This window comes from Erpetoichthys calabaricus, chromosome 8, assembly GCF_900747795.2.
Source record: "Erpetoichthys calabaricus chromosome 8, fErpCal1.3, whole genome shotgun sequence".
NCBI lineage: Eukaryota > Metazoa > Chordata > Cladistia > Polypteriformes > Polypteridae > Erpetoichthys > Erpetoichthys calabaricus.
The window spans coordinates 177,106,376-177,217,159 of record NC_041401.2 but is presented as its reverse complement, the minus strand read 5'-3'; the positions used below and the strand labels follow the sequence as shown (position 1 = coordinate 177,217,159).

Genomic DNA, 110,784 nt, shown 5'->3' with positions numbered 1-110,784 from the left:
CACTCCACATATTTTACCATCCTAAGTTACCACCTAGTTCACCAGTTATTGTGCAAGTGAGGAGTGGTGAGTATACCATATTCCAGAAGGTTCTCCAAATTCCCTGTGATGGACATGTCCAAGGTTTTGGTTGGCGAGACAACTGTGAATGTCACATAGACCAGGGTTTCCAAAACTGTGGACCATGGCAGCATTGTAGGTGGGCCAACTATCCCCCTCTCACCGCTCCGACGATCGGGCTTAATTCTCAGTGGCAGCATCGCAGGTGGATCGTGGATGATCACAGATCCAAATCCCCACTCTGGTATTCGTCCTCGATTCACTAAGGACGAAAAGCATTGACTGTTCCACTCATTTCATCTAATGCTCTGATGCTTGGGTGACCTGCCCCCCTGCTTTGACAATCGCACTAAACTCAAGCAGGGGGACCCCCTTGTTAGGTTGCAAACACACTGGCATGTCAAAAACTGGGTTGGCACACCTCAATGGTTGGGAAACCCTGACATTGGCCGACATTTACTGTATGGCTGGGAATCGGACAATTAGGAAATGGCACCATGCAAATCCTCCATGAAACGTCCAACAAACAGTCTGTTTGAACTTGAGACATTTTATAATATATTGTAATATTCTTAGTTTCATAATACAGAGCCTCTTATATTATTTAAACATTTAAAAGACACTTTAAAATATGTGTCCTTCCAACACTCTCTGAAGACTGCGACATGACATGGTTGAAGTGCTTAAAATTATGAAGGGAATTAATCCAGCTTTTACTTTAAAATAAATTTGTCAACAAGGACACAGTGACATAGTTTGACACTTTTAAGGGCAGTTTTTGCACAAATGTTAGAAAGTTTTTCTTCATGCAAGAACTGCAGATACATGGAACAAAACAGCAAGTCGTGTGGTGGACAGCAGGACTTCAGGGACCTTCACATCTCAGCTTGATGTTTTTTGGACAAGCTAAGTGAATAGGATGGATGAGCTTGGTGGGCCTGTTCTCATCACAGTTGTTCTAATGTTCCAACAGATGGTCCCTTCCCTTCGTCTATTGCCATGCAGCCAGAATGCCTCTAAGAAATAACAGCAGAGATGACTTGCTACAATAGGCAATGGTGACCATCCCCACTGTTTAGACTTTTTGAGCCATTGTCGAGATTGTCCTTTTATCACATTGCCTCCATGTGTAAATCCAGTGGTCATCAGCCTTTAAAGGTAAGAAGGAAGTTCTTACTGAGGATGACCTGATGCCAATCTAGATGCTGTCAGGGCTTGTGAACCATGAAGACATTGTAAAGGACGTCATCCCTGCAGTCCCATCATTGTGACTCTTTGCTTCATCAATCATAGAGATAATGGAAAGTGTTGATGTCATGGTTTTCCAATGATTCTTCTAATGTAGACTTCCTCATTCTTTCTTGACTTGCATGAGATCCTTCTAGCAGCCATCACCACAAGCATCTTTATCTTCCTGACTATGTTGGTATGGAGGTGAAGTTGCTGAAGGAAGGATTTCCCATAAAGGCAAATGCCTTCCTGGTAGCCAGGAAGCAGGTCAGACAATGTGAAAATTTGGGGTACTACCCTGATAACCCTGCTTACTTCTTAACTCAAGAGAAAAAAAAATGCTAACAGAAACAGTCCCGACAATAATGAATACAGTCTTCAAAAGAACTGAGATGATCGTAATTGAAATCTCTTCTGTCACACAAGCTCCTCTCTCTTACGTGGTCTTCTCAAGAGGAGGCCACCTTCCCAGGATTCTACTGTTTATGTCCCCAGGACCTGAAGTGGCAGAACGTTCTTCTGACCTTACTGTTGGACCTGGTTGCCCTCACTGGGTGTGTTTTCTGGGCTGTGGATAAAGGAGAGGAGACCATTAGCAATAGCTCCCTCTCTTGTCTGGGAGTGGAACTGCTTATCTCAGCTGAGCTGAGCAGGAGGAGCCCTCTGGCATGCATGGATACGGATTTTTCCCATTCTTTAATAGGTGAGGTGTAATATATTGATTTTATGTTCTGTTTCCTTTCTATCTATAGAATCCATAATAATACAAATACTGTCTGGACTGACAAATCAGAGGTGGAGCCCCTCATGGGCTAGCAGTGTGGCCTGGTGGCTTACCTGTGAAACTGTGAATCCTGGTTGAACCCCACTGCCAAGTCACCTTAGTAGGGCATGTGACAGTGACAATAAAGCTGCTAAGATGTTACCAAAAAAGCAGACAAATTCTAGAATTGTATTAGCAGCTGCCCAGGATCCTCTTAAATAAGGATCTCTTCTCTTTTTTATGGTAGCTTTGCATAAATGCACTGTCTACAACCATAGAGAACACTCATTGTAATAAGCAGGTGATGAAAGGACTTTTTGCTCCGGTGAAATATTAATGAACTGATAAAGTGTTCAAAGTGCACTTTAAAGGTCACTTCGATGAAACCTCAGCAGCCTGAGTCGAGAATGGAAGACAAAGACGTCTCTGACACAGGTGCGGAGCAGAAAGGGGTGAGTAATTTCATCTGATCAGTCAGCCATCATTTAGCTGTCACTTTGGTCTGGGGCCGTTCACTGTATTGCAGTGTTCTGGAAATCAAATGAAAGGCATGTCACTGAGATCTCCTCCTGATGATGCAGAATTTAAATACCGGGTGTGAAAACCTCTTTATAATCAATGAAGAAAGGGGGGCAGAGGTGCTCAAGTGTGCACACCGTTTGCTTTTTATGCCTTCTGAGGGCTGTATTAATGATCCCTGCTTTGTTAAATCAGTAAAGAGGGACAACACATTCTACACAGGACATCTGGGGGGATATGAGAAAGGCACAGACAGAAAAGGGAACGGGGGGGGCAGAGACAGGTGGGACTGCAGTGAGTCAAGGTGCTGTTTTGTATGGCAAAGCCCCCTTCATGTCCACAACCGGGCGCCCAACAAAGACCTGCAAAGAGCCTGTTGGCAATGCTTTGTGAAATGTGTCCACTCGTATCACATCAGGAGATTATCAGCAAGTCGGGGGGACGTTGAGCTGTTGGCTGCCCCCTTGACTAATGGAAAAAGAAAGTTTGGGCCCTCCTTGCATTGTAAATGATAATCAGTACAATCACATTAAAATGACATCATTTTACATAGCGGTTTCCACATTTTGTTACACTGCTGGTAAAATCATTTAAACTCTTTATTCCCCTCATAATGCAACACTTAATCCCCAGAATGACAAAACAGCATCAGGACTTCAGAAATTTGGGCAAATGTATTAAAAATCAAAAACTGAAATACCCCATTGACACAAGTAATCCAACCTTTAACTCTGTACTTACTTGTGGCAGCCATTCCACCCTGGGTCATGACCAGCTTCGCACACATGGATTTGACGATTTCCTGTCATTCTTCTTTGCAGATCCTCTCAAACTCTGTCAGGTTTTCAAGTCTCTCCAGAGATGAACAATTGTGTTCATGTCAAGGTTCTAGTTGGGCAACTCAAGGACAGTCAGAGATTTGTCCCAAAGCCACTTCTGTGTTGTCCTTGATGTATGTTGTGGGTCTTTATCCTGTTAGAATGTGAACCTTTGGCCCCATCTGAGGTCCAGAACGCTCTGGAGCAGATGTTCATTAAAAATGACTCTGTACTTTATGTGCTCAACTTTCCTTCAACCCTGTCTTATCTCCCAGTCCTTGCTGCTGGTAAACAATGGAATGGTATTGTGCAGGTGATGTGCAGAGTCTGCTTTCATCCAGACATGACACTAATCTTTGTTTCATCAGGCCAGAGAATCTTGTTTCTCACTGTTTGAGAGTCCTTTAGGTCCCTTTCTGCAAACTCAGAGTGGGCCACCATCTGTCTTTAACTGAAGAAGAGGCTTCTATCTGGCCACTCTGCTATAAAGCCCAGATCAGTGGAGTGTTGTGGTGATTGTGGTCCTTCTGGAAGTTTCTCCCATCTCTACACAGGATCTCAGGAACTCAGCCAGAGTCACCATTGGGTTCTTGGTCACCTTCAGTCCTTCATGGGGTCCATTCACATACACTTACTCAGGGCCAGTTTGGAATTTCTAATTATCCTCACTGCCTGTCATTGGAATGTTGAAAGAAAAGCATAGCACAAAGTGAACAAATATCCACCATATGGGCACAACTTTAGAAAATTATCAAATGCAAATATGAACTTCTACAAAAGACGCACATTTCCAAAGATGGGTCACTGTATCATTTTTTGCTGTTTTTCAGAAATTAAGCCTTGTGCTTGCCTTGGCTACACTGGTGTCTGCGTTTGGATCTTCATTCCAGTATGGATACAATGTGGCGGCGATCAATTCTCCATCCCAGGTATGAAGTTCATCTGGTGTTGGTCTGACGACTCACATGGTGAACCACCTCGGCAGATAACTGTTATGATTTTGTAGTATTAGACAACCTTTTATACATATTTAGCATATTCTGTGGTTTTAAAATGCAAGGAATCCATTTCACAACTTTCTTTGAATTTTAAAAGTTGATTTTTGGTAACATCTTGGTTTTCGTTATTTAAAATGTGCTGTTTTTCAGCTCACATGACCTCAATCATCACCCAATGATGTACTGGACATTACTCTATAAATATGGAAGCTTTCACAATATATATTATCCCTAGGTGGATTCATCAATTTCAAAAGAATTTTTAGTCTCAACGTATTTCCCAAACAGGCGCTACTGGTAGGATTCTATTTTTGGTTAAGTTTGGTTTTTCTTTTGACTCCTGAGTATTGCCTTGTCCTTCTGTTCTTGGTAGTTTCATTTTGATCCCGCAGTTCTGACCCTTGCTTTGCCTGACCACATCTTTTTTTTCTTGTTATCATCTCCTGGTAACCTTTAGTGCTTACAATAATCAACGCGTCCTTAACAGATTTGTTCAAAATGAGTTTATTTCAAATTAAAACACCAACAGATAAAAGCATTGATAAGGAATATCCATCTATCCATCCATTTTCCAACCCGCTGAATCCGAACACAGGGTCACGGGGGTCTGCTGGAGCCAATCCCAGCCAACACAGGGCACAAGGCAGGAACCAATCCCGGGCAGGGTGCCAACCCACCGCAGTTGATAAGGAATAGGCAGATCATAATCAAGGGCCAGGGTGGAGGTCAAAATATGCAGCTAGAGAGAGAAATCGACAAAAGACAAACAAATACAAGGAAATATCAACCAATAACAATACCTTAATTGAAGCAGGGGTCAAAACCAGGGAATCCACACAAAAAGAAGAATAATGAATCAGAAACCAACTTGCCAACGCTGCAGTGATTAGTGCCACTTCTCCGATTATACAGCTGGGAAATTCCTCAGGCATATCATCAGGTGGCCCGGCCCCCTGAAACTCAGCCTTAAAGGACCAGGGCAGAAGACAAAACTATTACATATGTATCTTAGTGCAATGCAAAACTAAACAATAATGGAAGATCATAGTAATAAAAGTCATAATATTACATACTGCAACTACAAAGACAAACTGAAACCAAAAGCAGAATTAATTACATAGTTTTGAAAAATTAGATTTAAATAATGACAAAAGAATTAAATTAACAAAAAAATAACATTTCTTTCTTTCTTTCTCAAGTTCATGCAGTCCTTCTACAATGCCACCTACTTTGAGCGCTATAACAGCTACATTGACGACAGCTACCTGACACTCCTGTGGTCCATCTCGGTGTCCATGTATCCACTCGGAGGATTTTTTGGGTCTCTCATGGTGGCTCCTTTAGTGAATAAACTTGGAAGGTAAGATGTGGGGCACCACTTGCCTTTTGTTACTATTTATTATATATTTGGCTAACACCTTTGTCCAACGGAACTGACAAAAATCTGGACATATTATCACTCTTTAAAGGGTTTTATTTTTTTTTACATTTGGAGCACAGGCGATTTAAGTGACTTGTTAAGATTTATCCCAGGATGAAAAATATAAAACCTGAAACCTTCCCAAACATAGATAGATAGATAGATAAGGACACTTACATTTATTTAATACAATAAACTTAAAGAAATTAGCTGAAAATCAAAAGGTATTTATTTTATTTCAATAACTAATGCAAAATAACAAAGATAAACAGGAACACAGGGTGACACAGTGGTGTAGCAGTAGTGCTGCTGCCTCTTTACAAGGAGGCTGGTGTTCAAGTTCTGGTCCTCCCTGCCTGGAGCTTGCATGGTCTCCCTGTGTCTTTGTGGCTTTCCTCCAGTGGTCCAAAGACTTACAGGCGGATTGGAGATGCTAAATTGGCCCACGTGTGCGTCTGTGTGTTCACCTCATGATGGGCTGGCGTTCAGTCCATTAATTGTTCCTGCCTTGATGAGATTGGTGCCAGCTCCTTTGTGAGCCTGCACTGGATAACTGCATTTAGAAAATGGATGGATGGATGGATAAATAAGCAGAATAAACAGAAAACAAAGAATTAGCTGAAATAAGAAATTGTGACTAAGCAGTGGAAAAACAAAATGCTAATATAAAATCCTGCCAAAAAAATAAGCTGAGTCAAAGAAACGGGTCCAAAATGTATAATCCAAAGTGCCAAACTTTAAGGTGAAATCATCACATTAGTCATACAAAATGTCTCCAAAATTAGAAATAACCGATAACACTATACAGTAGAATGACCACAATGACACCCGGCCCAAGAAAAGAAAAATCAAACTATATATCATCAGCAGTCTACGATGGCTAGTGTGAGCAGCGGACTGGCACCCTGTCCAGGACTGGCTTCCCTTTGCATCTTAAATTAAACCAACAACCATGCAATTCAAAAAATACAAAGATTAAGATCACATACCGTTAATGAAATCACAACAATATAAAATAACAGATAATTAACTAAACAAGAAGCAGAATGGATAAATAATCCAGGAATATTATTTCAAAGAAAAAAAAAACTTGTAAGATGTCTTAAATAGGGTTTAATCTCAAAAGATTAGGAATACAAATACAGTATACAAATATAGGTATGTAAAGTGTGATGAAAGAAATAATCTAAAAGACAAAGATAGTAAATACTACACAGATACACCGTAAAAAATATATTAAACAAAAAGAGTATTGTTTTAAACAGAAAAAATCAACCATCAAAAGTTATCCAAACAATATAAGGGGAGCATTAAGAGGAGCAACAATAGCTAAGAGAATTCACCACAGACAAAGAGTAACAGAGCACATCACTAAAAATGAAATAAGCACATATCTGACAGTCACCATTGACACTAAAAGGATTTGTACCATAGAGGAAAAAAAAACAAACTGAGAAAATTGAATTTGAAGATACAATGTGGTCACATAGCAATACAAATAATGCAAAAATAACATATCATGTAATAAAAAAAAATCATAAATCAACATGAAGGAGGAATGTAATAGAATACCCAATTTTATAATAAATAGTGACAATTAGAGTAATTAAATAATTAACTTTAACAAAGAGGAACAATAAACAAATGAAAAAATGAAAAGAATATTTAATTTTACAATACCTGAAGTTGCATTTACACAACAATACATTGTGACCAGTGTGGCATACCACAAAAACTCGCCAGGGGTCACCACTTAATATACAAAGGAACAAAAGAAATAAAAACATAACAGATGGCTTTGTAACCCAGCAAAGGCCTTCCAGTCAGGAACACGTGGGTCGTTTTCAAGAGGAATCATTCAGGTGCCCTGTCCGCACTGAGATCCTGGTCCAGCATGAGCCGCGTCCCGCCAGGGCTGTCAGCTTTTATGGAGCCCCAGCCGGAAAGGGCGGGACCTGCTCTGGGCACCTTGGGCGGGATTAGGTGCCCCCACCAGATGTCTTCTCGGAGCTGTGCATGGATTAGAAGGAACAGTTAGTGACAGCACCCCCAAACATCCTGGAGTTAAGGCAGGAAGGTGATCCCCAGTGCACATACAGTATGGGACAATACAGTATAGAGAAATTATATACACATACGAATAATAAAAAAGAAAAATGGAAAAAGCAAAAATATATCCATGTAATGTAAATAATGTTTTGTATCTGATACAATGGGAAGAACTTCAGTCCTGTGAGATTCTACATTGAATTAAGTAGACTCCACTACAGAATGCCAGGAGAGGGCAGGCGGCCAGTGGTCCGAGGTCTCCAGGACTGCGACTGTGTTTGACTTTCTCTTTTACAATTTTAATCTTCTCCATAGTAGGCTGGCCATAGTTCACCAATTTTTTCATTAGTTTTTTCTTTAATTTCAAAAAGAAGGAAGAGGATAACAAAGTAAAAAAAAATTCTTATATATAAATTTGAACCTTCTCCATAGGTTGAATTCATAGTTCATCAGTTAATTAATGGACAGACATTGTTGGTTTTTATTTTTGTTTATTCAGCTCCCTCTTGTTCTCTGTGTGTTGTAAGACACTTGAGGGCGCTGTTGCCCCATTAAACTCAACAGACAAACGCTTGACACAGGGTAAAAACCACCAAGAAGATCCATCCATCCATCCATCCATTTTCCATCCCGCTGAATCCAAACACAGGGTCACAGGGATCTTTAATGATTTTCCTTCTTGAAAAACTGTGCCCCAAAGCACCTCCGCCACCATACACAGGCAAACACCAATCATCATCTCACAAATCTCTCCTCCACTCCTCTCACCAAGCTCTGTCCTACTCCCTCCCAACTCTGGCTCGCTTGCTGGGTCTCCACCAGTCCTTTTTATAGTCCTTTACCCGGAACTGCTTCTGTTCCTCCGTCCATGTGACTTGTCAGCACTTCCGGGTCAGATGGAGAATTATATTTTTCTTCAGCTCAGAAGTACTTCTGTGTTTCCATCCCCGTGACTTGGGAGTACTTCCAGGCTATACAGAACATAAAGATTCTCAGGTCTCCCTGCAGCATCTCCTGGCAGCACCCACAGTACCCAGCAGTGCTGTGAAGCCGAACTCCCTATCGGAATCTGGGGTACCGCTATGCTGCAAGGACATCTCCATCTGTCATCCGGGGGGAAGTAGTGTCCCTCAGAAGCTGCTTTGCCTCATCTTTCTCCTCTATGGGCATCCCAGCGGGGTTGAGCAGCCAGCCGTCTGCCACAGTGTCTTACCCAATCTGCATTTCTAGGTCCACCAGTTGTGCACAGTAATTAGAACATTAGAACATGAGAACACTCTAGTCGAGAACAGGCCATTCGGCCCAACAAAGTTTGCCAGTCCTGTCCACTTATTTCTTCCAAAAAAACATCTAGTCGAGTTTTGAAAGTCCCTAACATCTTACTGTCTACCACACTCCTTGGTCGCTTATTCCAAGTTTCTATCGTTCTTTGTATAAAGAAAAACTTCCTAACGTTTGTGCGAAATTTACCCTTAACAAGTTTCCAACTGTGTCCCCGTGTTCTTGATGAACTCATTTTAAAATAACAGTCTCGACCCACTGGACTAATTCCCTTCATAATATTAAACACTTCAATCACGTCACCTCTTAATCTTCTTTTGTTTAAACTTTAAAGGCTCAGCTCTTTTAATCTTTCCTCATAACTCATCTCCTGTAGCCCTGGAATCAGCCTCGTCGCTCTTCTCTGGACCTTTTCTAGTGCTGCTATGTCCTTTTTGTAGTAGTATCATCAGCACATGTATGTATTTGAACTGAGATGTAATGTAATGTTACGTAATCTTCTTCTTCCTCTTTCTTTTTTCCCCACGTCTCTGGGGGGTCTATCTGCTTGATCATGCAATGTAACGTAGCAATGGAGGTTCATTTTTCTCCATTCCTATAACTGTTTTGTAGATCCTTGTGCAGATCCTCTCCTACTTTATCCTTTCTCTTTTTTGTGCTAGCCAATGTTTCGTCTTTTTGTTGCACCAACTGATTTATTGTTCATCAAGTCACCAAGAGTTTTAAATTACTCGATGAATAATATGACAGGAACTGCAACTTATGAAGTGACAAACAGTGCCCTTGAATCCTTTCTTTATCTTCCACTGTAGGAAAGGAACATTACTATTTAATAACATCTTTTCCATTGTTCCTGCCATTCTGATGGGTGCCAGTGAATCAGCCAAGTCCTCTGAAATGGTTATAGTGGGCCGAGTCATCATAGGCGTTTGTGCTGGTGAGTTAAACAGGACACACAAAAATCATTCAAGCTGTGACTTATGTTGAAGTAGCCGCCATTTGAGTAAAAATGTGTTAAGAAAAGAGAGAAAGTCAAAGCATCTGGGATTTGTGGCTCTTTGCAATTCTTCATAAGGGCGATGCTACCGGACTTAAGGCTGGATCCGATGTCCACACATAATTGTTTTGTGTCATTATTGCATTAGATTTCATTTTTTTCTTTCTGTTTTCACATACATTTTAGTTAATGCCATTCAAGCTCACTGTCATATCATGCCATGTTCCTCCTCTGAAGGCTTCTGAGTGACTGGGCCTGGTTTGGGCATCACATCTTGGCACTGCAGCCCACCCACACCCTGCAGCTGTCCAGTGCGAGTCCAAGATGATGTCTGCCCTGAGCTATGCTGGTCTGCTATGTGCAGTCCATTGGTGCCGTTTTTGCACATCTATATAAGCAGATTGCCGTTCGTTCCACAGTTGCACTCTGATTCACCATTAGCATTTGTGGCGTGCCATCTTTTGGATTGTTGTTTTGTAACACATGTAGTAATAAAATGCTTCACATTTTTCATTCCAGTGAATGGCATATCGCAAACATTAGAACTGCCGTTGAGAATCTTTTAGGAAATGTTGTATAATTTAGGCAGCAGATAAACATTATTACTTAATAAAAAAATGAAAAACATGAAGAAAGTAAGAAAGAATGGCAGAGGGAGCACTGAACTCATTCAAGACCGCTAAGCATTCTGGGATCAGCTCTCATTAGTAAAGCAAAATGAGAGCAGGTATAAATAATGTAAAAAAAATATATAACAAATTCTGATAACAGCTATGAAGAAGGCCCACTGGCCTCCCACGAGCTGTGTCTGAGACCCCCGCAGTCATAAATGTAGCTTCTAACATGTAAGGGTCTGAGGCAGTTTGTTCATAATGCATTGAATTCCATCAGGATATTTTATGTAAATTAAATGATTATATTTAATATTTTTCACAACAATTTTTGTTATGTTGCGTTAAAAGCAAATTGATGGAGTTTCATGCATGTGCAAGATCACCTGGTAACCAGTGGATTCAGAAACTATTCGGACCCCTTTACTTCCTGCACACTTTATTGCACTGTAGATTTCATTTTAAAAAGATGCTTTTGCCGTTTTTCCATTACATTTACTTATTTGGCTGACCCCTTAAATCCAAGGCAACTTACAACATTTATGATAATATTAGTTCCATTTCTTTTTATTTTCCAATTGGCACTCAGGCAGGTCAAGTGAGTTGCTTGTGGTCACACAATGTCAATAGTGGGATTTGAACCCACAGCCTCAGGGTTTGAAGTCCAAAGCCTTAACCTCAACACCAGACTGACTGCTCTTTCCCTTCAGTCTACACTCAATAACACATAATGACCAAGTGAAGACCTGTTTACAGGAAGGTTTCCTCAAGTATTTGGACCCTTTGCTGTTACACTCCAGATTGTGCTCAGGTGCATACTGGTTGATTTCATTCTTCTTGAGACCTTTCTAGACGTTTATGGGACTCCATCTGTGGCAAACTGAATTGACTGGACATCATTTAAAAAGGCACACGTGGACCTGTGTATACAAGTTCCAAAAATTCACACTGCTTGTCAGGACAAAAAGCAGGCCATGAACTCTGAGGAACTCTCTGTAGACCTCCATGATCCAACTGTGGTGAGGCACAGATCAGGGCAAAGGGATCAAGCTACTTTTACAGCTTTGAGTGTTCCCAGAAGCACAACAGCCTCAATGATCAGATAAAGGAAGAAGGTTGGAACCACCGGGACTCTACCTAGAGTTGGCTGTTCGATCCAAACTGAGTAACCAGGCAGTAGGTGACCAAGAACACAATGCTCACTCTGACAGAGCTTCAGAATTCCTTTACTGAGATGAGAGAATCTGTCAGAAGAACAACCATCATAGCAGGACTCCATCAATCCGGTGTTTATGGTAGAGTGAAGACTAAAGCCATTCTTGAGTAAAACGTATATGACAATTTAAAGGACTCTGATACCATGAGAAAAAAGATTCCCTGGTCTGATAAGACAAAAATTGAACTCTTTGGGCAGAACTCCAAGCACCGCGTCTGGCAAAGAACAGGAAGTCATCACCTGCCTAATACCATTCCTACTGTGAAGCAGGGTGGTACTGGGGGTGCTTCTCAGTGACAGAGACTGAGAGACTGGTCAGAATTAAAGGAAGGATGAAGGCAGCCAAATACAGAAAGGTCCTGGAACAAAACTTGCTCCAGAGCACATGCAACCGCAGGCTGGTGTAATGGTTTGGCTTGACCTGAAGCATACAGCCAAGACGATGCTGGAGTGGCTTTGGGACAAGTTTCTAACTGCCCTTGTGTGGCCCACCTAAAGCCTAGACTTGAATCCCTCAGAACATCTGTGGAGAGACCTGAAGATGGCTGGTCGCAGATAATTCACATCTAGTCTAATAGAGCTTGAGAGGATCTGCCAGGAGAAATAGGACCAACTGACCTAAGAAGACTGGAAGCTGGACTTGCTGTCAAAGTACTGAACTAAAAGTGGGAAAACTTGATTTTTAATAAATTTGTAAACATTTCTGAAAACATGATTTCACTTTGTCAGTATATGTCACTAGGTGTAGATTGATAGTCAGAATTGCAAATGTATCCATCTCAAGTTAAACACAACGTGAAAGGATCTCAATACTTCCTGAATTCACTGTATCATTTCAGTGATAGTACAATTAAAATAAAATAAAAGCACTGATCTACTAATTTGACAAGTAGTTAAGGTGATTAGTATTAATATCATAATAGGCAGTGTAATTTCCAAACAATTGCATGGAAAAAGGCATGCTACTGTTTGAGAAGTACAGCGGGTAGCACTGCTGCCTCAGAGGCCCAGTATCCTGGGTTCAAATGCCATGCCTGGTCGTGGAGTTGGCACATTTCCTCTGTGTTGGAGTGACAAAAGCATGCTGGGTGGGTGAAGTGGAAGTTTCCAGTTAGCTTAGTGGGTGTGTAGGAGTGGACCCGATGATGGACTAGTGCACCCTCTGGCAGTATTCCTTGCCTTATGTCCAGTGCTGCCAGGATGATCCTGAAATTGCTTTATTTTGTAGTTTTTCTCTTTCTTCATCATGTAAAGCACTTTGAGCTACATTGTTTGTATGAAAATGTGCTATAGAAATAAATGTTGTTGTGGTCTGTCTGTCTATCATACAGTGCCTTTCATGTCTATCTATCTATAGTCAGTCAGTCATTTTTCAACCCACTATATCCTAACACAGTGTCATGGGGGTCTGCAGGAGCCAATCTCAGCCAGCACAGGGCGCAAGGCAGGGTGCCAGCCCACCGCAGGACACACACACACCAAGCACACACCAGGGGTAATTTCAGATCACCAATGCATCTAACCTGCATGTCTTTGGACTGTGGGAGGAAACCAGAGCACCCGGAGGAAACTCATGGGGAGAACATTCTATCTATCTATCTATCTATCTATCTATCTATCTATCTATCTATCTATCTATCTATCTATCTATCTATCTATCTATCTATCTATCTATCTATCTATCTATCTATCTATCTATCTATCTATCTATTATATAGTGCCTTTCATATCTATCTATTATATAGTGCCTTTCATATCTATCTATCTATCTATCTATCTATCTATCTATCTATCTATCTATCTATCTATCTATCTATCTATCTATCTATCTATTATATAGTGCCTTTCATATCTATCTATTATATAGTACCTCTATCTATCTATCTATCTATCTATCTATCTATCTATCTATCTATCTATCTATCTATCTATCTATCTATCTATCTATCTATCATTTGAAGTGAAAGTCTGTTTTTTTCTCAGGTCTCTCCTCCAATGTGGTCCCCATGTACCTGGGAGAGATGTCACCAAAGAACCTGCGTGGAGCCATTGGTGTCGTGCCACAGCTCTTTATCACCATTGGCATTCTGGTGGCCCAGATCTTTGGACTAAGGAGCATACTGGGCAATGCAGAAGGTGGGACGTTATGCAAGGCCTTTGTAGAGCGACTGTACAGCATGAATGAACTTTGTAAACCTGCCATTCTTCTCTCCTTTTTATGTTCGCCCCAGGCACATTTTTAAGCTTTTTGATCATTTTGCTACTTCTCCCACAGGATGGCCTATCATGCTTGCCCTCACTGGCATTCCTGCAGTTATTGAACTTCTTGTTCTGCCTTTTTTCCCTGAAAGTCCAAGATATACTCTCATTCAGAAAGGAGACACGGATAAGGCCAGGAGAGGTGAGTGCAAATTTTACTTGTTTTAATAGGAAAGTCTCTGAGGGATCTCCTTGAGAACTCACTTTGTTGTCAAGGCTGATTATTTCTACCTTCAGTGGCACTGCTCTGCCTAATATACAACACTAAAATATGGCCAAGTCCAGGGTCAGTTGGCAGCAGTTTGTCATTTTTGTGATGCTAATGAGGTTTTCCTATCTTCAATCTCTGTTCCTTTGCCAAGCTTCTTGAGTGCATTGCCGCCAGCCGATTCCAATCACAAATGGCATCTAATTATTTGTAAGAGGAATTCCAGTCTGGGTTTTGTGATAACCCTGCACTGTCAACTCGTGCTGTGAAGGAATTAAATGACCTGAAAGTACCTGCTGATTCAGGCCATTTGAATTTCCTAATGCCCCTTCATCAAATTACTGTTATGTGTCTGGCAGGGTGTGCTCCATTTTATGTCTTTTTGTAATTTTTTATTTTTTGTTAATAGAGCTTCCATTTATGTATTACTAAGGAAAAACTGGTGGGCTGGCGCACTGCCCGGGGATTTGTTCCTGCCTTGCGCCCTATGTTGGCTGGGATTGGCTCCAGCAGACCCCTGTGACCCTGTAGTTAGGATATAGCGGGTTGGATAATAACTGACTGACTAGAGTAAAATGCTGACCTCTATCCTCTGACAACAATGTTTGGTTATATCCACTGCTTGAAGTGGAAAAAATAATTATGTATTTACCTTAATATACATGTTTATGTTTGTAATATTTTGTATGTAACTGTTACTGTACTATGTACAGGGGTTTCAGACCCCTCCATTTTTTGCATACTTTATTATGTTGCAATTTTAATTTGAAATGTTTTGCCATTTTTGCCCATCAGTCAAGTCTACACTGAATAACCCATAATGACAAACTGAAACATGTTTTCAGAACAGCTTGCAAATTTATTAAAAATGAAAGACTGAAATCTCTCCTTCATGTAAGTATTCAGACCCTTAATTCAGTACTCTGCAGAAGCCCCTTTGGCAGTTTCAAGTCATCTTGGGTTAAGTCTCTACGCATGTGCACACCAGATCCTGTCAAGCTCCATTAGACTGGATGAGATGCAGTGGCGTAACTAGGGGCGGGCAGAGGGGGCAGGCAGCATATTTTTGGGGGCAGCATTATTGGCCAAAAGGCTCAGTACAATCCATCTGTAAACAGCAGGGTTCGGAAAAATATCACTCATGAATGATAAAAGTAAAATTCTCTGATTTTTATCCACAAATGCTTCAAAAATAATTTTCAGACTGTCCTTCTGTGACAGCATCAGACACAGCAGTTGAAATTTATGAGGCAATAACAAAAATAAACATAAACATTACACTGATAATAATTTCTAGGAAGATAAACAACTAATTTACAATTTAGAATTTCGTTTCGTTATCAATCCGCATGTGTTCTTGCTCTGCACAGAGAACATCCCCACCTATCACTTGTACACTACACTGGCTCTGGTTTTCACAGCGTAATTATATTAAACTAATAATTAGAACACGGCTTATCAGTGCGTCTATACTGTATTCTTGTCTAGTTGATGCTTATAAATAATTACTGTATATGTGAAAAATTATTGCTGTTTCTCTATATATGAATAAATCTATGCAAAATTGATCTTAATTTTTCTCTATACATCATTTTAATTTTCTAATTAAATAGGTTAACATATTCAGATATGTTGGAGGGCAGCAAATTCTAGCACCGAGGCAAGCGGCATGAACTCGAGCTACGCCACTGATGAGATGCATCTGTGAACTGCCATCTTCAGGTCTCTCCACAGATAATCTAGGTTGTTTAAATCTGAGTTTTGGCTGAGACACACAAGGACACTCACAGATTTGTCCTGAAGCGTTTCCAAAGTCGTCTTGGCTGTATGCTTTGGGTCATTGAGCCTGTCTAAAGTCACGTGTATTCTTCCTCAAGGACTGCCACTGAGGAGCACCACCATAACAGGATGATGCCACCACCATGCTTCACCGTAGAGATAGTATTGGGTAGTTGAATTTGTGTCCAATCAGATCAAAGATCTTTTTTCCTTCTACTCTCAGAGTCCTTTAAACCGCCATAAGCCTTGTTCCTCAAGAATGACCTCTGTCTAGCAACTCTACCATAAGCACCAGATTAATGGAGTGCTGCTGAGATGGTTGTTCTTCTGACAGGTTCTCTCATCTCAGCAGAGGAATTCTGAAGCTCTGTTAGAATGAGCATTGGGTTCTTGGTCACCTCCCTGATTAGAGACCTTCAAGCCCGTTTACTCAGCTTGGTCAAACAGCCAACTCTAGGAAGAGTCCTGGTGGTTCCAAACTTCTTCTATTTCACAGTCCTTTAAATGGCATTGTATGCCTTTACTGAAGAATGGCTTCTGTCTAGCCACTCTACAGTAAATGCCTCACTGATGGAGTGCTACGGAGATTCTCATCCTTCCTACAGGGTTCTCTTATCTTAGGACTTCTGTATTATACATGGAAAAAGTGGATCTTTCCACCATTTCATTTTCTGAAGCCACTTCCTAGAAATGAGTTTCAGTTTTTAACAATCTCTTAATTCTTTTGATTGTATTGACTCATTCAGATCTACAGAAGCTACGGAACAGGGAAGATGTCGATGAGGAAATTGAGGAGATGCATGTGGAAGATCAGTCCGAGAAAGCGGAGGGTCGTCTTTCGGTACTCACTCTATTCTCATTCCGCTCCTTGCGATGGCAGCTCATTTCTGTGTTTATAATGAACATGGGCCAGCAGCTATCTGGGGTTAATGCGGTGAGTGAATGTTGTTGTTAAGGGAATGGCCTCCTTGGGTCTTTTATTAAAAATATTGTGTTTTATGCATTTTCTTTCCAGATCTATTACTATGCAGACAGCATTTACCTTTCTGCTGGAGTGGAGGAGAACAATGTCCAATATGTGACCATTGCAACAGGCTCGATAAACGTCATCATGACCCTAATCGCGGTGAGGCCTTTAGATACTGAGCCTGAATATTTAGATTCTGCTTATGAGACTGAGGCTGCATGTGCCATGAATTCACACAAATTTGGTCATTTTGACATCATAAAAAAGTTCATGTTATATTGATGTTTCTTTTATATTTATTAAGCTGAAAATGGTGGCAAATGTTGAGAAGTTTATTTCTTTATTTCTGTGGTTGCAAGGAGTGTTTGATAATTTGCCTCAGGCAGAGGCGGCTTTAGGGGTTTGTGGGGCTGACGGCTGACCAACCCCACGCGGGGCCGGTTACGTCAAATTCTTTTACCGGTATGTGTGGACTGTATGAACATATGCGTGAATTTAATAAAAATAATGTTAACATACACCGGATTTTCTCATTACAGTATTCAGGATGAATTTTTTGCAAGATAACACGCGGACTTTATCAAAATATAACGATATAATCTATTAAAAAAAGTGCAATTCACTATTCATGACAATACCACAACAGTGCGAAATGTGATGCGTTGTCATCCGTCTTAAGTGGTTTATGCTCCTCTCTATGTAGCACAGATTGGGTTGTGACAGCGACAGCCCCCCGAGTATATAACGCTGATCCCTTGCCTCATATTTCATTAGTCATAGTGATGGGAGCTTGGGAAGCGCAGAGAGAGATACAGCGCTCACAGTCTAATTTTATCTCAGGGAGGCACAGTCTGCTGCCTCACAGCTCAGGTCACATTTTTAGCCACAACACTCAGTCCAGCATAGTTGGCAGACACTTCCCTGGCCCTCAGGGACACTTTAAAGACCCTTTCACCACTATAACCCACTCAAAACTAGTTCAGTTTTTCTTTTCTTTTGACTTCAATGCATTTTGCAGAGTTTGCCCAAACTCAAACATGTCCATGTTTTTGCCAAACTCGAGGTGAAGTGAATTCAGCGGGGTCCGTTGATCACTACTGATGACTGTGGATAGTTCATTGAGGGGCCCACCCACTCACACTGGGACAGTTTAGAATTTTTAATGAGTCAAATTACAAGGACATCATTGAGCCTGCCATGAACTGAACTTGGGTCCAAGTACTAGACAATATGTTTAAAAAGAGCAGCACTAGACTTTGAAGATACAATATGTTATTGTCATCACTGGATATCATTCAGTCGTCCAATGGAGTTTTATAAATAACATGGAGGAGGAAGACGTAGGCCAACCTCACAAAGACTGAAGATTGCACTTGAATTATGGGGCTTCCAATGATCTGGGTGTGCTATAAACGGAAAGGTTTGCTCCCTGCTAAATGGGTAACTCCACAGGAGGTGCACCTGATAATTACTTCATTGTTTTGTTTTATTGTTTTTTCTTCATATTCTTATCCAGGTTTTTATCATTGAAGCCTCAGGAAGAAAATTACTTCTTCTGATAGGCTTTGGGATTTGCTGTGGTGCTTGTACTGTCCTGACAATAACTCTCCAATTTAAGGTGGGCAGTCTGTAAGTCAAATTCATATTTGTAAAGGTAGTAATATTTAAATTATCAAAAAAATACACTGTTCAAAAAATTAATGGAACACTCGATCATCACAGTCTTAACACCAAGTCAGTTATACTTTGGAAGCATAAGCGATTGTGAATGAACTTCACTTGCTTTGGTGCAAATGAAAGGGACAGCAGAGGCAACAACAAGACAAATCCCCCAAAAAGAGAATGGTGGCCACAGACAATTCCGCACTCCTCATCCTTCCTGACAGATTCTTCTCTAGTTTTGTGTTTTACTGTTTTCCAAAGATCTGTTTTCACTTCGATGTCAAAGAGTCTTTTTCTGCTGATCAGTGCCAAATTAAATCCACTGTCATCCAATGTTGTATAACAATAAAATGTGAAAACTCAGAAGGGGGTGAAGATTTTTATAGGCTCTGGATTAGCCCATAGGCTAAAGGAATAATCCTTGAAACCAGGACTATCTGTAAAATATCAAGGTCATGGCATTCTATCCCAGAATAATTGACCCGTAGCAGGCACAACATAAATCTTCCAAACTGTCTGGTCAACTGCGGTGGGCTGGCGCCCTGCCCAGGGTTTGTTTCCTGCCTTGCACCCTGTGTTGGCTGGAATTGGCTCCAGCAGACCCCCGTAACCCTGTGTTAGGATATAGCGGGTTGGATAATGCATGGATGGATGGATGTTTGGTCAAGGGCGCCCAAGAATAACGCCACATGCCGTCACCCTGTAAGACCCTGGATGCTTTTCTTTATTCTTCAAGTTGCAGTGCCAGCACGACAAGGCCTCTCACCCCTAAACTTTAAGTTATAATAGCCTCAAGTGAGTCTGACTGGCCATGATCTTTACAATTTCTTTTGCATTTTAAAGTTCCCCAACGCTCCAAGTCACCAGTACCTCCCACACACAATATGTTGCACCTTTTTGTCTTTTACAGGAAACTGCCACGTGGATACCATACCTGAGCGCTGCCTGCTTAATAATCTACGTGATTGGACATGCAATCGGACCCAGTAAGTCCTGCGCACCAGTCTCATCTGACTGATTGGGACTGGAACGCCAACACAAAAGCAGTTTCATTATAAGAATCAAATCCAGCTCCTTCGCCATTTTAGGTGTTGGAGTAATATTTGGGCACAGCTGGCATAAGGGGTGAGACGACAAGGCAAATTGCCTTGGGCAGCACTTTGGTCAGGGTGGTAATTTCATACTGCTGATTTTTTTTATACATTACAAAATACCAAAAAATTATAATTTTGTATGAACTTTTTCATTTTTGCACTTTAAATCCTTTGCTGATTATTTTTATAAGGAGTTGTGCTGTGTAGCCAGAGGCATTTTCATCATTCATCAGAGAATCTTTACAGTTGGTATTTGATTGAATGTTGAAGGTGTGTTTTATACATACTTATCAATTTTTCATTTTTTTAATACTTTTGGAATATGAAGTGAAAGGAAAGTGGATGTTGTCACACAGAAGTCATACCATTGAATGCGAGTTCCTTCATTTGCCTCATTTCCCATGAGGGTTTTCAGAGTTTTGTGGCTGACTGTTGTGAACGATTGGAGTCAAACAAAAACAAAGATTTGGGGATTTGCACCGTATATTGTCGAAGAGTGATCACTTAGGACGGAAACCGGTCTTTTCTGCAAAATAACAAAAGATAAACGAGTATGACAATCAGGTTGGTTTTATACAGAGACAGAAGTGAGGTCATCAGGGCGGGACAGCAGTGAGGTCATCTGAAAAGGAAGGAAAGTGACGAGTTCTGGTTTAGTCTTCCGTGGTTCTGAAAGACAAAAAGCATTAATGCTTGTTACCAACCCTTTTCCTGGTGTCTTTTACACCCCGTGTTGGACCCTTTGACTGTCCCCTAAGCACGCGTTTGTGACACTGCTCAGTTCCAATGAGGTGGTTATGCTTTTGATAATTAGGCAGTGAGCAGACTGCCTAATTGACACACGTTGGCACTGATGCCTCATACTAGGAACACACTGGCTTGAAATCCCAGGCTGGTCGGTCAGTCCCTGCATGGATTGTTCTCCTGCATGCCTGGGCTTTTCCTCCAGGAACTTCATTTCACTCCTGCATCCTAAAGACATGCATGTTCTGTTAAGTGGCCTCATGTAGCTGTGTCTGTAAGTGTGCCTTGGAATGGACCGGAGCTACCAACACAGGCAGTCGGTTAAGTGGGTCGGACATTTCAGTTTAAACTTAGATTATTTAGTGTGCTCATACTTATGAAGAAATGAAACATAAAGGCAGAAACATCAGTCATTACACAAAATCTATTTTTTATATATATACAGGGTAGTGTTAAGTCCAAATTCCAGCCATCATACAAGTAGGTCAGTTAAATCCTGAAACAAACCACTCCTTAGGAAAATGATGTCATAAAATACATGAATGAACAATAAACACTTAAATAGCTACAGTGTAACATGGCACAGTTACCTTACACAAACTGTAATGCTATGCTTTTTTATTTTATAACTGACACAGTAAATAAGTATTATTATACATTATTACTATTATCTGCCATCGTCTTGTGTTCGAATCCTAGTGACTCGATGAATTAAAGATCTGAAAAGAAGTCAGTTCTGTGTTTGTCCAGTAAGGTCCTCTAGCATCATCCCAATAGTTATTGTCATCATGTCCAGCCATCTGGTTGCAGGTCGCCCTCTTCATCTGACTACTTTGATCTTCCCAAACATGATGTTCTTCTCCAGTGGTCTCTCTCTACTTACAATGTGACCAAAATAACTTCATAACTTCATCATTTAATCTCTTCCAAAATTGATTTGTTAGTTCTTGTGGCAATTCATGACACACACAGAGTCCTTTTCCAGCACCAAAGTTCAAATAAATCAGTCTTCTTTCTGTCTTGTTTCTTCAGTGTCCTCTATCCTTAGCATCCTTCTCCCAATATACCCAGCATCTCTCCTCTGCACATGTCCAAACCAACGCAATCTCGCCTCTCTGACTTTGTCTCCCAACCGTCCCACTTGAGCTGACCCTTTAATGTCCTCATTTCTAATCCTATCCATCCTCGTCACACCCAATGCAAATCTTAATATCTTTAACTCTGCCACCTCCAGTTCTGTCTCCTGCTTTCTAGTCAGTGCCATCGTCTCCAACCCATATAACATAGCTGGTCTCACTACCATCCTGTAGACCTTCCCTTTCACTCTTACTGATACCCGTCCATCACAAATTACTCCTGACACTCTTCTCCACCCACTCCACCCTGCCTGCACTCTCTTTTTCACTTCTCTTCCACAATCCCCATTACTCTGTACTGTTGATCCCAAGTATTTAAACTCATTCACCTTCGCCAACTCTACTCCCTGCATCCTCACCATTCCACTGACCTCCCTCTCATTCACACACATGTATTCTGTCTTGTTCCTACTGACCTTCATTCCTCTCCTCTCTAGAGCAAACCTTCAACTGTCCAGAGTCTCCTCAACCTGCTCCCTACTCTCACTACAGATCACAATGTAATCAGCAAACATCACAGTCCAAGATGACTCCTATCTAATCTCATCTGTCGACCTGTCCATCACCATTGCAAATAATAAAAGACTCAGATCCAATCCCTGATGTAATCCCACCTCCACCTTGAATGCATCTGTCACTCAAAAACAGAGCAATAAAGTTAAAAAATATCTGGAAATCCAATAAATCAATGAAACATAAGTAAACTCACCAACTCCCTAGCATGTTTAAAATGAACCATCAGAAACCTTTTTAAGACCCTCTGGACTAATAGAACAGAAGGCACTTCCTAGCAGAGAATAGCAGGTGGACCAGCCTCTTGCAGGGAACCACCCACAAAACCCGCGGAACATAACAAAGGCAACTGATATACATAGTGTAAAGAGACAAAGCACAAAGAAAGTGTTTTGGAGCACCTTGAAGACCATATATTATCAGATGCAAAGGACGTCAAAGAAAATGCATGTTAAGCTCAAAAGGGTTGAGTCCTAGATGGTGTCATTGCCATTTTTGAGTCATTCTGGGAGAAAAAGGTGGGCCCAGGTGGGCTGACATCAGAAGTGACGTTATAGGTGGCATTGTGTCCGTCGTCCTTTCTGCAGAGGGGAGAGGAGAAAAGCGAACGTTATTGAGTAGCGCCACCTCATGTCCCGGAGGAGAATTACAATCTCATAAGCGCTTGAGCTGTTCCCAAAGCACATGCGTGTGACAATAGACAAGACCAAAAATAAAGACTGATGTATTAAACATAAATAAAAGAATCCAAAATAAACAAAGAGACACAAAACATGAATTTGAACACCAGGCTGGCTGAACCATGACATGAACAGAGAAAGTCAGACACGGTCAGTCCTCTGCCAACTAATCTGGGTATTCTATAGTAGAGTCTGGGTCGCGTGGGCTGTCCAATCTGATGACAGGATCTTACCATCTGGTGATTTAAAGCCCCTCAGTATTTCAGATGACTTTTTCATGGGCAGGAGAACACCTTGACAGTTCCACGTAGTTCTCCACCACTAGGAGGGTCTGCCTGAAACCCCTAAGGATTTTTTTTTTGTTTTTTTCTTTCTGTCCCCCCAGGCCCCATTCCTTATGTGGTGACAACAGAGATGTTCCGCCAGTCCTCTAGGCCTGCTGCTTTCATGGTTGCTGGTTCTGTCCATTGGCTGTCCAACTTCACTGTAGGCCTCATCTTTCCATTCTTGGAGGTAAGATCTCAGCAGCCCTCTGTTGACAGTTTCATTACAGTAGTTTTAGTTATAGTAATATTAATTTTATCCCATGTACAGAGCACAGTGAACTTTTTATTGCATATCTGAAGAAAAAGCAACAAGCCTCCCTCACCATGATAAAAAAGAATGAATTCAAATTCAGAATTTCATTTTGGTGAACAGAAATACACAAATCTATCAAAGGTTATTCATGCCAAAATTAAATGCCATCCAACGTGTTAACTACATTGAAATGCAACACATATGCAAGTGGGACATTTAATTTTTATCACGTCTCCAATAAAAACATGTCAACCAAATGATCAATTGCTTTTCACTACGACATGAAATTTTGTTGTCAGTTTAAAATGCAATACAAAAGCACATTGAATTTCATTCATGTCCATCGATTGCATGTCATAACTAAAAGCACAGAGGATGTCTTGCATTTTGCTCGGCGTATATTGCATTTTGATTAAAGATTGCACTTTAATCATGACTAAATGAAATGTAATCAAATGACCAATCAGCATCAAATGTTGGGGCAAGGGCGTCAACAGTTGGTGGAAAATGCATTCCAATCTTGAGTGTGTTGTACCTGGAAAGAAGATGAAGAGGGAGTTAGTAAGGCAGGGGATCTGCCATCTCGTTGAATGAATGAATAGGTGGAAGCTGACAATATTTACGACAATTTCATTCTCTTGCATGTCGAAAGAAGGGAAAAGCCATAAAATATCATTTATCATGGAATTATGAATAAAAAGCTATAAAGAAACAAACTCTATAACTCTAAGAAATGTTTCCGTTATTCAGTATTTAGTTAAAACCCACACCTCAACAATTTGACCACACTGCTCAATTTAACATTTACTATATACTGTAAAAAAAACAACTTTAGACAACTTAACATTAGAGTAAACCTTTTCAGTGAGACTGTAGCAGTAGAGGTGTGTGTCCACCTCTTGAACCCTCAGGTACCACTTCAAACACCAGATGAAAGTACAAGACTTCTTTATTGTACTATGATCACGTGCACAAAGCACCCTCCACTCCACACTACTCATATAACTATCACAAATACTCACAATACCAATAATACTCTCTCCTCCTCGCCCAGACACTTAGCCACCCTACCTCCCAGCTCAGCTCAGTGTACTGGGCTTTCCCAGAGTCCTTTATACACCCTGACGCGGAGGTGTTCCTGCCCAACAGTCCACAGTTCCTTATTCCTTCCGGGTCAGGGTAATACAGTAATTCCTCGCTATATCGCGCTTCGTCTTTCGCGGCTTCACTCTATCACGGATTTTATATGTAAGCATATTTAAATATATATCGCGGATTTTTTGCTGGTTCGCGGATTTCTGAGGATAATGGGTCTTTTAATTTCTGGTACATGCTTCCTCAGTTGGTTTGCCCAGTTGATTTCATACAAGGGACGCTATTGGCAGATAGCTGAGAAGCTACCCAACTTACTTTTCTCTCTCTCTCTCTTGCGCTGACTTTCTCTGATCCTGACGTAGGGGGATTGAGCAGGGGGGTTGTTCGCACACCTAGACGATAGGGACGCTCGTCTAACAATGCTGAAAGATTATCTTCACGTTGCTACCTACTGTGCAGCTGCTTCGTGAAGCGACATGCTGCAGGGTGCTTCGCATACTTAAAAGCTCAAAGGGCACGTATTGATTTTTGACTGTTTGTTTTTCTCTGTCTCTCTCTCTCTCTCTCTCTCTCTCTCTCTCTCTCCCTGCTCCTGACGGAGGGGGTGTGAGCTGCCGCCTTCAACAGCTTTGTGCCGCGGTGCTTCGCATACTTAAGAGCCAAACAGCTCTATTGATTTGTTTGCTTTCCTCTCTTTCTGACAGACTCTGCTCCTGATGCGCACTCCTTTGAAGAGGAAGATATGTTTGCATTCTTTTAATTGTGAGACTGAACTGTCATCTCTGTCTTGTCATGGAGCACAGTTTAAACTTTTGAAAAAGAGACAAATGTTTGTTTGCAGTGTTTGAATAACGTTCCTGTCTCTCTACAACCTCCTGTGTTTCTGTGCAAATCTGTGACCCAAGCATGACAATATAAAAATAACCATAGAAACATATGGTTTCTACTTCGTGGATTTTCACCTTTCGCGAGGGGGTCTGGAACGCAACCCCCGCGATGGAGGAGGGATTACTGTAGTCCTTATCTTCAACCTGGAAGCACGTCATCTCTCCTGCTCACGTGACCAGGACGTACTTCCAGGTTATAGGGCACACATAAGTCCACGGGCTTCCCGACAGCGACTCCCAGTGGTCCCCAAGGTATTCAGCAGGGCTGTGTATAAAAACTACATAGTCCATGAGGCCCTGCTGGAATTCGGGGCCCGTCCATGCTGTCGGAAGAGCTCCTCCTGGTGGCCTGGGGGTGAGGGCCGGAATAGGAAGCCGGCAATCCACCACAAGACTTAAAACATACTTTTCGCCATTTTAGTTAAGCACTCCACAGTCCACATCGACTAAACTTGTGCTCACCACTAGAACACAAAAGTGTTCGCTAGCAGAACGCCTCTTTTCCCCAGCTATCGACGCCCATTGCCCCGCCTTTTGACACTGATTGGTCACTTGATTGCGTTTCGTTTCGCCGCGAATAAATTGTGGTCTTGAATCAAAATGCCATACACTCGAAGCAACCCCTAAGAAAAATGCTAAATGTCTGCTTAGTTTTTAGTTATGACACACGGTTGATGGGCATGAGCAAAAATGCGATACATTTTAAACTGACGATAAAATTGTGTGTTCTAGTGAAAAGCAATCGATTGTTTGGTTGATATATTTTTAATGACGACACGATAAAAGCGCACTTTATCTATCCCACTTTACCATCTATGAAGAATGATAAACAATACATTTCAAGTTTATTAGTCTCTGTCTGGAAATGTGAACTTGCATACTGCATATTATGTTGCATTTCAACATAGTTAACACATTGGATTATATTTAATTTTGGCACAAATAATCTTCAATACAAATCAATTTGCCTGACGTACTCCTTTATTCTGTGTCCATGTTGCCTGTGGTGTCACTGCAATAAACAATTGAGAAAGTAAATCAATAAATATATAAAGAAATAAGCAACACAAAATAAATTTCATAACACATTTATATATCTATGCTCACATATCATTGTGTTTTTATTTACTTAGAATCACATATCACTATACATGTATTTATTTGTGAATTTATTTATTTCGTTTTGTCTGAAATATCCCACCGTACCAATGCTCCAACTGATGCCAAGTGTTTCAGGCTTCATATTAATAAAAGTGTTTTAGGCCTCTGTTAAATATTTTACAGTTTTATTTTCCAGCACAGTTGCTTTTCTCCATCATTTCCTCTGGCTTTCCCAGTTATGCGCCTCTTATCCCTGCGCACACTGCCAAAGCACTCCATAGCTAAGCTAATATCAGAGTTACCATTGGTGAGATGGCAGTTACTTCATGTTCATTCTGTTGCTTACGTCATACTTTCTAACATTAAAGTCAAATGTTACTCAAGAGTGAAAGCCTACTTGATGAAGTAAAGATGACCCAAATCTCAACCTGAATGTGACATGTTGTCCCCAATCATGTGTTCTCTCAGAAAGGTCTTGGCCCATTCAGTTTTATTGTCTTTGCTGCAATCTGCCTGGCAACTCTGCTCTACATCCTTATGATTGTTCCAGAAACAAAGAACAAAACATTTCTAGAAGTCAGCCAGCTATTTGCCAAGAGGAACAAAACCAGAATAATCATGGAGATGGAGAGCACCTCAGTGAAAGTCACCTCAGATGGTCCTGATGGTAACAACGTTCTGCACATGACAACTTTGTAATTAGTGAATACTGAGAAAGTTAATAAAGTTAACAAAATTTCTTCCACACTTTTGTCGGTTATACATATGTCCTGGGTGTGAGCTGAGGCCATCCCGTCCTTCATAAAGGCTATTAAGCTGGTGCTGAGTTGGTCATCGGAATTCAAGGAAACACAGATGAAAGGCCTCATAAATTAAGAAGAAGTCAACCATTGCACCATCCCATTAAGTTGTAAGGTAGCATTTTAAAATAGTTAAAATCAGGGTCAGAGGGTCCAGAGTCTAATCTGACAGCACTGAGTCCAAGGAAGGAAATATCAGTAGACAGGGCACCAGTCGATCACAGGGCCCACTCACGCTTACAGCCATACTACTTTAGAATCACCAATTAACCTAACACACGTGTGGAGGAACTGACACAGACACAGAGAGAACAGGAGAACTCCATCTAGGCAACAATCAGGCATGGAATTCAAATCCAAGATGATGAAAGAGTGAAACAGCAGTGCTAAGCATCCCACCTCTGTAGAAATCGATGTTTAGTACCCCGATATTGTCATGGCATTTGGGCCATTGTTTAATTCAGCCATTCCCAACCCCTTGTTTGTGCCCCGAACCCCTTGTAAATGTTTGGTTTATGTTTGCACCCCCTACAAAAGTAATTTTACATTTGAAGATGAAGAAGTCAAATTTCTTGTTTTTGAACCACAAATTGAACCACATACAGTACTCAGTGTATACAATTTAAATATAAATTGAGCAGGTTACCTTTATAAATCTCAGTAATCTTGTAAATGTGCCCCCCGTAAAGCTTAGACACTCAATTCACAATCGGTTGGGGTATCATGCTAAGCATAAAATGCTGTGAGGAAATGACACACAATCAGATGTTGTCTTATTTTAATTTTGTATTTTGTCTTTTATTTTTCTTCATTATGTAAAGCACTTTGAGCTACTTTTTGTGTGAAAATGTGCTATATAAATAAATGTTGTTGTTATCAGCGATTGAAGGGTCTGGGGAATTGGAGACCCCCTTTTTCACAGTAGAAACTGAGACTTGCTTTTCTTGACCCACACTGTGTGCTTGAAGCTGTTGTGCTGTGAGGTGCCTGTGATCGTGCATGCTGGTGAACCTCAGAAACCTGTCATCTGATTGGGTTGCGACTTTGGGTCGGCCAGATCTCTTCTTATCAAAGTTTCTTCCAGTTTCCAATTGCCATTGGATTGTGTAGGGCACCACTGGACTCATCAACACTGATCTGTTTTGTAATTTCTTCTAAGGGTAATAATGCTCTCTCTCATTTCATTTATTAATTGCCATTTTCTTGCAATTATCACTGGAATATTGTCCAAGTAGTACCTCAGAGGGTGTAGTAGCACAGTCTGTTCCAACTCTGCTTTAAGACAAAGGGTTTTTAAGTAATCAACAGAAGTTAGGACACCTGTGAAAATTGTGTGTTTCAACTTTCAAGGCTTCATTTACTTTAATTGCTGCAGAACATCAGTAGGTTGTAACCTATTAGTTGTTCCCTGAAGAAGGCCCATTTGTAATATTCTGAAATTTCCTTTTTTTCAGTTTTTGCCAACCTAAGTTTTAAACGTAAACCTCTGGCAGTTTACTGCTTACCTTTTCACCATTTTATGTTGTTCATTGCATTTCATCTGATTAAATTTGAAGAAAAACTGGAAAAATGGAGGTGTTCAAAACCTTTTGAAGTATAGTGTATATATATACATTATAAATAACTGAACTGCAGTTTTTAGGATTTAATGCTCCCTGTTGAAAGGTGCTGTATAAACTAAGTGGTGTGTGTGTCTGTATGATCATGAATTACAGCCCACTGTATCAAGTATCATCTGCAGATTACTTACAGAAAAACATAAATAATATTGCTGTGTAAGTTAGTCCACCTGGAGTTTGTTTGTTGGGGTCCTTGGCCAGATGAATTAATCTGTTTCCCAGTTCTTATTAAATAAAGTTAACCAATTGGTCAGTTTATGGCAGGCTAAAGGCCTAATGGCGTGTCTTTGTGCTGTGGGAGAACACCTAAAACACCACATGAACTTGGTCAAATCATGTCATCTCTGTAAAGGGGGATGTGAAACCAAGTCCAGTCTTTATAAGGTGGCATTGGCACCAATTGTGCTGCCATGCCATCCCTGACAGTGTTGGGGAATGTAACTTTTTAAAGTAGTTTAGTTACATTATTCATTACTTGAAAAAAACAAAAGTAACTAAATACCTTGTATAGTCACGTAACTAGCAATGCATCACTTTTGGATTACTGTTTCTTATTTTGTATCAAATACTGCATGTTTGACTGCCCAGCATTTGTTACTAAATCCTAAACCCATATTTGAAACTGACCCAAAAAAAGTCAAAGGTGGTAATTTTCTTGTGTTTTATAAATACATTTACTGTATATACTCGTGTATAAGTTGGGTCTTGAAACACGAAAAATCGATCATAAAATTAGACGACTTATACGCTCGTTCAAAAATGCAACACTTAATTTTTTTTTTTTTTTTTATATCTTCTCACCTCCTCCAATCTCAGATCAGTTTCTCAGACACATCAAATTTTGTTACAGCAGCGCAGCTACCAATTTCTTTTGCTACTTCAACAACATTTAATTTAAAACCAGCTTCTTATTTTCTTCTGATCGAACGCTCCATCGTAGATAAGGGATGCTCTTATGATAAAGGTGTATGAGGGTGTGAGATACAAAAAACACAAATCAGTGCAAAAGTTGCTTCAGAATAGTTTGGGTATTACTGTGTGGTCACGTAGGCGCAATAGAGAGAGAGGTGAGGAGCGCACGCTGATACAGCGCATTGCCGCACCCACATAGAGAAAAAAAGGCCGTGTGCTCCGTGGTGACTCTCAGGTGTGCGTTAACATATCGTAATCTATTGGACCAATAACGTGAGTTTTCCGCATTCGACTTATACAACCGACATTACAAAATACCAGAAATTATACGATAAAATCAAGTTCTGACTTATTCACGGGAGAACTTATCTGCGAGTATATACGGTAGTCCTTTATTTGCTGCAAAGTAAGTAACCGGTTCCTCCCTGTGTGGATAGCACTTTGAGTACTGAGGAAAGCACTATATAAATGTAATGAATTATTATTATTATTATTATTATTATTATTATTAACCTCCATCGCCTTTTTGGGTAAAAACTAAACTGACACTTTATTTCTAGGCCTCTGTTACTGGATTGTACACCACACACTCTTTTCTGATTGGCTGGGCAGCACAGCCCTGCAAAGGACAGCCGTACCGCTACATGTGCTTCTTACCGTACAAGATGATCACTGGCTCCCCGTGACCCTAATTAAATTTACCCCCTCAGCATGTTAAAGACTAAATGAATACTTTTGGTCAGTCCTTATCTCTTGATTGCATGGTAGCCTCGTTCTCAACCTCTTCCTCACTAGCTGTCACCAGCCGCTGGAGCACACACTTACACGATGTTACACCAACAGCAGCAGGCAACGCTGCTGCAAAATAACACAGCAATTTTTTTTTTTGTGGAGTGACGCAGTAACAACTATCTGTTTTTTAAAAGTAACACAGGTATTTTTAATTAAAAAAAATAAGTATTGCGTTAGTCTGCACTCATTACTTTTAAAGTCTGCACTGTCTACTTTTAAAAGTAATCTGACCACAAAATACTTTTAACGTGTTACCCCCAACACTGACCACTTCAAACCTTTTGTAAATTTCTGATGCCTTTTAATTTGCTTGGTGTGTGTGATGTAAAATGGACCAGTGCACCATCTAAGATCGATTCCTGCATTATGCTCAGGTGGGAACTTTTGCAGAAAATTGATGGATTGATATTTACATTGGCATTATCTGAAATCTTTAAACAATCTGTAAATTGTATAATCATTTTTTTTATTTTTGTTGCACACAACAATAATACAAATAACCAGGATTTTTGTCGGTTGCATCTCACACTCCCAAATGAATCCGAAGATGAGCCGTCACACATCTTACCGGGGTCACAGATGTACGGTATAGCAGCACCCCTCATTAAGCACATCTAGTGTCTTGTTCAACTCCCACCCCACCAAAAAGAGACATCTTGTTAACGCCCCATGCAATGACATTCCCTCTACTGCCGAGGTCCCTGCACTTCATGAGCTCTCTGATGTCTGTGGCACTCAGGACGTAGTCCCAGATGTTGATGTCACTCAGGTGACCAACAAAAGAGTCTATTTCAGAGAAGCCCAGCAGTCCATCCTGATCCTTGCCAATTATAAAGGTTCCACCTGATCTGATCACATGCCCTCTCCGGATATATTTCTCTGGTCCCACCACACCATTTATCCAGAGCTCTGCCCCTCCAGAGTGGGATGCCCACGTGATACAATAATGTGTCCATTCCACAGCCCACCAGTTCAAAGCAAAGCTGATGAAGTGTCCGCCTATCCAAAGGCCAACCTCTCGGCCAGTGCTCAGAACAAGTTCATTGTCATAGTTTGGGCCAGAATAAGACAGGATGGTCTGGACTCCCTCATGCCTGGTCTTGGCGTGGGCACAGACAGTGAAGGCACTCAGCATCATGCCATGTAGGACGTGCACCTGTGCATAGCTATCAGTGTTCTTAGATGAGAAGTGTAAAGCCAGTGGAGCAATGGACTTGACACCTGAAGGACAAGAGAAATGGCAAGAAATAAAGAAACACAGCCAGCCAGTTGTTCATTTATAAAGGTAACAGATGGCATCACTTCAACAAGGTCATTTGGTAGGCACCCCAATATGGACATTCATGGAGGTGGAGGTAGAGATGAGTGCTGCAATCCACTCCAAGGGACTGGGTTCAAATTCTAAAAAGATGACAGCCGCTCATTTGTTACATCAACTGGGTGACAGGTCTTCTTTGGCAGTTACAGGGCATTACTCTTAAAGGGTGACAAATCCTTAAACACAGAGAACTCTGACTTCTACTAATGGGATCCTGAGAAGTCACTGATAATTTCCTGTACTTATTACTTGATTTCATTGGTACCTAGACATCTTACACAGGTGTTCTGCTGTACGTCAAATTTGCCTGAGTCTCCACTGAACTCAGAAAGTATTTCAACAATTCAATGAAACCCGAGTCCAGTTTGTTGCAATTCGGGGGGAAAACTGCTGTGGTGTTAACATAATAATAATGAAATATTTGAGACCCCGATGTTATTATTATTAACTTATTTCTGTTCAAATATTACATATTGTTATCTCTGTCTGGTCTGGGGCCATGAATATGCTCCGCACAACTTAATTAAAAATGGGAAGAGGTGGGCAAGGAGGACAAGCAGAAGAAACCTCTTCTGCTCCTGTTTACACAGAGAACTACAGACACATGGAATAAGCTACCAAGTAATGTGGTAGACAGTAAGACTTTAGGGACGTTGAAAACTCGACTTGATGTTTGTTAGAATTAAGTGGATAGGTCTGGTGAGCTTTTTGGGCTGAATGGCCTCTCCTCATCTAGATTGTTCTAATGTTCTGTTGACCTCTCCGCGATCCTCGATTCACCTGACGTACACTGCTATGGTAAAAGAATACTCCACCAAAAAATATTTTTTTATATGTTACTTACCCCATGTAGTTTGTATTGGTGGCTGAGAAATTTTTTTATCTTATGTTTTCATGCAGAATAGAGAAAAAAAAATGTATGATATAACAGAAGCCAATGCTGTTCATCGGTTAACAGTGTGAAAAGCGTCAATGAAAAAAGGACTTGTCCCATAATGTGCCTGTTATCCAGTTGTATGCTCAAAACATGCAAAACACATGCTTTTTTGCTAAACTAATGTTAAATAGATACTTCATATCCTAAATAAGAAACAAAAGGCTCATGGGAATCCATCCAACCATCCATTTTCCAACCCGCTGAATCCGAACACAGAGTCACGGGGGTCTGCTGGAGCCAATCCCAGCCAAGACAGGGCACAAGGCAGGGAACCAATCCTGGACAGGGTGCCAACCCACCGCAGGACACACACCCACACACCAAGCACACACTAGGGCCAATTTAGAATCGCCAATCCACCTAACCTGCATGTCTTTGGACTGTGGGAGGAAACCGGAGTACCCGGAGGAAACCCACGCAGACATGGGGAGAACATGCAAACTCCACACAGGGAGGACCCGGGAAACGAACCCGGGTCTCCTAACTGCGAGGCAGCAGCGCTACCACTGCGCCACCGTGCCGCCGCTCATGGGAATGACTTTTTGAATTGTAGACCCATTTCTTCCCCTTATTCATTGGTCAATAATCCTGTCTTTGTTTCAAAAAGTAATTTCCACGTATAATAGTAATAATAATAATACATTTTATTTATGTAGAAAGATGGCCCTAGGAGTTTTAGAGAACAATTGGCTATCTGGAAGTGTTACTAGGGGATCAGGAGTGGAGAGGACTCAACAGTCAAGAGGACGTGATGTGTGGACCAGACACCGCTAAACCAGATAGGACAATTGAATTGCACAGGAGGTGACAGAAGGGGAGTTTAGCTTATTGCTTTCTGTTTAATTTGTAATACTTCACTTTCTGCTCATTTGATCAATTTGTGCACTTTATTAATAATAACACTTACAACTTTGGCCTCCTTGACTTCTGTTTTGCATTTGGGAGTGACTCAGGAGTGTTCTCTATCAGCCATATATGCATTTATAAATGAATCTGGTTTAAAGATGTTGGTTCAAATTCCATTAAGTGGGTCAATAACGGATGTTTAGTGAGTGTGAGGGCTCTTGATATAAGAAGAGACAAAAGACTCACCTTGATTACTCTGTTGCCCATAAGGGTCTGGCAGGTCTGACTAAATAATGAAAAGAAATGGAAGAAAGTGGGCAGTTAGATGATAGATGGAGCTGACTACACCAGACTTGCAGGCAGAGGCAGTATCCATTTCTGCATAAAGACATTCTGTACCTTTCTGCATCTCCTGACCGAGGGTCCCGTATCAGGCCTTCTATTTTTACCAGTTTTGCTTCAATTTCTTCTTGGCGACAAAAAGCTGAAACATAAAAAAAATAATTGTTTTAATGGTTTAAAAAAAAACAAAACAAAAAAAGAATCCCACAGTCAGCATTCATCATGGTTGATAGATTCTCATACCTACCACCAATCTTGGCTCTTACCTCCTTGACCAAGGCGGGGCAAGAAGGAAGCCTGGACCACCCGTTCATTCAGGGGCCTGGGCATGTCGGTAGTCATTTCTCAAAGTTTTGTTCTCCCAGTCTAGGCAAAGCATTCTCTAGATTCTAATCTTCAAAAAGCATAACAGGAAGATAAAACATGCCAACATACTTTTGATGATTTAAGTTTCAATGCTGGTGTATGTGTGCTGCCATATTTTATAAACTTGGCAGGATGATATCACACAAGATAGCGGAGGGATGCAAAACGACATTTTGGTTAGTCATAGTGCTTATTGATTCCCTGTTGTTTTTTTCAGTTAGTTTCATTTGCTTATTCTTGTTTTCAGCTTAGAAGATTGAAATTTCTGTCCTAACAATTTATTTCATATACAGACACTCACACACACATATACAGTGCATCAGAAAGTATTCACAGCGCATCACTTTTTCCACATTTTGTTGTGTTACAGCTTATTCCAAAATGGACTTAAAATCATTTTTTTCCTCAAAATTCTGCACACAACACCCCCATGATGACAACTTGAAAAAAGTTTACTTGAGGTTTTTTGCAAATTTATGAAAAATAAAAAAAATTGAGAAATCCCATGTACATAAGTATTCACAGCCTTTGCGCAATACTTTGTCGATGCACCTTCTGGCAGCAATTACAGCCTCAAGTCTCGTTTGAATATGATGCCACAAGCTTGGCACACCTATCCTTGGCCTGTTTTCGCCCATTCCTCTTTGCAGCACCTCTCAAGCTCCATCAGGTTGGATGGGAAGCGTCGGTGCACAGCCATTTTAAGATCTCTCCAGAGATGTTCAATCGGATTCAAGTCTGGGCTCTGGCTGGGCCACTCAAGGACATTCACAGAGTTGTCCTGAATCCACTCCTTTGATATCTTGGTTGTGTGCTAGGGTCGTTGTCCTGGCTGAAAGATGAAACCGTCGTGACCAGTCTGAGGTCAAGAAGCGCTCTGGAGCAGGTTTTCATCCAGGAGGGTCTCTGTACAATTGCTGTAGTCATCTTCCCTTTATCCTGACTAGTCCCCCTGTTCCTGCCGCTGAAAAACATCCCCCACAAGCATGATGCTGCCACCACCATGTTTCTACTGTAGGGATGGTATTGTCCTGGTGATGAGCGGTGCCTGGTTTCCTCCAAACGTGACACCTGCCATTCACACCAAAGAGTTCAATCTTTGTCTCATCAGACCAGAGAATTTTCTTTCTCATGGTCTGAGAGTCCCTTCAGGTGCCTTTTGGCAAACTCCAGGCAGGCTGCCATGTGCCTTTTTACTAAGGAGTGGCTTCCGTCTGGCCACTCTACCATACAGGTCCTGATTGGTGGATTGCTGCACAGATAGTTGTCCTTCTGGAAGGTTCTCCTCTCTCCACAGAGGACCTCTGGAGCTCTGACAGAGGACCATCGGGTTCTTGGTCACCTCCCTGACTAAGGCCCTTCTCCCCCGATCACTCAGTTAGATGGCCGGCCAGCTCTAGGAAGAGTCCTGGTGGTTTCGAACTTCTTCAGGGCTTACGGAAGGATGGAGGCCAACGTGCTCATTGGGACCTTCAAATCAGCAGAAGTGTTTCTGTAACCTTCCCCAGATTTGTGCCTCGAGACAATCCTGTCTTGGAGGTCTACAGACAATTCATTTGACTTCATGCTTGGTTTGTGCTCTGATATGAACTGTCAACTGTGGGACCTTATATAGACAGGTGTGTGCCTTTCCAAATCATGTCCAACCAACTGAATTTACCACAGGTGGACTCCAATTAAGCTACAGAAACATCTCAAGGATGATCAGGAGAAACAGGATGCACCTGAGCTCAAATTCGAGCTTCATGACAAAGGCTGTGAATACTTATGTACATGTGCTTTCTCAATTTTTTTATTTTTAATAAATTTGCAAAAATCTCAAGTAAACATTTTTCACGTTGTCATTATGGGGTGTTGTATGTAGAATTCTGAGGAAAAAAATGAATTTAATCCATTTTGGAATAAGGCTGTAACATAACAAAATGTGGAAAAAGTGATGCGCTGTGAATACTTTCCAGATGCATTGTATATATATATATATATATATATATAGTGATATATATAGCATGTATATAGCAGGCAGAGGCTGGCATCCAAACCAGAATGGTGCATGACCCCTTACCTGGCCAGGAGGCCACCACACTGAAGGGCCAAGAAGAATGGCAGAGGCCATCTAGGAAGTAGGTACGCTGGCATCATAACAGGAATGGATCAAAGACCCCTACCTGGCTGGGAGACCAGTGCAATGGAGGGACAAGAAGAGACAACCTATTCCGACCATTGACTCCCCTGACATCTAGGTGGCATCATCCCTGAGCTACAGTACCCATATGGACACCTGCAGGGGCTTGCTGGGAGCTGTAGTCCAATAGAGCAGCCCTGTTAGGTTCTGTGGGGGGCTGCCAGAACTGCAGAAATCCCTACTTTGAGTGGTTTCCATCTTACCTAAAAGTGCTTCCTACGGGTAATGCCCTGGCACAGGCAGTACTCCCCAGTCTGAGATATAACAATTCATAATAAACCTTTTATTCTGAATCAGGACTTGTGTCATTTCAACTGCCAGATAATGGCTGATGCCTTGGCATAAGGAGGGACGTGGTTTGTGCTCCGGGTGCTCCCTGCATGGAGTTTGTATGTTCACCACATGTCAGTGTGGGTTTCCTGTAGGTGCTCTGACTTCCTGCCACAATCCAAAAAACATGCAGGGCTAAGTCAAGTTAAGTCACTTTTAGTGTCACATCACTTAACAAGATGTACAAGTGAGTGAAAAACTTGTGGGCAAGACCCACAGTAGTAGAGCAATATTAACACAATTGAGGATACCCATAATAATACATTTAAATATGAAGTCACCAATCAAAACCACATTACAGAAGGAACACTTAGACATACTTAAATTCACACTCTTCATTATACTTACTAACAACACAAAAAAGATCTGGTGCAATGAAATGTGTACATAACATATCAGCAAATGGATGTGTAGTTACTGGATGGTTAGTACCAGTCACTGTACAGAGTTCAGCACTTAACATTTGATAGAAGAAGGACCTGATGCTATGGTATTGTCTGCTTGAAGGTAATGGTGAGAACAGTTCATGTCTTAGTTGGCTGGAGTCATTGATAGTTTTCCTAGCTTTCCTTACACACCGCGTAACATATATGTCATGTAGGTTGGGAATGTCACCTCCAATGATTTGTTTGACAGAACGCAGTCCCCCTCTGCAAGGCTTTGCAGTGGATGGCAGTGCAGTTCCCATACCAGCCAGTCATGTACCCAGTTAGGATACTTTCAATGGTGCAGGGAGTAGGTGTAATTGTGATGTTTAAACTGGCAATAGTGTATGCTTGTGTGTCGCTGTGTTTCTCCCTGTGATGGACTGGTCTTCTGTCCAGGAACTTTTCCTGCCTTGTGCCTGATGCTTGCTGGGACCCTGCTCTGGGTAAGAAACTCTGGATGATGGATGGATGTTAACAAATGGGGAAATTATTGCCTTATGCCTTATCTAACCCAAAAATGACCTGGAAGACATTGATTATAAATGACCCAATGAGGACAGAAGAATCAAGAAGTTAGTGAGGCAGGATTTCCCCAGCAGGGAGGAAGTGTTTCTTTGTACCCTGTTTATATCTGAAGACAAACCAATGTAAGTAAGCTGATTCTTTAATTAATTTTTGCTTTGCTATTGTTGATTTCTTCTGTGCTTTCTTTACTTTTGTATGATGTATGAAAGGAACACTGTCACAATACTCAGAAATAACCCAAGCCACCATAACCATTAAACCAAGTAGTTTTAACAGTAAATAATATCACTTTACCTGGTTATAAGACAGAGTTATAGGAGTGTCAAACACTGTCCAGGTGATGCTCTCAAAGCATGGTGGGGTAGTCAGTGACCCATGGTACCTGTAAAAATGGGAAAGGTTTTCTGGTAGCATCGCCCGCACATTGATGGAAGTCATGGTGGTGGTCTGGTCTGAAAACAAAAATTAGTCATCAGTTCGCATGCTGTGGTACACAGCCACACAAAACAGAAAGTGCTGGGACAGCCCCATGTTACCTGCATACTGGATTTTTCCTAGTAAAGACAAGAAGTCACTGTAGTAAGTGTTCTCAAAATGTCCATCCTATAAAAAACAAAAATTATCGATAAACTTGATATTTAAGTAGTTCTAATGACATTTTGTGATACAAGAATATCTCAGAAAAATACAACTACAGGGATACTTTAAAAGGTTTAAATTCAAGCTGCATTATTAATGTGTAACCCATTTTGGTCCTGAGATTTTTTTTTCTCACTGCCAAATTTTGAACTTAAACCAAGAACCAACCTTAGATAAGGGGCCAGTTCATCGCAGAACACACACACATTCTCATTCATACAAGTTCTTTTTTCTTTGATATAATTGTTCAATTTAAACTATGATAAATATTGAATATTTTAATAATGGGAGCAATCAAAAGACAGTTTAAGATATTTAGAAACAGAAGAATTAGGTAAGCAGTGTATTATGGTACCCCCAGGGTTGTTGCCATATATATATATCTATATATCTATATATATATATATATATATATATATATATATATATATATATATATACAGTATATATATATCTGCGGTGGATTGTCACCCTGCCCAGAGTTTGTTTCCTGCCTTGTGCCCTGTGTTGGCTGGGATTGGCTCCAGCAGACCCCCGTGACCCTGTAGCTAGGATATAGCAGATTGGATAATGGATGGATGGATGGAGACATATACTGGCACCACATACATATATATATATATATATATATATATATATATATATATATATATATATATATATATATATATATAGTCATATGAAAAAGTTTGAGAACCCCTCTTAATTCTTTGGATTTTTGTTTATCATTGGCTGAGCTTTCAAAGTAGCAACTTCCTTTTAATATATGACATGCCTTATGGAAACAGTAGTATTTCAGCAGTGACATTAAGTTTTTTGGATTAACAGAAAATATGCAATATGCATCATAACAAAATTAGGTGCATAAATTTGGGCACCCCAACAGAGATATGACATCAGTACTTAGTTGAACCTCCTTTTGCAAATATAACAGCCTCTAGACGCCTCCTATAGTCTTTGATGAGTGTATGACTTCTAGACGGAAGCATCTTTGACCATTCTTCCATACAAAATCTCTCCAGTTCTGTTAAATTTGATGGCTGCCGAGCATGGACAGTCTGCTTCAAATCATCCCATAGATGTTCAATGATATTGAAGTCAGGGGACTTTTGACCTTCCACAACATTGTACTTCTCCCTCTGCATGAATGCCTTTGTAGATTTTGAACTGTGTTTTGGGTCATTGTCTTGTTGGAATATCCAACCCCTGCGTAACTTCAACTTTGTGAGTGATGCTTGAACATTATCCTGAAGAATTTGTTGATATTGGGTTGAATTCATCTGACCCTCGACTTTAACAAGGGCCCCAGTCCCTGAACTAACCACACAGCCCCACAGCATGATAAAACCTCCACCAAATTTGACAGTAGGTAGCAGGTGTTTTTCTTGGAATGTGGTGTTCTTCTTCCTCCATGCAAACGCCTTTTTGTTCTGACCAAATAACTCAATTTTTGTCTCATCAGTCCAAAGCACTTTGTTCCAAAATGAATCTGACTTCTCTAAAATGAGCATTTGCATACAACAAGCGACTGTTTGTGGCGTGAGTGCAGAAAGGGCTTCTTTTCTCATCACCCTGCCATACAGATGTTCTTGGTGCAAATTGCACTGAATTGTAGAACGATGTACAGGTACATCATCTGCAGCAAGATGTTCTTGCATGTCTTTGCAGGTGATCTGTGGGTTGACTGTAACCATTCTCACAATCCTGCACATATGCCGCTCCTGTATTTGTCTTGGCCTGCCAGACCTGCTGGGTTTAACAGCAACTGTGCCTGTGGCCTTCCATTTCCTGATTCCATTCCTTACAGTTGAAACTGACAGTTTAAACCTCTGAGATGGCTTCTTGTAGCCTTCCCCTAAACCATGAGACTCAACAATCTTTGTTTTCAGATCTTTTGAGAGTTGCTTTGAGGATCCCATGCTGTTGCTCTTCAGAGGAGATTCAAAGGGAAGGAAGCACAACTTGCAATTGGTCACCTTAAATACCTTTATATCTCAGGATTGGACACACCTGTCTATGAAGGCTTAACGAGCTCATCCAACCAATTTGGTGTTGTAAGTAATCAGCTCTGAGCAGTTACCTGCATTCAAATCAGCAAAACAATAAGGGGACCCACATTTTTGCACAGCCAGATTTTCACATTTGATTTAATTCCATACAACTAAATACTGCTTCAATAAAAATCTTTGTTTAAAAAACACCCCAGTACTCAGATGTTCCTAGGAAATGAAAGACATGCCACTGTTATCTTTTTTGTTGAAAGTAGAGTAAATTATTATGCAGGCTGAGGGTTCCCAAACTTTTTCATATGACTGTATATATATATATATGTATATATATATATATACAGTACATACATACACTAGCCGTTCCCTTCATAGTAGTGAATCAGGACAAACTTTAAAAATCAATAAACAAAAAGGTATTGCTAGTTAAGAGGAGGCAAGTTACGCTCCAAAACACACTGGTATACCGACTCCCCACTGTTGACGTCACGCTTCCCCCTCCCCTCTGCCCTCAGCCTCTGTCTTGGATTATCTAATCAATCCTGTAAGCGAACTATGATCCTTAGCACATAGAGAGAAGTCACAAAATCAACCAGAATGTTCAAGCAAATTCTAGAAAAAAGAAACAATCTAAATCCATTAAGTTGTTCTCTCATTCATTAGCTAAGCAGATGTAAGATACGCCCTGAGGCTGGCGCATGAATAAGGAGGGCCCTGTCCCCCTCCCCAACTCCCCGAGCCCCACTGCATCTCTCTCGGATTTAAGCAAAAAATCGGTACCACAAGTGAACTATGATACTTAGCATGATGAGGGAGGTCACAAATCAACCGGAATTTTCAAGCAAATTATAGACAGAAACCTGATCTAAATCCGTTAAGTAGTTCTCACATGAAAAGTGGACAAACATATAGACAGACCTTGGATTATATATATATATATATATATATATATATATATATATATATATATATATATATATATAATATATAAATATAAATAAAACTAGCTGTCGCCCTTGGCTCTGCCCGCGTAGTAGTGAAACAGCACAGTGAGGAGGGCCCTGGCCAGCATCCCCCTCCCCTCAGCCCATAACCTCTGTCTCGAATTAGCGTGAATATATCGGTCCTGTAAGCAAACTCTGATACATAGCACACTAAGAAAAGTCGCAAAATCAACCGGAATGTTCAAGGAAATTATAGAAAAAAACCCGATTTAAATCCGTTAAGTAGTTCTCTCGTTCGCTAGCTAAGCAAATGTAAGGTACTCCCCGAGGGCCCCACCCCCCTCCCCAAGGCCTGCTGTGTGTATCTCGGATTCGCACAAATAAATTGCTACCGCAAGCAAGCTATGATACATAACACAATGAGAGAAGTCACAAAATCAACCGGAATGTTCAAGCAAATTATAGATAAAAACCCAATCTAAATCCATTAAGTAGTTCTCTTGTGAAAAGCAGACAGACAGACATTAGATTTTATATATATATATATATATAGAGATGAGCTGTCTGTCTGTCAAGCAAAAATTCACAACCCATTTAGCATTTACCTTGGTCTTAATCAAGAAGTTATTCCATAACATGACCAACGAAATGCACATGCAGGCTACCTCAGCTATATAATTAGGCTGAGAGACCTTCTCATGGCAAGCAGTAACACGGTAACACACATGGCTGATAAGAAAAGAACAGTCTTGTGTGCATACACCATGGCTGACAGGAAAAGAACATTGGCAACATCTACTGGCAGTAAAGCACATTGCACAGGTCACTGCGATGCACATCAAGTACACGCTGTTATGCTATGACAAACAACACAATCCACTGGCAACTAATCACTTTTGAACCACAGACAGCTAATCATGTTTATTGCAAATATAAGTCATACACCCCAAGCACAAAAGAAAATCACAAACAAGATGGCAGCACTCTGAATAAAGTGACTTAGGCAGATGTGTTTTGTTATGGCCACATTTTCACCTGCTCACCATCAAGCAATGCCACTGTCAAGGTCACCTTTCTTCAAGGACCAGAGGTCCGAGTGTTTCTACTGCAGGTTAAATATCATTTTTCATATCATGTTATTAATTCTGTGTTTGGTTTTGTCTTTGTATTTTGGTAATTTTATGATATTGTCTGCTATTAGTTTTCTATGTAGTGTTGTTTAACAATCAGGATCCTCATTGTTGAGGACCTGAGCGACTGGATAAGGGCAAAGGGACACCCACGTAATACCTGGCTGCGGCAGATAGATGGTCATTTTCAGAGGGTGGAACAGGACCGCGTGTTTGCTTGGGGGGTTGCCAACCAGGATCTCAAGCTGTTTCGTCGTGTGGTGGGTGCGCCAACACGCTGTACCAGTGCATGCTCCCCAGCCTGAAATGACCTGTAGTGTTGTGTACAAGGTACTGCCTTTTCGTTGTGATTTGGATTTGGTTGCTCGATTTTGTTAAGCCTTGGTCTATTTTTTAATAAATCTTTAAATATAAGGAATTTGCTTTGTTTTGTGTTGGATCAGAGATTTCACAGTTTTCCTCGTCTCCATTTTTCTAACTGTTCTTTAACTTTTCTTGTTTAATGTAGCCTCAATGTCTGCCTTTTGTGTTTGGCAACAGGGTGCCTGGGGTGAGGCCTATTTCTAGGTGGACCAGTGAAATCCTGGACTGGGCTTTGGTCAATTTTTGAAATCTATCGCTCTTTTTGACATTTTATGTGCTGAAAATCACAACAGGTTTTTATTGCACATGTTCAGATACTTTGAGGCTCTCGCTCTCATTCTCTTATTGTTCTTTTAAGTTATATATTTGACTAAGCATACTTCATGTTGTTTTGTGCTTTTTTGCCTTTTTTCTTTGTTTTCATGTTGTTATGTTTGACTGTCTATCTTCCATTTTTCTAGAACTGAAATCTGGCCATGACATTTATACCTAAACTCTCAGAATTCCTCTGTTCAGCAGCATTTAAGAGAATATCACCATACCTTTATCAGACTGAACTTTTGGAAATTTTATGAATTTTAAATTTTTGTTCCCCCCACATTGTGGCCTGTCAGCTAGGCTTGTTATGTCATGCAAAGAGAAGGGCAGCACCAACTCAATCTTACACAGACATCGCCTCCTAGTCCCCACTAAACAATGTGCTCTAGCGTATCAAAACCTACTTCTGCAATGACCTGAAATAAATGCCATCATTACATTGTTCCTTGAAATGGAAAATAAAATCCATTAACTGCCCCAAGCAGTGGAATTTCACTGGCAGGCAATTTCTTCAAAATTAAATTTTTAAAATTCAGATCCTTTGTCTGGCAGCTTCAATCTCCCATCTCAGTGTGTTGTCAGTATAAGCAGGGTCCCCCGGGTTTTTACACATACAAGCAAGACAGCATCATGAATGGGCTGCTGCTAATTTAGTTTAAAGTGACCAGCTGTGCCTAGGAGTTAGATCTCACCGGATGGGATAAGTATTTGGTCCCATTTCTACTCTTTAACTTCTCTTCTTGTCATCTTTATGGGACATTCTGTTTTGAACAAAGTCACCTCTCCTGGAATTATTACTTTAAGAAGAACTACAGGGATAAGATCAGTAGTGATGAACCATCACATGATGTCACATCATTCATGGCCATTTGCCTGCACTGTCAGGCACTATCATTCATTGCAGGCTGCTCAGGTAGCCAGTGGGACAAAGTCCACCAGATGTTGAATATGAGGCTTTAGAAACTTCCATTCATTCATTTCGCACATCTCTTCCGCCTAGTTGTTGAAACTTATCTAGATAGATAGATAGATACTGTAAGCGACGGCCAGAGGATGGAAGGATGGGGGAAGGCAGCTACATTTGGACACTGCCTCCCCCAAAACGCTAGATGGCAGCTTCCCTACAGCATAATGGTGACCCAGATTCCTGCAGGGCATTATGGACTTTGTAGTTCGGTATCGCAGCCCTGCTGGGTACCATGGGTGCCGCTAGGGGACGCTGTGAGAAGACCTTGGGACTCTTATTTCCTACATAGCCCGGAAGTACTATCAAGTCACGTGGACGGGACTCCAGAAGTACTTCTGGGCTAACGAGAAACTCAAGTTCTCCATTTGACCCGGAAGTGCTGGCAAATCATGTGGACAGAAGGACGGAAGCACTTCTGGGTCTGACCATATACTGTATAAAGGACTGCTGCAGGGGAGCCAGAGTCGGGAGGTAGCAGACAACGGTTGGTGGGAGGCGTGGAGGAGAATAATGATTATTGTATTTACTTGTATTAGCTGTGGCTGTGGTGCTTACGGGCACTATTTATAGAAGAAAAGAGAATTACCCTGTGTCCTTCGTGTCTGTCTGTTGGGTTTAAGGGGCAACAGTGCCACCTAGTGTTCACACTGCATACATACATACATACATACATATTTTATTTGTACTCAAGGGGAAATTAAAACTCTACAGACCTGTGCCAAGTCCAAAAATCACCTATTAAAGGGAACTTCTTTAATAAATATCCATCCATCCATCCATTTCCCAACCCGCTGAATCCGAACACAGGGTCACGGGGGTCTGCTGGAGCCAATCCCAGCCAACACAGGGCACAAGGCAGGAACCAATCCTGGGCAGGGTGCCAACCCACCACAGGACACACAAACACACCCACACACCAAGCACACACTAGGGCCAATTTAGAATCGCCAATCCACCTAACCTGCATGTCTTTGGACTGTGGGAGGAAACAGGAGCCCCCGGAGGAAACCCACGCAGACACGGGGAGAACATGCAAACTCCACGCAGGGAGGACCCGGGAAGCGAACCCAAGTCCCCAGGTCTCCCAACTGTGAGGCAGCAGTGCTACCCACTGCGCCACCGTGCCGCCCTTTAATAAATATAATATTATATATATAAAAAAAGAGAGCAATATAGCTAGAACTTTATTTGTGACTAAGGGAGAAATTTTGCTTTTTCAGATAGATAAATAGATACAGTAGATAGATATGAAAGGCACAATATAATAGATAGACAGACACGCACACACTATGGTCTGAACACACACCAGAATGTCTAAAAACAAAAACAAAGAAACCTCCGACTTGGCAGTCCCAGTCCCAGTGAGGCATTATGCAGGTGTATAAAGGAGCCCCGTTGCATTTCTTGACACACTTTGACTGAGTAATTTGTTGGATGAAAGTCCTCCGTGTTTGTGTCAGAGCGAGGTTGTGCAGCATTGTTCATAATGCCTCTCAGTTTTGTTTTAATTCTGTCCTTCTCTATTAGCTCCAGAATGTGCCCCATAACTGAGTCAGCTCTTTTAATTAATTTATTGATTTGTTGGGCCTCTCTTGAAGTGCTGTTACTGGCCCAGCATATACTGTATATGTGTGTGTATATACTGTATAGATATAAATATACTACATATGTCATGGTTGGTAGACCAGGCTTGAGCTTAGTGCCATGAAATACTGTAACTCCTGCCTCCAGCCACTGTTTATTGGATTAAGAAGAATCAGAAACGGTAAAATGAATGTTCATTTTATACGTATGTTGTCTCTCATTAATGAGGTATGAGAGTCTAGAAATGTTATTGTTTATTATTAGTTTTACTATTTTCTAATGTGTATATCAAAGGTATTATAGTTTTATGCATTCATTCTTTTTCTGTCCCTTTTCTACACTTGAACTGTACAGTACTAAGATGTTGGGTGCTCAGTTCTATCCCAGACACATTGAAAGAACAGCACTGGATGGTGTGGGACTTTCCCATAAATTGCAAAAGCACCTCATCATGTCTGCCTCTTGATTTGTCTGCCTGCATGAAACAACTGGGTTCCTAGAGGACCAATTTTGTTGAAACTAGTAGCACTTATTATTCATGGAACTTTGCTGGGCTCAGATATTTGAAATGTTTGAAATTTCAACAATTCCCATTTAAAAAGCACTGGCGATTTTTTTAAAATAGTATACTGCATTGCCTCAAATACTGATTCATTCTTTCTTTCAAATTTACCTTGACAGGGATTATTTCAAACTGTATATTTTCCTCTTTTACATGTCTAATAGCTGCTCCTACCGACAAAACTAATCCTAAATGCGAGTTCCTGAAACACCAGCAGAGTCCCGCATGGCCAGGAACTTTCCGTCACATCAGCTGGTTGCACATCCAGGCGTACTTCAGCACAAATTTTATAGGATTACACAATTCTAACTCTTCATCTTTTACTTCTTTCAAAAATATGATGTTTAAGAAATACAATTACATCAATTTTTACCTGACTTCAGTGTCTGTGAAGGCTACTTCTACCACCATGAGTTTATTTGTACTTGATTTTAACTAAATGATGTTTTAAAATTCTATTGAAAACATGCATTTATGTACTTAAATTCTCTGTTACTTTTTAGTACAAAGCAAGTCAGTCAGTCAGTCCTGAACAGGGTCACGGGGGACTGCTGGAGCTTCTCCCAGCAAGCACAGGGCACAAGGCAGGATCAAACCCTGGACAGGATGCCTGGCAAACACCCACCCACACACACACACCCACACACGCTCACCCAGACAGCAAACACACACACACGGGCCAATTTAGGATTGCCAATTCACCTAACCTGCATGGTATTCACCCACACAGGGAGAACATACATACTCCACATTGGGAGGACTCGGGACGTGGGACTGCGAGGCAGCAGCGCTACCTCTGCGCCAACATGCCGTCTTAATATGAGACATTGTTACAAAATATTAAACTAACAAATAAGTGATATCTTCATCTTTGATGAAGTAAATAAACAAAGACTACACAAAGTCCTCCTACGTGTGCATTTTCTGGCTCTTGTTCAGAAAACGGACGCCACTTGGTTGTTTCACAATAATTAAGATTAGGTATATAAGTAGGTTTCACATTTTTGTTATCATTTTAGCCCTAAAATAGTGACTTAACATCAGGGACCTATTTTATTGACCTTAAGGTTAGTGTTTGGGCGAGGGGAAGGCCGTCTCAAGTGGCGTCCGCTTTGTGAACAAGACCCCATTTTCTAACCTGGTTAATATGACACCATTCTGAGGTACAAGCTAAACTGTACAAATTCCTTTCATGCAAATATGAATATGAAATACCAATTTCTAGTTGTAGTTATTTTAAAAGAAATAACTCTTTTAATAGTGAAACAAAATGTGAATTTTACCTCATAGAAAAATGCAAGCACAGCCAGTCCATCTGGTTTGTCTCTGGCCTCATCAAAGCTAGCATATTTATCAGAGTTGTAAAGAACAATATGGAGCTGCAACAAGAGAAACAAAACATGAACATTAGCTTCAGACATTTACTCACAGGACACAGGATTACATTTATTTAGACAGCAGAACTCTTATAATTCAAATGTGAGGGAAACATACAGTAAAAACTAAGCTAAGCTCAACCATAGGTACGGCATTGAAATTGCGATTCAGAGTGGTACATCACAAATTACATAAAAATAAATACATGTTGCATTAGTGATGTGAATCGTACACCATTAAAAGTGATTACATGTTTTAATTTCTATAGCTCCTTTAAGAGTGAGCAGACACTTTTTTAAGATGTGATTTACTGAGTGTCACACCCTGAATCTGAAGCTTTGCGCTTCGCAGCTCAGCACTCCCAGCAGATGGCTCACATGTTGAATCACAACTTAATATTCAGCTGTTTTGTGCTAAAATGATGGACAGATATAGATTAAGTCACAGTTTCTTTACTTTTTGAGCCATTTGGTTCATTGACCCAATCTAGAATCCTAGGGAGTGAACCGTCAATGGTTGGTGATCTTCTCACATCTGGCCAATTGTTGTCCATATCACAAAATTTTCCAACAAGCAGAAAAAGTAGAAATGCTTGGTCCTAAACATTTGCCCCTTTAAACAGTTTCTCCCTTCAATCTTCACACCCTACAACAATGGTGTCCTTTTATTACATGTCCTATTGCAGTTCTGTCTCCAAATACAAGACCCTCCATTTTACAGACTTCCAGCTCCCCAGTGAGGCTGACTTTTGAGAATGTTGGACGCTTCAATGTCAGTTCTCTGACCTCTACCTTGTGTGGTCCAACTTTTAAATCTATATAACATTTAGATCACAGCGTGATAGGCAGTACCTCAGCAAGGTATCGCATGCCGTCCACCGTGTGTTCAGAGCCACTCGCCTCCATGTCCATTCCACCGCAGTGGAGATGCATCTGGGTTGCTGTGTATTTGTTGGGCAGACCTTTGACAATGCTCATGGTGGATGGAAGGTCGATCTGAACTGCCTCAGTTTGGGGAAAGGAGAGAGTTAACAGATCACATGACATTCAAACATCTGGTCACACAGCTGACTTTTTCTAGGCAAGAAATACTTAAGGATGCACCTCTGGGTTTCATCTGAATTTAACTGATCTTCTCAACACTACTGAAAACATGTAGACCCACCATTCATTTAATTAACAGGGTGCTGGAGCCTATCCAAGAAGCACTGGGTGCAAGGCAGGAACCGAATTTGCAGTGCACTCCTAACCTGTGCACACACATCAAGTCAGATTGAAGTCACTAAAATCTTTAGAACGTGGGTGAAAATCTCCTTGGACACTCTGGGAATGGTTACAGGGTACTGGGGCCATTACTGTCAGTGTGTACAAAGCACAGTCAGATTCTTACTTGCATGCACTGATTAACACCACTCTCCGGTGCCATGATTGCTGAGTGCATAAATATGAATTTGAATGTGAATTTCCCCTTGGGATTAGTAAAGTATCTATCTATCTATCTATCTATCTATCTATCTATCTATCTATCTATCTATCTATCTATCTATCTATCTATCTATCTATCTATCTATCTATGGCAGCCTTGTCAAACGCTAAACCCTAACCTCTCAGGAGCTGTGAGGCAGCAGTGTCAACTCAACACCACAGTGCCACCCCACATTTATATCAACAGATGATCATTGTGTTCACGACCGTGGCTCCTAGCTTTTTTATGACCAATATCTTAATGAGAAGTTTATACTTGCATGTAAATCTCATGACATGTTTTAAATTCCATTAAGTGGTGTAAGTGCCATGGAGGACAGAAGGGCATCCCAGCCAGGATGGAGACTGAGTTCTTGCACAACCAGGAGGCCATAATGGAAGGACTGCAAGAATGGAAACACAACCTGTTCAGAACGTCCTGTAATCTTCATCCCAGCTTGAAATGAAGTATAATGAATGGACTGGGTGAACGTGGATACCAGGAGCAGTTCATACCCCAACAGGAAGATGGCAGTGATCTTCGAGGCTGATCCCAATCAGGACACCCATGGGATTGCTTGGGGACTGGAGTGCAGAAGTACAGCCCAGTCAAGGTCCTTGGGTGCTGCTGGGGGAGTACTATACTTATTTCCAGGTTACCTGGAAGTGCTCCCAATATGCAGTGCAGTGACACAGGATGCATTCCTGAGTCTTACTTAAAAGGTAGCCTCACATCAGAAAATCAGAGTTGAGAGGCAACAACTCTCAACTGGAGTAGTGGAAGCAGAGGAAAACATTTATTAACATAATATTGTATCAAAGTAATCAAAGTAAAAAAAATGCAAGCAAAATATAAAAAAACTGGAGATTCTTAGAGTGAAAAGCAAAAACCCAATGTAAAAAAAGCTTGCTTTGGAATCCATCATCAACGCAAAACAAATATATTTATAACCAGAGAGCAAGGAATGGAGCTTTTTTGTCTTCTTCATGCTCTTGAGCAGTGCCATGTCAACTTATGCCAAGTAACTCCTGTAAACACTCCACTCCAGAGGCCACCTGTTACATTTACTAATAGAATTAATCATCATTTGTGTACCTGAGTGCCCGTTGTTGGTCACAAGAAAATTTCCTTGTTGCAGCCCATCAAACCCACTCAGTTCCAACGGCAGCAGCTGAGAGTTGTACTGGACTTTCTTCCGCTGGATGTCAATTGGAGACTGACGTTTGCCTGTGCACGCCGGGTAGCTGTCTCCCCAGTGTACCTCATCCAAAATTCCCTCTGCAATTCAGAATTCAAATATACAAGAGAATAATTTTTTAGTTAACTGATGGATTTTGCAGAATCTATAGAAGAGAAAGGGGAACAGAAACATTGTTATAATCGGTCAAAAGTAAGGCTACATCCACAATTATGTTTTTCTTTCTCTGTTTGTCCCCTTTTGTCCACATTACCCCAGCATTTTTAACACTTGAAAACTGAGACTTTTGAAAACACTCTCCAGAGCCTCAGCATTGTAATGTGGATGGATGAAATGAAGAGTTATTAAAATTAAGGTGAATTTCACGCTCTGAGTAGTTTGTGCTTTTTACGTAGTTCTTAGAAGATTGGATCCTACTCATTATAGGATCATCTCATTCTCTTACTGTCACCCTTCATGGAAGAAAACCATATTCCAACACAGTGAACATAATTAATTATTAATTAATTAATTCTTTACATTTACTGTATATTGCGCTTTTCTCACTACTCAAAGTGCTTAAGTTAAGGGGGAGCCACTTCAACCACCACTAATGTGTAGCATCCACCTGGATGATGCGATGGCAGCCATTTTTGCACCAATATGCTCACCACATATTAGCTGTTAAGTGGTGAAGGGGTGAGAGACAGCCAATTAGAGATGGGGGATGATTAGGGGGGCAGAATGACTTGGCTGTGGTGGGCTCTTTAGCCTGAACATAAGGATACACCCTGCTTTTTACAAAGGATGCCCAAGGATCTTTTATAAGCACAAGGAGTCAATACCTCGGTTTTACGTCTCATCCGAAGGACAGCACCATTTTGCATCACAGTGTCTCCGTCACTGCACTGGGGTATTGGGATCCACATTTAGACCACAGAGTAAGCGCCCCCTGCTGGCCTCACCAACAACTCTTCCAGCAGCAACCCAAGATTTTCCTAGTTGGTCTCCTATACAAGTACAGGCTGGGCCTGAAAATACTTAGCTTCAGGTGGGTGACCTGTTCTGAAGTGCACGTGCAATGGCCTTCCATGGTGCTCTAATTTTGTAAAGTTTGGGTGTTACCTACATGCAAAAAAGGAAAATAATTCCTACAGCTTCACAATAAATCCCATGCCCAGTGGCGTAACTGTCCCTTCAAGGATTTTTCTGCCAATACGCACATGCCCAGTGTAGGTGAATGTCTACATCATATGCATTTTCATTTGTGTCACTGTGAGAGGAGATACTTTCAGAAATAATGAGAAAGCACTAGTGTGGATGGAGCTTAAGACAGCAAATGTCTGGAGCTAGGATGGAATGAAAGTACTGTACTAAAAAAATCATAATTATTGAACAGCCCAGGATCTGGAAAGCCAGGAAACCCAACAAGTACAGAATTGCAAAAACTGAAGTCTCTAACAGAAAAATAAAAGTCAAAAGTACAAAGAAACTTGCTAACTATTTAACTAATTAAGATAACTTGCTATGAGCCAAATGTTGAGCTTTACCCATGTCAGTCACATCATAAGCTTTCATTTATGACCAAGATCAAGACTGCAGGCCTAGTGGCTCACAAGTAATCATGTGACCGATTGATAGAACCCTTAGCATTTTATAGGCAGTATACAGTATATATACTGTAAATAGTAAACACATGAAAAAAACACTTTAAAATAAACAAAGAGAACACAAAAAAAGTAAATGAGCATTAACCAGGTAACATACCCAGCCTGAAACATAACACTTTACACCTCGTTAGAAAGTAACGACTATATCTACTATTACAAAGTCTGACTTGTACAGAAACGGGACAGGCTACTACTCAGTCCAGAGCTACTGCCAGCCCTGAACCCAGAGCTGCCAAGCAACTTTCTGGCTTGAAGTAACCGTGATCTGGGAACAGTGACAATCGGAAATAAGTGGATACATTAAAATGGAGTCCTTTTCCAAAAGTGAACTCCCCCTAGAGGATACTATGTGTAAATAAATAAAATGTATAATGTATAGTATTCATTTTGATTATTACTTTATTTTACAAATTTGAAAAAATGTTCAAATTGTTGCCTCTGTCACTAATTATTTTGTAGTCTTTATTTTCATAAACAGAATACATTTTTGAAACTTCCAACATTTTATAGTTTGATCTAGGCAAGTTTTTCTTGGATTAAAATAATTTAGCATTTTTGCTTTGCGCCCGGCCAACTCACCACAACTTATCGTGTATGATAGAGGAGCGAAAGCTTTAGATTTGTCAAAAATTTTGATCTCCAGTTTTCGACGTATCTCAGTGTTTTAGGGTCCCCTGATACTGAAAACATAGATATCTAGATGATGGGTGTGTGTCTGTCTGTGTGTGTGAATGTCTGCGTGTCACCATTTCTTGACGAAGGTCTACAGCTAAAACAGCTGGACAGAAAAATACCAAACTCTAAACTTAAGTCTGTTAAGAGATGACGATGTGCTGATTAGTGTTTGAGCCACATCGTGCAAGAGAAAGAGGCACTCGAGAGTAGCTTTTCTCAACTGGGGTTCCATGGAACCTTAGGGTTTTTGCTAGGGGTTCTGTAAGAAATGGTAATGAATAGCAGTGGCAAATAAATAAAGCTGAACAGTGGAAGAAAATAATAAACTTTCTCTAAAAGGAATAAATTCGAGTTTGCGTTAGTTGTATTAACAGCCACTAGGATGCGCGGCAGAACCGTTCTTAGGCATAGGTGAACTAGGCGACCGCCTAGGGCCCCCACTGCCAAGGGGGCCCCACCAGGCACTTTTTTTTAACCAAATAGCCTACAACTTACAGGTCCATATATTTCAGAAGTACAAATTTTCTCTGGTGGCGGAATTATCAATATGGCTACGCGCGAGCAAAGAGGAAACAGTGATGGCGACAGGCAGAATCGAGGTTACGGTGGGGTGGGTGGGTTGGGGCCCCAGTGGGAGGGCACTGATCATCCACCTCGCCTGCCTCCAAGCGTCTGCACAACAAATCGATGACACTATAAATCGAGGAAGCTGGGAAGATAAAAACCATTCCACAAAGCGACTCGACAGTGGGTGGTTTGCTCCATCCCTCCGTCTACTCTTCTATAATTATACATGTAGGCTATCCGTCGACTAGTCGCATTATCATTAGTCTGTGTATACATGTTCACGAGTTCTATCTGGCACTAATATAATCAAGAACACTGGTCTATGGTCTACTGTACCATCAGTATTTTTGTATGTACAAGTGAGTAATCATTAGCTAATAACGCAACTTGATTTTGTCCTCCCTGTTTGAAAATGAAGTGAGCTCATCAGTCTGGTGCTGCTAAATGTAAGAAAAAAAACGCTGAACAGGCTTTGATTGCTTCGCAATGAGGAGCTCTGTTGAACTTTGTCGCTCGCAAAGATCTAGCCTTAACACTAATGACAGGGACATAAATCTCTCGTCTGAGGACCATTTTGCAACTTCACAATTCAGTTTTATCCTCAGCTTGGGGGGGGGGGGCTGGACCCCCCCTTCTGGGGCCCCCTACCTACGCTCCATGCCTAAGGCCCCCAAAAACCTAAGAACGGCCCTGTGCACGGTAGCGCTGTGTGTGCTTCACTTATCACAAAGCAACTAACGATAGAGTCGCTTATGAGTTAACTGGTGCTGGTTAGTGCAAGCAAGAAACGTGAGAGGTTCAGTCAGTCTCTTATCAATCCTAGGTGTCTTCTAGTATGCAGGTATGTATTCACTCATTAATATGAAAAGTTTGTATGTTTTCCCTTTCTCCCCGTTTTCCAATGCATTTCTTTTGTTTACTTTTATTTAGGCTGTTTTTTAAATTACTCGAACAACAATTTGAGTATTCAAACTTAAAAATTAGCGTTTTTAAATACAGTTCAAGCTAATAAGCATGCGTTTTAAAAGTGCTCGAGCAGGCGTTCAATCACGATTTTAATGCACCAAATCACGAGGTGGTGTTGCTAGAGCACTTACGAAACTTAAAATTATAAATTCTTTACTCTCTGAACATAACCCGAAAAGTGTATTATAAGACAGTGATTTTCGCAGTTTTATTGATATTGTTCTAGCTATTCTATAGTAATCAGTAGTCATTTTTATGTTGATGTATGAAAATGATTAAACTATTAACAATAATTATCACAAAGTCATGAAGCCCAGGGTGCGTACAGCCGCCCTAACCCATCACAAACAGGCAGAGACACGAGTTCCAGCACAACACACACCTTTATTCTTCTGTGGGGAAGCGCTTTTTAATTTGTTCCCCACTTCTCAGCACAATACAAATAATGCCAACAGTTACAGCACAGCCCTTCCACCTCCAGTCCTCCACACAGGCTTTGTCCTTCTTCCTCCCGACTCTGGCCATTGAACAGTGGCGACTGGCCTCCTTTTATAGGACACCTGGAAGAACTCCAGGTGTCCAATGACCTTCTTCCAGCAGCACCTCCTGGTGTGGCGGAAGTGCTGTCAAACAGGGCCCAGCAAACGTCCAGGCGCCCCCCTAGTGGTGGCCACATGCCCCAGCAATGTTGAGCTTCCATGCCCCAAACCCCTGGCCCTGCTGTAAGTCAAGGAGGCTGCCCTCTATCGGTCCGGAGGAGAAAATGTCCTGTAAAAGCTCTCTCCCCCAGTCCTTCCATTGTCGGGGCGTCCACCACAACATACAGCAACTTTTAGCTTTTCTCCAGCACACAACATATCAGTCAAATATAACCATTAATAGATCCCATTACAAGGGATTTCTCAAAACACTCAAGAATACAATTATGCAGAACTTTTTGGTTGTATTGGAAATGCATGCTGATGCAGCCCTTCTCTAAATCACAAATGCAGTTGCACTGATATGACAAATAAGACATAAAGACACACATGCAGGTCTATTTCTACAGTACATCCAGCACCTCGAGAGAGTGCGACCGAGCATTAACAAAAACTGGATCAGTTTACCTTTATACGACCAGTGTATTGCCTCTGACATGTGCTTTCGTAAGGCAAAAGCTGCAAAGAAAAGATAAACCAAAGAGCAGAAAATAAAACTCCTCATCTTAAGCAGTGGTGAGCAGCAAATGCAGTCTGAAAGTAAGCAGAGGGGTTAATGGCCTCTCGCTGTAACAGAACGCCCTTAAAAGCCCAGCCTGAGGGTACGAGGTCCCTTCTGGGTGACTGGCAGCTGGAGTATTGATCTGGCAGGGTAGTCAATGACTTACTAAATTGATGGCTGAAAGCAGTTTTGCTTTTTTTTAAAGCAAATAATATCAAATGAAGCACAAGACCTCAAGAATGCAAGATTAGATTAGACAGAACTTTATTCAGCACCGTGTCTTTCTATTTACTGCCTGCTTTATGTCTCCCAAAACTGGGTGTCATCCATCCCACTTCATTGACAAAGAATACTGACTTTTTTTTTTGTTTATCAGTTAATAAACCTCCTTACTCCTAAGCAGCGTTAAACATTTTCAGTTTTATTGATATATTAGCGGAGTCAGCAGTTCTTTTTAATGGTTAAAGTCATTTGTGAATAACATAATATGGCATGACACAGCATTTCCAAACCTGATCAATTCAAATCAAGGCCATGCTAACCTTGAACGGGGCACCGGCCCATGACAATCCCCTCTCTCACACACACTCCCACATGGCCAATTTGGAACCATCAATAACCCAACATGCACGTCTTTGGGGCATAAATAGAATCCTGGAAGGAAAACCCAGATGTCACGTGAGGACTGCAAACACAACCAGGCAATAGAATTCAAGCCCAGGATGCTGGATCTGTGACAAGACCACTGCACCGTCACCTTAAAAATCACTGTTTGAAAACTGAATTAGACATTTTGTTTTTAAATATCGTAGTGATGACATTTTGGCACTGAACTGTAAAAATAGTGAGAGCTTTGCCCAAGGGCACTAACATTTCATTTAGATTTTCAAAGTAAATGGCAGTTTGGTTAAGGCTTTGGACTTCAAACTCTGAGGTTGTGGGTTCAAATCCTACTATTAACAACTGTGTGACTTCAAGCAAGTCACTTCACCCTCTGGTGCTCTGCTTGGAAAAAGAAAAGAAATGTAACCAATAGTATCATAAATATTGTAAGTCACCTTGGATAAAGGTGTCAGCCAAATAAGTAAATGTAAGTAAATGATACAATAACAGAACTTAATATACAGAAACGTGTATGGATGAAGACCAGTGGCATAGCGTCAATTTGCCACCCTCCAACATATCTGAATAATATTTAAATAGAAAATTATAATGACATATAGAGAAAAATAAAGATAAATTTTGCATAGATTTATTCATATTGTCCCAGACGGCTGGGGACCCTACCCAGCCTGGACGCCTGGATGGTCCCCGAGATGGACAATACCTCCCCTGGGCCACGAGAGGGCAGCTGCCCGGAATTGAAACGCTCATCCCTACCGGAGGACGTGGCCACCGCCAGGGGGCGCCCAGACAGTTATGAAATCCTGCATGGCAGCACTTCCGCCACACCAGGAAGTGCTGCCAGAAGAAATCCCAGGGACACCCGGAATGCTTCCAGGTGCTCTCTTGACACTTCCTCCACACCAGGAAGTGTCGTCAGGGGGAGCACCTGGAGCTCATCCGGGTCAGTATAAAAGGGGCCGCCTCCCTCCAGTAGACAAGCCAGAGTTGGGAGGAAGGAGACGAAGCTTGTGAAGAGGGGAGTGAAGGTCAAAAGAAAAGAAGAGAAAGAGAAAGAGAGAAAGGAAGAGAGTTGGTGGAGGAAGGCATTGTGGTGCTGTAAGAAAAATAAAGAAGTGTGTTTTGGACATTCTGGTGTCTGTCTGTCTGTGTCCAGGGGTATGCTTTCCACAATATATAGAGAAACATCAATAATTTTTCATATATAATTATTTATAAGCATCAACTAGACAAGAATATAGTATAGACACACTGATAAGCCGTGTTCTAATTATTAGTTTAATATAATTACGCTGCGAAAACCAGAGCCAGTGTAGTGAACAAGTGATAGGTGAGGATGTTTTCTGGGCAGAGCAAGAACGCATTCGGATTGATAAAGAAACGAAATTCTAAATTGTAAATTAGTTGTTTATCTTCCTTGAAATTATTATTGGTGTAATGTTTATGTTTATTTTTGTTATTGCCTCATAAATTTCAACTGCTGTGTCTGATGCCGTCACAGAAGGACAGTCTGAAAATGATTTTTGAAGCATTTGTGGATAAAAAGCAAAGAGTTTTACTTTTTTCATTCATGAGTGATATTTTTCCGAACCCTGCTGCTTACACACGAATTGTACTGAGCCTTTTGGCCAATAATGCCACCCCCAAAAATGTGCCACCCCCTCCGCCCGCCCCTAGCTACTCCACTGATGAAGACATGGTGCAAAGAAGGAGACTTTGTTTTCTCAGCCACTGGGATGCCTTTCACAGTAAAGATTTCATTTGCCGATGAGATACATTATATCTACAAGAGAAAGGGACAAATATTACAGAAGCTATCATCTTCGGGGAAGTGTGCAAACATTTACTGTAAATGAGATTATCTGGGGAAAATAAACAAAGGAAGACACAAAAAAACAGCCACCTGACCTAAAACATAAGAAACGTGACAAACGAGAGGAGGCCATTCAGTCCATCAGGCTTATTCGTTAAGCTGTTATCTAAGCTGTCCCAATATCTCAACCAGATACTTTGTACTCAGATGATGTCTAGGTTTCTACTTCAACTACATGACTTTGTAGTTTGTTATAAATTCTCACAACTCTTTATATAAAGAAGTGCTTCCTGGGCTCAGTCTTAAATGCACTTGCACTTAATTTCCACTGGTGTCCTTAAATACCTGATTTGCCCTAAAGAAGACTCCACCAAATATACAATAAGTAGCTTTCCTCGTTTCAAACATATCTCCTTAATGTGAGGAGCATTGGAAAGAAAAAGCCTGGAAGACAACCCCCTCAGGTCCCTGGATTACTTAGCGCCTTAGGACAGAGTTGATCATACTTTTAACTATGCAGTGCATGGACAACCAGTAGTTTAATGTTGTGCTGTATTACACACTCTTGCATTCATGTGGAGCTTTTGTTCCCCTTTGTCATTTTGGCTGGTGGAGACTTAATCATTTCATGAACAGACTTGGTAATTTCGATGTGCGGAGACTCAATAAAGGGGGTGAATTGGTGGAAAAGGCCCCTTGCTATTACAGGCCCCTGGGTGGGCAGCCAGAATGCCCTGATGGTAGATCTGTCCCTGCATAAATAGTGGCAACAGTGGGGCTGGGACTACGTATATTATTGTAGGAATTATGGAGCTGTGGCTAAATAAGAGTGATACTTGCTTTCACCTCCATAACATATCCCATGTTCGCTCATTCCTCTCCTTTTCTAATGTTGAGAAACTCGTCCATGCCTTCATCACATCCTGCATCGATTACTGTAACTTCCTACTGGCAAGTGCTCCTTCAAATCATATATCACAGCCCCATTTGATTCAAAACTCTGCTGCAAGAGTCCTTACACAAACCAGCAGCAGCGAGCACATCACACCCATCCTGCTTCAACTTCACTGGCTCCCTGTGTCTTACAGGATCAAAAGTAAAATTCTATTAATAACCTACAACACTTTAAATGGGATTTCACAGAACAACATCAGTGACCTTCTCCATCACTTTGCTCCTGTTCCCCCACTAAGGACCTGTGAATGTGACAATCCTGTTGTGCCCCACAATAACCTATACTCTGTGGGTGACAGCAGGGCCTTCAGCTGTATAGCACCCAGACTTAGGAATGATCTCCCAAAATTAAGTGGATCAGCTGTCTTCACTCATTCTTATACTCATTCTGACAGTTCTTTCAATTTACTTTTCTGTCCAGATGCTCAGGATAATTTGTGTGTGTGTCATATCGCAAATGATGTTATTTGTTCAGGCTTTTCTTCTAGTATTGAATTTAGTATTTTACTCTGGCTTATTGTCTTTTGTTCTATCTAATGCTTGGTATATACTGTATTTATCTGTTGTCACACAAGTGCGCTTAGGAGGCAGACAACAAGTTCTAAGGTGAGTGATATACCACAAGATGAAGGGTTGATTTTGGGTACTAATGCCTCTCTGTCTCTTCCAACAGAGCAAAAGAAGAACTCACACACCTTCTATACTTTTAGTTTCACAAAATGGCCACTCCACAACAATCCCACTTCCAGCTCCTAAGGATGACATCACTTGCAGCCCCCCGTGATGACGGCACCTTCGGCTCCATACTGACGACCTCACTTCCGGTTCCGCCATGATGACATCACTTCCATCTCTCTGTATTGGTGTCATTTCCTGCAGCCATTTTGCATATAAATCCACATTTCAACTCTGTACTTTGTCAAATGCTTTGGTTTTTTGATCATCCATCCATCCATTTTCCAACCTGCTGAATCCGAACACAGGGTCACGGGGGTCTGCTGGAGCCAATCCCAGCCAACACGGGGCACAAGGCAGGAATCAATCCCGGGTGCCAACCCACCGCAGGACACACACAAACACACCCAGCACACACTAGGGCCAATTTAGAATCGCCAATCCACCTAACCGGCATGTCTTTGGACTGTGGGAGGAAACCGGAGGGCCCGGAGAAAACCCACGCAGACACGGGGAGAACATGCAAACTCCACGCAGGGAGGACCCGGGAAGCGAACCCGGGTCTCCTTACTGCGAACCAGCAGCACTACCACTGCGCCACCGTGCCGCCCTTTTTTTGATCGTTTCTTACTCAAATCTTCACCATGTCAGACGGAAATTATACGGAGCAATTCCTCAACTCTTTGTGGAGTTTTCTGAATGAATTTATTTTATTACACCGTTTTAGTGTTCTGTGCAGAAAATATTTGTATCCAATGTTACAGTACATATACTCTGCTGTTCTTTCTGAGACTCTGTAAAGCACCTTGAGCATCGGAAAGGTGCTATACAGTATAATTAAAATCTATAATAATAATTATTATTATTATTATTGACAGGAATACAATATTAGTAGCTATTGTGGTAGAATGCGCTCTATAGCGCCCCGTTGAACCCACCAGACAAACGTCCCAGACACACGTGTAAAAGCACAAGAAGATTCTTTAATATATTCTCTTCAATAAAGTGCACAAAGCACCGCACACTCCACAATTCTTCAATAATAAATCAATAATACAATAACAATCAATACACTCCTCTAACTCCCAGCATCTCCGTCACATTCCCACCCAACTCCGGCTCGATCTGCTGGGGTTTCCCATAGTCCTCTTAAAGTCTCTGACCCGGAAGTATTCCATCTCCGGGTCAAACGCCTTCTTCAGGTGTCCCGGAAGTACTGCGGGTTTTCGTCTTCGTGACTCCTAAGTCCTTCCGGGTTAACGTCACCATAATGAGCTCCCCCTGGCGGCACCCACGGCACCCAACAGGGCTGAAGAACCAGACTCCATGTCCCATGCTGCCCTGCGGGAATCCAGGGAACCATTTCCATCCAGGGGAGCTGCCATCTAGCGTCCCAGGGGATGTAGTGTCCTAAAAAGGCTCTCTCTCTTAGTTGAGGGACGTCCCGGCCAGACTGAAACGCCGGCCGTCCATCACACTATATATGTTTTGGGAAAGACAGACAAGGAAGGAAAGGAAAGGAAAGGGTGTGGTGCAGTACGAGAAAAATAATATTCAAGCCTATAAATTCAAGATGGCAAAATGGAACACGTCAGAATCACTGTGGTTAAGCTGGTAAGAAAGAAAGCCAGAAATCTGGTAATTGGAATGTGCTACAGGCTGCCAGATTCAAAAGATGCCTACATTGTAGGGGACCTTTCATACATAACCTGCACCTCTGGAATTTAATTTTTGAATTAAAACCTTAGCAATGTCATCCAGGCGGTTACTTAGTATAATTCCCGTGAATCTTCCAGTTTGACATAAATGTAAGTAAAAAGACAGAACATTGCCAGGTAAACCATGAAAAATGTAACAGTGATTTACATATGTAAGAAATGTGCAAATTTGTGTTTTTGCCATTGTTTTAAATGTTTAACTCTCTTTTCAAGTTTTTTGTTTCTGTAGAGTTTGTCCCCTTGTTTCCTAACAGTGACAATTAATAACAAGTGGAGTAGACACCAGAGCAGACAACACTGAATGTTAAAGCCTACAGCTACTTAGTTCCAAACCCATTAGCGTGCACTTTAGTAAAACTGTTATGATAGTTTCTAGTACTAGGGTGTTGTACCGTGTTAGCCATTATGAATGTAGAGAAAAGCCAAGCAAAATGACACCTTTTATTGGCTAACTAAAAAGATTACAATATGCAAGCTTTCGAGGCAACTCAGGCCCCTTCTTCAGGCAAGATGTAATAATCATTTAGATTAAATCATTGATTTGATAATCAATAATCAGATTATTACATCTCGCCTGAAGAAGGGGCCTGAGTTGCCTCGAAAGCTTGCATATTGTAATCTTTTTAGTTAGCCAATAAAAGGTGTCATTTTGCTTGGCTTTTCTCTACAATGATAGTTTCTTAAACTTTGAGTCCCAGGTTTTCCATCTTTTGGGTCACGCAGTTGTGATTCACCATTGTATTCAATGGGGAAGGTTTGCATACAGTCATGTGGGTCACCACGGGTAGTGTAGGCAATTGGCACTGCTCTGCAATGACTGCCAGCAGTGAATGTCCAAGAGGGACCAACACTATCCCCCCAGAAAGGGCATGACTGTTGGTGGAGAACAGACTGCATCTTGAAGACACTAAGTAAGGTGAGATGGGGTGACAAAAATTAAGAAACAAGGGTTTAAATAAACAGAACACCTGGAGAAGAATAATGAAACTCCTGATGCTGACGATCAATACAATCTTAACAACCACATTAAAAAAATACATTATCCCTATGTAACATATAGAAGTGCTGCAATGTGGCAAACAAAGTGTTGTAATTTCCCGATTAATACCAAAACAAAGAAACTAGGAAATAGCAGCTTGCTTAATGAAGTTACAGGACCAATTAAAAGCAGAAGTTGGTTGGGACAAAAACCTTCACCCATAGTAGGCCCCAAGACTGAACTTGAGAACCATTATTGTAAATATTTATATGTTAAAAGGGCGGCACAGTGGCGCAGTGGTAGCGCTGCTGCCTCGCAGTTAGGAGACCTGGGTTTGCTTCCTGGGTCCTCCCTTCATGGAGCTTGCATGTTCTCCCCGTGTCTGCATGGGTTTCCTCCAGGCACTCCGGTTTCCTCCCACAGTCCGCGATTCTAAATTGGCCTTGGTGTGTGGGTTTGTTTGTGTGTGTCCTGCGGTGGGTTGGCACCCTGCCTGGGATTGGTTCCTGCCTTGTGCCCTGTGTTGGCTGGGATTGGCTCCAGCAGACCCTGTGTTCAGATTCAGTGGGTTGGAAAATGGATGGATGGATGATATTCAAAAACTTTTCTGAATTGCTTTTCTACTACGAAACATGAGACATGGAGAATACAGTCCAGAGAAGGGTTACATGAGCTGACATTTGAAAACTGCTTGTACATAGCTTTGTGAACACGTGACAATAAACTAGAACTTGAACTGAGCTGCACTGACATCCTCGACACACCACTGGGTCTGCACTGCTTCATCATCATTTATTTTACTGACTTTAGTTAACTCCAGAACTGTTAAACAAATCAACTCTTTCAACAAACTGTTGAAAGTTTGTTTCTCAATCTTTGTGTGTGTGTGTGAGTGTGTGTGTGTATAGAAAAGACCTTGAGATAAGCTCATAAGATGGACATCAGTGTGCTGTAGTGTGTCTGTACAGAGTGTCTATACTGCATGTAGTAGTGCAGATTTGTAGTTAAGGCTTCATTCTTTATTCATGAGGAGCCAGAGCAAATCCATGCAGCATTAGACACAAGCCAATCTTAGCTGGGTCTTCATCACTCCATCCATTCATCTGCCCATCCATCAGTTTTCTTAACCCACTTATCCAGGGCAGGGTCACAGGATCACATGGGCTATATAGCCTATGCACCTGAAATGTGGGGGATAATTAATAAAAAGGCAACATGGAGAAAGTGCCGACTCAAAGGAGACCCTAGTAACCAGGAGCTGTGAAGCAGCAGCATTAATGCCTGAGCTCTCCATGTAACATCTTCAGTTGCTGTTCTTTTATTCTTATTCCTGCACTTCTAAGTTCAGGTCACTATAGACATACTATAATCAGTCCCAAACAGGAACTACTGAAGAAGCCCAACCACAGGGTGGTGGAGATCCAAGTGGCCAACTATTAAGTCTGAACTACTAATACTTTATTATAAGCTCGACATCTAGGACTTCATTAAGCCTCATGATCATAGAATAGTTCCCCAATAAGATACAAATAAGTTCACTGTCTTGATTCTGGTACCACAAAAATAGGAATAGAGGCGAGGCCTCCAAAAAAAGATCCACAAAACAGGCCAGAAGCTTACTAGCCTGCCCCAGTATAGGCCTTACCTCAGGCAGGCTTGAGTCACAGGTAACCAGCAGGCCTTGGCCTACCCAAACCACAGTTCAAATATAGTCAAGGAATACCCTTCTAAGGTGAGGAAAACCATAAAAACTTCTGGCTTGAGAAGTGCAAGGCCACTAAAAGATCTTCATCAATAATCAATTAAATAAAAAGGGAGAAGAAAAATAAGGCAAATGAGGATTTGCCTAAAAAGGCAATTTACAGCAAATTCAAATCATAATCCATCGGCAAAAAACTAGAGAACAGCAGCAAAAAAAATAAATAAATCAGCAATCAGAAAAGCAGTACTTACAGAGCAGTCCAGAAACCCACCAGCGTACCAAGGAGAGGTCCTCTCATAAGGTCTTTATAGGCTTTAGCTTCTTAAGTTCAGAATGCCTCAAAAAGTAGAATGACTCAAAAAGTGGTGGTGGGGGGTAACCATCAACCCCTGACTAGTAAAAAAGTGAAAAAAGAATCTTTATAAAAGAAAGATTTATTTCCAAACTTGAAAGAAAAACAACAAAATACTCAAAATACCAAAACTTGACAAAAGGATTTGCCATGTCCCAAACACCATATAGGGGCCATATGGTAAAAGTGAAAACTCAGTGGAGACCCTCATCATCTGGAGCAGTGAAGAGATAAAAAAGAGATACAGAACAAAAAACAAGAGCACGATAACCACCACCATCACCAGAGCACATTCAAATGAACCGTAGAGGACTGCATTTCCCATAAACCTTTATTGGGCTGGGAGTAGTCCCTCCATGGCAATGGACAGGTGACCCCTCCTCTTGGGGAACAATATACACTGAAGAACAGCAAGACACACATAGATAACTGAACAATAATCCAAGAGAATAAAATAACAAATGAATAAAAAATAATAAATAAATCAACAGAAGAATTTTATAAAAATAATAGACAAAAATGAGTGATCATGAAAAAAAACAACAAAGAAGAGAGAAAAAAGAAAATTAAATATAACTCAGGGCAGTAACATACATAGAAAAAAAACATAAACACATTAGTCAGGGAAAAACTTTGGCTAAAACATAACAGTCACTACCTTTGCTTCCTTCACAAGCTGATATATTACATTTAGTGTTTTTTATGTTAAAATGGTTAGTTTATGAAGTTAGCACCAAGCAAAATAAAGCTTTATTAATCTTTCATCATATGCATTCAAGCAGTCTTTTAGTAACAATTTACCCGTCAGATTGCACTTCCAAATTCGGCCACTAGGTGTCAGTGCAGAGCACACCTTTTCCATCATTTTGATTTTGTACCCTGAATCGGATTCAGCAGGTTTAAGGATGCCATGTTATGTAAGGCTGTATTTGTGCCATGCTGTAAAATGGCAGCTCGCTTCTATTCTACATTTGGTATTTATTTATATTAAACAGATTTGCATTCAGGCATCAGCTTTCGTTGTTGATTTGTTTATTTATCTCATCTCGCCTCATCTCATCTTATCAAACCGCTTTTTCAGTTATATTTTGCTAAGAAATTTAATTGCGTTATACCAGATACTAATAGTAAAAAAGATTTAAAAAGAAACAGGTTGAAAACAAATGTATTCTAGAAAAAAAGAAGCAGATTCTGCCAAAAAAATGCTCAAATCTGTGCCCTGTGTTCATAATTAATTTGAATTTGTGTTTTGCTCCTGGCACCAGAAACTTCATCATGAAGGCCAGGCTGCAATGCCTGTGGGGGGCCATCCTGGCTCATAAAAGTAAAATTCATTGCTTTACATAAATGCCCATGAATTCACTGCCACTGTGGGCCTTGTTTCTCTTCTCTCTGCAGTCTTTGACAGTCAGATTGCCTTTGTGATAAGATAGATGTACATAACAAATTATTGGCTGTCCTCATTGGCCAGGCTGTGCTGCGTCAAGGCAGTGATGCAGTATATTAGGCCTGCTATTTCTCAAGGTCACTGGGACAAGCAGCCATTGCTGCATTACTTCTTTCTGCCGCTGGAGAGAATGAGAAATGTTTCCTAGGAGACTGTGAGTGAATAACAGAGCAAAAAAAAAAAGTGTGACTCATAACAGTGTCAGGCCTGCAGCTCAGAATTTCCCTAGGCTTTGATCTAAACGGTAGTGCGATTCATCAGGTTTCATTAGTATACAAGTGATTCCCCAAGTAATGTATCACGCTTTTTTCATGTCAGCCCAGGGACAGATGGCTCGCTTTGATTACATTCTTAATATGGCAACAGACAAAAAAGGGAATTAAACAACATTTGTAATGCTTCTTTATACTTGTCATGACAGGTAACATAAAAATGACGGTCTTTAATGGCTGTTCTATTAAGGTACATGCACAACAGAAATATTCATCAACATAAACCACTAATTTCGGTTGGCATAGTAGTTAACACTCCCAGATCTGAGTTTGATTCTCCATGCAGTCGCTGTCTGTGTTGAGTCTGCAAATCTTCCTGGTTCTCTTCTACATCAATCATGAGGATCTGTGCCTTTAAAGTACCTTGTGATGGTGTACCCTGACAAAGAACATAAGACCATAAGAAATGTGGCAAATGAGAGGAGACCATTCAGGACATCAAGCTCTTTTCTTTAGCTAACAGCTCAACTGTCTCAAAACCTAAAGAAGAGGGGCTTCAGTCCTAAATGCACTTCCTCTTAATGTCCATTGGTGTCCTTGACTACATGAAATTTGCTGCTTTAACTTCATTCATGCCTTGGTGGATGTTGATGATCTGAGTTAAGTCCTCAAGCAGTCTCTACTGCTCGAGATGTGTCCGAGTTTGACATGTCTTTAAGTCCTCGGATGCACCTGGTTGTTCTCCTTTGCCCATCTTCAAGTGCTGCTGTGTCTCTTTTATAGCATGGTGACCATGTTCTCTGGAAGGGTGAGGGTGTGTGCTCTGTGGTGGACTAGCGTCCCACTAAGTGTTAATTCTAAACAATCAGGGTGAGCTCCTGCTGCACAATGCTCTGAGCTAAACAGAGCAAGTGCAGAAAATGAATGGAGGGACATGTTTAAATTTTGTTTGTTACCTATTTCACCAAATAGCCGACATTTTGTATGCACAACTATACAATTGCTGCTACATTGGCTGTAAACATTGCAGTACTCATTATATTTCAAAAACACATTTGGTGCAGCCATGTTGGATAGAGAAGCATCTCTATATTATCTGGTGCAATGCGCAGTCAATATTACACTTCTTTCTTAAATTTTATCAATGACGTGTAGAAATACCTCAGGCAGTTTCTTGATCTGTTACTTATGTACGAATGAAAAGCTGTTTACAGGATGTCACTACTTTCTGTGATAAATTAGAAACTTATTTTCATACCTCAACTGCTCACCATACACCTGGCATAATAGACAGTATCTCACTAAAGGACTTGATATGGTAATGAATGATAAAGTAAACCCAATCGTCAATTAGTTAGGTGGAAAGTAAGACACTTGTGCAAAAAGAGCTCTGAAGAGGTATTATCTGCTGGAGAATGTGAATTTCCCATTGGGATTAATAAAGTATCTATCTATCTATCTATCTATCTATCTATCTATCTATCTATCTATCTATCTATCTATCTATCTATCTATCTATCTATCTATCTATCTATCTATCTATCTTAAACAAGGCCAGCTTTATACCATTTGTAAGTGATCACTTTCCACCCACTGACTGTGCTTTATTTTCTGCCATGTTTCTTCCAACTTATTTTGAATTACTGATATCAATGACTGTAGACATCAGGAAAATAAAATTAAAAAAACCTTTTCTCCATTATATTATACATTTAATCCAATTCACACGCGTGGGAGAATGTGTGGGCTTTACACAGACAGACACCCAGGATTCAAGAACTGTGAGGCAGCAGATCAGCCAAAGCATTAATGAGTGGCTCCACTGTCAAATTATATCAACACAAAATTTTGTTTTCACATTGCTTTCCATATAATCAGACATTTTACCATCCATCTTCTAACCCAGTGGTTCCCAGCCTTTGCTATGCTCCACACCCATAGAAAATGTTTGATTTATATTTGCACCCCCTACAAAAGTAATATCACATTTGAAAATGAAGAAGTCAAATTTGTCATTTTTGAACCACATACAGTACTGCCAGCAAACAAATTAAACTAAAAAATAACAAGCTTTTACCACAGTGCATAAAATGTGAATATAAACTGAGTAATTTACCTTTATAAATCTCAATAATCTTGCAATTGAGTCCCCTGTGAAGATGAGTGCTGGGATATCCCACGAAGCATCAAACACTGCAAGGAAATGACGCCTGATAAACAATCAAGGGGTTAGGGGGATTGGAGAACCCTGTGAAGAAATGAGTGCGGCACGTCGCTAATGAGTGAAACACAGTTGATGAATTTTGTCCCCCAATAATAAGTGCCCTGCATTTCAAAAACAGATGTGCTGCATAATTAAATTTGTTGCACTACTGCTAGGACCGCCAGCAGGAGAGGTGGGCTGAGAGTAAGTAGCAGGTGTTGCATATAATTTAGTCCCCCTTGGCAAAAACATCAAACAAACCTGAAATCAGTGCTATTTCACAATCAGGGCTTGCACAGAAATCAATACCAGACTTCACCCTTCCCTACGGGTCATTACAAGGTCCAAATTCCATTCTCTAAAATAAAGTTATTTACCTTTAAAAACACTCTGCCTGCAGCAAGGAACCCACAAGAACGTGCATTTCTGCAGCTCATTCACAGGTGACAACTGTGTGTGCAATGACACAAAATCAAACCAGCGGTACCCAAAGATTCTCCAAAGAGACACAGTACCAAAGGAGTCCAGTCTTCGACTCAGGTCACTGGATAGCATCCATGTCTCGCAAACAGGAAGCAGCAGGATTCCAAAGACTTGGACCTTCGTCCTTCTGTACAGATATCAGGAGAGCCACACACCCCTTTCCAGCAACCTCATGACCCCCCCCCCCAACCCCCCCACTCCATGCTCTCCCAATCTGTCTACTGACTTCATAGGAAGAGTCACCGGAGACATGAATCTCACTGCCAAAGTAAATAAACCTCTCGACAAGGTCGACACTCCTTCCACAGACAGACACACTGCTGATGGTTGTGCCCAAGAGGTCATTACAGGCGTGGATCTTGGTTTCTATCAGGACACTCGCAATCACAGACACTCTGACTCCTGACTCCATCTCTCAAGAGCCACGATCAGTGTCTCCATTGACTCAGTGAAGATCACAGCATCATCGGCAAAGTCAAGATCAGTTAATCTTTCTTCACAAACAGATGCCCCACAGCTGCTGGACCCCACGGCCTTGTTCAACACCCAGTCCATGCAAGCATTGAACAGGATAGCACCAAGAATAGACCCCTGGTGGACCCCAGAATCAACTGGGAAAAACGCAGAGGTTCTGTCTCCACTCTGCACAGCACTCACAGTACCAGTGCACAGGCTGGCCAATATCATCCAGCAACTTTGGGGTCATCCCACAAAGTCTCAGGATGCCCCACAATGTAGCTTGACCAAGTGAGTGAAATGCTTTATGAAAATCAACAAAGGCTGCAAAGAAACTGCTGATATTTGTATTTGCATTCAATGAGAACCCTCAGTGCCAGGATACGGTAGACTTCTTAGGCATAAAACCAGACTGCTCTACTTGCTGGTAGGTCAGCAGTTGATCACAGATCCTATTGATGTGTGTTATCTACCTGTATTTGCCACAATCCAGGCGATCACCTTTCCTTTTCCGGATAAGAACAAGTCCCGTTTTCCATTCAGTTGGGATGATGCCTGTCTCTCAGATGGAAGCAAAGATTGCTTGCAATGCCAAGAGAACAGCTTGGAGAAGTTCACCCCAGATACCAGAGATCCCTGCAGCCTTCCCTACCCTTAGCTGGTTCACCACCTGTGCAATCTCAGTGAGACTGGATAGTTCACAGCTAATTGGAGGATCAACCTAAAGAACTGTGGACACATTGATTCCTAACGTCCTAGCCAGAGGATCAGCTTTAAACAGCTTCTCAAAGTAGCCCACCCAGCAAATCACAACTGCTGCATCATCCATAAGGACCATTCAATCACCTGCCCATATTCAGATGTGCGTAATGCTTTGATTCCTCTGTAAGCAGGACGTGGGTCACTAGACCATAGATGGCGTGTCACTTGCTCACACACATCCTTATCTGCCCTCAAAGCTCTTGTAGCTGTCCTTCTCAGTTCCCAGTACAGATCGGAGTTGCCATCAAGTCATATGCTGCAACTCCTCTCAATAATATCCAGGGAGCCCTGGGAAATTAAATACCTCCTTCTGGGAATACTGGCAACACCAACCCAAACCACAGCAACTTTCAGAATCTTGTCACGGAAGGTCTCCCACATCATATTAGGATCGGCAGTTGTACCCAAGTCTGCAAGTTCCTCACACAAACTGCGTGCAACTCATTAGAAACAGCCTGTAGGAGCCTCCAGCTTCTGCCCACGAGGATGTGATCAATCCCCTTCACTGCACCACCTGTATTGGATGTACCAAGTCCAAAGATGTGGCTCAGTGCTCTGGAACCAGGATCCAGTGATCCGCAGCCGTTGACCTTCTTACAAAGTCAAAGAACATGGACTCATTTCCACCACGGTTGCCAGACCCATGGGGACTGACATAATCCTCATAGCCAGCCCTGTCAGTGCCAGTAGTCACACAGAAATCACCCATGACCAGAGGAGTGTCACGTCGTGGGCACCAACCGCCAAGTAAAATTGCGAACAGAACGTCTCCCTCACAGAGATATCACTCACCAAGACAACAGACAAGGCACTCGAGAAAGGAGTGACATTGTACATCATTGGAAGGAGCCTATCCATCACAGCAAAAGCTACATCCTGAGTATGACAGCCATCAGCGCAACCAGACCAATAAAGGTGTACCCACCTACAGAGATCAGGCCATTCCCAGGTCTGCGTACCTCAGAGAGTGCCTCCACTTAAATGTGTAGTTTACAAAGATCCTTTGACAGCAGAGGAGACAAGGCATTCAACAACTGTACCCGGATGGGTCACCTCAAATTGGGACCCAAGTGCTGCCATGCAGTGGGCAACGCCTCAGCACCACACCAGTTCCAATCTCCAAAAGGCCTGACCCCATTGGCTCTCCAGCAGTTTCAACTCTTCTGGGGATGAGGCTCCCAAAGGCTTTCCGCCATCTCTTTCATAATGCGAGCAGCCTTCCTGTGGGCAGCTGCAGAAGAGCTACTCTTGTGGAGAGCAGAAAGATGTCTTGTCTGCCATTTCAGAGCTGCATGAAGTTTTTATGGTGGCTGGAGTGCCAAACTTGCCACCAATCTTCATGTTTTCCCTGCAAGTGGAAGGACCGCTTGCAGGGCTGGATTTCGTTCAACGTCATACCCAGTCCAGCTACTAGCTTTCAAAAAATATGAAAAAAAACATAATCCTAAAATGTACCTGTTACATCTTTTAAAGTAAGTTCTGAATTACTTCATTATTTTTTAAATTGTGTGTTCAGAAATTTGTAGGCTAAATAAACTGACATATCTATCTCTCCATTTTCCAAAGCAACTCATCCTGAGAAGGGTTGTAGAGAAGCTGGAGTCACGCAATGCTGGAATAATCTATGGACCAGTCCACCACAGGGTGAACACACTCATAACAGGGGCCAGTTTAGCAACACCAATTCACCTGATCTGTGCGCCTTTTTCTAAGGAAACAAGAGATAACCTACAAATATTCAGGGAGTCCATGCAAACTACATTCAGGGAGTACCTGGGATGCAAATCCTGGATTTCTTGTTGCAAGACAGCAGCACTACAACTGTGTCACCAACACCAACATAATGTAAAAAGGTGTAGATTGCTTCATGTCCCCTGGTGAGATCACTTACAAGTCAATCTGCTGATAATAATATCAGTAATTCCTCCCCGCAGATGCCAGGCCAAGACAGAGCCAGTCGATGCAGGTCCAACACTCAGATCACTCACATACATTTATGAAGAAACTGAAGTCATTAGAGAAACCAGTATGAGGACAACATGGCCACACCTCACACAAGGCATGGCAGGTAAGACTCAAAGAGCCCTGTAAGACTGAAAAGTTACTTGCTGTGCCATCAACCTCCCTTGTCAGGACACCAACAATGTATTATATTATCTACTATAACACCTGACTTTTTAATTTGCTTTCATTTCTCTCTATTGCACTATATCATACACTATCATTTTACTCTGAATTAAAGAATACATTTGTTCATAGTAAACTGACATTGGCTCAATATACAAACCTCCAGAGAAGCAAAAAAATGCAGCTGAAGAGTCAGTTTCAAAGAAAAGGTAATCTAATCCTAGTAACATAATCTGACCATTGCCAAACCTTCCTTCCCAGATCATTTGCCTCTTATAACTGGAGCACAATGCTTTGCATGTGCATAGCACCCAATTAGTATTGTGATGGCTGATCTTCTCTTTTTACTACCTTCATTGACAACACCGAGACCTTTGAGTAATGAATGCCCCTCAAACTCATCAGCTAATTTATGCCATGGGAAAGTTATTAACATTTCCAAAAGAATGTTGCTCAGTGAACCAGTAATGTCTGTTGTGGGCATTTGAAGCTGGCATTATAGCTCATGGCCTTCTAAGATAGTCTAATGTATCCTGTACAATACAAGCATTGAGCCATGCTATTGGAGAAATTGTATTGTTTTAAAGCTTGGAGTGCTTTGTTGAGCTGAAGGTTTGGAATAAATTATTAATTCATTCAGCTATTGTGCTGTTTCATGCATCATACTGCATATATTTCCAGCAGTTTGATGGTGACTCTCTATTTACTATACTAGCACTCCAATTCCAAATACAGTACAATAATGGAAAAATGTACACAGTGTAAGTGCACAGGAGGACAGATGGCATCCCAGCCAGGATGAAGGAGGATTTCTTTCCCAGCCAGGAAACCATAATGGAAGGATGGCCTAGTTATAGATATTACCTGGCTGAGACACTTTATAATTTCTGTCATGGCTGGGATACTGGAAAGACTAATGGACTGAGGACAGCTAGAACCCGGGAGCAGTTCATCCCCCAAATAAATAGGTGGCAGTGTTCCTCACCAATGGTTCCAGTTTGGACACCCACAGGGTTGCATGTAAATTGGAGTTCAAATGTACAGCCCTGTGGGGGTCCTTGGGAGAACAATAGAGGGTGTTGCTAGGGGAGGTCAGTCCTGGATTGCAGATGACCCGGAAGTGTTTACAACAATCCACGATGTGCCACCAGGGATATTCCTGGGTCCAGCTTAAAAGGAGCCCACTGCCACACCTAAATGAGAGAGTCGGGAGGCCGCAGGCAATACTCACGAGGGGAGAGAAGAAGAGAGAAAAAAGAGGCAACAAGAGAAAGGAACAACTAATTAAAGTCTGTTTCTGACTATGTTGATTGTTATAGTAGATTTTGAAGGGTGAATTAAAATACTTACATTTGAACCCGGAATTGTGCTGGGTCATGTACTGTATATCTGGGGTTTGGGCATTCGTTCGCCCCCAACTGTTCACAACAGATATCTAATGATTCTTGGGGTTCTGAGCACCATTTACACTCTTAAAAAGGGTGGCAAAGTGGTTCTTCAGCGTGATAGTGGAACTATTTTTGGTTTCCAAATGATCCATCTACCTGAAGATTCCGGAAAGAAGGTTTATTTTTTTAGATCGGTATCAGGTTCCATAAATAACCATTAATAGAAGATAATAGATTTGTGAATTACCAATGGGCTCATGGTTTTGAAAGGGCTCTTGCTGCATACAATAGCACAGACCAAGTTCAAGTTTAACAAAAATTTATCTCTTGTATAAACCCATAATCACACAAGCAATGGGCCTTAATGGGCTTTAATGGGCCTTAACTCTCTAAGAAGATAAGAACCACCTCCCCCCCCAAAAAAAAAAAAAACTTTGTAGGAAAATAAATGAAAGAAATCTTGAGAAAGGCACTTCAGAGAGAGACTCCCTTCCAGGTAAGCTGAGCATGTAGTGGGTGTCAAAAAATGGAGTAAATACAAAAAAACAAATAATCCTCTTCACAGAGCTAGATAACCAATCTATCATGGCCACCTCAGAATTACAATACACTAGTACAAAAGACTTTATTCTTGCACAGCGCTTCCCAACAAGTGCAGGCACAGAGCACTGCAACAACTCTCAAGATACAATGCAAAAAGCTAGTAGCTGAAGAATGTCAGGAGCCTACTATACATTAAAGATTTCTCTTTTATCCACATATCAGGAAACATTTCAAAGCCCAAACAGCAAATTTCAAATACAAAAAGCCCATCCCAGAATAAAATGGTTCTTTGTCAAGCAATGGCTCCACAAAGAACCACACATCCCATTACAGAAACATTAATTGTAAGAATATGCGGTTAGTTGTTGTCTTGTACTCATTGCCATCAGGTTAAAGGTCAGTCCGTTATGATCCTATCATTAAAAATACAAGTTTGAAAAGAGATGGCTGAATGGATATAGGGTTCGCAATTAAGTACTACATATGACTTTATTCACCCATGTCCCATATTGTATTGACAGCTTTTAAGTTTTGCAAGTACAGTAGACTGAGGGCGTCACTTTACCTAATAACTCAGTGTTTAACCTGTACTACTGTCATGTCATTTTAGTCATCAGCAGAAATTAAAACTTTTGTTAAAGATTCTGTTTCACCAGCAATTTATAAACAGTTAGTGAAGGGTTGTGTCAGTGTGAATCTGGAAAAGAGAAAGATAAAGGTTATGTCTGTGCTGAAAAGAAAAGAAGGTAAAAGACAAAACATTTTGCCTGTGTAGTCTTCATTAGGTGTGTCATTTATTAGGTGTGGCATAAATTAAGTGTTGAGTGTCAATAACCTTTATATACGTAATGTTTATTTATAGTAAATGCTAAGCCATGCTACTGTGAATTGCTGTTTGGACAAGAATTTACCCACTTAAGTAACCATCAGAAAGCTTACTATGTGCCTGTTGTTTGTGCTCCAAAATTAAGAATATACAGCATCATCTTCCTTATATCAGATAATAAGAATCAAGAGTAACATGGAAAATAAAAGTTAAACACATTAAACAGACTCCACAATGTACATGTTTCCACCCACATAAGTCTATTTTGTCCCTACTCATTGCCAATTTCCAAATCCACTTAATCCAAATCAGGATTTCAAAGGCCCTAAAGCCATCCCAGGAGCATACTGTGATAATAATAATAATAATAATAATAATAATTCATTACATTTATATAACACTTTTTTCATTATTCAAAGCACCACCACACAGGGAGGACCCAGGACACAAACCCCTGATCTCCTTACTGAAAGGCAGTAGCACTACCACTGCGCCACCTTTGCAAAGCAGGAACCATCCCTGGACAGGGTGCCAGGCTATCACTGAGTACACTCACTAACTCGGGGCCAATTTTGATTCTACAATTAATCTTCATATTTCTAGGCATATATAGAAAAAATCGGTAAGCTCCATAGAGTCAGCAACTAAGTGTAGAATCTGAACCCACAATGCTTTATTGCTGAAGCAGTTGTGTTTAACACGGCACCACCCTATTACTAGAATACTTTATAAATAATAAATTATAAACAATGATTTATAATATTTATTTAAATATAGTTTCATTTAGTTTTAATATTGTCATGAATGTCAGCTTCCAACACTGAAAATCTGTTCAGTCATCTACAGGTATCAGAAAACATGGCAAGATTCTTGGCATTAAATGACAAAAGCTGGCATTTGGTTCCACCAAAAATATCAACATAGCATCCACCCATCCATTGTCTTCAACTACTTAGTCCAATAGAAGAAAGACAGATAGATAGATAGATAGATAGATAGATAGATAGATAGATAGATAGATAGATAGATAGATAGATAGATAGATAGATAGATAGATAGATAGATAGATAATATAGCCTCAAGCTATCGATTCAGCAATGTGCAAATATCAGGAACATTCTTACATTTACATTTACTTGCTTAGAGACGCTTTTATCCAAAGCAACTTACAAAAGAGGTCAACATAACTCTGTAAACATAATTCTAGGGGACTGTTCAGGAACAAGAGAGAGTTGCAGTAGTCCAGACGCCTCAAGACCAAAGCCTTGTGCTGCAGATATGGTCTGATCCTTCGAATGTTGTACGGAGTGAATCTACAAGACTGATAGACCTCAGCAACATGGTCAGTGAAGGACAGCAGGTCATCGATCACCACCACAAGGTAGTATACAGACCTAGCAGATGTTAGTGATAATGAGCTCAACTGAACAGAGATGGAGCACTGAATAGACAGATGGGCTGGATAACAAGAAGGTCCTTGCAGAGATTCTAGTTGAGACCATGTGGTCCTAGGAACCAACCATAAACAGGACATAATTACATAAAACAATAAAAACTACTCTCCCAATCACGTACACTAAAGCAACTTAGAAACAACAGTTAATTAAACACAAGCTTGTGGAGTATAAGAGAAAACCCACTGAGACACAGTGAGAAGGCCCTGTCTCCATGCAGACAGTGACCAGACCAGAATCCATACTTTGTACCGAGAGTTTTAAGGCAGCAGTGCTAACTACTGTGCCACTGTGTCTCACCTGAGCAATACATGTCATTATTTATATGATTCACATTGATTCATAGAGGGTACTACACATTCTATATATAAACTTTCAATTTCATTGTAAATGAAAAACCAAAAAACAGTTGGCACGTAAAAGCAAATCAGCATGTAACAAGAAGGGATCTTCTAACAATTACTCAGGTTGCCATGTAGTTCCAATGTAAAAGTGGCCCATGATAATATACAAAGCTGGACAATCTGAGAAAAAATGAATAGTTAATGCAATTTTTAAAATCTTTTTCCATAAAGGTTCCCAAGGTCTGCACTGGGTCTCAGAAATACCATGTGACAGTTTAATCACAACTGTATTATCTGCCTGCCTGCAAATGAATCAACTCTCAAAATATGCCATCTGCCTCTCCTTAATCCACCATGGCTTTTGAAGTAGTTTGGTCCACATTCAATATGTACATAAATCCCATGTTGCTATGTACTACTATACTGGACTTGAAAACAAGAGTTGAAAACCAAAAAACTGATGAGTGGCATACAGTTGAGTGAAATCAGCCATCTGAAACAAAATTCTTGATTTCAGCACCGCTGTTAAACTATTCAGACAGGAAGGCCTTATTAATCCCCCTTTTCTGCTGTCCATTCTCATTTCTAAGCCTCTGTCTGGAATTCGAGACAGAAAGTAGAGAGAACAAAACAGAAGCAAATAAACTGATCAGAATAAAATGAGGAGAGCAGGAACAAAACCATAACACAGTATAGCTGGTACAGGAGTAGATGGTAACACCAAACTCCCAGGAATTGGTTTACTATTTGACCCTGAAAAAAATCATTTATCTTGCCATAAGAGCATAAGAAATCTGATAAAAGAGAGGAGACCATTCAGTCCATCAAACTTGTTTGTTTAGCTAATAATTATTGTGACCCAACATCTCATCCAGGTACATCTTAAAGGTTTCTACTTCAACTCCATGTTTCAGAAGTTTGTTTCAGAATCCCACAGCTCTATATAAAGAAGTGCTTCCTGGTTTCAGTCCTAAACATATTCTCATTATTTTCTGTTGGTGTCCTTAAGTAAGTGATTCACCATTAAAGTGAAAGAACTCTGCTGGATCTACTTTATCAATGCCTTTGAGAATTGTGAAGAGCTGGATTAGGTGCCCACACAGCTCCCTCTCCTTGACAAAGAACAGGTTTTATTTTCTAAGTCTGTTACAGCAGAATGTGTCATTAGTCCTGGGATGCACCAAGTTGTTCTACTCTGCACAGCTTCTGCTTCTTTCTCTTTATTGCAGCATGATGACCTGAAATACACACACAACTCCAGATGTGGTCTCACTAGTGCATTATCAGTCTAAGCATAAAAAATCAATAGTTTTTTTATGATATAACCCAACCTTTCATTGGAATTTTTAATAGCTTCTGCACATTGCTTAGATGATGAGAATGTGGTGTCAATGCAAACCCCCAAATCTTTTGCTGAGGTTAATTTCTGTAGGACAGTGTCTCACAATATGCATTTATAACTGACAATTCCTTTTTGCCCAGGTGCATCACGAGGCCATGATGTACTGTGTAGAAAAATGGAAGAAAATGATTTTATCTGTTAGTCATCTTGGATAAAACTCCTTAAAAATGAAAACTTGGGTCATGTAGAACAGACTGCCATCTTACAGTAGGTATGCTGTAGATAATTTTCAGTGGCTAGGACATGTTAATGCTCTTTTATATAGCTTTCTACTCTACCTTTCAATGTTGCAGTTAAACTAAGCATTCTAATTCTAAGCATCACCAACAGATAGCCAGATAGATAGATAGATAGATAGATAGATAGATAGATAGATAGATAGATAGATAGATAGATAGTATTATGCTGAGCATTATAAAGTTATTTTCATGCAGAAAGCAAATTGATGGCGTTAATGTTAAATATCGACTTGTCGCACATTTAATTTCTTAAAGGAAGTGGTCGTGATTTAAAGAATGGAGTTTTACCATGGATGTGGCTGGAATGTATGAGTCAGTGTTCATAATTTTGTAAAAACTAAACGAATGATTCAAAGTAGGCAGTTGACGCAGCAAGCAGAAGAGTGTCAGTTAGCACGTACCACTCTACACCATTGCCACACGTTTCCAATTCCGCAGCGAATACCCGCCCACTTCAATTGCGCATGCGCTATATCACCGCAAGTCCTACCTCCCAAGACGCAGTCGTACGTGATTCAATCTATTGACCAATCATCAACCGAAGGCCGTCTTGAGACCCCTCCCTCAGATTGAAGCGCAGTAGCCTGATCGCCGCTTGTCACAGCGAAAGCCGCTGCCCTTCTGCTGACTTCTGTCTTTTTGGTGCTGCTGTCGTCGCTGCTGTTAAATTCAGGTACGAGTAAGGTGCCACCTCTGTTTCCGCCTTCTTTATCGCCATCATCTAAAATCTGCAGGAATCTGTTGCAATTTTATATTATAACAGAGGTAAAGTGAGAACATCTAACATTTTATCATCCTATTCTCATTTTTCTCTTCCGCAACTATAAGATATATTACACACGAACGTTTTTTTATATTGCACACTTGATATATCAGTTAATGCTTATAAACTGTTTTATACTAAAGCAGTTGACATTTCCTGTTAAATCTATATTTAATGATAAGGTGTGTAGCCTTCCCCACAGTCAGACCATGCAGCGGTGTCGCGTTACGAGCCTTCGACGAACGCAGTTTGTCGCGATCGTATAACTAAATTAAATAGGAAAATGGGAAAGGCATCCACGTTAATGTATGCAAATTTTTAAAAAGCCTCCAAGATAATGTCCGGTCCGATTTGAGACTCCGAGCCGATGCGCAATAGCGAGGCCATCGAATTCAAGTTCAGCCGGCCTACGTACTGGCAGCAGTGATTTCGCAGCATACTTTTCCTTTTTTTTCCCTTCTTGCTGCATCGTAGGTGTATTTCAGAGATACATCGGCTAAAGTACACTCAGCAGCAGCACGGATCTATTTAATTCTTGGGTAATCTGGTTTTAATTATTATTAAGAGGAACCTTTCCGGGAACGAGTTTACTTTGTTAGATGTATGCTTTTGGATCATTTTTTTAAAATTAGAATCTACAAGTTTACATTTCCATTGAAAATGCCGTGCTGTTATGAAATAGTAATATTTTGTTAGATGTATGCTTTTGGATCATTTTTTTAAAATTAGAATCTACAAGTTTACATTTCCATTGAAAACGCCGTGCTGTTATGAAATAGTAATATTTTTTTACAGGCAGAGGGCGCAGATTTTTGCACCCCGACTGACTAGATATAATGACCACCCGGATCATGAGGGTGGCGTTTGCTTTCGAATTAGGAAATTGCATTAAGCCTCGAGTGCCGTATGGTACACTTTCTCCCGGAAGTTTATAGCAGCCTTTTTTATAACATTTTACAACATAGCTGCATCAGATCAACCGATAAATAAACTCAGGAAAGTCTTCAAAGCTGTCTGTATACTCACAACGTATGTTTTTTTGGCTTTTAGGGGGGGGGGGATAATTTGTGAGGGCGCTGTATGATGTTAGAGTTAAATCCAGCTTTATGGTATCCTCTTAAAATCACTTCGTTTCGAACCGCACCCACCATAATCTTCAGGGATTGACATAATATTAAGTGCTACGTAAAGGGCAAGTTTATCACAAGTGAACTTCTATACTCGCCTTAATCCAAAAATACTTAATCCCGTTTATATTGCTTCTTATATTTTATCTGTCAAAGGTAACCGTTTTAGTAAAACGAGATATTTTCCTTCGTGTTAATGTTACTGTATGCATGGTAAATATGAATAAAGTAAGCAGACTACTATTTAAGAATGAGAAGCAATGGCTGCTAAAATGTATTTCTAATAAATCATGTTTTGCTTGTCTTTGTCTGATAACGTTTTATACCAAACAGTTTTTGTATTAGAAATTTAAGGCTTGTTTTTTAAATTAAAAAGTATCGTACCTACAATAATGTAGTATTAGGTAGTGAAGAATTCCTTAAAATATAATTTTATTTATTACTTAATTTGTAAAATCTAATTATGTTATTCAGTTGATGCTTTTATCCAAAGTCAGTGATAATTAAAATATATATGATATAATTTTGGACTTGTTTATCCAATTGAAACACTACCAAGTTAACTACTTAGTCTTGTGCAGGAAGCTAGAATGTCTTGCCAAATATCAAAGTCTTTGGTTTTCTTTGACCTGGTTATGTGCCAAGTATGAAACCTGACCATATACAGTACATGAAAAGGCCCTGGGATGAGTAGTGCTAAGCAGAAGGAAATCGGGAAGATGACATAACCACATGGTGCAGGTTGGTTCAAGATGAGCTGGTCTGGCCCAGAATGTGGCACACAACCATGCCAGAGGGAGGCAAAGCACTATATTTTGACCTTGAGTCCCAAACGAGACATAGGAAATTATTGGTAATGAAGGTTATATGATAATTCAGAGGTTAGATTGAAATAATAGCCATACAGTTTAGAGTGAAAAGAAGATGCCTTAGCAGTTAGGAATCACACTGCCTGTATGATCAAACATTTAAAAGCATTCTATTATAGGAGAACAGTGTGTTTTGTCTCCTGTGCTCCCATCAAAATTGTAGCCTTACCTTGTGCTCAGTTTTGAAGGATAATTATAATAATAATAATTATTATTAATATTTACATTTATATAGCACCTTTTCTGGTTACTGGATGGAATATTTAATGTGGTGCTGGAAGTGCACTTAAACTCAAACAAAATCTCAAGCAGAATCAGTGAGTTGAAGGTCATTCAGGTTATCATTCATGTGCTTATGGTGGTTGTGGTTTAGTGTAGACAGTTCAGTGTTGCTAAGCAGTCAGTTCCTTGACATTAAGCAGTTTCATACTTGTGTGACTAAATGTGTGAAGATGATTGGTGCACACAAGGAGGCTTTTGTGGATTCATAAAAAGGCAAGCGAATTCCACTCTTGTATGTTTAATAAATGTAGTTAATCCTTTAGTAAGATCTAAAAAAAACGTGGCTTTGCTAAGTAGGATGTAGGCCTGAACATTTTGCTTAGTTCACAGTGAGTCACCAAGCACATCCTGGCCGTGCCACAGAAACACATGCAAGTTTCCTTTGAAACAAAGCTGAAGTGATAAAACAGTTTTGTTTTTTTTGTTTTTTTTTTACACTATGCATTCTTGGCAGATTTTCACCTTGCACATAGCAGCGAGGTACATTGTTCATTCATGTTCTTTCCATTTATGGGGTTGAGCAGAATTTCCAAAAGCGTTGTTTTTAACTTTCGAAGCCTTGTTACTTTCACTGCAAATAAAATAAAAGTACATTTATCTCTCTTCCCTTAGTCAAGAGTGTCCATTCAAAGTAGATTTGTTCCTATCAACTTTAAACTGAGAGAAATGAATAATATAAAAAAAATAAGATAAAAAGCTCAGCAGTTATGAGTGAATACAGGTACAGTATATGAGTAGACTTGCTCCATCTGTCACCAGTTGGACGCTGGTTGGTACAGAGTGACTACACTATGTCATCTCCAGTGATTTTACTGTTTTGCCTTTAGATAAGTACACTGCTGAGCAGGAAAGGAGGGATTTGGTCAGTTAGCAACTGTCTGAATCGATGCGCATCTCTGTGCACCAGTGAAATAATAAGAACCTGTTTCATTACAAATCATGGGCGCTCTGTAGAAACAATGCTGAGAGTACGCAATGCCTCAGAACAGTGGTTCCCAAACTCGGTCCTGGGGACCCACTGTGGCTGCAGGTTTTTGTTCCAACCAACTTCCTTTTTTCATTGGACTCTTAGCCTAATTAAGTGAGTCGTTATTGCCCAGTTTCTGTGTTTTGCCTTGTTCAGTCAATGTAGAAATTACAAACTAAGCTTGGTAGATTTTTAGAAAAACGTAATAAGCAGTTATATGGGGAATATGCAGTTTTTTAAAAGTCATTAATGGTTTTTTAACTTAATTTTCATTCTGCTTTTCCAGGTAGTCTGGTTATTTAATTGATTATTTACTAATTAACAGGTCTGACACTGAAGTCGTTGCAGCTTTCATCATCCTGGGTGTCTGCTATGCTGGTGTCTCTATTAGGGTTAAATGAAGAGAGCAAACTACACAGGAAAAGGGGAAGATAATAGGAAAACAACAAAAGAGCGCTAAGCATTTATAGCTTTAGAAAAAAATAGAAATATTTCTAAATGTAAAAACCATACTGTTGTGTTTTTTTGAATGCAGAATAAGAGAAGAGTAAAAAAGACCAGCTAATTAAATGAGATCAGTTGTTATCGATTATTATCACAGATTGTGAATCTGGTTGGAACAAAAACCTGCAGCTACAGTGGGTCCCCAGGACCGAGTTTGAGATCAACTGCCTTAGAAAATTTGCAGTAACACCACCTTTAAGACAGATGTTGGGTTTTATTAAATTCTTCTGGTACTAGTAGATGAAAAATAAGATGGGGATCAGTGTGCTCTGCTTTTGATTTCCTTTGCTGTGCACAATGATATATAATTTCTTCAGGCATTCCAATTTCTTCTTGTATTCAAAGTACATAAGTGCTAGGTTGATTAGCATCTCTAAGTTTATCCTATGTTAGTGTGTTGAGGTGTTTGAGTGAGTGGGCCTGGTGAATAGATATCCTGTCTAGGTTTTTTTTGTCTTTGCAGTTTCCACATCACTTTAAATCAAGGTAAATACGGTTTTACATCAAACATGTAAAATGTCGTTTGAAAAACAGGCAAGGGATTGCCCAGGACAGGGCATAGCACCCAGAGAGAGAGAGAAGGATGACCTGTAGTAGCAGTGGCAACATACATTGTAAGCAAGACCTCTGCATGTACTGTTATTTCTAGAAAGGCAGTAGTGCAGCAGAAATGCAACCTTACTGAATCTGGTTACAGTTACTATGCAGATAACTTAACAGGTATGGGGACGCCTGACCCCTGTCCAGAGGTGTAGCTAGGATTTTCAGCGCCCGGAGACAACTGAAGATTTCACGCCCCCTCCTGTTTGCCAAAATGCAATGGGGAAGGGAAATTTGGCACCTCCTGGATGCTGCGCCCGGGGACAGATGTCCCCCCTTGCCCCCCCCCCAAGCTATGCCACTGCCCCTGTCGATGAAAGAGGTATAAGGCAAAACTGCCTCCTGCCAGACAGAATGCAACATGCAAGTGTGAACATATTTCTCTTTAAAAAATAGCATACAGGAGGACTAGTGGGAGGCCAGCTAATTATTTTTAGGACACCAGGTGACCTGAATGGCATTTAGTAGAACTTTGTGACTCTATTTGGTGACGCTTAACAGAGTCTGTCTAAGAGACGATGCCCTTTGACAGGTAAGGAAGGTGCTCGGGTATAGAGGTCTTATGTACCACCAGAGGATGCTGTGACTTTGTGGCCCTGACACTTCATCTTGATTGCAAACCCAAGGATGGTGTTTCAGGCTACCTAATGTCCCAAAGTAAAGTGAGTCTGGAGCTGGGAATAGAGTTTGTGGTGAAGGCTTATCAGGTTGGAGGAAGAAAGGCCAGACCTAAGAGAGAGAGAGAGATGTGGAAAGTGAGAAGAGGGGTGCATGTGTATGGTGCTGTGGGAGGCAAATAAGCGAACCATTTCACTTGATAGACATGGCTTCAAAACCTATATGGGAAATTCCAGAATGGGAGAATGTTTTTATTTTAGTTTGTTTCACATAATTATATATTTATTTATATAATTTTATATAATATATATGTTGAGGTGTGTGTTTTTATATATTATTGTGGTTGGCTCAGTGAACTGGTTACACAGGAAGGGCAAGGTCCAGCAATGCCCTAGACATGAGAATGAAGAATGAGCAGGCATGGACTATATACATTGTCATGCAGTGTGTAATGCAGTATGCCCCATAGATGCACTAGCTGTGCAAGAAGAGTTAGAGGCAAGGGACACACAGAAAAAGGAACAAGGAGAGTGACCTGGGAGGAGATAGGAAGACAGTCGACCTTACATATACCAAGTATGTCTGGCCATTTGGCTCTGTCCACAGTACTATGTGTTTGTTTAAAAACACAGATATTAGTCTTCATTTTCACCCTTCATCCACACTAACTCAGTATATTTATGGAGACTTTTGAAAATGCTGTCCAAAGCCATATACTTCTGAAAATGCCAGCTTGTTGTTGGAATGTGGATGAGTGAAATCTTAGACTTTTGAAAATGTAGATTCTAAATGTGCTCCGATTTGTTTTTGCTTATTTATGTAGCCCTTCCCTGATTGGATCCTGCTCATAGCAACATCTCATTCCCTGATTGGTCACCCTTCACTGAAGAAAACCATATTCCAACATGGCAATCATAGAGGAGTTGTATTCCATGGCACTTGTTGTGTTGCTTACTTATACACATTCAAATTGCGTTTTGTACAGTCTGAATGCTTCATATATTTCCAGTAGCGTTACCATTCCTTCAAGGATGTTTCCTCTGATGCTCATGCCCAGTGTAGGAGAACGTCTGTGTTTTTGGTCGCTTTGTTGTTGACAATGTTAAAAAATGCTAGTGTAGACAGAGATCATTTTCGTTTTAAATAAAAATGTAATGGTGTGCACGTATCCTTAGAACAGTTGAGGCCATGGCGAATTGGAGAAGTTTTGATGTCAAGGCCGTTAGAGGGCAAAATGTGGGATAACAAGGCCTGGATTAAACCTCTTAGACTGGGATTCAAGACCTGTGAAATTAGGCCTACATCTGCTGCAGGTTGTTTGTTTTTGCCTTTGTTTATTTGCACTTTTGTTTTCTCATTTTGTTCATCTCTCTCTTGGCTTTAGTTGCTTAAATAAATCTACTGATTTTAATTTCTTGGGCTTGTAACAGTATTATATAGGGGTATAGTGGTTGAACAATAGTGCCCCCTTTCTGTTACAGTGAATGTCAATATTTAGCCAATGAAACTGTGTATATATTTTCATTTACACATTTATATAATGTGTAATAATATTGTCTTCCTTTTTTGTAACAGATCAGTCATCATGTCCATCTTAAAAATCCATGCTCGTGAAATTTTTGATTCCCGCGGCAATCCCACTGTAGAAGTAGATTTGTACACCAAAAAAGGTAAGTTCTTGGATGTTGCCTTGCCTGCTACCTTTCTTTTTAATGTTTCAATGCAGAATACTTTTGCAGTTATTGTCTCTGAAAATTCCCAAATCATCATTTGAGTAAAACCTTTTACATCCAATGAACACTTTTTACATCTGTTAATTGTTACATTCCCTGTAGTTGTTCAGGGATTACAAGGTCAGGACACAGTTTTTACTGCCTTTCAAATGTCAACGGTCTTTTACCACCAGAAATGGCTTGTGAACAGCTGGGCACTAGAAGTGTTTGACTCTTAAATACTGTATGTCCTGTTTAATTAAAGGTAATGATACAAGGTTCATAGTTTGCTGTCAATTAAAATGGAGCTAAACTGTCTGCTATATTTGGTATATGGGGCCATCTGACTGTGTACTCTTTAATTTTTTGAAAATATATAGAACACAGTGGTTTCTAAATGTTTAAAGTAAGATGCATAATTATAGGTATACTTAACAACACTATATAATGTAAGTGAACTTGAGAACCTTAAGAAGTGAATTTAAACTGCATATCAAAATGCATCAGCTCTTCAGGGAATGCGTAGTTCATGAAAATGAATGTGAGGAATTTGTTCCAAAATAGCTTTACAGCCCTCAGGATAATGGAAGGCTTATGAAATAATTGTTCTAAATGTTGAAAGTATGTTATTAACCAAAAAGCATTTCTTCACCCAAGGTTTAGTGGGAGGATTAAAGACACTGTCCAGTCACGAACTTGAAGTATATTATCTTGTCACTGTTTGAGGCAGGTGGATGAGATAATGGGACACCATAGTGATTACCTAAGCAAATAATTTAAAAAGTTGTATTTTGTTTGAAAATGTTCTTAATGCTGTTAACCCTTACTGCTTATATATATTAGCTTAACCTACAATATGTGCACATCATTTGTACGAGTTGTGAAACTTAAGAGAAGATATATTTCAAAATGTGTTTGCTGCAGAGTAAGCAGTGCTAATCCACTGTAAATGTGTGATAATTGGTGCCTGCTGAGAGCAGCCTCTGAAGCTTCCCTACACCCCTGTTGCCCTCTATTGAGTATCCTTTCAACTTTATGAAGAGCCCTGCTTTCTGGAAGTCTATTGCATTGTCTGTTAATGAAAATCATTCAGTATTTCACAGGACACAGTAAAGAGATCTTGGGTTTGTGTCCTTCCTATGTGAATAGCCCTTTGAGTAGTGAGAATAGCAGTATATAAATGTAAAGAATCATTATTATATATCTGTTGTTTGTTGGTATTTGGTTACAATATTACATTTAAAACCAATTAAAAAGAACTTTTTAAAACAAACATTGAAGTATAAGTTATGAATGATAGAAATATAATTTTTATGATATGGTAATAATACAAACTGCAGTTATCATTTGCAGTTGCCCCAATGCTCAGTTAGAACCTGGAGACAACTTCTTTTATTCAAGGTTGCTAACCTGGAAGGTTTTCAAGAAAGTCGCACATTCCCCTCGTTTGTATTTGTTGTTGTCTTTGTGACGATGTGGGTCCGCTCCATGCTCCCAATGTCCTTATGGGAGCTCTGAACCCAACACCGTTGATAATGTCACCGAGATGAGCTGACAAATGAGGACAAATCTCACATGAAAACAGCGGATAGATCCAAAAAGTGCATAAGTGCTTTTATTAAAACAACAAACAGTATCCCAACAAAAGTGCAGTGCCTCAGTTTCTTCAATAAATAAATCCATCATAAAACAAGTGTCCAGTGAGGATAAAAACCATCAATAAATAAATCCTTTAAAATCAGGTAAAAATGCAGCAGTTACAATGCAAGCTCTCTTTACTGTCTGGCCCACCTCTGTCTCTTTCTCCCCGGCTCACCCATTGCTGCATCAGCCAGCAGAGACCCTACAGCCACCAGCTCCTTCTGCCAACCTCTGTCTTGGCCTCCTTACAGACGTCACTGCCAGACCGTCCGAGGTCGGCTCTCCTCCCTTCATCTTTCACGCTCCTGCAGTCGCTCCTCAAATCCCTCGGGAGGACACCTGCCCTGCTCACCCCACTCCAATAGAACATTCAGTGGGGTGAACTAGCCCCTAGATCGCCACAACCTAACGCTCCTTCGCAGGGCCCCAGCTCGTGCTGTCTCCTCCTTACAGGTGGCCAGATCGTAGCTGCTAAGACGGCTCTTCACGTCTTCTGACCTCCTTCACTCTTTGTCTCCGATCCATCTATCTCTATCCTTCCATTCATCCTGGTGTTGAGCTGTATAAATAACCCCCGTGCGCCTCCATGGGCGCAGCGCCTTAATCACACACCGCAGGAAACCAATGAGGCAATCGAGAAGACCACACCCACACATGCAGGTGCGACTCGCTCCAACTACCCCATTAACCCCCCACGGTCATGCAATTGCGCCCACAGGGAGCGGCACAGCTATACAGATTTAAAACCTGGCCTTTATTGGAAACCGCAGACACGCTATACCACACTCTTGATCATAAAATTGTTTTTATCACTGCACATCTGTTCCATTCTTGTCCTTTATAGACCCTGATAAAACCGGTCAGAACAGAATGGGTTGGTTTTTACACCAACTTTCATTAGGAGTAAGGTTTGGGAGGAGCACTCATGATGTGTTCAAGTGACCCAGTTCCATTATTTGTTTATTTATTTATAGTCTTACGGTTGTAACTACCAAAAAGGACTCCTTTTGGTACTGTGTCTCTCCGGAAAATCCTTGGGTACCATTGGTTTGACTTTGTGTCGAATGAGCGGTTGCTCATGAAGTCCTGAATGAGGCACATTACTTGCATTGTGAGGGAGCGTCAGTTATGGCACTACGGCCATGTGGTGCGATTACCCGAAGGTGATCCAGCTCAGAAGACCCTCATTGTTGGGGACCTGAGTGGCTGGACCAGGCCAAAGGTTCACCCACGTAACACCTGGCAGCAGCAGATAGAGGGTCATTTCCAGAGGGTGGGACTGGGGGGTTGCCAACCGGGATCCGGAGTTGTTTCGTCGTGTAGTGGGTGTGGCAACACACTGTACCAGTGCATGCTCCCTGACTTGACTTGTTGTAACTGGATTGAGCAATTTTGAGAATGTCATGTTCAAATTAATTTTTACAACTAACCTATAATGCACGCAGGTGTGTACAGGAATCTATTCTGAATGGTCTGTATGTGCAAAATTGAATTACTGTAAAACAAATGCATCTGAATGCAAGTGTGACTGAAAAGCCCACCATTAGTGCCAGCAACATGGTTACTATTTTTGTTAAGAGATTAGCTGCAAATTCATTATCTCATGTTAGCAAGGGAGAAAAATCAAAACCAAACAATTTGAGCAGTTGAACTGAGTTCAGTTGTCAGTGTCATATCAGCTCCTAGAAATATGTGGAGAGAAAAGCAAGGATTGGTGAGAGTGAAACGTGGAGGTTTGATTGAAAAACAGCGATTTAAGAATGTCAGAATGCCGAGAGGCATAATTGAGGTCTTATGTCAATGTCTGTCTGCAAGACTCTCTTGGATAAAAATAATGCTCGAAGTGTGCCATTTTCATCCGAAAAATATATAGCATTTGAATGATATTGGATGGTAGCAGGTAAAGTGTATGACGTACTTGCCAATGTCTTTGAAACTGCAAAGTTGTCTGTGCATTTCGAATGCATACTTCACAAGGTCTAATGCCATATTGCAGTGCAGGACAACATCAACCTGCCTCAGGTAGGTGACCACTGGGTTGTCCTTGCAGGACAACATCAACCTGCCTCAGGTACGTTACCACTGGGTTGTCCTTGAAGGCTTTCGAAAATGTCAGGGATTTCCATAAAGTGTAGGTACAACTGAGAGTCCCATTATTAGGATGCAATTATCTATCTGCTCCACAACGCTTATTCTCACCTGGACAAAGCTGGCAGAACTGTGAGGATTGTATTTTTTTGATTCCTCCAGTGCCTTCAATACCATCCAACCATCCTTATTAATGGGTAAACTCAGACATAGGCAGGTGGATGAGCCTGTGGTATTCTGCATAATGGACTGTCTATCCGATAGACTGCAGTTTGTGAGATTCACAGAATTCATTCTATCTGTAGATACTGAAACTTGTTCTTTTTCAGTACAGAGTTAACATTTGCCTATTTGACTGAGTCAGTGTGTGTGTGTGTTTGATTTTATCATTTAACTCCCTTTTTTATTTGAAAGTTGTACAGTAATTATACACAATTACCACTGGCAAAGTTTTGCTGTAGTTGTTCACATGTGATACTGGTACAAATCAAAGATGGATATATGAACAAGTGAAACATGCCACCAAGCACTATAATGAATTATAGTAATCGCTTTTTCTCCTCTAATTAATTGTTAACTTTCTGGATTGAATAACTTTCATTGGTCAGTATTAAGTGTTGTTGAACCCTAACCACAATTCAGGCTTTCTGTGCAACACTAGCCATTTGTGTGTCAGATTTAAGAATGCCATTTCAAAATTTCCTTCTGCATGCAAATAAATACACATTCTAGAGTTTAATGCAAATTCCATAACCTGATTTCTTACAAGAAATAGAGTAATATAATGATATAAAATGAAAGATGACTGACTTAATTAAAAATGTTATTTCTATGATCCCTCTACCAAACCTCCAGATTTCCTCAACATATTTATTTATTATGGAACAAGTAATTTCTGTCTAATCCATCTTAGCATTGTGTCACCTAATTGGATTTATTGGTGGGGGAAAAAAAATCTACAACCACCCAACTTTTATGTTTCACAGATTTATTTAAAAATAGATGTCTTAAAAAATAATTAAACTCGTTAATTGTTTGACCATACTTTTCTGCAAGAGTCTGGTGTGATGTAGACTGTAGTAACATATACTGTATGTTTTATTATAAGTACAGCACAGGAAGGTTAAGTAACTTCAGTTCCAACATTTTAGTATGAATGTTGAAATGATCTACTTTAAGAAGTGTCCCGGATGTTGTTTTTGTCCTAATATAATGGAGTCTTACCATTTGAGTAACTGTTTTTTTTTTTTTGTTTTTTTTTAAACCATCAACCCGATTAGAGACTTATTTACAGTAGACCTAGAACTAATATGTGTTGAATTTGCCACCTAGACTTGTTGGGTATATGTTTTTTTAATCCAAATGAAAATTAGTCTTTCTTTTGTGTAATTCATGATATGTTTAATATTTTCCTATGGCCTTTCTTACAGGATTTTTTTAATTTTTTTCTCATAAACACGTTTGGCATTTCACCTGACCTGTAAAATGGCATATTACCTCCAGCAAATGTGCTCAGATACAGCTGATTGAGTGATTAAGATAAAAAAAATAAGCAAGAGTTGAGAGCTTAGACTCTGCGACCCCCAAGGACCTGAGTAAGCTCCTCCTTAACATAATCTAAGACAGAAATGCACCATATTAGGAGTTCTGAAGTGAAGAGGGACAGCAGTCATATGTGATAGTGGTTATTTTAGGCAGACACTGTTCCCTCTCTCCATTTCCTTTACAGTGTTTGCTTTTGCTTTCTCTTTATATAGTAAAACATATTTTGTAATTTACAGGTCTTTTCAGATCTGCAGTCCCTAGTGGTGCTTCCACAGGAGTCTATGAAGCCTTGGAGCTCCGTGATAATGACAAAACTCGTTACCTAGGAAAAGGTGGGTTAAATTCTTGGGAGACCATGTTTACATTCAATTATGCCTCATAGAGTCATCACATATTGTGTAGGCTGTTTCCACAACACTGCCTTAGAAATGTTTTCAGGTGCAGCCGTAGGACAAGGCATTCATATTTATTTTGTAAAGAGAACATACTGTACATTCAGTAGGACTGGCTTAACCTTCCCTAAGCAGTTCTAATTTATTTCTAGTCCAGTTGCTGTTAACTTTGATTATCAGGAGACTGAGTCCACCAGATGTTTTCTTTAAGCTGGCTTATATTTCTACTTGATTTATAATGCAATTGTGGTAGAAAAAGATTGTAAACAGTAAAGCCACAAGTTTTATCAAAAACTCATGTAAGGACAGGAGCGCATACTGTATTTTAAAACTCATTTCTGTTTAAAAATTGCCCAGACATAGTCAAATGTCACATTGTTGGGATGCTCAACTTCATATATTTATTGAGCCAGTGTCATTTTACACATTCCTCCTCTTAGTGGCTATTGTGGTGAAGGATGATTGCACCTATGCTAAAAGTGCATCCACTACTTGTATACAGTACTATTGTTTAAAAAAGTTTATGTGACATGCTTTAATTTTACTTTTTTATGAACTTTTCCCACCTCTCTGCTTTCTTTACAAACTGTTTGTGTAATCTTGTATCCTGTCTTCTATAGAAATATCCTTACTCTCCTCATCTATTTCACTTTTCTGTCAGGGGTTTCCAGAGCAGTAAAGTATGTAAATGAGTTCTTGGGACCAGCTTTGTGTAATCAGGTAAAACAAAAGCCTGCGTGAAAGGGAAACAAGAAAAAGAAAAAAAACTTAACAATAATAACTCAAGTTGAACACCAAAGCATGTATTTTACTACTAATATCCCAGCAGGCACTGGTAGACGATTACAAACTTTGTTATGGATAATTTAAACAATATCTTTCTTTTTTTTCCTCACTTGCATTTCCCATTACATTTTAGCACCCTGTGTATGATTGTTATATGACTCGTGATCGTCTAATTTTGCCTGCTCAGCATGTGGGTGTATGCATCCTACTTGATTAGTCATGCGTTTGCTTGTTCCTTCCAGGTGTCACAAAAGCTGTTGAGCATATCAATAAAACTATTGCACCTGCACTGGTTAGTCAGGTAGGAACATTTATTGTTTGACTAACTGTTTGTTGTTGTGATCTATGGTACATATGTCTTGAATCCAGTTTGCAATCATTACTAATAGTGTGGCTACTTATGTTGATTATTTTACACTGAAAGAGTACTTAGGGTGCATCATGACTTGTTACCCATGCTCCTAAAAGAAAGCACTGACAATATAATTTAGGGGGAATCACTTAAACCAGAAAGGTCTGCTAATGCAAGGATGATTTGTGTCTTTTGCTTGGTTGTGAGGGTGGAATACATTTTGATACCCAACTACTAGTGCACGCACCAAAAAAATATTTATTTTTATAGAAGTGTAACTGTATGATTAAACTGTTTGAAAATAATTTATATTTTGTGATCGTTGTAAACCAAATGAATATGAAAGAGGAAGAAAATGAAAAATAATTTATGTGATTCGATTTGAAAAAGATGACAAATCGTGGCTGTGTTTTATTAAATGCATTATAACTTTATAGAGTGCATCACAGTTTCACATGGTTAATAAATGCAAGATAACTTTTTTGTGGGTACAATAAACGAAGTCTGAATATGGTTTTCAAGGTTAGGTTCTTACTTTCCTGGTGTGAAATGAAGTACCAAGACTCTAAATAAAACCTTGTTTTTTGGCAAAACATACTAATACAATGATAAAAGAATATGGCTAACTCAAAAAAAAAAGTCTAATTCTAAAACCAAGTTTTATTACCTGCCACATTTAATATTTGCCAGTTACCCTAATTTGCAGTAGCTGTAAGAGGGTCTTCAGTAGGGTGTGATTGTATAACCACCTTTGTCTTTCTGGTAGAATGTATCTGTGGTTGAGCAAGAAAAGATTGATAAACTGATGCTGGACATGGATGGCACTGAAAACAAATGTGAGTATGATTGAAATACATAATTTGAACGAATTCAGAATATGTGCTAATGCAAAATGTCAATATATTCCTGGTACACCCCTTCCTCCAACCACATGGTTGAATTGCTCATCAGACTGAGTCCACCCTTCCATTTTTCCAAACGCATCTTTTGCATTACAGGGACAGTCCTGAAAACAGTGGGCATAAGGCCAACTAAAATTTGGATTGGATGCCTACTTTAGATTTCCCCTGGAGAATAAGTTCTAACCATCTACCCATTCAACCATCCATCACAAGACACAGTGACACACAAGTCGCATTTACTCACACAGGCTCAGTTTAGAATATAACTTTAGCATGAGGTAGGAAAAGTTTTGGGATTGCAGAAAATATGCAGAATCCACACAGCTAATGACCTCTACAAAATGATATATTTTTAATTTTAAAGTCATCTGTTTGTCGCTGAGGAGAAGATAAGATTCTGAATGTTTTAATTTACCACTTTTAGTCACTTGACACAACAGTATGTCTTCTGCAGTCTCTACTTGCTCCATATGAAAGACCTGGTCTTTTTGTGGTGCAACTGCTGTTTCTGTTCTAAGTAAGTTTGAGTTAATAACATTCATTAACAGTAATACAGCAAACTGATTATGTATAGCAATGGAGAAAATATAAAAAGCAGAGAGAAGTGAAAATCAGTATGTTAAATTACAGAGTGAACTGGTACTGTTAAAGTCATTAAAGTATTGTTTTATAATGTAATACAGAAGAGTTGGTTCTTGTGAATGACAAGAACATTTGTTAAAATGTCACATATCTTTCGGTGTAGTGGTTAGGATTTGATGCTCCCACTGCCACAATTGTTGCATGATCTTTAGTCAGGGAATATTGTCTGGACATGTTTTAAGCAAGCAGCATGGTGACCATGAGACTAGACTTTAAACCACAAGGTTATGGGTTCCCTGTCTGTAAGATCCTGTGCAAATAAGTCACTTATCTAACAACACTTAACAGTGAATCACAAGACATAATTCAAACCATTCATAGCTGGTGCAACTGAGACATTGTGTCACACCTCTCTCTCTCTCTCTCTCTCTCTCTCTCTCTCTCTCTCTCTCTGTCTATATCTATATCTATATATATATATATATATATATATATATATATATATATATATATATATATATAGATATATATATATATATATTTGCTCGCCAACCCCCCTGCCTGCGCTACACTATGCACCAGCCACCGTGTCTCTGCCACTCTCGTATGTGGGTTTCACTTTCACCAAACAACAAATCTTTTAATTCTCGCGGATACACCTCTTCATTGGGAAGAAACACTTTTCCCTGATGGCAACACGAATTGAACGATCTACAAATCTCCGACTTAATGTTTAAATCTGAACAATATATTCGATCTCTTTTCGCTGTTCCGTTATTTCACCAAGTAATAATTTCCGTTTGTTTGCGCTAATGTGATCTTTACTATCATTTTTTTTAGACTTTTTTTGAGAATTTTAGTACTTTAATTATCTCTAACATGCTCTGCATGTGTATCGCGCCAACATTTTTTAATTCTTTACGACGTTCTACTTTGTCATCTACTCTTTGTCTTTTATTTCCGGGCGTGGTTAAATCTCTTGGCACAAAGTCTCGTCACGTGGGACGTGAAAGCATCTCTCTGAAAATGTCACGTCTTGTCCCAGGAATTTTTTTTATTATAATAGAGATACAGTATATACATATATCAAGATTATAAAAATGCTAATGACTAATTTAGGGTTGGGGGGGGTGGGGGGGGGTTGTCAAATCTAATCCTAGCAACACTGGATGTAAAGCAGGAAATGGTCCGGGACAGGTCACCTGTAAATCACAAAGCCCAGTGGCACACAAACACACACACACTCATTCACCTAAGTTGCCTGTGTTTGTAAATGTGAGGGGAAACCTTAAACACTCCACATGGGCAATGTTTGTGCATAGGATCTGAATCCAGAATACTGCGTCAGTTTGATGGAAGTGAAAACCACTGCCATGCCAGCATGTAAAATATTGAGTTTTTATATTGTGACACATCCTCATATATACTAGTACAGCAATATAATTAAAGTTTTAAATAAATCACCATTCCACATTTCCCTCCCCAATTCCTGGGTTGGATATCTACCAATCTCCACTGCAGTTCTCGTAAGGAAACACTAAATTTATATGCATTAATTTAAGTTTAACAGTGTATTTAAAAATGAGGCAACACTGGTAAAGTCAGCTGAAGAGTTAATAAATACATGTGATACATTCAGTATAGCTTGAATTATTTAGGAGCAGATTTCATGCCTAATATAAATGAGTGATAGACTAAAGGCAGAGTTAGATACATTTACCCCCAAAATAATTTGCTGAAAAAATAGGGTGCAACTCTGTAACATTGGGCGACAATGTGATTCTAGCATTTGCATCTTTATTGTCAATTTAAATAATTACCTCCCTTTCTATTTTAGCCAAGTTTGGTGCTAATGCCATCCTGGGTGTATCCTTGGCGGTGTGCAAGGCTGGTGCTGCAGAGAATGGGGTTCCACTGTACCGCCACATTGCGAACCTGGCTGGAATCTCAGAGGTCATCCTTCCAGTCCCAGTAAGTAACCTCCTGTAGGGCCCAGCGGGTTTGGGGAGGTGAGATGAGGGTAATGGAGGGGGCTGCCAGTTCTGTAATTTTAGAAGTTTTCCTATCACATAAAAAAAAATTACAATTTCGGTAAACATGAAAAACTAGCTAAAAAGCTCACATTTTCTGTTGCACTGGTGGTACCTGAAACTGCCTTTTAATTCTTTTAATTAATATCAGTGGATTTTTTTTTTTTTTTAAATAAGTTGTAACTTTTATCTTAGGCTTTTAATGTCATCAATGGTGGCTCTCATGCTGGAAACAAGCTGGCAATGCAGGAGTTCATGATCCTTCCAGTTGGGGCTGGCAGCTTCAAAGAAGCCATGCGCATTGGGGCTGAAGTTTACCATAATCTGAAGAATGTCATCAAAGATAAGTATGGAAAAGACGCCACCAATGTTGGAGATGAGGGTGGTTTTGCCCCCAACATCCTGGAAAACAAAGAAGGTAGTTTTCATTAACTGTATTATTTTTAATACTTTTTTTTCCAGAATGCCATTATGCATATAGACAAGTGTGACCACATTAGATTATTAATTGTATGTGGTACTGTAAAGGCAGATATAATTTTGTTGATCTATGCTTTCCTTGAATTCAGCCTGCGTATATCTTGTAAACTACATTTATTTCTTCCTTCAAACATGGAGGAGGAGTTTCATCAGAGCAAAGCAGGTGGTTTCCAGATTAAGGCCCTTAACTTGATATGATAGACTTAAATGACATGTGACCTCTGACCCATCTGCTTGGAATAGATGCTGAAGCAGCAACTTTGGCTCACCAACTGCAAACTGCTCAATGAGTAACTCTTCCCATGAACACGTCACTAGATGCTTGCAATGGATCTTTCATACTAGGCCTGAATATTAAAGTAGTTTTAATTTCAACTATATGAGAAGATAATTGAATATATAATCCACTGTTCAACACTGTGAATGGACTTACAGAAATACTTCTTAACAAAGTCGTGTTTAGTTAGGCTAGTCTGTAACATTTAGAAATTTCCAAATGTATATAACTCCCACATATACTGTATATTCCTATTTACACACACATACTACATCGAGTAATCTTTTTAAAGTGATTGCTGCAAACCCCATGTACCGAAGAGATTCCATTAAACAAGTGTGGGCTGACAGCTGCTTATAGGCATCAGCTGTTTCAGATAACATTTTTAAAATTGTAAAATCTTTAAGTGACAAAAACAGCTGTACTGAAGCAAACTACAAGTTTGCTGCCTTACACAGAATGTAGCTCACACTGCTTTACAAGATGTCAAAAAATAGTTAATAGAAAAGAAAAACAACGTAAATTGGGCAAGAATAATGAATATGTAATAAAATAAATCAATATGATCTTAAATTACACAGATAAATTATATAATAATAAAACTTCAAAAATATATTTTTTGCATTTAACTGTAATTAAATGCATTGTACTTTTACATAGAGTTGAAAGTAATACTGTATTTGACTTTCTGTTTTGGGATTTCTGCTGCCATTTATGAGCTGAACAGCCACTTGAGGAATTAAATGTTTTTTAAACTGCCTGTGTAGCTTCCTTTTGTTGCTACTGTTCACTAAGGACGCGGACATTCCCTCCTAGTTCAGCTTATCCTGTACTATGTTGTATATGTGTATGGTCCTTTCTTCCCATGTTAACACAAATTTTAAAATGTCCGATGCTAGCATTGCCAAAGAAAAAGGTGTACAGTGATAACAAAATTCCATACGTCTGTTTATGACATGTGATTGTGCTTTTAATGCTGCCGTATTAACAATGCTGCTTTTTTATCCTTTCTTTTTAGCCCTGGAGCTGCTGAAGAGTGCAATTGCCAAGGCTGGATACTCAGACCAAATAGTGATTGGAATGGATGTAGCTGCTTCTGAATTTTACAAACAAGGCAAATATGACTTGGACTTCAAATCACCTGACGATCCCAGCCGATACATCAGCCCAGACAAGTTGGCTGACATCTATATGGAATTTGTGAAGAACTACCCAGGTAATGTGGAATGAAATCTAAATTCAGTTTCCTAACTTCAGGTATACATCATCATTTTGGAGTTGTAAGAGTGGAACATAAGAAATCTGACAAACAGAAGGAAACCATTTGGTCCATCAAGCTCATTTGTTTAGTTTAATTGTCCCAGTATCTCATCTTCTTAAAGGTCGTTCAGGTTTCTGCTTCAACTATATGTGTCTGTAGTTTGCTCCAGATTACCCCAGCTATTTGTGTAAAGAAGTGATTTTAGTCTTAAATATACTACCCCCTTATATGATACACATGATTCACCCTTAAACTGAAGGACTTCTGCTGGATCTACCGTACTTTATCAATACCTTTGTGGATTTTGAATTCCTGGATTAGGTCCCCACGAACGTTTGTGTGCTTAGGACTAAACGGGTTTAATTCTCTGAGTCTGTCAGAGTACAACATGTTCTTAAGTCCCAGGGTGCACCTGGTTGCTCTCCTCTGCACAGCTTCAAGTGCTGCTATGTCTTACTCTGGATGCAGTCTGCGTTGTGCATTATAGTATAAGCATTATGGGTTTTTGTCATATAACCTAACATTTTATTTGCTTCTGCACATTGATTAGACAGTGAAAACATTGTGTCCACATAAACTCCAAAATTCTTTTCAGAGGTTGCTTCCTGTAGGATAGTGTCTCCCATGTTGCATGTATAATTGATGTTCCTTTTGCCCATATGTAGCACTTTGCACTTTTCTACATTAAACTTTATTTTCAAAGTGCTCGACCAGTTCTGAAGCTTGTCCAGGGTTGTTGTTGGTACGGGAATAAATGTCATTAAAATAAATCAGAAAAAGCAACAGTCCAAGAACAGACCCCTGAGGGTCACCACTGATGACTTCACTCCATGTGGAGTATTCTCCTCTCATATGTGTTCTTTGTCTCCTGCCACTTAGCCAATTTGAGGTCCAGTTGTGTAGGTTACCTCTGATGCCTATAGGCTCTAGTTTCATAATGAATCTTTGGTGTGGGACTTTATGAAAGGTTTTTTTTAAAAGTCTTAAGTAATTTATGTTAAATAATTAATACGAAATTTTAATAATCAATTTGTAATTTGATATCTCTTACGAAGATCTTCTGTTCATGTTAATGTATGTCTTCACAATCACTAACAACTATGAATTATGAATGTTTAAACGATTAATGTCTGTGTTTAGAGTTTAGGTATCTAAAAATCAGCTCTAACCCTAATGCCTTGTTCATTTTTTATTATGCTAAAGCCTTGGGTCAAATCTCCATCAATGTAATGGCAGTTGAGCATTGTAGTTTATTTATTGTGTTTATTACCTTAGGGTCCAATCTTGTAACCAGTCATTGTCTGTGTGAAGTTTGCCCTTTCTCCCTTTGTCCTGATAGTTTTTTTCACTGTCCCCCAACTCAGTTTCCTTCCCACATACTCAAAAATGATTGTGTTTGTTAAATCACAATTCTAAAATTGGACTATTATGTAAGTGTGTGTGTGCGTAGGCGCTGAAATGGATTGATGTCACATTTCAGGGTTATTGTCTCTCTTGGGCCAGTTGCTGCCAGAATGGTTTAATTCAGGTATTCTTATTCAGGTAGTTTTTTACTTTATTAATCTCCCTCTAGTGCTTTTGCCTGAAAAAAATGCAGCAATTTTGCACCTATCTTCTGATAGGCATCCATTATATCCTGCCACACCACCCAAGACAAAGTACAACATACAGAATATTCAGACTGCCGGTCAGATGGTAACATTGCCATTAAAGTAAAAGCAAAGAAAATCAAAATTGGTGCAGCCCCTTTTGTCGATCTGCATATGGGAAAAACTATACTTTTTTTTCCCTCAGATAAATCAGAAAACTGAATAAAAAGTGTTTAAGGAACCAATCAAAACTGGAATAATTCTGCCAGCAGCTTCTTTCATACTTTTGTGCAGAAACTCTTCTATGAAATGAGCCTTTAAAGAAATCAAAATTGTAGTAGAACTGACTAGCCTGGTTGGTTGGTTGGTTGATTGATTGGTTATTTTATAACATGTAAATTAATGGCTTCTCTGAAAATATTTACAATTGAAAGATAACTTTATATATATTAAAAAAAAACTACTTTGAATCGCACACCAACATTTTAAACCAATATTTGATTAGTAGTATATTAATACATAACTTAGTTAACCGACATGAACAGCTTTCTATATGCCATAGTCTAAAACAGGGGTGTTGAACTCCGGGCCAGGTCAGTCATTGTCCAACCCGCTATACCCTAACACAGGGTCACGGGGGTCTGCTGGAGCCAATCCCAGCCAACACAGGGTGCAAGGCAGGAACAAATCCCAGGCAGGGTGCCAGACCACCGCAGAACACACACACCCACACACACACTAGGGACAATTTAGAATCGCCAATGCACCTAACCTGCATGTCTTTGGACTGTGGGAGGAAACTGGAGTACCCGGAGGAAACCCATGCAGACACGGGGAGAACATGCAAACTCCACGCAGGGAGGAACTGGGAAGCGATCCCAGGTCTCCTAACTGCGAGGCAGCAGTGTGCAGTCACTGTGTGGCTGCAGGTTTTCATTCTAACCCTTTTCCTAATCAGTGACCAGTTTCCACTGCTAATTAAATGCGTTTCCCTTCATTTTAATAGCCCTGTTTTTAAGGATTCAGCCCTCTGAATTTATTCCTTTCTTCATTAAATGAAAGCCAAACAGAAATGAGACATGAAACGAGCCAACAGATGACCAACTAAACTGGGATTTCAAACTCCAACCAATTTCACTCCAACCAGTTTCTTAATGAGAAGCCGATTCCTGCTGTTAATTAAACTCATTCTTTAATTCCACGGCTTGTCGCTGCTCTCATTCTGCCATAGCAGACATTTCCAGAACTGCTGATTTTTCTGTTTTTTCTAAGAACACCGTCAAAATGTTTTGGTGACCTGAGAGATCAACCTTACTGAGACCTTCACCTTTCTTTATTTTCAGATATTGTGTGATGGGCACAGGTGAGCTGCTCATGTGGTGGCTTGTTTTGTGTCTCATTGTTTGGCTGCTAATTAAGGAAAAAGAAAATACTAAGGGGTCTGAGTCAAGTTAATTAAAATGAATGCTAAAGAAGTTTAATTAGCAGCAGAAACTGGTCACTAATTAAGAAGATGGTTAGAATGCTGCATCCACTGCGGCCCACCAGTACTGGAGTTCAACACCCGTGGTCTAAAAGATTATGCGAGAAAAGTGACGGACTGCTCTTTCAAACAGGTGTCCAATACTTCACTGTGTATGAGGGAAACTGAGGCTAGAAACATGGATGAGAGTGACTGTGGACTGATTTTTATACACAATGCCAACATTTACAACTTTTTATACTCACATATACAATACATAACACATTAGAAGCTATGGTCCGAGTTCCAACAGTTGAAGATTTAGTTATGGGTTAGTCCAGTGTATGATTGTTTTGTGATTTACTACTCTGAAGGAAAGTATAGTTTCTTGCTAGTGGTCTCAATTCTGAGTGATCATTTAAATTTTAGTGCCGTGCCCTACAGGGCTGCATTTTATTTCTGAACATTTTGTGAAGAGACTGTTTTCACTAATCATTTAAATTTTTTTTTTTTAGACTTGTCATTTTCTTGGATATGTCTTAATTGTGTGCTTTAATTAGCTGCCACATGAGATGCAGAAAGTGCCCAACTCCGGTAGTTACCTACTCGCTAATTAATTACTTAGACTTAATGACATTCTTAGACCCACGTAATCCAATTATTAATAAATGTTAGCAAAATAATCATTTCATGTCAAAATGTGTGTAGCAAAATTGAGAAAGCTATGAGGGTTTTCCCACCTACTTTCAAGAAAATTGAATCCTGAGAGTTACCATTTGAGGTCCAAAACCGATCATTATTTACCGAATAGTCTTCATTCAGATTGTAGAAATTTCTTTTAGTTGTGCATAGCATGACTTCTGCTGCAGTTCCTTTTTTTGTTGATTTTTCTTTTCTTTTTTTTTCCTTTTTCTGTTTAGTTGTTTCCATTGAGGATCCATTTGACCAAGATGACTGGGAAGCCTGGACAAAGTTCACAGCCAAAGCAGGAATTCAAGTAGTCGGAGATGATCTCACAGTAACAAACCCCAAACGTATTGTCAAAGCCGTGGGTGAGAAAGCCTGCAACTGCCTGCTGCTTAAAGTCAATCAAATTGGCTCCGTCACTGAGTCACTGCAGGCGTAAGTAATCTCGTGTTACAAGTCAGTCTTGTCCGATTTGTTTTGTTTGACATAAAACTTGTGACATGAAGAAACACAATACGTCCTTTTAACATTATGTTAAAAAATGTCATCTGGCTGGTCAGGATTTTAGAGACAAAAGTACTAGTAGACAGATTTTAACAGTTTTGAATAAAGGGTACACCCGCCTGGAAAAGCTATTTAAGGTTTTTTTTTTTTTTCCTCTTGTCTAAAGCTGATGTCGCATTACATGACCTCTGGTCAATGGGTATGTCAGGCTAGCCGACCACAGTTGCTAATCTTGTCACTGGACCACGTCAGTTTACACAACTGAAAGATGTTGGGCATGTCGCTTTTATTGACTAAATGCTGACCTTTTAGCACAGTCATGCTCGCCTCTTTCTGGGACCGTGAATAACGTGCTGCTTGATACAGCTGTTGCTGTACAAAAGATTAACAGGAATGGCAAATTCAGCAACAATCTCTTTGTTTTTCTTTTTCTATTTTGTTGCACAAGACATCAGACAGGAGAGCTTCTCTTCTGTTTGTGAGGTTCAAAACTCCCAAATTCTTTATCTGTGCACTCTATGCATTCTACTTCTAGATGAGCATTCATTGGTTGTCAGTTCTCATGCACACAGAACCTGCTCCTAAGGCTAATGACAAAATCACACCAGTTTGATTTTGTTGGGGTAAGTCGTGGACTAGCTTGAGTGAGTCCACCAACTGCCTCCAGCTCACTAAGGTTATGTAAATAAAAGGCTATGACTGAACATTACTGGAAAAGTTGTTATATGTGACATGCCTTTTTGTTGTTAACACAAAATAAACTGAGGCACAGAAGGATATTTACCAACAGAGAAACCTTTGCAGTGTGTTGTTTTTAAATATGTTATGCTTTTAGATAGATAGAAACTTTATTAATCCCAAGGGGAAATTCACATACTCCAGCAGCAGCATATTGATACAAAAAACAATATTAAATTTAAGGTGCAGGTAAAAACAGACAATAATTTTGTATAATGTTAACGTTTACAAATGTCATATTATATATATATATATATATATATATATATATATATATATCCATCATCCATCCATTTTCCAACCCGCTGAATCCAAACACAGGGTCACGGGGGTCTGCTGGAGCCAATCCCAGCCAACACAGGGCACAAGGCAGGAACCAATCCCGGGCAGGGTGCCAACCCACCGCAGTGTATATATAATTATATATATCTCTCCATCCATCCATCCTCTTCCACTTATCCGAGATCGGGTCGCGGGGGCAGCAGCTTGAGCAGAGATGCCCAGATTCTCCTCTCCCCAGCCACTTCTTCTAGCTCTTCCGGGAGAATCCCAAGGTGTTCCCAGGCCAGCCGAGAGATATAGTCCCTCTAGCGTGTCCTGGGTCTTCCCTGCGGCCTCCTCCCGGTTAGACGTGCCCGGAACACCTCAACAGGGAGGCGTCCAGGAGGCATCTGATCAGATGCCCGAGCCACCTCATCTGACTCCTCTCGATGCGGAGGAGCAGCGGCTCTACTCTGAGTCCCTCCCGGATGACTGAGCATCTCACCCTATCTTTAAGGGAAAGCCCAGACACCCTGTGGAGGAAACTCATTTCAGCCGCTTGTATTCGCGATCTCGTTCTTTCGGTCACTACCCATAGCTCATGACCATAGGTGAGGGTAGGAACATAGATCGACCGGTAAATTGAGAGCTTTGCCTTATGGCTCAGCTCCTTTTTCACCACGACAGACTGATGCAGAGCCCTCATCACTGCAGACGCCGCACCGATCCGCCTGTCGATCTCACGCTCCATTCTTCCCTCACTCGTGAACAAGACCCCGAGATACTTGAACTCCGCCACTTGGGGCAGGATTTCGCTACCAACCCTGAGAGGGCACTCCACCCTTTTTCGGCTGAGGACCATGGTCTCGGATTTGGAGGTGCTGATTCCCATTCCAGCCGCTTCACACTCAGCTGCGAACCGATCCAGAGAGAGCTGAAGATCACGTCCTGATGAAGCAAACAGGACAACATCATCTGCAAAAAGCAGTGACCCAATCCTGAGCCCACCAAACTGGACCCTCTCAACACCCTGGCTGCGTCTAGAAATTCTGTCCATAAAAGTTATGAACAGAATCGGTGACAAAGGGTAGCCCTGGCGGAGTCCAACTCTCACTGTAAACGGGTTCGACTTACCAATGCGGACCAAGCTCTGGCACCGATTGTACAGGGACTGAACAGCCCTTATCAGGGGGTCCGGTACCCCATACTCTCGGAGTACCCCCCACAGGATTCCCTGAGGGACACGGTCGAATGCCTTTTCCAAGTCAACAAAACACATGTAGACTGGTTGGGCAAACTCCCATGCACCCTCCAGGACTCTGCTAAGGGTGTAGAGCTGGTCCACTGTTCCACGACCAGGGCGAAAACCACACTGTTCCTCCTGAATCTGAGGTTCGACTATCTGATGGACCCTCCTCTCTAGGACCTCGAATAGACTTTTCCAGGGAGGCTGAGGAGTGTGATCCCTCTGTAGTTGGAGCACACCCTACGGTCCCCCTTCTTAAAGAGGGGCACCACCATCCCGGTCTGCCAATCCAAAGGCACTGTCCCTGATGTCCATGCAATGTTGCAGAGGCGTGTCAACCAAGACAGTCCTACAACATCCAGAGCCTTGAGGAACTCCGGGCGTATCTCATCCACCCCACCCAGTTTTTTGACCACCTTGGTGCCCTCAGTTCCAGAGATGGGAGAGCCCACCTCCGAGTCCCCAGGCTCTGCTTCCTCATTGGAAGGCATGTTAATGGGATTGAGGAGGTCTTCAAAGTACTCCCCCCACCGACCCACAACGTCCCGAGTCGAGGTCAGCAGCGCACCATCCCCACCATATACAGTGTTGACACTGCACTGCTTCCCCCTCCTGAGAAGTCGGATGGCAGACCAGAATCTCCTTGAAGCCGTCCGAAAGTCATTCTCTATGGCCTCCCCAAACTCCTCCCACGCCCGAGTTTTTGCCTCAGCAACCACCGAAGCCGCATCACGCTTGGTCTGCCAGTACCTATTAGCTGCCTCCAGATTCCCACAGGACAAAAGGGTCTGGTAGGACTCCTTCTTCAGCTTGCCAGAATCCCTCACCGCCGGTGTCCACCAACGGGTTCGGGGATTGCCGCCACGACAGGCACCAACCACCTTACAGCCACAGCTCCGGTCAGCCGCCTCAACAATAGAGGCACGGAACATGGCCCATTCGGACTCAATGTCCCCCACCTCCCTCGGGATGTGGTCAAAGTTCTGCCGGTGGTGGGAGTTGAATATATATATATTTAAGTGAGAAGTATTTATATAAATGTAAGCAATGCAATACAAAGATGTTTCCACTGTTTTCTAGATGTAAACTGGCACAGTCCAATGGCTGGGGAGTCATGGTTAGCCACCGTTCTGGAGAGACTGAAGACACCTTTATTGCCGATTTGGTAGTTGGGTTGTGCACTGGACAGGTATGAATCTGTGTGTGTGTGTGTGTGCATGTGTGTAACTTCAGGGGAAAAAGAAAAGAATCTTCAAGAATTTGTTTTATGGGAGATTGTGGGATTGCTTCCTGGGTCCTCACTGTGTGGAGAATGCTTTGAGTACTGAGAAAAGTGCTATCTAAATGTAAAGTATTATTATTATTATGTCATATTGTATTGTTCTGTGTATTTGATCTTATGTAACATAACGTAGAGCAGGGGTCTCCAACCTTTTTTCCCCTGAGAGCTACTTTTACAAAATGAAAATTGCCGAAAGCTACTCATGTTTTCTAATGTTTCTTCTCATAGCTTATTTCAACCCAAACAAACTGAATAAGCTTGGTTTGCCTGAACATTTACAAAATGTTGGTGTCCACAACTCACATTTTGCATTAAAACATCACAAACAATATTTAGTCCACCTGCAAGTGCATTTTGTATGTCAAAACAAAACAATGCAATTCCAAATCCACAGATATGACTTCTTCATTTGTCATTTTGTTACATGTCTCTGTTTCACTTCACTAGAGTATTCACATGTCCAGTCGCATGTGTGATGTGTTTTTTAGTTAGTCAGATGACTCAACAAGTGAGGCAGGTGTCTGGTGGAGTGGAGCCACTGAGGTTTACTCTTCTGGAGTCATTTCAATGTTCGTCTGTCAGTCTTGTTCTGAACTTTGATTTCATGACATTCACGTCGGACTCACAGAGGTATGGAGACCCAAACAAAGCAAGACATTTTCAGAGCTGCTTGGTGAAGATTCTTCTAGTTATCTGACTCTACTAAGCTGCAGAAATACAGAGAATGCTGTTGAGACTTTAGCTGCACATTATTTTGAAGGTTTACTAATATATAATATATAAAATCCAATGTCTCTATGTCCGCTTTTTACGAGAGAACTACTTAACGGATTTAGATAGGGTTTTTTTTCTATAATTTGCTTGAATATTCCAGTTGATTTTGTGACTTCTCTCATTTCACTATGTATCAGAGTTCGCTTGCGGTACCGATTTATAAGCGTGAATCTGAGAAACACGCAATGGGCCGAGGGACGGGGCCTTCCTCACTCACTCGCCAGCTTCGGGGCGTGGTCCTCAACTCCACTTAGCTAGCGATCGAGAGAACAATTGAATTCAACTTTGCTTGATATTTAAAATAAAGTGTTACTTAGGTCTTAATGAGTTTGAGTTCGGTTATTCTCTTAAGTGTCTGCCACATTGAAAAGATAGATTGCAATTCAGATTGTGGAACGTGGTTTTGTGTTAAAAATGATTTTTTGGAAAGACCACCCACCCCTAATTTGACTAATCAAGTTTTCAAATTTATGTAGGACTCATTAACAACCCTTTGGCGAGCTACTTGGAAAGGGGTTGTGAGGTACTGGTAGCTCGCGAGCAACGTGTTGGAGACCCCTGACTTAGAGTGTACTAACTTCATTAGCGGTGAAATGCTCATTACTTCAAATCTCAAGATGTATACAGTATAAGATGCAAAATTATAATGGATGTGGAAATCTACACACAAGCAACATATTTTGATGGATTAAAGTAATAATTAGGACAAACAATATTAATCACAAATAAGAAGACTTGCTTTTATTTTCCTCAGATCAAGACTGGTGCTCCTTGCCGATCTGAACGCTTGGCCAAGTATAACCAACTGCTGAGGTGAGCCCCACTCTAAATTTAAGGTTGTGTATAAGATGGATAAATATCAACTGTGGAAGGAATGAACCTTCAAATAAATACAATGGACTGGAGTTAAATTTCTTCTTAAGCCCAAGATTGTAGATTGCGTCAGTCTAAAATACGAAATGGTGGAACTGTAGATGCAAGATCTGTAGATAAAGAATGATTACTTCCTGCTGAAGCACATGATAGATTTATTGGGAAGAGAATAATAAATTAGTATTCTGTAACATGGAGACTTTAGGTCTGGCATATGCAAGTTTTTATATGTGGGCCCTCTTCTGAGTTTAAATTAAGAAAACATTTTTGCTAATATATTAATATTTATTTAACTCCTATCTTCTAACAGGATTGAGGAAGAGCTTGGAGCTGGTGCTCGCTTTGCTGGAAGAAACTTTAGAAACCCCCTCACCAACTAAAGCCTGCTGTGTGCTCTCTCATATTTCATTTGGCACCCCAACAGCAGAAGGGCAGCTGTATAAAGGACACCTGGTGGTCAAGAATCTTTTTTTTTTTTGACCACAGCAAACATCCCAAATTGTTTAAACCTGCTGCTTCTTAGAATTGCGGCTTAAAATGCAGTCAGTCTGTACTTTCGTGTATTTCGTATTGTGTGAGGGAGTGACCCTTGAGCTATTTGTGAGTACTGTGCGGTTCCATAGTCTATTTTAACAAAGTGAGAGCAGAGTATATATGTACATCTTGGCATATGTCTGAGACTATAATTTTAGCAAAACTAAGAGTCTATATGTACCAAGTCTGAGAGACTAATGTTAATGTTTGTGTGGCAAATAAACTATTACTTGGCCCATGAAATGTCAGTAATGTCACTTAGTGTACACCATATTCATCAATTTTATACATACCTTCTCAAACCTGTTTATTTCAATTAAGGGTCACAGAGACTAAAGTCTATCTTGGCAGAGTTACAAACAACCCTGAAGACAGATGCCAGTGTACTGCAGGGCACACATCTACACACTTCCCACTTAGTCACTTGTTCTGGGGCCAGTTTAGAGTTGGCAGATAAGCTGCAAGTCTTTGGGATGCAGAGGCACTGAAACGTGTTGTGTGTGTGTGTGTGTGTGTGTGTGTATACACAGGAGATTCAAACAGTATTCAGTCCCATTTATTTTCGGCATTGTAGATTAAACTTGTAAATGGATAAATTTGCCAGTTTTTCTCATCAGTCTACACTTAATAACCCATAATGAGAAAGGAAGAACTTGTTTTTAGAAAGGTTTGCAAATTTATTGAAAATCAAAAACTGAAATCTCTCCTTTAGTTTCAAGCATTCAGACTTTTAATTTAGTACTTTGTAGAAAACCCCTTGGCGGAATTCCATCTTTGAGTCTTTCAGCTTTGCACACCTGGATTTGGGCAGTTGATCCCATTCTTCCTGGAAGATCCTCTGAAGTTCTATTAGATTGGAAGGGAAGCAATCTGCCATCTATCTATCTATCTATCTTCAGGTCTCCACAGATTTTCTGTATGGTTTTAAGTTTGGACTGTCTGGGGCACTCAAGAACAGTCGAAAACTGAAGCCACTCGCTAGAGTGTTGTCCTGGCTGTATGGTTTGGGTCACTTTCGTGCTGAGAGGTGAACCATCGCCCTAGTCTGAGCTTGTGTGTAAGCTGGAGCAGGCTCTCTTCAAGGACTTCACTGTATGTGGCTGCATTTATCCTTCCCTCAATTCTGACCAGTCTCCCTGTCCCTGCTGCTGATGAGCTCCTCCATAGCATGATGTTACCATCCCATGCTTCACTGTAGGGGTTATATTAGGCAGGTGATGAGCAGTGCCTGATCTTCAACAGTCATAGTGTTTGGAGTTCTATCTCATCAGACCAGAGAATTTTTTTTTTCCTCTCGAGTACTTTAATCTGTCAAATCCCTTTTTACTCCATAGTGGCTTTCATCTAAAAGTAGCAAATACACCATGAATGGCTGATTGGTGGAGTGCTGCTGAGTAGATCATCCTTCCAAATGGTTCTCCCATTTCAGCCAAGGACATTTGAAGATTTTGTTTAAAGTTGACACTGGGTTCTTGATCACCTCACTGATGAATGCCCTTCTTGTCTGGTTACTTGGTTTGCCCAACTCTAGAAGGAGTCCCGGTGCTTCCAAACTCCTTCCACTTCACAATTATTGAGGGTGCTGTTCTCCTGGGAAAACTCAAAGCTTTACAAATGGTTTGATCCCCTTGCCCTGATCTTTGCCTAACCACAGTTTGATCACAGAGGTCTACAGAGCGACCCTTGGACTTGATGGTTTGGTTTTTGTCCTGACTTGCAGTATGGGACCTTCTATATTCAGGTGTGTGCCTTTCTAAATGATGTCCAGTCAATTCAGTTTGCTACAGGTGGACACCATTCAAGTTCTAGAAAAACCTCAAGGAGAATTAAAGCAGTATATACTGGTATATATATTGAGCATTCCTAGTTTTCATCCTCTTTCTCTGTAAGTTTAGCATTCGTTTGCTCAGAGGTTGATGCGCGTGCTGCTTCCTGAGCAGCTCTTGTTTTCTCCACCCTAGCAACCCGCTTCTTCTCTTCTTTCCACAGCATCTTTTTGCATTAAAACTGATGAAGTCAGAGTTTGTGTTGTAATTACGGAGTACGTTTTCTTTAATTGTTACCTTAAGCTGACACTTCAGCCTTCAATCAGCCTCAAGAATGATTTAAGATATGAAGAGGTAGGGGAAGTGACGTCGAAGGTGCAAGGGATGAGAATGGCGCCTGTACGCATGCGCCATATGGCTGCCCTGCTGGCCGCTGCCGTGAGTTGATTCTACATTAAAATAAAAAGAGGAATAACCTTGGAGGTCAATCATCACCCCGAAAGAAGACAGTAGATGTCATGTAGTATATGTGTACTAAAATTCAAGTCAATAGTTCAAATGGTTTGTGAGCTACAGGTGATTTAAAATCCTGGACAGACAAACGAACAGCAATGGTAGCCTATTATATAAGAAGATGTAGGGGGCTTCGCTGGCCAACCAGGCCTGTGCCAGTTACTTCACATCTCTACCGCTCGTGTATGTGGATTTCACTTTCACCAAACAACAAATCTTTAAATTCTCACGGATACACCTCTTCACTGGGAAGAAACACTACTTTTCCCTGATGGCAACACGAATTAGATGATCTAGAAGTCTCCGGATTAAAGTTTAAATCCGAGCAATATATTTGATCTCCTTTCGCTGTTCTGTTATTTCACCAAGTAATATGTTCTGTTTGTTTGCGCTAAAGCAATC

At 40.6% G+C, this 110,784-nt stretch overlaps 3 protein-coding genes across 5 annotated transcripts; 2 read left to right on the top strand and 1 right to left on the bottom strand.

Moving 5' to 3' along the window:
• The first annotated feature begins 2,301 nt into the window (after positions 1-2,301).
• On the top strand, positions 2,302-27,405 carry slc2a1a (solute carrier family 2 member 1a). Its single transcript, XM_028808398.2, has 12 exons — positions 2,302-2,505; positions 4,221-4,319; positions 5,588-5,748; positions 9,951-10,075; positions 13,946-14,098; positions 14,238-14,363; positions 16,955-17,142; positions 17,224-17,334; positions 18,692-18,793; positions 19,748-19,823; positions 23,390-23,517; positions 27,135-27,405. The coding sequence occupies exons 1-12, from the start codon at positions 2,434-2,436 to the stop codon at positions 27,363-27,365; spliced, it is 1,572 nt and encodes a 523-aa protein (XP_028664231.2). The 5' UTR covers positions 2,302-2,433; the 3' UTR covers positions 27,366-27,405.
• Positions 27,406-31,234: 3,829 nt separating this feature from the next.
• On the bottom strand, positions 31,235-55,779 carry ca6 (carbonic anhydrase VI). Its single transcript, XM_051931044.1, is given in 10 exon segments — positions 31,235-32,037; positions 34,318-34,374; positions 34,499-34,553; positions 34,555-34,626; positions 38,358-38,515; positions 38,600-38,666; positions 47,860-47,955; positions 48,805-48,953; positions 50,513-50,695; positions 55,579-55,779. Coding segments are annotated over 10 exon segments (1,578 nt in total). The 5' UTR covers positions 55,676-55,779; the 3' UTR covers positions 31,235-31,393.
• A 23,151-nt stretch (positions 55,780-78,930) lies between these two features.
• On the top strand, positions 78,931-108,346 carry eno1a (enolase 1a, (alpha)). 3 transcript variants are annotated; one of them, XM_028807877.2, is made up of 12 exons: positions 78,931-79,048; positions 85,681-85,775; positions 91,328-91,423; positions 92,512-92,570; positions 93,388-93,457; positions 95,943-96,076; positions 96,331-96,553; positions 97,911-98,108; positions 102,125-102,326; positions 105,721-105,829; positions 107,451-107,509; positions 107,880-108,346. In XM_028807877.2, exons 2-12 carry the CDS (start codon positions 85,691-85,693, stop codon positions 107,947-107,949), a joined length of 1,305 nt encoding a protein of 434 aa, XP_028663710.2. In that variant the 5' UTR covers positions 78,931-79,048; positions 85,681-85,690; the 3' UTR covers positions 107,950-108,346. The 3 variants fall into 3 exon arrangements, with proteins under 3 accessions (XP_028663710.2, XP_028663712.2, XP_028663711.2); XM_028807879.2 differs by lacking the exon at positions 92,512-92,570 and adding an exon at positions 92,145-92,203; XM_028807878.2 differs by lacking the exon at positions 78,931-79,048 and adding an exon at positions 79,118-79,140.
• The last annotated feature ends 2,438 nt before the right edge of the window (positions 108,347-110,784 follow it).

What these genes read in the sequence shown, in the direction of transcription:
- eno1a (XM_028807877.2), top strand. Translation starts at nt 85,691, where the DNA reads ATGTCCATCTTAAAAATCCATGCTCGTGAAATTTTTGATTCCCGCGGC. An exon ending in TTGGGTTGTGCACTGGACAG is followed by an intron (nt 105,830 to 107,450) that starts GTATGAATCTGT and finishes TATTTTCCTCAG; the next exon opens with ATCAAGACTGGTGCTCCTTG. An exon ending in AAGTATAACCAACTGCTGAG is followed by an intron (nt 107,510 to 107,879) that starts GTGAGCCCCACT and finishes ATCTTCTAACAG; the next exon opens with GATTGAGGAAGAGCTTGGAG.
- slc2a1a (XM_028808398.2), top strand. Translation starts at nt 2,434, where the DNA reads ATGAAACCTCAGCAGCCTGAGTCGAGAATGGAAGACAAAGACGTCTCT. An exon ending in AGCTATCTGGGGTTAATGCG is followed by an intron (nt 17,143 to 17,223) that starts GTGAGTGAATGT and finishes TTTTCTTTCCAG; the next exon opens with ATCTATTACTATGCAGACAG. An exon ending in TCATCTTTCCATTCTTGGAG is followed by an intron (nt 23,518 to 27,134) that starts GTAAGATCTCAG and finishes GTGTTCTCTCAG; the next exon opens with AAAGGTCTTGGCCCATTCAG.